This window comes from Haliotis asinina, chromosome 15 (assembly GCF_037392515.1).
Source record: "Haliotis asinina isolate JCU_RB_2024 chromosome 15, JCU_Hal_asi_v2, whole genome shotgun sequence".
In the NCBI taxonomy this organism is placed as follows: domain Eukaryota; kingdom Metazoa; phylum Mollusca; class Gastropoda; order Lepetellida; family Haliotidae; genus Haliotis; species Haliotis asinina.
This window is the reverse complement of record NC_090294.1, coordinates 6,550,297-6,685,416: the sequence shown is the minus strand read 5'-3', so window position 1 is coordinate 6,685,416 and position 135,120 is coordinate 6,550,297. Positions and strand designations below refer to the sequence as shown.

The following is a 135,120-nucleotide window of genomic DNA, read 5'->3' as shown; positions in this document are numbered from 1 at the left end:
ATGGGTCTTATTAAAACAGTCATTTGCATAACTAAGGTGATACCACATGCGTGACTTGTATCATGAGACAGAACTGAAGTCTTAGAAGCTGTCTGGTGTCGAGATGTCGTCCGTGATTTAGAATTTCTAGATTGCTTATGAACATATAACGGCTCTTGTTGTTGTTTAACGGTTTTTACACCTATTTCAGTTTCATAGATTTTAGTACGACTGCTTTATCAGGTAGTCATGTGTGTTACATGCACGCGTGTTGACAATACATCATCCTCTCGTAGTAACGTGTTACCATGTACATAAAGTGTATACGTTTTACATAAATATATTGTTACGGTTAAGAATTTACCGTGACAACAATGTAAGAAATCCCCTGTGAACCAGCAAAACAGAACAAAGACAAGTTGTTTACGTTCAAATTTTGTGTTATTATACAACGAGAGCAAGGTATACAAAGTCACAAGTCAATATAGCAATGCTGATTTCAGGTACAATTCAAGAGAGACAAAACCTAAGTCAGTGGGTCACAAAAATACAATATATCAAACTCACCAAAGTCTCGGTGCGAGAGGTAATCACCTATGCAGAATGTCAACACAGCGATCGGTGTGACAGCAGATAATGTAGGGCAGGCGTTGACGGGTTGTTGATGATCAAGCGTTGGCAGCGATGTGAATGAGTGTGAGTGTCGCCCTCAACACGGCAATCAGCCTTTATATATATTTACTAAGTCATTTCACGAAAATTCGGGCACAAACAAACATCGTCAACACTGTAGAATGCCCTAGAATAAGTCTCCTGGAAGTAAACACTTAGAAAACTAGGAGATAAATTCCGGAAAACCAGAATGCTAAAAGTGTTGACCAGCTATTAAAACAAAATGTGACCCATCATATTTAATACTCAAAACACTAAACGTTGTGACCCAATAATAATCATTACTTAATTAATAACAAAATATACAGAAAATACACACTTGTAACAATATTATACCTACTATATAATTGTAAGTATCACGTGAGCATGATGTATGCAGCTGTGTACATATTTGTGTCCAGAAATCTATCGCGTGTTATGTTAGGGGAAGTATTGATCGTATAACAATGCAGTGTATTAGTATATTCGTATACTCGTATATTTGAGGGACAGTGGTGCGCTGCAGGCGTCTTGGAATCCAACGCATTAAGATTATGCCCAGCGGAAGACTTTTTTATATTATCATGCTTCTGGTTAATTCCAATACCCAAGAGAACATACTGAAAGAACATTTCAAATAGCGTCCAGAGTGGCTCAACTCCAGAATCAAATTTAGCATTGTTCGTGGCTTTATAAGCATGTAAAATCCAATAACCTTTGTAGATATGAATACACAATGTCATTTAAAAGTGGCCAAATCAAACACAGGTTGTAGTTGGGATTATGTCAGTGGAGATGTGTATTTCTAGGATTAAATGTTCTTCTGATTAACATATTCACATGTTAGGACAGGTGCTTTGAGCAGGCTGACTGGTCTGAATGCCATCGCACCATGTTGCACAGCCTCAACAAACACAGACAACTTACCATCGATCGACTTCACAGCACGACAAACATTCTGCAACTTATACTTACATTAGTCGCACATAAATCTGGGTCGGTCCCAGAAGCTCAGTGTCGTACACGTTTGGCTTGTACGGCAGAGTAAACTCTTAAGAATTCATGATCATTATTTCAGTCCGTCCAAGGTATATGTACAGCAACAGACAATCATGTATATGTACAGCAACAGACAATCATGTATATGTACAGCAACAGACAATCATGTATATGTACAGCAACAGACAATCATGTATATGTACAGCAACAGACAATCATGTATATGTACAGCAACAGACAATCATGTATATGTACAGCAACAGACAATCATGTATATGTACAGCAACAGACAATCATGTACATGTACAGCAACAGACAATCATGTACATGTACAGCAACAGACAATCATGTATATGTACAGCAACAGACAATCATGTATATGTACAGCAACAGACAATCATGTATATGTACAGCAACAGACAATCATGTACATGTACAGCAACAGACAATCATGTATATGTACAGCAACAGACAATCATGTATATAAACAAACTGACCACACAAGATGAAACAAAATTCGTTTTCTTTCCTCTGTTCTCCTGTGGCACACCCCTTATTTGAAGAATGAGCATCAAATACAAAAAACAAAGATAACATTTGTTGGACTGCTAATATAACAAAGAGTTTAAACTGATATCGATGCAGACATGTGTTATTGATTCAACAGTTAGTCACACACTGCCGTCATCAAAGCGTGGAAGAGAATTTAAAGCAGTAAGAAACGAGGTCAAGATGTAATTGCTCTGTTGTCACGTGTTGTCAGTGATGTGAAATCGTGGCATGCAATCTCCTGCTCGACCAACCATTCTTATGCTAGCCATTTTAATATGTGTAGTTTGTTGAATCTGGATTTTCAGCTGTTCGGTTTCACATCGAAGTTCAGATCCCATTGTCCATAGAGGTGAATGACTAAGAAAAGCAGGCAAAGGAGCATGCATACGCAGGAATACGCAGGCATACGCCCCGAAACGTCGTGGTATTCACAGTAAAGAAGTTGCCATGCATAAATTTTGCCTTTTGCATGCATTCCACTTTTAAATGCCTTTCAAAGATACGTAAATAATGATTGTTACCAAACACTGTCACAAACCCTTTGTCACCTTATGTGTCTTTCTGAAATAATAGGGTGTAAACATTATAATGATACATGTGAAGATTACAGAGTAGCTCATGTCACAGGGATATTACAGATTAATAAATAAAGAAAAGCGAGATAACCGGGGTTCTTGTTGAGCATTGTTACCATAGTCACATCGACCCAAAATTAAATACATTGATCACAAACAATTCAGTTGTTTCACTTACATAATAACACTGGGTTTACAGTAGGGATTCATCTAATAATATAATATAATAGATATATTGTTAAAGTTATCCTGTCTCACGAATTGCGTTTCCCTCTCTTGCTTCGACGCCGAGTGGAACGAATGAAAACTTTCCCTGAGGGCCTCTCTTGTCCATACGCCTGTGTTTCCCAGGCTGCTCTCCTTATTAGACAGGTCCCTAGTCCCATGCTGAGCATGCAGTACGCTCCCTATGTACCAACGCGAGCACCTCAGAGTGATCAGAGTGTTGTCGCACCACTGTGTGGACGTATTGGGAGTGTCCTCAGTTTTCCTTACAAGCTAAGGTGAGAAATATATCACGAGTAATTAAACCTAAGTTTCCTTACATTTGCGCACCGCGTAAACAACAATTTCCACCACGGATCCACTCTCGTCATGTGTGGATTGTATTGGCCTGTGTACCTGGAGCCAGCGTTGTCGGAAATGTGCTCCTTACCTTAGACATCTTTGGGGCATATAGACGTACTTGCTCCAGTTGGTTGGCAGACAGAACTCGTTCTATTTCAACAGAGCATGCTCGATCGCCCGACGAAACACCTGCATTCAACGACCCATTTTTAACTGCTCGTTCCTCCTGAGAGGGTACATAAGTCACAGGACATTCCAAGTAAATTCAAACGATCCCCTGTTTTAATCGTAGAATATGTGTAGTTTTGATTTATAGCTAGATGTGTCTCAAATGCGACTGAAGGGATGATGTAAATCCAGCTAGGGTCCATGCAGGAAGCAAATGCACTGTAAGTCCCCATGGTCCTTAGTGTGGTGGTCTACCTTCAGTTGTTGGCAATATATAGCTGGCTTTTACCTTGTATTGTACTGTATGGTTAAACGTTTTTAGATCTAGTTGCTAGTTTTACATTAGAATCTGTGATAATCTAGTTGTTTCACTGTACTTCGCTGACAGGTTTATACAAATTACCATTACTTATTATGTATGAAATTAATTGTTCTCGTCACGGTATGGCTGCAATATTGCCGGTGTGACGATAAATGTTAACTCACTCACTAACTGCTCGTCGTTTGAAGATTCAACTGTTGGAAGGTGGTGATTGCTTGGCGCATCGTGAGATGTCGACAGTACTCGATAAATACAGTGTCTTGTACTTTTTTATTGGGCCGAGTCCGATGCGGGATTCGAATCCATACCTATTTGGCACTGTGGCCGAACTGATTCACATCCAGTCAATTCGCTATATACGAGGGGATGTCAATAAGTTTTGAGCCTTGAGCATTTTTCATACCCAGGTGTCACAGCCTATGCTACGACATTGAACCTTGGGGTGTAGCTGATGTGACAGATAAGTTTTGGTATCCTACTCTCGAAGTTATTGAACAGCTCACGCTGACAGAAAAAGACCCCCCTCACGGCAGTGAAAATGAATAAAATTGAGTATAGAGCAGTAATTACGTTTTTAGTTCTTGAAGGAAACTCGGCGAAGAACATTGCAGAAAGGCTTTCAGCAGTTTATGGGAAGTCTTCCCCTTCATCTGCTACCATCAAACGATGGGGCAATGAATTTAAGCATGGTAGAGAGAGTCTTGAAGATGACCCCCGTCCAGGTCGCCCAACAACAAGCACTAGTCAGGAAAACATTGACAGAGTGCATAGACTTGTGCTGGAAAATAGGGTGTCGAATCAGACTCCACGAGTTAGAGGAGACCACATGCATTTCACACGGATCCAGACAATTCCTCATGAATGCTTACAGATGAAATGAAGCAAACAAGGGTCACCATAAGCAAGTCCATGCTAACCAGGTACAACAAGAATCCAGAAGATTTTCACTTTAGGCTAGTAACCTGTGATGAAACCTGGATCCACCACTATGATCCTGAGAGCAAACAAGAATCCATGGAATGGAAACATGTCGCTTCTCTCAGGACCAAAAACTTCAAAGCCTCCAGATCAGTGCAGAAGGTAATGGCGACAGTCTTCTGGGATAGCAAAGGCGTCATCCACATAGATTACTTACCAAAAGGAAGAACAATGAATGGGGAATATTACGCTAACTTGTTGAGGCAAGTGCGACAGTCAATCAAGGAGAAGCACCGGGGCAAGATCAGACGTGGTATTCTTCTACATCAAGACAATGCTCCAGTACACACCTCTAACGTTGCAGCCGCTGCTGTCCAGGAATGCGGGTACGAAATCTTGCCGCATCCCCCCTACTCTCCAGACCTGGCACCAAGTGATTATCATCTGTTCCCAAATCTCAAGAAACACTTGCGTGGTCGTAGATTTCAGGATGATAATGAGCTTATTGCTGCTACTGAGGCTTGGTTTGAGGACCAAAATGGCGCCTTCTACAGAGATGGCATCAGCGACTGGCAGAAAAGATGGAACAAGTGTCTTGACTCACAAGGGGACTATGTTGAAAAATAAATGTGGTTCTTACCAATATTTTGTGTTTTTCTATGCAAGGCTCAAAACTTATTGACATCCCCTCGTATATGACTTTTTCTTCTCGCCGAAACACCTCACATCATCGACTCGATTCACTAAACCGGAACAGGTCGCCACTCCGAATGGATTTACCATTTACCATGAACCTTTCATCCACGATGCATTCGGTAACAACATCGAGCCAGTTCGCCGTAATGGCTCTCTTGACCGAGACGAATCATCTCCTGAAATAATTTCTCCTCGACGGAACATTTTGGCTCACCATTCTGAACCAGATCACTAAACTGAACTGATTTACCAGCCGGAATTAGTTCGCCATAAGCATGCCGTATCGTTTCAGCAGGCCGGACCGCTTCATAACGCCGAGCTGGCTCACCCGGCTCTTCAAGATCACTGGACCGTCAGCACTGGCAATAATCCATGCTACTGGTTCTTCACTATTTGTGCCTAGACACTTACCCTACCTCGTCTTTGTTTTTGTAGTTTGGGCTATGCCAGTCGTCTTTAAAGGGGCACTGATGCGGAGCAATTTCCGTGGACTGGTGTAAACTTTTGTTATTGTTTTTCTCCCGTGAGTACCCGGATGATATCCCAGAATTCGTGACTGGTTCGTGACCTCTGCTGCGCAGTCCGTAAGCGCAATTGATAGTTTAATTATAGACAGATCAACTGAGGTGAAGTCATTTGTACTTTATTACAAATGTATTATGAAAAACAAATGAAACACTTTGAAGGTTAATCACCTGCCAGTGGTAGAAATGGTAAAAATCTATTAGGACGGAAAAATAACGAAGCCAATGTACGTCTCTATATTTTGTCTCATAACCCTAATTAGTTTGTTGTCATATTTGTATGATTCTGAAAATTAATAAAAGTACACACGATTTGCTTATACTCATAGTAAATTTCCAACATAACAGCAACATTTATACATTGTATAGATTGCCAATGTGGATCCTATTTCACACATATACGCGATCTAGTGTTTTCTGTCATACAGATTCTGCTGAATGCTACAACAAATAAATTAAAACAAAATGCAAATAATGAATGTAAAACAGACTAATTTTATAGCAACCTTGTTCAGCAATGTATCCATCAATATCCACGTAAAAGAAATCGCATTCCATTCATCTGCAGCTGGCAAATAATCCTGCTCTCTGTCGCGTGTCTTACAACTCTCATTTGCGAAAAAGTGACACATCGTTTCACGTCTTTCGTTGGTGAAAACTAGATAAACCTCTCATTGGTCTCCCAAGATAGCACACCTGGCAACTAATTGTATGATGTCCACTATTCTAAGTAATTTAGTTAAGCAATATTGAGCAATCAATCAATCAACGCAAGGGTGGTTAATTCTTTGAAGGGTGGATGTTGTTTTTGCACTCACACTTTACGACAGGGTGTAGTCATCTACACACACTGCCTTTTGACAAATCCGCTAGAAGATAAAAGTAATTAATCAATCACTGTGTTACCGGTTAATCCTTTGATCGATGTTTGTTTTTGTTACTCAGCTGATAAACCCTCTTGCATCACTTACATGCACATATTACATAACATACAATACATTTGCCATTACAGACAGGAGAAATGCCAGATGGGAACCTTTGTTGAGTAACCGAAGTGGTGTTGCTACTAATTATACCTGTTATAAATTCATGAATTGACCATCAAGAGAATGATGACAAATAACACGTGTAGGTTTACACCATCAAACGCGAGTTACAGCAAGGAAAATGTAATCTCTGTGTCGCATGCAGCCTGAAAACACTTATGGGCCGAAACTGTTTTGAGGATACCAACGGAATTTCGTTACATAAGGAATACACACAGGCTTTTGCTGTGTACTTTGGTAAATAGGTGAAATAAGTTGTTTTTTTACGTAAGACAATTTTCAGATTTCTCTACCAAAGGCATCGTTTTTTTGTTTACGAATTCAAATAAATCAACTGTGTGTTTTATTATCATAAATAATAAACCATTGTAGCTACCATAGCTACCAAAATTTACGTAGGCTATTTGCTATCACAGCTCAACCAACACTCAAAACTACCTAAATATAAAGCTTTGCAATCTTCCGTACTGAAACAAATGGCTTGCTACGTGCCTGTAGACATCATATTTTCATGTAACATGATTAAATATCAAGGTTAAAAACACAGAAATAGGATCAAATTGGATCAGTAAGTATACCATCCAAGCATCCGAAAAGAACTACACTGCTGGGATATATGGTTACGATCAGACAAGGAATACCATGGATATTTTTAAACAAATGGCATGTGATGGGCATCCGGCCTCCTGACTGTTTAGGTGAAGAAATTCTGCTAATATGGACAGGAGCCCAGTTCCTTTGTCCGTCAAGGTCGAAGGAGTGGGCGCTGACCAATTTGCGGTCTGCTTTCGTAATTAGACCGTTGGCGAGAAGCATTATTCGCTCCGCATCAGTGCCCCTTTAAGACCCCGGAATTGTTTTGGTTGATTCGACGCGCACGGTCGCTTGGTTTGCCGACCTTCTCCAGTACAGCTATCGAGAACAAGATACTTGATGTTCTAGTTATTACCTTCAGCATGAACGATCGGGGCTTGTCAACACTGGGGTTTTACGTCCTCGTGAGGAAGGTGAACTTTTATCTAGGATTTGGCGAATCTTTCAACATGATCCTAGTTTTCAGGGCACTTGTGAAGCTCTGAAATCCCCACTACGGTGTGGCACGCTCTAAGCACGACAGTACTACGGTGAGACGAACTAATGCCTGTTATTGAACTCGTGAATCTGAATAGTAATGCAGTCCATTTTACCATTAAGGGGCCGAGGGTATGTAAACCGATAAACTGCAGTCGACTCTCACTCTACTGGAACGGGTTCCATGTGGTATTTTGCTGTTGATGATTTCCATACACAACCCAATGAAACACTCAATCTTTCGTGTTTAACGATAAAAAGATCACCAAAAGGTAAATTCCTGTCCCAGCCTAAATTCTATGTGTGTGAAAATTTTATGGAAAATAGGTTTGCGGTGTCCTCGAGTGTAATGAAATTACGTTCAGTGAATTCAAAACGGGTACTAATAAATGAAACAAACAGAATTTAGTAATTTGCTCAGTTGCTCAGTGGTAGTTTATATGCTGTTTGCTACATGTACGTTGCGGGAACGCATTTATCTTCGTCAATTATTTTGCGGAAGGTACAGACAAATATGCTAGTATCATCTCTGGCCTTTTCAGTGTACGAGCTGCTTGTGATGTCGGAAATAATACGCATGCACTGACTGACATTGTTGGCAACCCCACGTCTTTGTGAATGAATGGATTTACCCATTTTAGAGTGCGACAGGATATGTTTCAAATACCTGCAGAGTTTAATACTCTTTTAACAGTCCTCGTTACAAGATATTAGTATACAAATGCTCGAGCAGAAACGCGACGCTTCAGAACAATTGAGTAGAAAGGATCACAAAACACACGTGCTTGACGTTTGCAAACCTGTTCCCCCTTCGAGTAGGTAGCTGACCTGTTCTCGGCACTCCCACCTGGTGACCTGGTTGCATCTCATTCTAGATTTAATCTACCTTCCCATCTTCAACTTTAATGAATGATTCAGTTCAATGAATCTACCCTTCGGCGTAGGTATCAGCTCTATAACCACCAGTTTGGGTATTGCTAGATACGTTTACTATCCAAGAATATTCTGCGCTTCACTGAGTCAAGTTACTACAGTCTCCTCGAGCTCGTAACAGCGTGTTGGTGTATCGCTGGGTGCAATATTTGCCTCGTTCGTCATCCTCACCACCCTTCCTAATGCGTCATCACCAAGCTTCTTTGCAGATGGTTCGCCAGGGAGTGTCGTGGTCACGCCCTGTCACTCCCCAAAAGGCCATCAAAATGGACTGCCTCTATATTTAGTCGATGATCTACCTGGTATCTTGGCCAGACGTAGATCTATTCGCCACTCGCTACAACCATCAGCTTCCACGGTTCGTGTCCCCAATTCCGGATCCTGAGGCGCGGGACGACGATGTGTTAGCCATATCACTTGAGAATCTTAACGCCTACGCCTACGCCTACGCCTACGCGGCTGTACTAGCCAAGGTAGTTCAAACTTTAGCTGCAACCAGCAAAATTCGTCTGATCTTAGTTGCGCTCTTCTGGCCAGCGAAGAGCTGGTTCGTCGGTCTAAAGAACTAGCAGAACCGAATCCAGTACCGCTACCTGCTCGAAACAACCTACTTTGTCATTGGCCCTTGGACGTGTATCACGGGCCATCACATCCCCTCAATCTACACACATATTACATTTACAGAAATCTTTGATAGCCTAGGGCTGTTCTGTCATCTACAGCTATAAGATCTGCGCATGGGACATCGAACCGATCATTGTATGGCGATAATGGAAAAAAATGAATATTACTGTAAAAGGAGAAATAATTCCCACAACACTGCGTCACAGCAGGTTGTTGCTGAATTTCTACAGCATTTACAGGCTCAAAGGTACTATATTGTCCACCTATTCGGTTGCCATTAAACTGGTTCTTGCCACAACTACTGGAACCAAGGTGACTAACACCCCATTCTCCAATATCTGCTTCGTTTGTTCAGACTTGTTGTCCAGTTTAGGAGGTTCAGGCATCCTACATGGAATTTGTCAATTGTCCTTCATCACTGGGTATACAGTGAAGAAGAGCCATAACATGATAAGGGGTTTGAACAGATAACGTTCAAAACTTTGTTTCGAGTAGTATGAGGTACTACTTCTCATATTTTGGAGGTACATGCACTGGATGTGAATCTTGTGGGTTTGAGCGAAAAAGGTCACGGCAGAGGTTTTTCTGGGACTGCGTTAGGGACTTTGTCGCAAAGAACCAGTTACCAGGACAACCGGATAGAATGTTCACTATCCCACCATTGTCAACCATTCTCGGGCCAGAAGATGTTGAAGATTTGTCTCTCTGCCCTGTCAGAGTTCTACGGATCTTCCTAGCTGCCTCCGTTTTCGAGAGCGCGGCCGTTTTCGTAAGAGGCTATTCATCCCGCTGTCTACTTCATCTAAAGTTGAGGTCTCATGGACAGCATTGTCCTTTTGGCTGCGTGTTACCATATTGAGGGTATATGCCTTTGCTGGATTGCCACTCACAACAACATCCAATCCACAAGGGCGCTAGACGTTAAACGTGTGAGCTCTCTGATTCAGGTTCCTTTCCCCCTCGTCACGATGGGGTCTCGGGGTCTGATAAGTTGTGACGAGGTGAGATGACTCGCCAAGTTGCATCCCCTTGGGAATACAAAGGTTGTGGCCAAACACCACATCGCTCGGGAGCACTCTTTCCCTGGGTGCGATTGTGCCTAGTAAGCCTAGTGGTTCAGAAGAACCCATCACTGACTTAGGTACTATGCTAGTTGGATCTGACCTCCCTTGCTCATTGTTATCTACGGTTGTCATTAGCCTGTACAGGGTATGCTGTCAGTGCTCTTTGACCCAGGCTTTCTACGATCCGCCGTCCAACGTGCGATAAATGCAAATCATAAGACAGGAATTTCATTGTAATTCTTAACATTTTTTCATCCTAAAAAGTAGTTCACCCGTCTATAAGACAAAGCGGCCTTTATATCGACAAGCTGCGAATAAATTGTAATGTTTGATGAAAGAAAAATGGCTTCGCATTCACACATCTACCACACACCGATTGTCACCACTTGTGGCTGAATACAGCAAAATTCATGATGTGAGAAAAGGACACATGGTCAATTCCAATGACTAGATCGATGTACATACAAAACATACGAAAGTCTTGAATAGATTTAACCAAACACTGTAGCAGTATTATGTCTCAATCGGTACTGAAGATTTGGTTAAAACTAATCAGGTTAAATGTCTTTCCACTATGTCTGATCAGAACAAGGAGAACCTTTAAAAAGGCAGCTTTGGAGACACTTGAGGATACTAAACATACACAGATCATGAATTTTCCTCTTCGTTTGGTGGTTACCGTGGTTACTATTCAATGCTAGTGCTGGAATTATTATAAGCTTCGGGTTTCATTCTAGTCAAATTACAAATTGTTTGACCATTCTGATGCATCGTTTTTACTATTGAAACAAACAATGAAACAGTAGTTTAACATGAATATTTTAACAAAATAACAAAATAACACGAGCCCACAAGACCACATGTTTCACACTTCCATCGTTGTGCGGCAAGATTGAAGTTCTAGAAAATGAGGAGTCAAGCTGCCAACCAAGGACTGTCACCCATTCCAGGACTGTTTGAACTCAACGTTGCCTAACTTCAACTGATTCATGACATGAACTCTGTGCACAGGACCACACGACACTTTGAAATTGACTTTTCATTTGTCATTACCCACCTTGGAATTCACATGTTCACATGTTTGATTGATATCAACACAATAACTAAAAATATTTATGAACAATAAATCTAAAATCTGCACATTGCAACAACCTAGGAAATTGAAAATAGCATCAGTCGAGCGACCATCACCCTGGAGATAATTAACGCACAAGGCATACTCTGATGCAAAATCTACATTGTCTATGGAGTATGTGCAAAGGGAGACAAATCGTACGATGTGGTTTATACACTCAAAGTGTACTATTGTGTACACTATTGTGTACAGATAAAATATGACATCTGATGAATGTGAGGTACAATCTCAAACTAGGGATGTCTTTAAATCTAGCATGCTCTTTGAGACTTTAAACACAACCTCACTGATTATCAGACAAACATCTAACCAAACATATCAAATATTTGTTTTCGTATACGTGAATTTGAAGAATAGCTTGATCAAAATATCACAGTTATTGACAAAATATTTTCTCGTTTTTAAACTCATACTCGTGACTTTGACAGTATGTACACAAGGATAGCCAAACAATCAGTCCTAAATGTGAATGTAAAGGCGTCTTTCTGCCATGTTTATCATAGATCCCACAAGCCTCGTTTTAGTGCTTCAATTGTGTTGAATTGCATTCACCTTTTCTTCAGTAGGTATCATGGAAAGTGGGTTGAGCCAAAGACCTAGAAGCAGACATTGTCAACAGACAGAGGAAAAAATCACGTCATGCAAGCAGCCGACTGGAAATATTCAAGAACTTTTGTCTGAGGAAACACCTGGCGAACCATGGAGATTCCAGGGAGAGTATTTCTGGCTACACCATTATTCTATCCAGCAACGCCATGTAATGGAGCTATTCCGTTGTTTGTCTATTTTGTTGCAGTGACTGCTTGTGAAAGACGTCCATGTAGTGATGTTGTTTGCATTGTTTGTCTGGGTTGTTTCAGTGGGAGTTAGAGACTTTCATCCACATAGTGAAGCTACTGTTTGTCAAGGTTGCTACAGTGCGTTGTGTACTTGTCCGTAGACTCTCAATTTCTGCTATTCAGCGATAACATAAGACAATATCACTTAGGACGTCTTTACTGACCGCTATCTTACAACAGACAACCCCTCTCTGCGCAGCTTCCGCCGCCAGGCTTCCGCGATTAAGAACCGGACAGTGCTAACTTAACGCCCGGGAAATACCATACCAAATTACAGGCTAATATCCTACATTAACCCCTCCAGGTTTTTAATTACTTCCTCAGGGAGGACCAAGAGAGTTACTAACATTGTCCTCATATGATTCATAAGTCCTCTGTTAAGAAATCTCAAGTAATTTAATGTCCATGACACCAACAAGAAATGTGCACTTAAGAAATTAAAGTTCCGTCTGTAGCATTTAACTGTTCAGTGACAGGCACAATGTCTTGTAGAACAAAATGGATGAACACCTTCACACTTTTAAGAGTTCAAGACACGCTCCTTCAAGAATCACTGAATCGAACCGTCTTCTCCGATCTCTGCGAGGCTTGTGACGGGGTTCGACATCAATAGTTGGTGTCGCAGACTTTGCACATGGTGCAATTGAACTCTGCTCCTGAACAACTGTAGGTGGCGCTTGGTTGTTCTCTGCCTGCTTAGGCGGGTTACTAGGTAACTCACTCTCTGAGTTTCCTTGGCCTCGGAATGTGTGGTATAAATGGATCAAGAGGCAGTTAACTACTTGTAGTTATGTCTCTCAACCTGATCTGGTCTATGTGTCTTTTCCACACTTGATTTCCTACTGAAACCTGGTACTTTCTGTCCTCTAGTCGTTCGACAATAGTGCCATTTAGCCATCTTGCACCATAAGCACCATAACTGCGGACAAATCCAGCTTGTCCTACTTCAAAGTACCTGGGTGGATATGTTCGAGCATGTTCTTTGACCCGAACACCTTGCTGTGTGTGAGTGAGTGAGTTAATATCTATCATCACATCGGCAATATTTCAGCCATATCATGACGAGAACAAATAATTATTTATTAAATTTCAATAAAATTAGAAATTAAAAACATGTGGACGATGAACAGTAAAACTATTATTGTATCACAAATAGAGACATGAACTAGAATGTAACTTAAAATATATGCTATAATGCAAGACAATACAACAAAAACAGACAAAAGATAATAAAGAACAAAGAACTAGAGACCATGAGGATTTACAGTGCCTTTGCTACCTGCATGGATCCTTTCTAGGTTTACATCATCCCTCCAGCTGTCAGTGATTGCAGGCAAATTAAGCCACAATTTGAAATGACAAAAACTCTTTTTAAAATATGTTCGGTATGCTTAATTTACCTTGAATGTTTTTGGAGTTTTAACCGTTTGATGCACAGGTGTCGGATCATAGCAAAGAAGCAACCAGAGTTAGACACAGAATCTAGCAGATGACACGAAAAAGTATATACATAGTTTTCTCCGTTCTATTGATTTACACTCGCAAAGTATCGGTAATTTCCGTATATCATACGTGATTCAATTATTCGACCTAAAGAATTACTAGCACGAAGTAACAAGGGATTCGAACAGTTCGGTATTGCCAGCCGGGTACATGGAAAATGTTGCTCGCTTGTAAGCGGGGTTACATTGAAAGAATCTGAAAAGCAGCCTGTCAAACATAAAACGACATTAATGTCTGAGGTAAGATAATAGCAGGGTAATACACTGTACCTAGGTGGTAATATTGCTTATACCATTTTATCCGTTGTAAAGAGAGTTCTGCAGAAAGCTCCTCATCTCCTAGAAGATAAAAAGATTGAAGTCTCTGAATATCTCCCTTCCAAACAGCCAGGACTGGTTACCATTGAGACAGTCCTGAAAGGAAAGAAAGAAGGTACAGTTGTGAAGGTGGAGAAATTTGGATTGAAGACAAGTGATGATGTACTAACAATGTACTTCGAGAACAAGGAGAGAAGTGGGGCATCTGGAGTGAAGGAAAGCAGTGAGTGAGTGAGTGAGTGAGTTTAGTTTTACGCCGATTTTAACAATATTCCAGCAATATCACGGCGGGGCACACCATAAAATGGGCTTCACACATTGTACCCATGTGGGGAATCGAACCTGGGTCTTCGGTGTGACGAGCCATTCCAGATAAAGAAGAACATGCCAAATATATTGTTTTTGAGTCCCCTGAAGGTACTGATAGTTTACTCTATCAAATCTGACACCATGTTGACAAACTTTATATCTATATCTGTAATATACTTCGCAACTTCTAAAATCTCACTTACGAACGATTTTTAAACAGGGATAAGTATGTGATAAATAGAGAGGTATATAAATGGGGTATCTAACAAAAAGAGAGGTATATGACGAATATGGGGGTATCCCACACCTGCGGAGATATCCGACACAAGGGATATCTGACAAATACGGAGGTGTCTGACAAATGGGGTATTTGACAAACAGGGATGTATCTGTTGTATCTGACAAATTAGGTGTCTGAGAAACAGGGAGGTATCTGATTAATGGGAATGTATCTCACATATTGTGAGGTATCTCACAAATAGAGTAGCTGACAAATAGAGGACATATAATAAATAGAGGGGCATTGTGCCTTGTGATTAATCTGTACCATCCAGCGAGCGGTCAGTCATAGATGTAGGTCGATGTTGATATTGATGAACGAAGGGGCAGACAGATGTAGACAGGCCGAAAGATGGCACAACTCCAGTCTAACCCTGAGTGTAAACCCGTGTGTGTGTCCAATCAACACAACAACCAGCCTTTACATACACTGTCACCGATTCTTGAGCAGTCCAGCGAAGCATGGAACCTTCGCAATGGGCCTCGTGTTTACCAACAGTTAAAAAACACCAAAGGGAGGCAACTCTAAAGTGCTACCTTAAAGGCGCGCCGCTAAAACACTATTACCGATGATATGAAATGTGACCCGTAGTAACTATCGCTCAAAACTCTGAAAATAGTGACCCCAAAATAACTATCACTTAATCAATAACAATACAAATTATATAAAATGCACTCTCGTATATATGAAAACTTTGTAAAGTGATTTGTTGAATGATTAAGGTTGCCATGTTCTCAGCTAGTTGTGTGTGATTCAGATATCTGCATTGAGGGTGTCGTTCCTGATGTGCATGTTTCTGTTCACACTCGTGTGGACCTCAGGCAATATGGTATTTCTGAAAACATAACAGTGTGCAGTATTTCCAGAACCCTGGTCATCAGAATGAGACAGTGTTGTGGCATGGCAGTGCTGTAGGCGCCATTCCCAGTATCTGTAAAGGTGGCTTTAACCGCAGCTACTGCGGAGAGAATGGTAAGTGTTGTCTTGGTGATGATTCACGATGTGATTGAGCTATATATATAATTTATATTTTCATCTCTCCGGAACAAAACCGCCAGATGAGCCTCATTGTGGAACAAAGCCTGTAGTCCCTCTCTCAAACCAACTTTAAGAGATGCCAAGGCCAAGGGAAACTTCGTTCTCAACATCATTTTTGATTACTGATTATCTCGTAGTCTTTTGGAAATGATATATGTTGGAAATGCAACGTTTATATGATCTTGTTTCGGGAAACAAATTTCAGTTTCATAACAAGAAGCATAGCAAGTTTCATTGTTAATTCACTTGACATTGAAGTTATAAATGTAATTGCGCGTTTATAAGGTAAAGATTATGCTTCGATAAAGATCTTATTAAATTATAGATACACACAATCCTTTGTAGTTGAATTATACAAATATCACCATTGAAGCTAAGTTCGGGGGACTTAAGAAGCTTGACCAACGTTTAATGTTTTCTTCACTGCTCTATACGCCATTGGTAGCTGAATGAAACGCTCATACAGTTACATGTTCCTACGTGAAAATACGTGTTTTTGTTTTTGACGATTCAAGTGAATTGGTAAATCACATCCCAAAACGGCCATAGTGTTATATATAATGATTAGGTATATATATATGTAAGGTCTGCAGAGTTGCAAGAAGGAAACGCTAATGTGGAACAAAACATCGTGACTCCTTGCATTTGATTACAATGTGGGTGGAAAAGTAACGTGAAAGGATATGGGAAACCATTTCCTTAAAATCAAAGACAATGCGAAAGAGACAATTAATGTTTATTAAGAGTAAAAATTCAGAAAAAGCAAAATAAAAACAATAATGATAAGATTGGCAAGGGTTCTTCAGGTTGTTCGAACCCCCTGAACGAGCCCCCCCCCCCCCCCCACACACACACACACACCTTCAAAATTCCTGGATAGGCCCATGGATAATGAGGACGCGGATCACATGATCCTATAATACCAAAGAGTCGAAATTAACACAAGCTATTGTAACAAATGCTATGAGAGACAAATCACCAAGAACATTTTGAGGGATTTTACAGTTATACCTACAATAAGTTGCTGAGACGTAAGTCGTGGTTATAATGGGTAAAAGGAGTGAGAGTGTACGATTATACCACGGGTTTGGTGATGTTCCAGCAAAATCACTTCAAGGAACACAATACTTCACACACTGTATCTATGTGTGAATCGATGTCTTCGACATGACGAGCGAACACTTAAATCACAAGCTACCCCAGATCCCCTTCTAAGGGATATTAAAGTAACATCTATTCTGTGAGTATTTGCTACATATCTGCACACGGTCTTTATCCCTAGAGTACGCATGCATCTATAACTGTACATGAATTATTACACAGTAATTAATTACACAGAAACACATATATTCCACTGTGAGTGATGTACAAGTTCTAGTCCCTCATCTTCTCATACGCCCTGGCAACCTGTAGCACCGTGAGGTCATCAAAATGTCTGCCGACGATCATCATACCGACCGGAAGTCCTTCAGTGTACCCTGCGTTGATGGTCAAGGCGGGGTGTCCAGTGCAGTTGAAAGGGGCTGTGTTGCCAAACATCGACAAACCACGGTCAAGAATATCTGAATTCAAAAGAATGTTAATGTGCAATTACTGTACATGTATGTAACCAGATTACACCCCAAAAAGGAAAATCAGGCGGAGACGATCAAATATTGGTGAGGTGAGTTTAGCGCTATAGCGTGGTCACCAAACCCCATTTTTGATGTATAAATCTAAAGAACGTATTTATAAACATATACCTAGACCAACAGACTTATTTCGTTGTCCTTTTCCACCAACGAATGCTTCAGGAATCAATACTGTTAATCGGTATGTTACACCATTCAGAGAAATGGGGTTCCTTGAGGTCGTTAATCTTTGAGAATTCTTGCAGATTTCCCGCAATGTAAAGATTAGAATTTGTACCTTTCATACTCGCGTTTCTAGCAGGCAGCTTTGGTGGCAAATGAGTGGCTGTAGGCATGATAATGACGTCATATGTCTTTAAGACATCGTCGTAACATTTTCTCAGTATCAGCGACAAGTTGTGAGCTTTGGAGTAGAACTTGCTTCCGTACTTCCGGTACATGTACTCCCCAAGAAGTGAGTAGGTTTTGACCAGTGGTGACAACTCATGCGGCCGGGCTGCAAGACCTTTACCTACAGCTTCCAATAAACTCGTGGGGTAGAATCCCTTCCAGGAGAAACCAAAACCTGAAATGTGTTTCGACTGATGACATTTTGGCTATTTTGATAGTCGGAGGAAAAGTCAAAATGTTTAAGCGCTTTCAAGTAGAAATAGATGTTTTGCTTCTTGCTGGAATATTGCTTCTTACGTCCTCAGTGACATCTGAACTTCATGAAGGTAACGCAACCCAAATGGTTATGTGTAATTGTAGAGCGGGAATATATAACTTTTGAAAATATCTTTATTTATTACTCACCGTTCCCTTTTAACATACAGTTATAGGTCCCTTCGGTTGCTATCACGGATGCTATCGCAAATCCTGTCACGTGACAAAAGCATGTCAGTAACCTGCATGACATTCCTTGACAATCGGTTTTGGTCCAAAGCACTCTTTGTAACACACTCACGCACGCATACGTTGTTAAAAATAAAACCGTAACGCGTGGTGTAATATTCTTTTCTGCACCTTTACAATGACCCCCAATCACATTCATGAAATACGGGTTGACATACGGAATTTGTAGTACAATATTTATATTGATGCATGTCTGCTAACATCAACGCAAGATCTAAAATTATAGCACAAAATAACAGACGTGCAAAATTCAAGGACAGGGACAAGAATTGGCGTATTTTGTTTCATAATAATCCAAATTTGGTGCGGAGGGTTGATCAGGAAGTGGTGTGATGAACAGTTACATACATACACCGCCAGTGATTCTCACAACACCATGGTAGTATGATGGATCGTACTGCTGAATGTTCCATTATCCAAATGAAATATAATATGGTACATGTTTCTGGTAATTCTTTACCGTCAGCATGTTCTGGGATGGACACATCCTCCACGATCGCACCAACAGACGTTAGCTTCCGGACAGCCAGTTTGACGACATCACACACAGCCGGACTTGTACAAGTCTCAAAACCTTCTTCAAGCACACCGATCTTAACACCCTTTATGCCGTCATCCAGCTGGGGATATACATTCATATGGCAATTTCAAATGCACATACATTTGTAAGTAAACGGAACATTTATCTATAAACATGAGCATTCTTCAATCAAACTGGGACAAAATATCTTGCGCCACATGAAGACACCGGGTGTTGTAATTAGAAGTTTACAAATCTTTGTTTGGCATTCATTTGATTTGTTTCTCTGCCACGTGAGTCACGTGAGTCTCAGTCACGTGATGGACCTGGAGGGTGGTATATACAAATCTTTCCGTGCTTTTTGTGTTCTCCAACTGAATGTTTATCTCGACTCTATGCACAACACATATTTGCAGACGAATGGAGAAAAATATCCGTTTCGGAGTCGCATATCGCAAGCAGAAATATATTTGTTTTTCTTCCTTTCAAGAGCATACTTTTTCATTACTAAATACCCACTGTTCACTATACGGGAACATACGTGATGTCAGAAACGTTATGCCATGTACCATGATTATGCAGACATATACTTACATACATTTAGCACTTTTTTCTGTTTAGTATGCATAAAAACTAAATTTCACGATGCTTAGCTTCCACTGCATGGAGCTAAGAAAAAACAGTAACTGTCATGTGACCCAGAGATATGATATATAATAACATACACTAACCTTCTTTATGTAGTCTTGTGGACGAATCCTTCCTGACTGCCGTGGATCTTTATTGCCATCATCACCCGCTATGGCCTTTAGTGATAACAGAAAACCTTTGATGAACTTTCAAGGGTGATTTTATTGAATATCCGTTTAGGCAATTATTCAAAAACTGCAATCTACACCTAGGAAGAAATAGAAGTGGCTTTCAGCAACCCATGTCTGTTACGTTTATTCGAACTGACGGGATAAAATGGTCAAACATACTGACTTGGCGCATGACATTGAATCCCAGCTGTGTAGACCGAGATTCATGGTGTCGACCACTGGAAAGGATTATTTACAGACAACCGTTATAATCTGAAATATGACTTGTGCGTCAAACACTAAATGATGAACAGACCAGTCGCTGTTTCCCTACCTGTAGCAGTAAAGCGCAGTCTTTGACCGTTCTAGCCATGGGGCCGAGGACGTCCCTGCAGGTTTCTATCGGCGCTGCCCCAGTGTAGGGCACTAGGCCGAATGTGGGCATCATCCCGACCACGCCCGTCCAGGAGGCAGGTATGCGGATGGACCCCAACTGGTCAGCCCCAAGGGCGAGGTCAATCTCTTCAAGGCTGAGCTGAGGACGAATTTTCGAAAATACAACTCGGCATTACATAAGGCCTAAGATCAACTAATGTGTATGATATCACATCCTTGTGTATGTGACGTCACCTCAGTGTGTATTCACTCTACAGCCCTTGTGTATGTGTATGTGCGTGACATCACCTCTCTCTCTCCTCTCTCTCTCTCTCTCTCTCCCTCTCTCTCTCTCCCTCACACGCACACACATTTGACTCATACATTAGCAGTCACCACTGGTCAGTAGTTGCAGGCTGAGGCACTCTGTTATAACACGTAACATTCTAAATACACGATACATGTACAGACACATCTGTGATTGTTCTTAAACATATTACCAGACAACGTAAAGACGACCTAGAGTCAACATATCTTACCAGAGCCGCACTTCCCGAGGAGGACCCACCGCAGTCAAGTGACTGGTCAAGTGGGTGTCTCACTGGCCCTCTGGCATTCAAGAAGCTGGATCCACTGATACACATGTCCTCACACGATGTCTTGCCGATGATGATACCACCTACAAGAACACCAACACCGATAGTGCAAGATATACCTAGGTGATACACTGACCTATAGGCACACACGCACGCACGCACGCACGCAGAGTGCAGTACATACATACAATAACTAGTGGTATAACTGACACTTTTTTGACTTGGCGGTTCAGTGTGGTATTCTTTCTACATACGTTCTAGAACATACACGAAAAGTAACAGTCTTTGAGAGACAATACGACACTTCAGTGCAGTTCGTGTCATGCATTCGTGTATCTTTTAACGAATCAACGTATGCTCTCGTGGCACATTATTGCAGTGGTCTAAGAGAGCGTCTGCCATTGGTCTGTCCGAATTCTGGTGTGGCGCAACGTGCAAGGTTATAACTGACTTAAATCATACTGGGGCCAGATGTTTGAATGGACGATCCAGTGAGGATATCAAGACGACAACATTGCAAATCGAATTGCCCCTGGTCAATGATCTTCCCTATGCCAATCTGCTATCATCAAACGGCCAACCTGCATCTAAAATTCGTGTCACGGCTGTGGCGTCAAACTCAGGAACATAGCCCTCCAGGAGACGACTTCCGTTCATCATGGGCACTCCGGCCACAGCAATGTTGTCCTTCACCCCGACTGTTTTGCCGACAAGCAGTCCGGAACTAGAACCCTTGATGTCACACCTCCAATACCTTTATTCAACATCACATATTGCAGTCACTGTCTGGTATAACATCACTAGCAACAAAATCCAAAATCACACATTACATCAATACTTGATATCACACTAGACCTCTAGGGCCTACATCCAGTATCACACTGGCGTCAGTAATAATGTCGTAAAACTAAGACCTTTCGTCAGCATCACACATGACGTTCAGTACCTGGTGTTGTACAACTAAGACATACATTCATCATCAGACTTTAGCCGTTTTCATCATCCGTGTAACCATGACAACCACTTGCTGCTAATGACTGAGAACGACAGCCAAGATTATGATACGAAATTACCCACGATCCTACCTCCTAGATTCTGTCGTAAACTAGTTTCTAAGCCCAGCTGTATTGTTACATATGATAACTGTATATTGTACATATTGTACAACACTGTACTTTCTTAAAGAACATTCACAGCTGAGACAGTAGTTTGCTAGGTCGCATTAATTGTCAGCGCTTAGCAAACCTATAGTTTTTCATAACTTCTTTTCATTTGGTGGTAACGCTTTTAATCAAGCTCATGTGCTGTTGCTGTGTCTGGCTTTCTAATCCCTAATGTATTGTACAAACATCTCCTCCAACCTGTATATGTGCTCCACTATCCTAATGTTGTTCATCACTTCCTTGATAACAATGACAGTGCTTGCACCGAATCGTCGCTTTTACAGTAATAAAGAAGTTCTTCATCCATACATTGTTATTCTTCCTTACAGGTTTTCATATCTATACATGTTTTATACGTGAAAGCAGAAACCAGGCATTTTACGTGCTACCTCGGTTTTACAGATTCAAAAAATAGTGTGTTAATTTCAATTATGTCGATAATTATATATGATATAGCTTTTGCATCCTTACAAAGGATTTGAAAGAGAGCGACGAATTGTGAGTGAGTTTAGTTTTACGCCGCTTTTAGCAATATTCCAGCAATATCAAGAGGGGGACACCCGAAATGGGCTTCAATCATTGTACCATGTGGGGACTCGAAACCGGGTCTTCGAACACTTCACCCACTAGACTATACCCCGCCCCGAAGTGATGAGTACCAGGCGTTGCAGGGGTTGTCGGCCTGTGCTGGTCTGTGTCCTGGAGTCCGCGGGTACTTGACGGGCAGGGACAGGTCAGGCAGATCGTACACACGCTGCAGGCTTGTTGAGTACCTTTTGAATGTGTCTGGAATTTTAGCAAAAACATTATTTACTAAAAGACTTAATTCTCCGCATGACATCAGTTAATTTACACCAGTTCATCAGAAGACGGAAATGGCTGAGTACTTAAGAGCATATTTATTCTTAAGCATCTTTAGTTTGATGTGATTTAGAAGCAATGCAAACGAAAGGGGAGATGAGGAGGATTTTACTCGATTCCACATCGGTATTATGAGGAACACAACGTTCAGGAATATAATCTCAGTTAAATATGTATTGGTGTGGATTGGAGCGCTTCCGTGTAGCATCGTGTTGTTTAGTGTGGCTTGAAGAGACTGGACGTGGTTTCGCGTGTTTTAGTGTGATTTGACCGATCTTGTTGTGGCTTAATGTGGATTAGCGTGGCTTGGCTCGGCATGGTTCGAGTGGGTGTTTAGGTATGGTTTGGTGTGGCATCCTCTGGTTTGGCGTGGCTCGGTGTGGTTTAGTGTGGTTTGGCGTGGGTCGATGTGGTGTATGGGTTGTTAGAATACATCTTGACGAACCCCGGACTCCATCGATGTCGTCATCACTACAGTCAAGGCGAAGTTCTTGAGACAGGTTCCGGAGATCATCAGTTGTTGCCAGGACAACTGCTGGTGACTGGTAAATTCCTTTGAAAGGAAATGCCTTTAATCGAGATATCGGAACTCAGCATAAGCAATAACCCCTATTGTAAGTTTTAAGAATTACAACCAAGAGATAAATCATGGCAACGATGTTTATTCTCCAGTATTTGTTCAAAGGTAGTGAGACGCTGTACAGTAATAGTTAGCTACCGTCAACACTTAACGTCGTGAACCACATATAGAGTTCTTGTTCCTTTTCACAAAAAATCCAATTGAAACAAATGTCAATTCCTCTAATTTATTCTTCATAAATGCTGAAGTCTGAAGATTGACTGAAGTAACATAAAAAAACAACCAAATCTTAAGTTTCTGTCCACAGTGAACTATAGAAAATGGCTGACATCCATTCACTGACAAAGTTACCTCCAAAAGCAAAATAAAGACACTCAAAATTACCAAATCAGAATAATGCTACCCAAATATATACAACAATAAGCTGGAGTACATACCATTTTGTTTGACCTCCACATCCATCCAATCTAGTGTGAGACACTCTCTCAACCATGAGCCTCTCAGTCACCCATCTAGGGTAACTGAATCACCTCATAAATCTCTCTCTCTCTCTCTCTCTCTCTCTCTCTCTCTCTCTCTCTCTCTCTCTCTCTCATAAATCAATCAATCAATCATTCTCTGTGTGATATTGTCACATTGGCTATAACCAAACATTTTTACTTTATAACTCCTATGCACACTTTTATACATACCTTAACTCACACATTCACAATTTGATACTTACACTTAAAAAACCTACACACTTAGCATACAAACTTAGTACACATATCATTTGCACTCAATACACTCACTCATGCTACCTAAATGCAACCACTCTAGACATTCATACGAACTTATATACAAACAAAATTAACCTGCTACCTGCACACTACATCACATGTATGATCACTTAGCTCAGATATACCGGAGCATCGATGTCCCATTAAACAAAAGTCACATTAAAAGAAAGTATATTGACTTGAGTCCCTCATATAAATTTTGTACAAGAATACTACCTTTGCGTTTGTCAGCCATTGGAATTCGGGGTTTTCTGGAAAGGATCATTGGTCACTTTAATCACCTTCTCGCAAACACCAGTTGGTGGCGATTTACATGGATGGTTTTACATTGGATAATTTACGATTCACTTGACGGTATCTGAAAATTTCTTAAAATCTTGGAACATTTCCAGTATGTTGTTATATCACAGCGCAGTTTTTCACAGTTCCCTAACATACAAATATCGTGTTCACGAAATCTGCGGTTGCATCTGTTCAGTGTTCACCAAGTTGATGATCTGAGAATGAAATCTATGGAATCGAAGTCGCTTTGTCGTAGCCCTCACAAAAACAGCGCGACTGTTTTCACATAAAAATTTGTGCATGGTTGCATTGTAATCCTCTTCATCTGCATCTACGCAGCCATGCAACAGTGCATCTGTGCGACACATTAATTATCGCCCTTGTGTAGTGAATGCGCAAAAATAGTTAACACCAATGGTTCTTTGTAAGTTCCAATGTATCTACGAATATGTACGTTTTCTTGCAATTGAAGCAAATCATTCATTGTTTACAAATAAGAACAAAGTGTTTAATGTCAGTGTCGTTTTTCATAAACAGTTACCAGCACTTCAATGGCAGCTTGGGTCGTACACAGAGAGATAATGGGCGTATAACCGGATATTCAGTGCTGAGTCTGGACCAGATAATCCAGTGACCAAGCAGCATGAACATCATTATTATTAGCCAATCACAACATCACAAACAACTTTGTAGAGATGTAGATGTCATATTAACGACCACTATGCAAAATGACTTTACTTACCGTGCTCATTCCTTCAAAATTCTTTCTGTGATGTTTTCCGTGCGGAAAGGTTTTATAGCGATGTTAATATGCAGAGTTATGCACGTAATCATTGGAGCAAATGGTAAAGAATATGTGCCGGACGGCGGAAAAGTTCCACTCTGCTCGCTTAAACTATGGCGTAACAACAGACTAAAATCAGTTTATGCATAAATGCATATATTTATTCACAGATGTCACCCATACAACAATGACGATCCTTGCATCCCACATGTCTGCTGGTTAAAGCCTTCACTCGTCATACCGAAGACCCAAATTCGGTTCTGTATATGGTACAATGTATGAAGCCCATTTCCGGTGTCCCTAGTTGTGATGTTGATTGAATATTGCTAATAGAGGCTTATGACCATTCTCACTCATCCACCATGCGATCGTGATATTGAATACATGGACTGAATGACAGAATAAGTGGCAACAATACCTGTACAACCACTCCTGAGGCCGTGTTTATGAAAATTCTTAGAATTGTTCAAAATTCTTAAATCAAAAACATTCTCAGAATTCCATTATATTTACACATAAGTGTTAAGAATTATTTAAGCCACATTCATTAACATTTTTACTCCCAAGTATGACACATATTTATGAGTCCTCTATGGTACTCCTAACTAGTTAAAACTTGTCTTAGCTTGACAAACATGGCAGCTCGGATGTGTCGCTGGGGAAACTTTAGGAACAGTAGCAGTGCACAACAATAACGAATTGATAAAGAGGTACCCTATGGAGTTTGTGTAAGGTTGGGGTGGGGTAGAGGGGTCATTTCATCTTATGTTTGGTCCGGAACACCTGACAAGTCCGGCGAAACGGAATGATTCCTTGGACGCTGAGACTAAGATTACCATCACTATGCATTACTTAGCTACATGCAAAATGCAGTTTTGTAGCGGCGATGATTTCGGTGCAAGAAATTATGTTATCTTTTATCAGGCGTGTCACGTCAGCTGGAACTTAAATGAGCTGGAGTAATTGTAACGTAAAATATGAGCGTAAAGTGAAAAGGAAGCATTTAAAAAGATTAGTTAGTTCATGTTTTACGCCGCACTCAGCAATGTTCCAGCTATATGGCGGTAGTCTCTAAATAATCGAATTTGGATCAGACGATCCAGTGATCAACAACATGAGCATCGATCTGTGCTATTCAGAACCGATGGATTGTGTCAACCAAGTCAGCTAGCCGGACCACCCGATCCAATTAGTCGCCTCTTACGACAAGCATAGTCACCTTTCGTGGCAAGCATGGGTTGCTGAAGACCTATTCTACCAAGGATCTTCACGGGTCCTTCCCACGCTCAGGCACATACATGCATTTCAGTTTGCTGCCTTGACCGTATCTCAAAGTATACAGCCTAGCTGAATGAAAATGTGAAATGTTGACACCAAAATACTTTTGCATATATTATAGGCATAACATCTTGACAAACAAATGGAAACTAATTGTAAAGCACGTCGCAGAACTCCTTAATGACATCTAGAGAAACATAACTACATTCATTTGGCGTCTCCCATTGGCAGAAATAACTCGATTCAAATTTTACTCTTCGGAATTGCCACATAATTATTTTCCCTGTTTTTCAAAATGACTACATGCACCACTGAACGAACAATTTTCAATGATCTATCTTTTATACTTTCTCAGGATACTTTAAAGGGGCACTGATGCGGAGCGATTTCCGTGGACTGGTGTAAACGTTTGTTATTGTTTTTCACCCGAGAGTACCCGGATGATATCCTAGAATTCGTGACCGGTTCGTGACCTCTGCTGCGCAGTCCGTATGCGCAACTGAGAGTTTAATTATAGACAGATCAACTAAGGTCAAGTAATTCTACTTCATTACAAAGGTATTATGAAAACAAATGAAACACTTTGAAGGTTAATCATCTGCCAGTGGTTGAAATGGTAAAAAACTATTAGGACGGGAAAATAACGAAGCCAATTTACGTCTCTAAATTTTGTCTCATAACCCTAATTAGTTTATATATATAGTTATATTTGTATGATTTTGAAATTTAATGAAAGAACTCACAGTCTGCTTTTACATAGTAAATTTCTAACATCACAGCAACATTTATACATTGTATAGATAGCCAATGTGGATCCTATTTTACACACATACGCGATCTAGTGTGTGTTTTCTGTGAAACAGATTCTGCTGAATGCTACAACAAATAAATTAAAACAAAATGCAAATAATGAATGTAAAACAGACTAATTTTATGGAACAATGACAGGCTACTACCTTGTTCAGGAATGTATCCATCAATATCCACATAAAAGAACGATATTCCATTCATCTGCAGCTGGTAAATAATCCTGCTCTGTGTCGTGTGTCTTACAACAGTCTAATTTGCGAAAAAGTAACACATTGGTGAAAACCTGATAAACCTCTCATTGGTCACCCATGATAGCACACCTGGCAACTAAATGTATGATGTCCGCCATTCTAAGTAATTTAGTTAACCAATAATGAGCAATCAATCAACGCAATGGTGGTTAATTCTTTGAAGGGAGGATGTTGTTTTTACACTCGCACTTTATGACAGGTTGTAGTCAGCATAGATTAGTACATCTATACACATTGCCTTTTGACAAATCCGCTGTGGAAGATAAAAGTAATTAATCAATCAGTGTGTTATCGGTTAATCCTATGATCGATGTTTGTTTTTGTAACTCAGCTGATTAACCCTCTTACATTACTTACATGCACATAATACATAACATGCAATACATTTGCCATTACAGACCTTAATATATAATGTTGAGTATTTACTCCAGACAGGAGAAATGCCAAATGGGAACCTTTGTTGAGTAACCTGAGTGGTGTTACTACTAATTATACCTGTTACAAATTCATTAACTGACCATCCAGAGAATGATGACAATAACACGTGTAGGTTTACACCATCAAACGCGAGTTACGGCAAGGAAGATGTAATCTCTATGTCGCATGCAGCCTGAAAACACTTATGGGCCGAAACTGTTTTGAGGATACCAACAGAACTTCGTTACATAAGGAATACATACAGGCATTTGCTGTGTACTTGGGTAAATAGGTGTAATAGGTTTGGGATTTTTTTACGTAAGATAATTTTCAGATTTCTCTACCAAAGGCAAAGTCATCGTTTTTCGTTTACGAATTCATATAAATTAACTGTGCGTTTTTAATACCATGAATAATAAAACGGGGTAGCTACCACAGTTACTAAAATTTACTATCACCGCTGAACCAACAAAAAAAACAACATCAAAACTATCTAAATGTAAAGCTTTTCAGTCTTTCGGACTGAAACAGATGGCTTGCTGCGTGCATGTAGACATCATATTATCACATAACATGATTAAATATCGAGGTTAAAAACTCAGAAATAGGATCAAATTGGATCAGTCACTATACTATCCAAGCATCCGGAAAAAAGACTACACTGCTGGGATATTTTGTTACTATCAGACAAGGAATACCATGGATATTTTTAAATAACGTCATGTGATGAGCATCCGGCCTCAGCACTTTTTAGGGTGAATAAATTCTGCTAATGTGGACAGGAGCCCAGTCCATTTGTCCGTCACGGTCGAGGGAGCGGGTGCTGACCAATTTGCAGCTTGGTTTCGTCATTAGACCGTTGGCGAGAAACATTATTCGCTCCGCATCAGTGCCCCTTTAAATGACAGGATGCACTGTCACGTATCAAGGGAAACAACTCTTGTAATGACAACTACAATTCAGAAATCCTCAAATATAGCTTCAGTGTCTTTCTTTTAATTGTCAGTTATCAATCAATGAATCATCCTTGGAAAGTACTTGTACAGAACATCAACAAGTCTATATTTACACCAATTATTCTTCTTATTAAATTTCACAACCGTTTCCAGTGTTCACAGTCCCAATTTGGGGGGATTCGGGAAATATACACCTACTTTTATTGAATAACAGCACATTCAGGAGCTATGACCAAACCGTATACCGTCAAATGACCAAGGAGCCCACTACTAGAAAATCAGACGTGACTAGTCCGTACACACACCGGCGAGGTGTGCCACACAAGACAGATAATTTAAACAACTGAGAGCAAATCTGCTAATTCTCAATATGGTGCACTGATTGCAAGGATATCAAAGAGTAATTCTCAAGGAATAATGCATGTTCCCAATAAAGGATATTCCTATTTTCGATGAATTCGTGAAATTCGTGGCGTTATTTGATGATTCTCTGAAAACCGTGTGAACTTTGGGAATCTGCCCATTTAATAGAGGAATTGTCACTAAACGACACATATTTCAATAATTGATCTGCTTAGCTGTCGACGTCTGTAAGTTTAAAAATGAATGTTTTGTTTACCTCTTTTGCCCACTGAAAGGCTCGAAACGAGATGTAGCCGCCACTTAACGCCGGAAAGGTCAATCGTATAGCATAATGCAACGATAGAATCTTATAGTCGTCAAAGAAACTTATATTTCTAGGAAAATATGATGCATAGCGGTATGTATAATCACGTAAACCACAAAAAGGAAGAGATGCTAGTTTCCGTGTTGCGATCGATTTGGTTAATTGCGCGGAATTATCGGACGGCACTGTATCATGTGAATGCGTTATGCCACAATTAAAACCTGAACTGTTGCTGTCATTCCTCGAATGCACGCTGCTGTTTCCTGCCCTGATCTTCAAAGTACATTGTACCATTTTTTCTTCACTTCGATCATCAATGGATCGAATTACATGAAGGTGGAATGCGTTGATCCAGTGATTGACATCCGCTTCATCTTATTTCCTCTGCTGTTATTCGAGAGGAAAACATTCCGCACAAGAGATAGACACTCGTTGCTCGTCCAGTTAGGTTTCCTCTTCCCCTTTTGGGCATTCATTTTCTGCTGGTCACGAGCAAACTAAAGGCTGTCGTCTGCTACATTATAAACTTGCACCAGACACTTTACATATATACATTTATTTATAAACACATTTTGGGGATAAAATAGCTTGATTTACCTACCTTTTCTGTCGATGTTTTTGTCAGGTAACCGACCGTAAACGAAGTAAACAGTTCAGTCTGCCGTTCAACTTCTCGACATGACGTAAGCTATTTATAGTTATATATAAGTATTTTCTTTAAATTCTCAGTTAAAAGTTACTCTTAGACCAGTTATGAATAATTCTTAAGAGGTACGTTTAGCTAAATCTGTTTTGGGTGTTCTTAGAACACAACCAAGAATGTTCTTACAATTTGTATTAATACGGCCCTTGGGCTTTCATAAGCAATAATCAACTGCATGCAGTATGTCGGGCTAAGCTAGACAACAATCAACTCTAAAGCAGTGTCTGTCAGCAGCATGCAACTGTGTAGTGTTTGTCAGTATATCATTTATAAAAACAACTGTGTGCAGTGTTTGACTGTCTATCAGTGAGAAATCAACTTGGTAGTGTGTGGCAATCTGTCCGTCTTCAGTGCAATACAAACCTTGTATCTGCATAATGAAATTGTTTATTTGATCTCATCATACTCCCTGTTTGATAATTATTGCAAATATCCTTACCCGATAAGAAACGCGTACATAGTATTCCCAGAAATCAGTGAGGAAATCCTTGCTTCCTATTACCGAATTTTAAAATATACGTTGCATTACGTAGTCAAGTACTTAATATGGGAGGCAACTCTTGCAGGCTTTTAATGAACCTTACTAACTCTAGAGCGGAACATCGACAGCATCTCCCCAACAACAACCACACTCGGAAACAACATGCACAATGTGTGGCATGAATGTGGTCCACCCTCCAAAAGTTACCTTTAACCATTCCTCTGGTACAACAAGCGGGTTCCAACTTCGATATTTTTTGGATGACAATATAAACTCATATTTCATTATTTATGCATTGGAAAACACATCTGTTTGATATTTCTACTATTACTTATTCACATGAAATGTAGAATACATGTATTGGAACCAGATATATAGACATGTATGCAAAGTAGCCATTCATTTCCCCGGAACATTGCCTGATATAAATCACAAGCAAGAAAAATGGATACGAGAGCATTTCTGTAAAGCAGTGAAAGCTGACATTCACATCCATGAATGCTTAACCCCTGTTTCGTACAAGATATATTTATAACATTCATGAGATGTGTGTTGCCGTGTGTCCACATTGTTCATGCTATGTAAATGTGAGACGCTCTATTGGTGCGGTTGAAGCATCATAGTTGCATTTACACAAATTCCTCCTAGATAATATGAACAAGAATACCAAGTGCGCATGCATATTCCACTCTGATTTACCGGTAGTCCGGTAACTTCGAGCTCCGTAGCCTGCCGTGCAAATGTAGAATCCTCTGCTGTATACTCACTTGAACCATACAACTAGCCTATTGAATCTAATTGCATCCATGGGTACGTTAGGAGTCTTTGTTGGATGTTTTCCTCGTATGTCATGAAAGTACATTTCCTTTGAAGACTATTGGTTCGTTATAATAGCAGATTCCTAACAAAAGCTCGGCACTTGAATTCTCAAATCTTTACACACTTTATACAGAAAATAGTTTATCGAATATATTTTACATGAAGAAAAAGCACGTGTCATAACATGAGTCTGTAACACAGCGTCCCCTGACTAATAAAGGAGAACTCTGGAAAATTGCCATAACTGAAAGGATAAGCATAAAGTTATCATAAACATGTACCCCAATTTCTAATGCAAACGTATGAATATTTATATTGTAATCGCAAACGTATGAATATTTATATTGTAATCGCAAACGTATGAATATTTATATTGTAATCGCGAAAATAGACTCATCTACTTCGACTTCGGTCATTATTGGATAATCAGCATTGGGGAAATTGAAGGGCAACATAGGGAAGAGGGTGAGAGAGGAAGCAATTCAGTCTGATGCTTGAACACAAGAGACTTCTGCTGATCAGCAACAGTTCATCAACGTGAGGTTAGCACTGTGGTATGAGGAGGAGGAAGAGGTTCCCCAGGGTGCCTTCAGCAAGAGTCGATATTAGCCTCGAGAACGAGTGGACGTCGACTGTACAGGATGATCAGTTCCTTACTGGAGAGGATGGAGGAGATCATCGTATTCGTCTCCTTTGAGGTGCTGCAGAACTCTGACACTTGGCAAGTAGATGGAACATTCGAAGCCTCACCTGCCCTGTTCTAACGGCTCGACACCATTCACAAGTTCGTTCTTGGTGTGATGGTAGCACTTGTGTTTGGTTTCCTGCCGAACAAGACACATGATTCTACAACAAGGCTTCAGCTTCAGGTTACCATCTGAGTTCATCCAGTGTTATGCAGGACAACCTGTTATGATAAAAGTGTGTGTTTCTGTATTTGGGGTTTAGAGAAAGATGCCATTTAAAGCATAGATGGATTTCAGTCGTACTTCATATGTGCAATGGCTCAATTCACTAGAGATGGTGAAATCATTTAGTTCAAGAAGTACTACTACATGTATATTGCACAAGCGAGCTAAATGTGACTATCATATCAAAACAATTAAAACAGTAATGTAATGTATAAAATGTTACACTCATTTCTGAATGTAATATCTGTATATGTACATAAAAGGTGACTATGTTTGTCGTAAGAGGCGACTAACGGGATTGGGTGGTCAGGCTTGCAGACTTGGTTTAAATGTGTCATCGTATTGAGTCCACAATGTTCAATCTGGTAGACTGTGTGTTGACAAACTGAACAGTGTCTTTCACATACAGCTGTTGCAGCTGAGTGGCATTGTGTGTTGGCCATCAGGGACCTGACTCTACGAGATAGGCTGTGGGTACGTGCTGACGATTAAAATCAATTAAATCCATTGTGCAGCACCAACGTCACGGTTAGAATACAATACACACGCAACAAATAAAACACGGTCATCCTAGTTATCCTCATCTTATAACTAATAGCTACACCTTCGAAACAGAACAGAACACCTTCGTGAACTACGTCTGTGTTCTCTTGCGACTCTCAGGTACTGACAAAATGTGAGGTAACGTTCGTAGTTTCACTTTACGAATGCCTAAAAGAAGGCATGGTGGTGTCACGTTGGACAGCGAGATGTAACTGTTTCATAAGTGTAACCCTTTATATATAAGATTAACACATAATGTGGCCATTATATAGTGTCTTAGAAACCATCGTTTCAATTTCCATCTGAATCAAGGGGCCTATGAGGCGCTGAACCATCTTCGGAAAACAATGCTTGATTGAAATACAAAGTTGTGAAATAATGACACCAAAACCAAAAGCTTGAACTGGGGGAGTATCGCTTGACACAAAGGGAAAATGAACTTGTGGATATTTGAAACCAACCCTCTTGTCATACATCGTGATGGAATCCTAAAGCACAGATTTAACTGTTTCAGCTACAGGAACAGGTGAGCCAGCCTCACCGATCTCCTGTATTTCTGGTTGATAAATATGCATATGTTATTGAACGTCAACAGGGATTTACGTTAATGTCTTTGTAAGTTATTTTTGTTTTGCCAATTTGAGCTGAAATTCCGATTAATATGCTCAAACACAAATTAGCGAGAAGCACAGGAGCAGGGGAGTACGGAAAGGTGTAGAAACTGTACATATACATTCAGAAGGATGGTGAATATGTTATCAAATATGTTGTGAAGCTAAAAAGTACCCAACTGTATACTACAGACACTGATCGCGATTGCAGACAATTCACAAAAGATACAAGTTTGCTGTACATTTTCGATAGATTTTATTACAGAGAAAGTATATTCCAAAAGACAAGAGAAACCCACCACTAATGAATGGACATGTATGACTGTCAATGTTCTATACTTTCAATGGGATTATACTGAAGCCAGAAGCCAGCTTTTAATGTCCTCTGCTATGTCCTCTACATATTAAAATACACTATTTGTCAAAGAGCTGTGTTAGTGATGATGAGCTCTGTTGACATTGCAACAGAATTGTGGTCAGACACCTGTCCTGTGTTCAGAGTTGCTGATGTCTTCTTCGATATGGGCAGCATAACTTCTGTTGTAGGCTGGGGACACTGGGAGCCAGCTGCACCTCAGACCATTTGGGAGGTACCTTGTGATGAACGCCAGCTCATACAGAGAGGTGACGCGAGCTAAACCAGACGTATCGTTCTGGCAACTTACTCTTTCTTCTCTCCACTTCAGCATCCCCCTTTGTTCTGTAGTTCCTGGAAGTATAAAAAGGTTTACAGGAAGGTTCCACTGGAGCACCCGCTCTCTTTATTGTCAGAGACAGCTTAGCTACAGGAAAGTTCTCCTGTACTTTCCTACAGTGCAAAGAAGCAAGGTGATGCTTTAGATACTGCAACACTATTTCTGCATCGCTATCTCTCCTGCAGTTCTTCGGATTTAGACAGTGCTTAGCAGCAGGAATACTCCATAGATCAAAATATCATACTCTGTAGTTCCTTCAGGTGTGTTGAAAAGCACAGTTAACGTACATTAAAAGCTACCGTTTCTATATTGTGGGTCATGGTATAACAAGCAGAGGCCTACAAACGGAATGAAAAGCTCTACATAGTTTATGATCAAGATAAATTCTTGTGGGTTGACGTATTCATATACGTATTTGATGTTGAGATAATGCCGATGTGTCTGATCGCACGCGACGTTTGGTTATTGCTAAACAACTGTTTTGTTTTGAGTATTTATGAACCAGCTCACATCAATATAGAATATTAAAGAAAATGTCATTCTGTACTCCTGATGGTGTTTACCCGGTGCTGTGTTGTCTAGGATACACCCAGCCATGCCGCCCACCAGCATGGAGGATCCAAGAAGGACGTTCAAGATGTGGGTCAGCTCATCGTTACCTACATAGATGAAAAGAAATAACCTTTACAAACAAACCTTTACAAGAGTCGATTGTACGATCATTCTCATACTCTCATCGAGAAATGGTAAACGTATCTTACCCCGTATGCCGCACCCGCAACAAACACAAGCAAAAGTTAAATGCACTTGAACAAACACTGTTTGTTGCGAGGGTGTGTATATTGTCTTAGAAATGCATCTACGGTTATCGTAATAAATAACATTTGCCCTATGGTCGATTTGCCATATGATATAATGCTAAAGGAAATGCTACAATAGAATTTATTTTTCTGAGATCGCTAAAGGTCAAACAAATCAATTGCGTTTTTTGAGAATATACATGGTATAGATTCTCCTTGTCTGAACTGCTAAATGTAAACATAAAGATATGAACTGCTGAAATTGCTCAACATTTCATATGTACGCTTATTCTATCAATTATGTACGAGTTTATCATTCAGCTGTATCCCCTTGAAGAACCGAGTACGAGTCTTTAATAATCCAAGCGTGTTGTAAGCGGCGACTAACGGGCTCAGGTGGCCATACCCGCTGACTTAGCTGACACAGTTCATCATATCCAAATTGCATAGAACGATGCTCATGCACTGGATTGTTCGGCCCAGACTCGAGTATTTACGAACCGTAGCCATATATTTGAAGCGTAGCCATACACTTCCTTCACTCGAGTTGCAACTAACACACTGAGGAATTGTTCATCGTTCGTTACATTGTTGGAAAACCTGAAGCAGACCATAGTCTTCCTCGCGTACACCCACCCACCGACCCACCCACCTGTGTCAATAGCTCTGGGGTTGTTTGTAACCCATTGTGGCAGGATTACACCCAACATCAACGCCAGACCAAGCACCATGAGGTTCCGCGATGAAGACAAATCCACAAACTGCAGAGTTGACAGACCGACAGCGACCACCATTCCGAAAGTCACAAGGGCCACTCCACCAATCACTGGAGTAGGAATGAGGCTGACCACAGCACCGAATTTACCCAGCATGCCACACACAGTCAGCATGACACCTGCTGTGATGAAGACAGACCTGCTTGCAACCTGGAAGAAGGAGAAACTGAAAGGTGAAAGGGTCGGCGATGTATTACAAACTAGGTGTGCGATACCTTTAATTTGTTGGATTAATACATTCGCAATGTACAGCAAGATTTAGATACGTGTACGTGTTCGTGAAATAATACTTGTAAGTAGAAACAAAATTTCTTTTGACCATGATTTTATGTTACTTGATGTATGGTATAAATAACTGATATTTGAAATGATTAAGCAACCTATGCAAGATAACATATTCTAGCTTCAAATAATCCTTTGAGCTCGATGTGTCTTGAACTATTTCAGTTTCTTAATAACGATTCTTCAATGCCAAGAGTTTATTTCCTTCCATTACAATCATCATGTTCCTAAACATTAATCCCATACATTATAAATATTCGGGCGGTAGCCTAGTGGTTAAAGCGTTCGCTCGTCACGCAGAAGACCCAGGTTCGATTCCCCTCCAGGGTACAATGTGTGAAGCCAGTGCTGGGCTAGTGCTAAAGCTCACTCACTCAGTAAATATTCGGGGGTTGTACGTTTCACAGACCTTGGTTACAACTAAAGCCCCAATGTTTTCGCTGTAAGACGTTGTCCCATGCACAGCACCGACACTCCCTGCTATCAGGCATCCAAGACCCTCCATCATAATCCCCCTATTTACAGCATGTGCAGGGGGAGGAGGGACGGCGCAGGCACGTGCAGCAGCAAAGTAGTCTCCGACAGACTCTATGATAGAGGCGATGGTAGCTGCCAACATCCCCACATACCCAGCAGCACTGATAGTGGGCCAACCCAGGTGCCCTGCAACATAATGAAGTGAATGTATTTGAAGACTGTTGTCGAAGCTGCACGTACAATCCCCCACACGGATGCAGCATTTGATGAGGGTGTCAGATGCCCCCTCGTAATGATACTGGAATTAGTAATCCTCGAATCCTTGGAGGAGCATTTTCCAAAGACAAGAGCATCTGATGCTAATAATGAAACACCAAAGAAAACCCGGTTTCAAGTAAAACTAACCGAAGCTAGAAAATACATTTCAAAATGTCCAAATCTAATACAGCTCCATGGCCTGGTGGCATTCGAAACCGTTACTAGTACGTGTTATCTTGAGTCCAAAAATCATTACTTTACTGTATCAATTCTCTCATGGACACAGGTGACACTACTGCCCTGTCACATGTACAATGTAAAATATTCACAGGGTGTTTGACCGCAGGCCATCTTACTGATTTTGGCCTGTTATCCTTTTTCAAAGACATGTACCTGGATGTGGAAAGTTAAACCACGGGGCATCCCTCACGACGTGGAGTCTTGGATCTGTCCTGGCCTGGAAACCAGGCTCTGTGCTGTTGCTAGGGAACACGCCTGTCTGTGTCAGCACATAACACAGGATCCACATGGTGGTAATTGATAGCAAGACCTTGAAAAAGGAGATTTCGTGTCAATCATACTGGATCCAAAACAATTCCTTTTGAAATTGATTCGTATTATTCTCTTTTGCTTTCCAAATTCTTATTTCAAATAAAGGTCGGTAGATATTATTATCCTACCAGACTATAAGAAATCCTATCCTATAAGAATATATAATCACTTAGCAAACTGCAATTTGAGCAACAAACCTGAAGGTCAGCTGTTTACTTACTGGTATAAGCTGAAACACGGGATAACGACTAATATGGCACCGTTCCTGTCTTGTGTACACTGGAACTGCAATTTGGCACTTCCCAAGGAACAACGCGAAGCATAATATCAGAAGCATTGTTCTGCAAGTTAGAATTAGAAAGGGCCGTGTAATATGTCACGTGAAAATCAACATAAAGTTTGGCGAGGCTTTGAGACATGAACCAGATGCAGTCAATTGTTTACTGACCACCAGGTCACATTACAGGATTACGCCACACCCGATTGACTGGCTAAGGTCATGCATTTCAACAAAACAATCTTTTCCGAAAATAATATATATCCGAGTTGCACTGAACTGTATTAGTTGAGAATATATGGGTTATATTAAGATACGCTCAGAGAAGATTAAATGGAAACTTCAGGCATGAGACCAAAGCACGTATCATCAATGACAGCCTACCCAATACTGACTCCCCACTGTTCTTGGCATAGCGAGCCAGCAAGCGGGGCGAGAGACACGCCAACCAGTGCAATAGTTGGGGCGATGGTCAGAGGCCCTATGAATCTCAGCAATAAGCCCACAACACCAGTTGCCCCCAACAAAATTTGTGTCAGAGATGCCAGCATTAGGTTACCCTGAATCTGAAAGATAATATGCTGAAATTGTATTAATCCATTTTTGACTTTATTCGTTGTGCGTACTGTATATAATAATAGTATCCGTATGACCCAGTGACAAGATTTTTTTACTGCACTGACATTGTTTTAACATAATGGCATGTTTGACGTTATGGTACTTTCGCGAAGGACACCTTACCTCTCGCACTCTAACTACCCAAGGCAAATCAGTTGTCCCATTGACTGTGTGAGGCACAGAAACTGCAGAAAGTCAATATGATCATATAAATCAGTATGGCACCGATACAATCACCATCAGGTATGATGCAACTGAAATCCCATTAAATGGCTGAAATACCGTCTCCGGAAAAAGAGACGAAGCCTTAAATAGTAATCCATCAGACGTTTCCGTCGCTTCGAACAAGAACATGTGTGTGACGTCATCACTTTATGTGTGTACATATTATAAGACAGATAGCGTCGACAGTAATGGTCAGATACCCCGTGACAACCAAGAAACGGCTTTTATTTGTTCATATACACAGGAATAAAAGACAAGAAAAATCGTTATGAATGGAGTATATTTCATCACAGATATTTTGTGACTATACCATTGCTGCAGGCAAATGTGGTCGCTCTGAGTTACGGGTAGACCTGTAGTTGATTGACTGATATATGTAGCGTAGAGCCGATGTGCATACATTTTTATGATTCACCTGAAATCATGAACATTAAAGCCTTTACAGATAAAACAACAGCGTTTAGAGGTTCATATTACTTTCAGCTGAACACTTCCACCTGTCTGCGGCCATCATCGAGATAACTGCTGCCAGGAAATTTGGAGACGCTCCTTGGATAATGGGTAATCTGAAATGTTGTATAATTCTCTTTAACCACAATCATTTCTGACCAGTAAAACACTGCGCGTACGCGAGAAGTTCATATCTACCAGACTTATTGAATACCCTACACGCAACAAACATGATATGCGTTTTACATCAACAGATGTGCAGGGCCCACATTCTCCATGAAGAAATAACTGTCTATGACATGGTTTACAGCCATTTGATAGCATTAAGTGTTCGGAACCACACTGAGTTCGGTTAAAAAAACCCATAATTATATATGTTTGATAATATTTCATTCGTGGAAAACAAATATCTTTTAAAATTATTTATCTTAGATTTTGAGTGTTACAAAGTCACATTTGATGAACACTTCTGGATGCTAGCAGAATCGTATTCTTCTCCAAAACTGTTTTAAAATTAGCATTATATGATCTGTTTCTCTTCTAAATCCTTGCATATAGAATTCATATGTGCAACTCGAAGTACCTGACTCCGAATGTGTTCTGGAGAATCGTCCCTATCCCGCACACAAAGAACGAGATGCTTAATACTCCAGCCTTTACCTCTGGAAGTTCTTCAGCACAAATGAGTGTGCAAGTGAGCAGAGGGATTGATATCACTCCACCAATACAAGTCATCACTTGCTGAAACGAGATGATTTTTAATACTTGCTATGTGATGTGTATTTGTGGGGATTTGAGGAATAATATGACCACGTACATACGTTATATTTTAACCTTTCGGGTCCAGCGAGTTTGTGTCTCTTTGGTCTTACTGCGAGATTCATCCTTGGAGGGCATAACACGGGGAGTGGAGGGCAAAACAGTTACATATATATAAAATATATGGTTAGGTCACTGAAAAACAATGATAACATCAGGTCATGGAAGTTTTCACTATTATAGCATTCAACAGCTCAGGTCATGTCAGGCAGAGTCAAACACCATAATGTAAGTAGCGATATTCTTGAATTCGAAACGCAAAGTGAATGGTCCTGGTTAGCTTTCCTGGAGACGTTCGTAGCCCTACGAACTTCTTGAGTCCTTTCTTAAGACATTCCCAAAGTAAACAATTCTTAGGGCTACGAACGTTTCGAGAATAAGGTCCGTGTCAACCTAATGCGAATCAACAGGAAATTTGCAGAGCAACGTATGGCGCATGAGAGCTAGTGGATCATCGTTTAACTTATGCATTAAGTGAACTCGTCTATCCAAATGATATCGCCTGTTTGTTCTTGTTCATATCATGCCCAAGGCAGTTTCGGTGCATTGTTTATGAATCTGATGTTAATGATACAAGAGTGTTTAAAGGACACTGGCTTATGGCTGAAAGAATCCTAATATACTCAGGATACGATAATGTTCATTACGATGGTCATCGAAGTCGGGTGTGCCATTTGGAGAGAACTCTAGATTTGCACAGTACGTTGTGGAGCTTAATACAGCTAGATTACCACTGAATCATACTGCAATGTCAGTTACATCGTGCACGTTCATTTATATTTAAGCGATATGCTGAATGCAACTGCAGTGTGTCAATCGGAAGGCAGGTGCGTCTCTAAATATGCATAGTGTAAGCAATGTGGACATATTGCCACACATTCGTAATATGTTTGATTGTTGTTACTGAAATCAACATACAGAATACAACTTATTGTCACTGAAAGACGACATACAGAATGTGATTGGTGTCACTGAAAGTCGACGTGTCATACAAAATACATTTGATTGTTGTTACTGAGAGACGACGTATAGAATACATGACGCGATTTACGCTCATGATATACATGAGCATGATCGATTGTTCATGAAACTTGTAGAATGTCGACAGCACATGCTGGAGCTATTGGAATATGAAGGGAAAGTCGCCTATAGAAAAGTTGAAGTCACCACTCTTGTCATACAACTGAGCATGCTAACAACACGACGTTAATCATGTCTATCCTGTTGTTCCAAGAACTTATTTCTCAGCTAATGAATTTTCTCAAATATATTATAAGGTTGATGATTTGCTTCAATTGTTACGGAATGAAGGAAATATTTACCATTAAATGATAAACCTTTGTGAAAACAGTGCAGGGAGTAATGATTAACCGAGTTCATCACTGAAGCGGTTTGACAAATTCCTATGAACAAAGATTTGGACGTTTTTCGTCATATATGAACACGTGCCAGAGGAGCTTCTTGTTTGGTAATTTCCTCCATGTAGTTCTGTGCTATACTACTTAAGGGTTGGTCACACGTTAGGCCTAGCGGACCTGTATGCTGTTCATACTCGAATGACCCATGAAGGTCCCGCCATAAAAGGCGACTATGCTTGTCGTAAGAAGCGACTAACGGGATCGGGTGGACAGGCTTGCTGCCTTGGTTGACACGTCATCGGTTCCCACTTGCGAAGATCGATGCTCATGTTGTTGATCACGGGATTGTCTGGTCCAGACTCGATTATTTACAGACTGTCGCCATATAGCTGGAATATTGCTGAGTGCGGCATAAAACTTAACTCACTCACTCACTCATACTCGTATGGCTGTCGGTCGAAATGTACTGTAGAATATGCAATATTAAACAGTACGCAGGTTGGACATACATAACACAGGACCAGTAAAGATACCCGATCAGACTCGCTGACGTGTTGGATGCATGTCATCGTCTTTCAATGGCGTAGATCCATATCAACTTCTGTTCCAGAGTAGACTGTTTATAGACTACTGTCGTGTAGCTGGAACATTGCTGAATGCGTCATTAAGTAACAAAAAACAAAACAAAAAGAGAAAAAAACCAGAAAACAGTTCGCCTACCTGAAGGGCAAATAAAGGCAACAGGAATGTCCCTGGCGTGTCGTCAATGCCGTACAGGATCTTCCTCGTTCGAGGCAAATTGTTGATTCTGTTGGTACCATTTTCTTCATCTTCCGTTGTTAGCGGGGTTGTGGCATTAATTACCTTTGGCAGATGGTCGAGCCACGCACCGTTTTCAGATGTCATTGCTGTGTGGTGGGAGAAATGTTCACCGCTAACACATGGTCTTATGTCTTTCCGTACGAAGAACTCGTCAAATAATGCTGAAATCAGGTTTGTTTGTTGTTCAGCGCCCCAATCAACAATGTTCCAGCTATATGGAGGCTATCTGTGAAAAATCGATTCTGGACCAGTGATAATCCAGCGATCAACATTATTAGCATCGATCAATGCAACTGGGATACGATGGCATAAGTCGGCCAAGTAAGCAAGTCTGACCACCCAATCCCGTACGTTTCGCCTTACGACACGCATGAGTTGATGAAGATAAATTTTAACCCAAATCCTCACTGGTGAATCAAAATGTGTGAACGAAATAATTGCCAAATACTTTTTAAATCAAACTGAAAACATATAAGTATGGCCTTGTCGATCTGAGGAGGGTTGTGGTAACGTAGTGATTAAGGCGTTGGCTCGTCAAACTGAAGACCCGGGTTCGATTCCCTACATGGGTAGAACGTGTGAAGACAGCCATGGTAATTCATTGCTGGAATATTGCTAACAGTGGCGTAAACCCCAACTCAGTAAGGATCTCACCTTCAGGCATCAAGCTCCAAGTCAGAGCTGAATGGTTGCTCTTTGGCTCGCAACATGAACTGATTTACATGTGTGATCAGCGTCCAGTCACAATATAAATGGCTGCTACAAATACAAGCACTGTTTATAATCGTGCGAGTAGGATTTGCTTTCCAACGAGGGTCTCCACCATTCTACTCTTCTAGAAACTGCCCCTCCCACTTTCCTCTCTGTTCCTCCCTGCCAGTGGTCTGCGATCTTCTGCCCCGCCCAAACCAACACTCACTTCAACTGTTGTGCATTCGAGTGGAATCGTCATGGATGATTTCTTATCCAAATGCAGACAGACTGCTTCTTGTTTGTGTTCACCCTCATTGTCCCGTGTTTTCGGGGCAAGACAGACGTAATTCATGCATGTTGATATATTCTGTATTTTTACGTTATGACGCGTCTCGGTCACATAACCCTTGTGTACGTTTAGGGTAGACCCAAGGGCGGTTATTGTAAGCAATTTAATATATGTTTAATGTTGCAGCACCATGCGACCGTTGTGCATAGCGTTATAGTTGTAATAAGCATCAACGATGACATGAATCTAGCCATATCCAGGTAGCACCGGTGCCCGTAACATCTGACCCATCAAATGCAAGACATTTGTATTATAATCATCTTTCCCGTACTAAATGTTGTATATTGCCAACGTGTATTGGTTGAAGAAACCTTTGAACAAATGTCACATTCTTAAGCTTATGATTCAGTTACGTAACCTTGTAGGCATTTAGTGAGGCTTCGTGAAATGTGAGAGGGTGAAGACCATGGTAAAATATACTCTTCAAACTGGTAGGGGCACTGTATTTTCAATGTACGATTGTAGAAACTGGGAGATATATGGAATTGAATAAGTGTTGATACAATAATAATGGATGTTTTGAGAATGCATCACCACATGGATTTCATTCAAAACAAAGCTGTTCGTTCAGTTATCCCCTTTGTTAGGTGACTGGAGAATGACATATATTTCAGTTTTACAATTTTCAGTCACTAGTGTGTGATTTCACCCTGAAAACCCTGTCCATGCACATATGGAAGAAAATTATCGGAAAAAGGTCTACAGTGATTTATCAACTCGCCTGAAAAACGCCAAGATTCATAATGACGCACCATGCACGCGTATGAGGCTCCCATCTTGTGCACGTGCCACCTATACATTGTGTTTGCGTGTGGTGTTAACGTGAAATGATGCTGCATACACAAGATGAACGTCATTGTAACATTCCTCAATGGGTTTTCTTTCTACCAGACTTCAAATTTCAGGTTACCCTACCTTTTTGTTAAGAGTATAGTTTGTTGCACACAATCTTGTGACGTATCATGGAAGGTAAGAGGGGTGAAGACCATGGTAAAGGAGTTTATGACACGATCTAGTGAGTTTGTGACACGATCTAGTGAGTTTGTGACACGATCTAGTGAGTTTATGACACGATCTAGTGAGTTTGTGACACGATCTAGTGAGTTTGTGACACGATCTAGACAGAGATGTCTAGGTGCATGCATACAAAGGTCCAACTGAAAATGAAATTTATCAGAAAAAATAACATTCACAAACACTTTCCTCAAGTAGTTTATAGAAGCAAAAGCGGCATTAAACAAAGAATTTCTTTGGGGAAAAAGTACATAGGGAGGACAAATTACAACATATCCAATTTAATATCTAATCTCAAAGAGGTTCAATAACATAACCACCATGACCTTTTACTGCAATAAAATACAGATGTGCAATCTGTTCCCATCAGGTCAAGATATTCAGCTGAATCAGGTCTACATTCATCATTTTCTATTTCACATGGGCATCAGTGGACCAAACAATTATGTGTATATCACACACTTTGTCATTTGACAAACTAACAACAAAACAACTAAAACAAAAACCAGGAAACAAGATGCATCATTTTCAGGGCTTCTAAAATGGCTGATGGCACCTTATCTGATTTTGTGATTAAATTCATCTTCACAAAATTGAAAATACAAAGTCATCATCTCATTCACCAGTTTTAATACCTCAGAATCTCACACCATTTGAAGCCAACTGACCACAAAGAATAAACAAAATTTATCCTGAATGTATACACTACTTCAGGAGTAAATAGTTTAAAAGGTTTGTTGATGATGACTCTTCTATAACATCCTTTGAGTCCATGTTAACCTGACAGCTACATTTGAATAAAAGTATATACTGAAATGAACTGAAATAAACTTGAATGAACAACACCCAGAGAATTGGGCAATGTGACATAAGTACACAAAGAAAAACTGTGGAAAGTGACTTACACAGCATGTATGGCACTGTTATATTTAACCCAATTTTTTGGCAACAGAAGAAAAATGTCACCAGTACTGATTCAGAAATACTGAAGTAGCACATACATAATTCAATACAGATATAATTCTGAGCATGCATCTAGACGGAATGGACTATAGCACTACATAAATATAATACACCCAGAAAGTGTTTTTACTTTTTTGAAGAGAAGTCTCCCTCTTTCCCCAATTCAAATTTGTGACCTCAAACAATTAATTTGTTTCCTTCAATTTCAAAATCTTCAAGCATAAACATAAGATTTTGGCAAAATATACAGAGAAAGTTCATGTTGCTTCATAGTTTTATCAGCATTAAGCATACAAAATTTGGTAAAGATGGGTAAGAGAATGATTTTAAAATTTATGCTCCGAATACAAACCTACATTTCAAAAAGACCAAGTCCAAATTTGTTGCCATTAAAACAGAAAAAAGACTGAAAGAATAATTCAACCCTCCAAAAAAACCCTTCAAAAAGACAAAGTCCAAATTGTTGCCACAAGGACAGAAAAAAAAAAAAACACACCCAAAAACAACAATAAAACTCAAATGAAGTCTTTGAAGGGCATTTAGAAGTGAAATGCATAAGAATGAAGATTTTATGGATATCAACTTCTTTATATGAGAACACAACGTTTCGGAGTTAATGCTTACTCCTTCATCAGGTGAGCCAGTTGTTGAAGTCCACTTTCAATGCTGGTGATGAAGGCATCTGTGTTGATCTTGGCGGTGACTGGGACATACCTCAGGCCTTTGGCAAGGAGGGACGTCTGAGATGGTGTGAGAGCTTTACTGCTGAGGTTGATGACTGTCTTGGGGTTGGTGGTGTTGTTAGCTTCAGGAATGTTGGAGGTGGGAGGGCATTTTAAATGGGTGAACTTGGTGATGTGGGTAGTTTTCACTTTCTCATGGAGGTGCTGCTTGGTCTTCTCTGCTAAGGACTGGGTCTTGTGGTAGAGGTCAGGCTCGAGGGTGTCTTGTAGGTGGCTTCTGCTAGTTTCAATGTCTTTTTGGAGGTGGGACTTGTGGCGGCGTAGGTGCTGTATCTGGTGCTTGACTATTCTGGTGCTGGCATTGTGGAGTATCTTGTTGATGGCAGGTGAGCGAGGGACAGGAGATGAGAGTTGAAATCCTCTGGGAATGAGGTTGTTGTCTCGGCATCGTAACAGGAAAGTTAGATGATTACTGGTTTTCACAATTTTGCTAATAGAACAGTTGTACCTGTTGATGGATATAACTGCATCATCTCCATGTTGATGTCGTATCAAGTCTTTGAAGGGCATTTAGAAGCTCATTTTCACCTGATGAAGGAGTAAGCATTAACTCCGAAACGTTGTGTTCTCATATAAAGAAGTTGATATCCATAAAATCTTCATTCTTAAAACTCAAATGCTCAAAAAAGCACATCTACATGGTATGAAAAGGCAGTATACTAAATTTGGTGAGGATTGTTCGAGTAGATTTAGAGCTACGTTCCAGAAATGGAACGCTGATGTCAATGCTAAAACAATACGTCTCTTGACCTGTCAGGGGGAGACATAATAATCATTGCACGAAGTACCCTCTTTGCAAAATTATGCCTTTGGCTAGACAAACAGGGTGTAATGATTGTATAACAATCTGTACAATTTGCAGATGTCGACTTGACTGTACTGGTATAAATATTGATTTTCTTTTCCAATAGTTGTGAATGTGGTGTTTCTGAAGAATACAGCTACATGGTTGTGTAGCTCATCAAAGTATTTCTGGAATATATATCCAAATTTGAGATACATCATTACACAAAATTCAGTCATGGCCATGGTGATATCAAATCACATTTAACTGGTCATGCTGATGCTCAACCCTACACAACTATAAAGATTGTTATGTTTGTGAGGAAGCTCTGAAAACATCAAGTAAAAGCAGATCACAACTGAAAAATATAACATAAGTTAAAAACATTTACATCCATATTAAAAAACTTATTACACAGTGCCATTTAGGAACTGGTCAAATGTAATTTGTGTTATATTTGGGATAACAAGTGCTGGCCATTAGGTGCCCGACTCTGAGGTTGTGAGTTCAAATTCTGGGTTTCTCTCAATGAACCAAGAGTACAAGAATCTGTACATTACTAAGAAAAATAATCCCAAATATACCATAATTTAAATATTTAAACTCTACATATAATATGACTGACTGAAATGACAAAAAATTAATATATCATAGAATTCTTCATGTGTATCAGAAACAAGTTTCAGGAAATATGTAAGCAAAGTACATGTTAGTATCATATCCATTATAGAAAATGTAGTTTAATTACATGCAGACATTAAATGTTTGAACAAAACATTAATGTTACTGTAATCAGAAACATATGAACATACAACTGATCAATGATTTAGGAACAGAGGACCATTTCCAGATATACACTCATCTCCTCATGTACTGCTGAAGCAGATCCTCGCCACTCAGTCATAAGATCAAACTCACTGACTTTTGAACTTTTCACAGATATTTGTTGTGAAAACAAGTAACAAACACTGACTGTGAAGCTGTATTTCCCATCAACACATATCTGATATTTATTGTTTATAAGCTCTTCATAATCATAATACTAGATAAACCATTAATAATATATTTGTAAATTGTATGCATGTTAAGGTGTGTCCATTCTGATAACTGCATGCATGTTAACAGGAGTTTCATCTGTTAACTGTATACACATCTACATGAATGTGATCTGTTAACTGTTTGCATGTTTACACGAGTTCCACCTGTTAACTGTTTGCATGTTTACATGAGATACATCTAATAACTGCATGCATGTTTATATGAACCCATCTTTGTATGATAGTTAACTTAAGTTACTTCAAATAACTGTCTGTATGTTTACGTGAGTTCCACCTGTTAACTGTTTGCATGTAGGATAAGCTCCACCTGTTAACTGTCTGCATGTTTACATGAATTCCACCTGTTAACTGTCTGCATGTTTACATGAGTTCCACCTGTTAACTGTTTGCATGTTTACATGAGATACATCTAATAACTGCATGCATGTTTATATGAACCCATCTTTGTATGATAGTTAACTTAAGTTACTTCAAATAACTGTCTGTATGTTTACGCGAGTTCCACCTGTTAACTGTCTGCATGTAGGATAAGCTCCACCTGTTAACTGTCTGCATGTAGGATAAGCTCCACCTGTTAACTGTCTGCATGTTTACATGAGTTCCACCTGTTAACATGTTTACATGAGATACATCAAATAACTACATGCATATTCATATGAACAACATCTGTTCAATGTAAGCATGTTAACTAAAGTTACATCTGATAACTGTCTACATGTTAGGATGAGCTCCACCTGTTAACTGTATGCATGCTAGCATGAGCTCCATTGGGTAACTGTGTGCATGTTTACATGAGTGCCATCTGTCAACTGAATGCATGTCTGATATACCAAATCTAAAGGTACCACATACCATGATCCTGGAGACATGAACAACCCTTCCACTTCTCACTACACAATTACAGGAGAACAGCACAAATAAGCTTTACTGTACAATTGTTGCATATCTCGCCACCCAAATCAAGAATTTTGTTTTTCAACTTTTGGCAGTTGTATAACTTGATAAAAGGGCATACCTCATACACAGGATCTAAACTGACAACATGCAACATGATTTGCAATAAACCTGACACTATTTCAAACTCACATTTGCACAAACAATTCACATTCATTTTAAAAGTTTAAAATTATCTAAAAGTTTCTAGGGCTGATAATCTCAAAAGATTTTACAAGCTAAAACATGCTGCAATTGGAACTAGCTGCAATTTGTAATGGCTGAACATACTGGATGATATCATAACACACCCTAACATGAAAGATTTAGTTCAGATTCTCTACTCAAAGAACCACATTATCCTATAAATGACCAAATTTTCAAATGAGATCATGAACTCGAGAATTTCTGAAAATGCAGATGCTGTTTTGGGTGCAAGGTAGCCTCTTTAAGCACCTTGGTCTATGCAAAAAGATCCAATGATGAGCATGACCCACCACATGCAGTCAGGGAGTTGGACTACCTGATACTTCTAGTTGCCTTGTACGAGCATAGATTGAAAGGCTCCAGTTCTTACCAATAATCCGTAATTAGATAAAACACATTACACTGAATATTGTTTTAAAATAAGCGTCATCCTATCACTTACAGATCTGAAGGAGATACAATCTAGCTAACTGACAGATCCCACAATAGTTAATTACAAAGTCATCAGGTACAATTCCAACTGACAAATGATTACAAGAAGAAACCATGAATTCCTACAAGTCATGAATTTCACCATGTATGTCATACCTCACTGAGATAAGGCGACAAGAGACTCTCATTAGATACCACTTGAAAGAATGGACAGTGACATCACTGGTAAGTGATGAGGTATTCTGGATAGGCCTGGGTGTCATTAAAGATGATATACATTCCTGGTTGATTGACATTATCTACCACAGAATCATAGTGGATGTACCTGGATGCGTCTCTTGGTGGAGGTACTCTCATTCCACGGATTCCTTGACAGTACATCCCCGTCAGCACACGGGCTTGAAACATGTGCTTGTGACCCTGAATGTCTGGCACAGAGTAGGTATTACTGTTTGAATATGAAGCCTGAACTGCAAAGTATACTCCGTCTCCTAGTGCAGTGGCTGAACAATGAAAAACAGTCATTATGTACACACTTGTTTTAAACATGTTATTGTCCAAAAGACAAAGGGATTGGGTACATATTAATATACGCTTTGTATAACTGTGCAACAAAATAGTATGACACAGTCCATTAGCTGATTATTTATCTGTGTATCAGGGTACCCGCGTGTCAGTGACAGGCAGAAAACTTGAAATCTGGATGGAGAGGACTACAGGCACAATTCCACATTGCTCATTTGAAGGGATGAAACTATGACATATGGAGCTCAAGCATTTTCTCATGAAATACCCTAGATGTAACTTACCATTCTTTCCACAGTAACTGCGATTAAATCCACTTTTACAGATACTGGGAATGGCGTCTACAGCAGTTCCATGCCACAACACAGTCTCATTTGGATGACCTGGGTTCTGTGAGTCTAGCTGGTGTTTCTTCGCAACATACTGCTGCCATAGGAACTTGGTTTGTACCCGCTCAATCTGTCACACAAATGTGCATTTTTTTTTTAAAACTTAACATTTTAAACGTATCCTGACTCATGCGTAATATGCTTCTCTCCGCCTTCTATGTGAATGATAATGGAACACTGGACTCCCTTGTAGTTCCCTTGAAGAGTAAATAGTTGAGTTGCCTCCCTACCTTTAACCCTTTCCAATCAAAAAGCCACATGACTTGCAATACTTACCATTCTATACAAATTGAGCACTAGCACCTGAGTTTGCTCAGCTATCCATAGATTATGATAAAATCTTTACCTTAAATGAGTTCCAACCCCTTAGCATACAGGTAAGATCTTTACCCGTACACAGTCTTAATCACTCATGACAGTCTGGTCTAGACGGTGTGCATGGACTCTCAACCAAAACTCTCCAGAGTGAAGGTTATCGACAACTCTGCATGATATTGGGTGAGATTTCAAACTCAGCACCTTTGTGGAACTGTTAAATGTTATGCTACAACAAGTGGAATAGATTGGTGAATGCCAGAGACGTCTTCAGCGTCAATGTCCGTAAATTAGTGTTTGGCAAATACTGTGTGCAACTTCCAAAAGCAGCCCTCCATTATAGATGATACTGTTTCCATGCAGAGCAAGTGTCTGACAGCATATGGGTTGGAAGCTCTTGAAGGTTCTAGTTCTGCTGCTTTATAAGCCCTCTGTAGAAACGCTTTCATCCAAAATGATTTTGACATTCTTGAGACTTCTATGGTCGTCTATGCTGACGAGGGAATGAATAAGCAATTGAATTTTCTTCTCCTTGTTTCAGTCTCTTGAAGATATATTTTCAGAGCTCTGACAGGACACGAGGATAAGTCTTGGGTGTCCTCTGGTCTGTCCAGAGTCTGTCTGGTTGTCTGGTTCTTTGCTATGAAGTCCTATCAAAGTCCAAGATGTAGCACAGTCTCCTGTGTCAAATCTAGTTTGTTCGAAGACCAGCCCATGTATCTCTGACATCTGAGCTGCCGTGGCTGGGGCAAGGAGGAGCAGAGTTTTCTGTGTGAGTAGCTCGAAGGTCATTTGTTCTAATCGTTCATAGAAATCACTTGTGAGATGCCGAACTACATTCAGATCAGAGGCTGGTGCTCTGAATTTCTTCTGCTGGTCTTTCAGCTTGAAGGAGCACAGTAGAGCAAGTAGTTTTGGCACTTTAGTCAGCTTGATGCTCGTCTTTATCGTGGCGACTGTCCTGATCGCTCCCAGATATGTAAATACATAGGATATCTAAGGTAACATAGATATTCTGCCACTTGAGTCGCTTTTACTGCCGTGAAGCCTTTCTGCACTGCATATTGTCCAAATCTCTGCCACTTGTTGTCATACATGTTGTGAGCTACGGTTACTGCTTTTGTACTTCTTTTCTTCAAGCAAGTCTTGATACTGTCCATATATGTAGCTGGAACCTTAGCGAGTTTCTGTGAGCTTGCTTGGTGTATGGATATACAAACAGGTTCGCCACTCTTTTCATTTCAGGGCAGGACTGTCAAGTTCTTTTGTTAATTCTGGGAACCAGACTCTTGCTGGCCGGTAGGGTGTGACAGTCAAAGTCACTTGTAGCACTCTGGTCTGCTTGATCTTAAATAGTACTTGAGGCAGAGGAACCGAATGCGGGAATGCGTAAGCATTTAGTCCTTAGACATGCTCAGTGTGATCTGGTATTGGTGAGATGAATGTCTGTAGGTGTTTGTTGAACCTTGTCATGACCAGATCTGTGAGGGGAGACCATTTTCATTATGACAAGCAGTAACACTTCTGATTGGAGCACCCATTCTGTGGGTGATGGATGAAGTTCTTGTTTCCCGGTATGTGACACTTCTTTAGTCACATGTTCAACTCGTCTGCGATGTTGTACGACAGGAAGGTGAGCTGAAGCAGGCTTGGTGGTCATGGTGATCCTTGCCAATATATGTAGAATGTCGCTTTTGAGTTGTCTGTGTGAACCGCCAGCATCTGGTTTGTGAGTGGGCCTGACCAGTGTTGTATAGCATTGATCACAGCCTTCATACCCAAGTGCTTGTTGTTCTTGTTTCGACCACTTCCCTGGTGCCACTTCATTGTCAAGATGTGCTCCCAATTCTTGTAGTGATGAATCTATGTTGAGGTGTGTGTCAAAAAATGACTCTTCTAAATAAGTCCTTCCAAAGACATTTGACTTGTGAGGTCACCCTAACAGATACGTTTTGAGAGTGTCTGTTAGCGAGATCATGTTTGTTCTGTCCAGGTGTCTTGCTAGGAAACGCTGCAGTGGACATAATTGTAGTCTTTTCCTGTGAGTCAGGTCCTGTTCTGAGGTGAGCAGACTGACAAGATACTGCCATGTTCATATTGGCAACAGAGAGATGACTGCTTTTGGAACGATGGCTCAGATCTTGACCTAACTGTCTTCTGGGACAACATTACAATCTGTGTTGTGATGGACCTTATTCCAGGGACTGATGATCTTCACTTCTATGGTGTTCTTGACCAGTACCTTTGTAGATGTCCACCCACTGTTGACAAGTATACGCGAACGGCTGGTGGTGTAAGTGTCCAGTCGCTCCGAAATATATCTTCAACATCTTGATCCTCTGGAACTTCTTGGAGTACTTAATTGTGAATGGATGTGATCATCATGACTTTTCTGGAATCATACGTGATTTCCTTGGCAACTTTGTTGATCTCGCTGAATCTAGTAGCTGCCGCCCAAGAAGCTCTCAGTAGAGGTTTGGTGAACCTGACACTCCAGAAACATGACAACAGTAGACACTGTCTTTTAGTAGGCTGAGATCTGCCAATGTTGCTGCTAGGTGATCAGACATGAAGTGCTGGACCTTCTTCTGAGTTATTAGTGCTGAAAGGATTATTCTGTCCTCTTCAGTCTTAGTTTTCTGGAACCTGCACATCAACGACTTGTTGATCGCTCCAGACCTCCCTAGGCTGAGGAACTTCCTTCTAGTTGTGGTGTCAATTTGAGCAATCCTCGTGTCTTCCATCTTATAAGACTTTATACAGGAGTCACGGATCAACTTCAAGTTGTCATCCAGGTCTGGTGCTCTCCTGGAGGGGCTATGTAATGCAGAGGAAACTTCTTAGCGGAAACTTCTTAGCGTTGAATGTTGGTAAATGTTGATTCTGGTAACAGGTTGCTCTCATCTTGGAGATCAGTTCAATCAGTGGAATCATGAGGATGTCGAAGTCATCCTCCAGCATCTTAAATAAGAACACTGCATTCGATTCTTTGGAGGCAGATGCCAAGTCCAAGCTGTTTGCAATCCAAGATGTGACCTGTGCTTCCGAGACATAGTTGCATTCTTCCTCTGCATGTATTCCCTCAGACAGTTCCTGGTCCACTGAAATGTGCCTTCATGAACCTTTGTTTTGCAAACGTTCCTCCTCTTCTGATCATCTGTCATTTCCATATCATGACATCGCTTATCTCTGTCTGTTGGAGCTGTGGGATACTAATGTAGAAAGAATGGATCTCAAAAAGGATTCATTTCTACTTTCTCCACCTGACATTCTCAAACATTGAGTGTTTGCTGACATGACTTTACACTCTCTTGTAGTCACAGGGACATGTCTTCCTCTTCCCCTAAAATGGCTGAGTCTTCCCCAATGAGAGTGTTCACGAACACCATCTTAGGTGCATTTTGATGTGCAACTCTTTCTTCAGCAAATCGATGCTCCATCATTGCCATCACCTGCCCTGTAAGCTGCTTCATGAAGTCGCATGGGTCAAAGTTGTAGATGAAACATTTGAATGCTGAGGCATCATCTGCATCTTCATGCAGCTGCAATGAGGCTGCGAGGAGTTGAAGATGATTAATTCTGCACCATAGAAAATGAGGACTACTTCCTTTTGCTATGTGATGGCGCTGACTCAGTAGTAGCAGACCTCTTCTTAGTCACAGCTAAGTCCTGACCAGCCACAGACTATCCCTCTAACGTACTTGGCAAATATGTGAGTTATGAATTTCAGCAGTACTTAACAGCATAGTTACCAGCATTATTTCAGACTCATCACCAGTGACTAGAGATGACTTCCTCATTGGTCCACCTCAAGTCTATGCATGTACACCCTCTTCAAGGGAACTTCATGGGGTTCAAGTGTGCCACAATCATTTGCACAGAAGGAGATAAAAATAATAAGTATGAAGCAGGAAATATCTTACATGTAATCCATGGGAAGCTACACAGGAACATTCATTAGAGCCACAAAAACTTCACTACAGTGAGTAAGTATGGTTTTAAACCACTTTTAGCAATATTTGAGCAATATCAAGATGGGGGACACATAAAAATGGGATTCACACATTGTACCCATGTGGGAATCAAACCTGAGTCTTCAGTGTGATGAGTAGACACTTTGACCACTAGAATACCTCAATGACCAGTTTAATTATTTACGAGTATTCCAAGCAACACTGACCGATTATTTGATCAATTTCTCAAGCACAAGTAAACAGTTAAATCACATAAGTTTAACATGAACCAAATGGCATCAATCTACAGTACACTGAGTAATGTATCACAACCTTCAAGATGTTGGGAGTTGTTCTAAGGGTTTTAAGAAATCTCTGCTTAACATCTGTGTACTCTTGAGTTGTACTGTTGACTGGAACCATTTCACTCTCTGTTGTCATTTGTGTCCAGTTGGAAGGGGGCTCAAATGATGCTCCTGAAAATCATAGCTGCATTTCAGTTAACAAACATGTTTTCACAATTATTCTGAACCACATGCTACTTTGCATAGTAACATCAGACTTTGATCTTAACTGATTATAATTCAGCTTTACTTCAATAGAATCTGACTGAGCTATTGCTATCTGGAAGCGTCATAACCTGACAATCTCATAACATCCATGATAAAAGAGTGTTATATTAATACTTGATGTACAAAACATAATCTGTAAAATAAATTCTAGAGAGAACAGCTACCTCCCAACCCCATAGGCTACATATGGCCCTGACATACTAAACCAGTTGAAGTCAATGAGACTGAAAAACAAACAAACCTTTGATTAGATCTTTTCTGATCACAGGGACTTTATCATTGGGATTATCTGAATTATACTCTTCCATGTTGTTTAGATCAACAACATAAGTATTCCCATCAGTGTCAGGAGGCAGACATATAAAAGGTTTCTTGTTTTGATAAGCTTCTTCAATTTGCTGATTTAAGATCTTCTCATATTCCACTGGTTGTGATGAGCCTGTACTGTCTACATCGATGAATGACCACTGAACATAGGATGACAACATCTCGGCTTTCTCAGATTGCTGTTCCTGGCGGAGGGCTTCCTGTATAATCTTGTGTACTGCATCCATGGCTGAGATAACATCATTTGTAAGACCTTGAAGTTTAACTCTTCCTGTTGAACGGTTATAGTCAACAGAAATGCTGAATTTGGATCCCAGACCTCGAATGTTTGCCTCCTAAAACAAAATACAGAACAAAGAAATAATGTAAACTCTCCCTACACTGCATCTGACAGCATCTATGTGACTTACTGTTTCCTTCATTTATTCATTTTTCACTAGATTGAAAACACTTGATGGGAACTACTATCCAAAACAGTGAGTAAATATATTGTATATTTATTGTAGAGTACAATACTGTTGAAGCATGAATGAGAGGTTCAATCACCAGTGCCATTCTGATGTCATGTACTTCCCTCTACTTGATTTTATACTAAACATCATAAAGTGCTGCTTCATTATTCTGACAATGTTGCATGTTACTATCTTCATATCAACACAGTTTTCTGGCTATTAAGCTTGATATAATTCAGTGAGTTATTAAGTGGAGTTTACATTGCATCTTTAGGCTAGACCAGTTTTATTTTTTGTTTTACGTATCTGCAGTCACACTGTTTCAAGAATAAGAAAAAAAGTAAAACCCAATTTTTCCTTATCAAAAATCAAAATCCCTATGTTTTTATTGAGACTAAAACGTTCCATGGAAAAACAAAAAGAATAATGCCCAAAATCTGCAAATAGCAAAAGGCACAACCATAGGTTCAGTTTATTATATCTATCACTTTTGGTCTAAAAATATTGAACATTTTTTTAGTTATGCTCTGGAAACAAAATGATTACGGATGGATGGAGTATACTGACTATATCCCCCTGCATTACATAACGAATGAATTATGTTCCCCATAATGTCCCATTAGTTTTGATCAAATTCAGTTCTTATGTGTTGGGTTTTGACAGCCATGTTCATCAGTGATTTGTGAAGACTTTTGCCACTCACAACTTTTCTATTTGTGCTGTGGAAAACAATAGTCATCTTCACATATATGAACTAACGCACCTGCTGTTTAGTCAAAGTCTTGAGTACTTCATCCATTATGGCCTTAGTCAACGTACTATTCTGGTACTCATTTTCCAACATGGATTTTGCTTTGTCAATATCTTCCTTGCTATCTGAGAAGAAGTGGAGGGTGATGTCATTCACTGCTTGTTCTGTTGGCTGTGCCACATGTTCAGTCTTCTCTGTAGATTCTCCAAAAACGTAGTCTGTAAAACAATCGTGAAATATCAACATTGCCAGCTACAACAACTTTCATACGTTCATGATAACACAATCATCTATCAGCGAGTGAGTGAGTGAGTGTATGAGTTGCACGGAGCGTAGTATTCTGTGCCTGATATATAAGCAAAGTCCAACACACAACATCGAGTTATGATAATACTATATACAAACTACTAGATATCTGTATAGTGCTGATATCCAGTTAGTTCAACTGCTCAATCATTGGATGTCCATCCCAATGGCACATAGTATTTTTAATCTCATACAACTCACAGCCTACCAAGCACGCTGAGTTAATGTGGCTTTCTCATCCATTACGAGGTACCCATTCACAGCTGGGTGGACTGGGACACATAGTCACAGTACTTTGTCCATGTTTACTGCACGTTGCTGTACCTGCAACTAGGTGTTTGCAGGTATTCATGTGGCCACCATCTGGTCATCTACTAATGGATTTGTGGGTTCTTTTAAGTGCACAGGGTTGTGTGCTGTACACTAGGGGTTGTGTACTGTACACTAGGGGTTGTGACAACACAGAAAGAGTCTGCACACAAAGTTGACTCCAAGGGTTTAGACAGCTCGCCCACTGCGTCCCCAATAATACTGCCCTCAGTCATCAATGAGTTACTTAAGTTAAAGAAAATTCAAAATGAAATTTTGTCTTTGACAAGTAAGTAAAGATGAATATAAATCCAAAATAGAAAGTAAATTTTCAGAAAACATGCAGTGTATGAGCGTTCTTAAAACTATCATGGGAGCTGTGAAAAAGCCTCAAGAAGTTGAGTGTAATGATGATTTTGCCATCTCTAATGAGTTAAATACATTTTGTTCAAGATTTGATACTGTAGATTCCTTGGGTGACAGGAAAGCTGTTCTAGACTCTCCTCCTCCTGGTGATGATATATATATTTCAGTTGAAGATGTTATCATTGCATTCTCCCATATGAACATACGTAAAGCCTGTGATCCAGATAATTTTTGTGGAAAAAATCCAAAGAGCAATTGGCTATCATCATTTAAAAAATTTCCATTCTTTGGAAACCATCTAGGATTGTCCCTTTGCCCAAAAAGGCAAATCTGTCGATCAACAATGATTACAGACCTGTTGCCCTGACTTCTATTGCCATGAAAAGCCTTGAACGATTGATTAAAAATATATTACTGAATCAGGTAAACCCGCTTACAGACCCATTACAGTTTGCAGCAGGGGTGTACACAATGCAACCATTACACTTTTGAACAGGATTTATCAACATTTAGAAAATTGTGGTACATATGTAAGGATTTTGTTTGCTGACTTCAGCTTAGCATTTAGCATGATTCAACCTCATATATTAATGAAGAAACTCTTAGATATGAATGTTAACTCAGACTTGATCAGATGGATCAATTCTTTCCTTGTCAGTCGACCACAGTTTGTTTGTGTAAATGGTACTCTCTCATCACGTGTTTGTACAGTCACAGGTGCTCTACAAGGCTGCGTTATTTCACCCATTTTATTCATTCTTTACACAAACAATTGCAGATGTACCTCTGAATCTACCTTTACTGTTAATCTGCGGACGATGCCGCACTAGTGGGACTAATAAGAGAATCTGAAGCATGTTATAGAAATGAAATTAGTGACTTTGTGAAGTTTTGTGATTCAAAATTTCTATTTTAAATGTAAACAAAACAGAAGAAACGATAACTGATTTCAGGAAAGGTAAATTATCTAACTCACCAGTGAACATATTTGTCAAGGACATTGAAGTAGTTGAGGAATACAAATATCTTGGCACTATTTTAGACTCAAAGTTATCATGGAATTCTAACACTAGCAGTATATACAAAAAATGCAAGCAGCGGTTACATTTTCTATGGAGATTAAAACACCCCATTGTCCCTTCAGGCCGTAGACTGCGTGAGCTGACATTACAAACAAACAGGGCCTGTCATTTTTTTATACCTTCAAGTATACATGAAATAAATACGAAAAAGGCTGCATAATTTTTTTGAGATTGCTGTTCTTTTGATGGTGGTGTTGTGTATAGATGTGTTTTTTATGTTTATTTTAATGTGGCTGAGACATGGAACTGTGCAATGAAAATTTCCACTATAAGGACAATAAAGTATTATCTTTGTTTGCAAAATGTGTATCATTACCCATAGCTTTCCTGAAGTATCCTTTCTTTTTGGACTTTAGAGCCTTATTCACTCCTGCAGCAAAGGGGTCCAGCATGTCCTTCTGGAAGATCACCATGCGAATGTCTGTTATCATTCCATGTTTTGGAGCGGAGCTCTGGTAGCTGTTCACTGCTCCAATCAGGCAAGTGGCCATCTCTTCAGGGGTCCTATTACCTTGACCTGCACAAAACATAAACCTCATTTACATTCTCAATGTATGTTTATATGCAATTTACGAAGACTTCAATTCACTTCAACTCTTCATCTGCTTCACCTGACCATACCTGTTCCAAGGGCAGGGAATGCTATAGATGACACGTTAGTTAGAGTTCCAGCTTCCTCAAGACATTTAGTGATCCCTTTCTTCCAGTCTCCAGTGAAGTGGTCTCCAGAAACATGGATAATGAAGGCAGCTTTGAGACCCCCTGCAGTAGTTGTGACAATTCCCCGCTTTTTCATTTCAGCTTCTAAAAATAAAAAACAAAAAACACATTTAGTCAAAGTTAATTCCAAGTAGCAATAGAAAATGAAGTATACTGGAAAACTGCATATTACTGCTAAATACCCCTTTGTACTGCTGTACAATCCAAATGTCCCCGAGGATTGTTCCATGGGAAGACAACTCCTTATTATGGATTTGTACGAAACTGAGACAAAGTTTCTCCCTTGCCAGCTGTCAGCCATACTAAGATTTATTGGAATGATTTTGTGTGTGACCCTAGAAGGAAAGGTCTCTGACAAAGCTGAATGACAAAGGCATATACTCAAAGGCATAAGCTTCTGTGACACACAAACAACACACAGAATCATTAAATGTTTGACTGGCAATTTAAAAATGTAATTTTCTGAATGAAATTGATATTTTATACTTATCCTGACTCATGCTTATTATGCTTATCTCTTCCCTCTGTGTGATGATAGTGGAAAACTTGAAATCCCTTTAAGTTCTCTTCTAACTAAGTGGACAGACAATACACTTACAATCGGAAGCTTCCCATTACGGTCACTGTGTAGCAGGGCGTGGAGTCATCCCACAGATGACATCCTTACCTTGTCAGCTTGCTGACGGGGTTAACCTCTTTGGTCATGTGGACAAGGCGTCCGACTTCGAATCAGAAGGTCCGTCGTTCGAATCCCAGCACGGGACTCGGAAATTTTGTGGCCGCTACAACTGGACCAGCCATGCTTGCCACTCTCTGTGAATCTCATAAGCCCAAGATGAGAATTACTGTGAATTCAGTGAGCCTGAGAGGGCCAGATGGGAGGGCTTAATGCCATGAGTCAAGAAAAGAATAAAATATCAAATTTTATTCAGAAAATTACACATTTTCCCTTTTCCTGTCTCATGGTTGTTATGCTTACACAAATCCGATGGCAATGGCGGTGGGTCAGGCCACACTGGATTCTATTGCCTGCCATGTAAGTACGTCCAGTACTTCCCCTCTTTCGGGAACTATAAAAGCAATAGTTTGTTCCTGCTCTCCCAATATTTATCTGCGAGATTGGGGGGAATCACATCCTGTCAAACATGTCTTCTGCATTCATTGACTGGAATGTGATGGTATATAGAACAGGCAGCATCCTGCTACTGTCTAATGCAACTGTATGTCAAGATTTCCACTCAAGACCAATATCGACCCTTCTTCATGTACAAGTATCTTCATTACAAGTACAGGGTCTTAATCACTCATGCTAGCCTGTTCAAGATGTGCGCATTGACTCTCAACCATTATACTCCGCAGAGAACCTTGGTCTCAACAAGTCACGCGATAAAAGGGAGAGTGAAACTCAGCGCTTTTGTGGAACCGTTAGTTGCTAGTTGATAACGAGCAATTTCTGTGTCGAGCGAGTGTCAGCGCCAATGCTCTCACTTCATGTGGAATGGAGGCTTGTGGAAGCTGCTGCTTTGTAGGCCCTCATCCATACTGAGACAGTGTCGCACGATGCTTCTGTTGGTGTATCAGTAGATATTGTGATGAATAGGCGCTTGAAATGTTGTCTCCTTGTCTTAGTACGGTTGTCCTGGCAGTTGATTTTTAGTGACAAAATGCCATAACTGTCCTAGGTGTACAATCTCAAGATGACTGGAATTGAAGCATGTGCGAATGAAGTCCAGAGCATGTACTTCTGATATTCGTACTGGCGTGGTTAGGGCAAGTAGAATAATAATAATTCAAACGATGTCCGGGCTAGTGTAGACATCACTCTTGATGTGTTGTAGTGTGACATTCACAAGTTAAGTAAGGCAAGTAGTTCAGGAACTTGCTCAGCTTGACCCATGTTTTCATGGTGATCACAGAGCTGAGTGCCGGCAAGTATGTAAAAATTGTAGAACCTTCCAGTCCTCTGGTATGTCGTAAATGACATAAGTAGTCCGCTATTTGAGGATGTGTGGCTTTCACTGCAGTAAAACCTTTCTTTCTTTGGTATGTTTCAAACCACATCCATTTATCGTCTTATAATGTGCGAGTAGATCTACATAGAGCTAGGGTGACTGCCTTTGTTGCTCTAGCAGAATATCCTTAATTTTTCAAGCAGGTTTTGATTAGATCCATATGTGAAGTTGGAACAATGTAGGATTGTTGTGGGCTTGCTTGTTGTGTGGATGGATGAGTAGGTTCTTTCACACTGCTAGTTCGTTGGTTGTCCTAGTTCCTTGATGAGCACTGGGAACAAATCTCTCGCTTGACAGAAACGCGTGACAAAAATCAGTGGTATCAGCATTGTCTGTTTTATCTTCCCGATAACTTTCAGTAGTAGCATTGGAGGGAGGAAAGCATAAGCGAGATGCTGAGAGAATCTGTTGTCCACGCTAAACAGATCCGGCACTGGAGATACCAATGTTGGTATCTACGTGTTGAACCTTGTGGCAAATAGGTCTATCTGAGGGGATACGAATGTCTCACTGATGGTTCAAAACACCTCTCCTGTAGCATCCATTTCATTGGAGATGGTTGTAGGGGGTGTGACAGTTTGTCAGCAATGACGTTGCATGCACCTAGGAAGTGACAAGCTTTAAAGTGGAGGTTTAAGTCATCGATGATGTCGAAGAGTTGAAAGGTCAGGTGTAGTAGTGTGTGAGATTGCTCTGATCCTTGGCACAGCAATTCAATCTAGCATGTTGAGGTGTTGAATCAGGAACCACTGTAATGGGCATAATGTTAGACGAGCATGTCTCGTCAAATCCTGTGCCGATGTGAGCAGACCAAGTAGACATTGCCACTGTCGTAGTGGTAACGGAGAGAGTAGAGCTGGTGGATTTTGACCCTCTGTGGGTCAATGACACACAGTTCAGCGGAGTGCGTGGGGATTCGAATCTTGCTTACGCTTTAATTCCAATCTCAGTAGATTCACAAGCCATCTCAGTTGAATTAGCAGCTTGATGATGAAATCCAACTGTAGTCTGAGTTGATATGCGCTTGTGATGCGCTTGAATACCATCGTCCAGGTAAAAGGTGCTGATGTACCTGCTGATGTAAATAGGTGACTACTGGCTTGGTGACCTGAGTAAAGAGCCACGGGGCCGAAGATATTCCAAACAGTAGAAGCATCCATTGGTAGTTCTGACCATTGAACAGGAAGCACAGATATTTTCTGAAGTCTGGATGTATCGGAATGTGTACATAGGCATCTTGTAGATCGATGCTGGCTAGATAATCCACTAGACAGATGAGATTCCACAGTTGTGGAAAATGGATCATTCTGAACTGTTCTGACTTCAGTAGAAAATCCTTGTTAAACTCCTTTATGGTGTGTATAAGTGGAAACTTTTCTTGGGAGTTTCTCTTGGGTATCAGAAAAATCGGGGACTAGAATCCTGGTGTTAGTTGATCCAGTTGTAGTTTCTTGACTGTGTCTTTCTCTGCTACAGATATTATGGGGTTTCCTCCAGTTGGGCGACGAAAAGAGCCCTTGCTGTCGCAAGCATTGTACTTCTTGTCTCTCACTCTCTGAGCCCCGGAGAACTTTGACTTGTTGGAGTAATGCTGAGAAGTCTGCATGAAGGCATGTCAATGGAATTTATTAACATTCCTTCCCTTGAGTCCCGAGTAATGGATTTGGCGACATGCTCAATTCTGCCATTGAATACTGTAGATGCTGACCAGGGAGCTCTATACCAGAGTTTGGTAAAGCTGTTGCCCCAAGAAGACGCTGATAGTAGACATTGCTGGTGTAGTAAATTCAATCCTGCAGACATGGAGGCTAGATGCTCCGAAATGAATTGCTGATCCTTTTTCTGGGTGATAAGTGCAGAGAGGATCATCCTTTCATCCTCATTCTGCAGGTTGTTGAACTTGGAAATGAGAGCCTTGTTGATGGCGCTGGAATGGGTGAGTCTGAAGAAAGTACACTGAGTGGTTGCATCTAGCTGAACTTGTCGTTTATCCTCCACTTTGTAGGATCTATAATGAGTCTCATTGATGAGCTTGTATGATTTGTCTACTTTGAGCGCTTTGATAAAGAGCTACATGTGATGAAGTGGGAATCAAAGTGCGCTGAAGGCCGGAATGTGTTGTTGTTGATACTTCATCACCCTCTGAAAAGGCAGAAACATCAAAGTATCGATGTCTTCATTACTCATCATATAGGTATGAGTCTCAATGGAATCCTTTGGAGACCATTCATGATCCACAATGTAATCTCTGAGTACAAGCACTTGGTGAGATGGAAGGAACATCATCCAAATTGTGACTAGAGGATACAGCCAATGGCAATGATTTCTGTGAATGGGAGCATGCACACAATGCCTCTTCTTTATCTGATGGACCTAATGCAGCCCATGAACCATCACACCGGGTGACAGCATTTGTGGCTGCTGACTGGCATTTCTGTTCCTCTCCAAAACGGCGACCCATCAATTTAATCATTTGAGTGGTGAATTGTTGCATAAAGAGGCCAATGTCGAGTGACTGCGGTGCAAGTAGTGGCTCTTGGTTTGCAGAAGTATCTGATTTATTGAGTGTAGACATTGTAGATTCTGTGTAGACAGTAAACTTTCTGAAGGATGCAGCGTAGTAGATGACATAGTTACTGAAGGCATAGTAGACGCTGCTCATTGATCCTGCATGCTGACAATCTGTACCTCAGAAAATAGCAGTGGAGGTTCGTCGTAGATTTGACGCTCATCAGAAGGGACAATCTCATCACTGAAAGACTTCAAAGAAGTTGTGGAGTGATGTTTCAGTGGAGGTCTAGCAGTTGAAGACTTAGTCTCTGACGAAGATGACTTCAATTTCTTAGGTTGAGACGATCCTGATTCTGATGACATTCTGAGATCTAGACGACAATTCACTAGTATCTGGACATGCCCACGGGATACGTCTGGCGGATCACTAAAATGATGAATGTCAGCTAATAACAAGCTGCGGTTACAAGACGCCTAATCAACCAATTTTGACTAGTGTTACAGTTAAGAATTTACCGAGACAACAATTTAAGAAATCCCCTTGTAAACCAGCAAAACAGAACAAAGACAAGTTGTTTACGTTCTAATTCTGTTATTATACAACCAGAGCAAGATACACAAAGTCACAAGTCAATATAGCAATGCAGACCTTAGGTACAATTCAAGAGAGACAAAATCTAAGCCAATGGGTCACAAAATACATTATAGCAAACGCACCAAAGTCTTGGTGTGAGAGAGAATCAACTGTGGCACAATGTCAACACAGCGATCGGTGCGACAGCAGATAATGTAGGTCTGGCGTTAACGGGATTTTGATGCGTGTTGGCAGTAAATCCAGCAAATATGAATGAATGTCAGTGTGAGTGTTCCCCTCAACACGGCAACCAGCCTTTATATATATAAACTAAGTCATTCCCGAAAGTTCGGGCACAAACGAAAATCGTCAACACTGTAAAATGGTCTCGAAATAGTATCCCGGAAGTGAACATCGAAAACCATGAGCAGATAAATTCCGGAAAACGAGAATGCTAAAAATTGTTGACCAGCTATTAAAACAAAATGTGACCCATCATATTTAATATTCACAAACACTAAACATTGTGACCCAATAATAATTATTACTGAATTAATTACAAAATATACGGAAAATACATACTCGTAACACTAGTGAGAGCCAATGTTGGTTGTCCTTGAACTGAATATAAATATAATGCAAATTCTGAATCAGATAATTTCTTGCAAAGTTCACAATGAACAGTGGAAGGACATACTACATGTGGATCAACCACTGACAGCCATAATTTACACTGACAGCATGATTTCATCAACTTAGACTAAGCCCAAGTTGACAAAAAAAATATGTCCAAAACACAAGAAATTTTACATAAAGATGAAAAAAATTTACATTCCAAAAACCGAACATGATACAATTTAGATTGAAGGACAGAAACAAAAGTAAAAACTTATCACTGTATTGGGACCAAAATGACCTTCCAACCATCTTTACCTGGCGGTGAAGGACAGATTGACAAGCATAGCTGATCATGTGACTGTAATGGGGGGAAAGTGAGGCTCCCCGTGTGTGAGTGTATTGTACATCCGCTTAAATCAGAAGGGAACTTCAAGGCATTTCAAGCATTCCAAAATCTTTGCAGAGAGGGAGGGAAAAAGCAAAATAATCTTGAGTCAGGATAAAGAAAAATGCAGTTTGTTCATAAAACAGAATCAGTGTTTAATTTTCACAGCTTCAATATCATTTCAAACAAAGATATATGTTTCTGGGTGGGGTAACAATCAAAGGTCTTTAAGAAAAGTGCATCTGGAATATGCAGATAAGCCACAACACATTATGGGTTCACAAGTACGTATACATGTGTCCACATTCTGTGCTGACACACGTTCTTTACAACAAATTGGTCTTAACCTAACACTTTGAATGACTTGATTCATTATATTTGTAATAGTTCTGTTGTTTCTGGGCAGTTTCATCGAAAAAATAACGCCGTTCAAATTATGTCTGCAATTATCACCATACACCATACTGTGCATAGGTGTAGACGTCTTGGGATTTGGGTACTAAATGCTTATGTCAAATTGTATATTAGGTGGGGTAGTGTAAGGCATTGTGGTGGGCGGCTGACATTGTAACTACTTTTGTAGTCCTTTATCATACTAGGTTACGCCCATACAGGCCTGATGACACGGAACACAGGACGATGTCACACTTCTTGCATGTTCAACCATCTTGAGTGGCTGAGATATGAGACACATGCACATTGTTTATATTTATTTTTCACTGTCACATGGCCCCCATGTTGGCTATATAAGCCTAGGTGGGAAATCATGAGTCGTCCCACACGTACAAGGTGTCCTGATGACTTTCACAACTTGAATCAAGGCCATCCTCACTTACCAGTTCATGTTAGTTCCAGCAAATACATTAAACTAGTCACAGATGTGGGAGGGAGAAGTATGTAGTTTTTTTTGTGCAGGCTTGCTTTTTTCCTTATTTTTTTACACCAATTTTCTTTAATAAAATGAATGGAAATTTCACTTTCTTGTGTTGTGTCTATAATTAAGGAGATTTGCACATTCGTCCAGAACATGGCAAGGAAAACTGACCACATAAAACAAAAGGGAGAACACAATATAACCTGGGTAATTTATCTCAGAATCCCAGCTAGCAATATCATATCCTGGGATCCACTAAGAATACTAATGTCAATACATACTCTTGAGTTCAAGTTCAGCTTCAAGTTGTCGTCCACCTTTGCTCAGAATGGACTTGGCCACAGCACCTAGGAAGTACACATACAAACTATTTAACATAGATGAGATAATTTTTAGCTTGTCATTCAGATAGAAACTAAAAACAGCAATACAAATCCTCATTAAGTTTCCTTTTTCTCTTCCAATATTTCGCCACCCTTGCTAAGAGTTGAGATGATTTTTACATTGCATCAGCATTTTGTCAGCCAGATAGCGTTGAGACCAATTACACATACAAAGACATTTTAAGTAAGAAACTTAAATGATTTGAGTTTTTAAACAGCATATTAGTTCATTTTACAGAGTTACAATTTCCGTTTTTAAGAAAACAATTTTGTTGTACTGGCACACATCGAAACCCTGTTTATTAAGTATGTATATGATATAATTGTTCAGATTCCAGTCCTGGAGGGAATTTGAGCAGATTAGCCTTATATTGTATGAGAATTTGCACAAGTTTTCTTTTATCTTCACTTTTTAAAACAATGTCATTTTATAGATAAAATTGATATATCCTGATTATGCTTATCTTTTTCTATGCCAGTGATAGTGGAACGCTTGAATCCCTTGTAGCTCCCTTGAAGAGGACGTAAAAGTTCACTCACATACGAGTTGCCTCCCTTGAACCCCTTCCCGCCAAAACTGTCACATGACTAACCGTGCACGTCATGCTCTCCTGAATATGCCCTAGCACTTGGATTTACTGGGAAACCTGAAGTGCCTTCTGTGGGGAGGTTAATGGGAGGGCTTGACACCATGCATCAGGTTTAGTATAAAGCATCAATTTTGTGCAAAAAATTACATATTTCTCCTTGAAGGAGCAGTGTAGAGCTAGTAGTTTTGGCACTTTCATCAGCTTGATGCTCGTCTTCATCATGGCGACTGTCCGGATCGCTCCCAGATATGTAGATACATAGGATATCTAAGGTAACATAGATATTCTGCAACTTGATGATGAGTCGCTTTTACTGCTGTGAAGCCTTTCCGCACTGCATATTGTCCAAATCTCTGCCACTCGTCGTCATGTTGCGAGTTGATCTGCAGCTAAGGTTACTGCTTTTGCAGCTCTGGTAGAGTATCCTCTTTTCTTCAAGCAAGTCTTCATATGGTCCATAAGTGTAGCTTGCTTGGTGTGCTGATGTTCGAATAGGTTCTGCCACTCTGGTAGTTTCGCAGTTGGAATTCCGAGTTCTTGTATAAGATCTGGGAACCAGACTCTTGCTGGCTAGTAGGACAAGTCAGTTGTAGTGCTTGAGTCTGCTTGATCTTCAAAAGTACTTGAGGTTGCAGAACAGGAGGCAGGAACGTGTAAATGTTTAGTCCTTTCCATAACATGTTCAGTGCATCTGTTGCCCAGGCTTGAGGATCTGGTACTGGCGACACAAATGTCTGTAGTTGCTTGCTGAATCTTGTGGCGAACAGGGGGAGATCCTGTTTTCATTAAGATGAGCCACAAAGCCTCTGGAAGGAGCATCCATTCTGGGGTGACAGTCGAGGTACATTCTAGACTCCTGAGATGCGACGCGACGCGTATGTAACCAAATGTTTAACTCATAATAATAATAATAATGGATAGCATTTATATAGCGCTAATCTCTGAAAGGACTCTTTGTGCATACATTTTTCCCTCGATCACCGGATGTCAACCTCAACAGCACATCGTATGTCAATCTCAACTCCCTGGGGAGTATACAACTCTTGCTGCCACTAGGCGCACCGAGTCTATTGTGGCTCTCTCATCCTAACGAGGTACCCAATTGACAGCTGAGTGGACTGGGACACATAGTCACAGCACTTTGTCCAAGTTTACTGCACGTTGCTGTACCCGCAACTAGGTGTATGCACGTGTTCATGTGGCCACTATCTGGTCATATACCAACGGATCCGTGGGTTCTTTTAAGTGCACAGGGTTGTGTACTGTACACTAGGGGTTGTGACAACACTGAAAGAGTCTCCACACAAAGTTGACTCCAAGGTTTTTACACCCGGTCACAGGTGGGCTCGATCCCGAAACCTCAACCTCGCTGGATCACTAGCCTGGCGCCTTAGCCAGCTCGCCCACCATGTCCCCCATGCGACTGAACAACTGAAAGGTGAGCTTAAGAAGGTTTGGTGATTTCATTGATCCTTCCTGATTTATGTGGAATGCCACTGTTGAGTTGTCTGTGTGAACCATCAGCATTCAGTTGATCAGTGAGCTTGACCATTGTTGTATGGCATTGATCACAACCTTCATCCCTAACAGGTTTATGTGAAGAATTTTTCTTGTTTCAACCACTTCCCAGATGTCACTCCATTGTCGAGATGTGCTCCCCATGCTTGTAGTGATGCATCTGCTTGTTGAAGACTGGTTCTTCTAAATAAGTCCCTCCACAGACTTTCGACTTGTGAGTTCACCATAACAGGAACATCTTGAGACAGTCTTGTAGAGAGATCAGGTCCGTGCTGCCCAGGTGTCTTGCCAGGAATCACTGCAGTGGACATTGTTGCAGTGTTCCTCTGTTAATCAGGTCCTGCGCTGAGGTGGGTAGATTGAGGAGACAATGCCATGTTCGTATTGGTAATGGATAAATGATTGCTTCTGGAATTATGGCTTGAATCTTGACCCAATAAGATTCTGGGACAATTCCATGTTGTGATGAACCTTATTCCCAGGAACTGCTTTGGTTCCAGCTCTGACTTCATCAACTCATCCCAGTTGTGTGACACTACGTAGAATCGTGACGATGTGCTTGGTCACTCGTGTAATAACCACAGGGCTGACAATATTCCAAAAGGCATGAAGCTCCACTTGAAGTGTTGACTTCTGAACAGGAATTCTCTTTGGAGTTCTTTCTGCATACTAGGAAAATTGGGGTGTAGAAGCCGGGTGTCAGTTGCAGTTGATCTGTCACTTTTACACTTTTCTTGGCCAACAGTGAGTTGATGTCTTCCTTTATCTTTTCTGCCTTGTCGTCTACATAGTTGAAGACTAAGGGGTCGATGGTCAGGTGTGGTGTGGCCTTTAGTTGCACTCTGTAATCTTCTTGCAGTACTTGTGAGACGTAGTCATCCTCTAATATTCCCCAATTTTCATGTGTAACTTCCTTGGCTACTTTGTTGATCCCTCCACCTGATATAGTAGGCGCTGTCAAAGAAGCTCTTCATAGAGGTTTAGTACAGGTTTGACCATAGCAGAAGTCACTCCAGGAACATGATGACAGTGTATATTTGCGAATGTGATCTTCATCTGGTGTAGTGAGATGAGGATGTAGATCTCTTACAAACAGGTTCTCAAAGGCCCATATCACCTGTCATTGTAGAGTTCTGACGTGTAGCTCTTTCACCAGCATTATTCTCAGATTTATCACCAATGACTTGAGATGACTTCCTCACTCGGCCAATAGCAAGTCTATAGATACAATGCAAATAACAAATAAATTGCAAATCTGGTAAATTGAGACAGTATCTGCAATGCAGCCTTAAAGAACATGGACTAATGCATGACGGGCATTGGGGGTGTGGTTCAGCCACCAGTAACCGTTAGCTGCAGTCACTGCAAGATTTCATCAAATGTAAACAAAGTATACATGATGAAAAAATGTCACAAAATAGAGATTACTCTTACAAATTTTGACATCCGATGAATGCTAATTATAACCAGAAACCATACAGAGCTACAACTGGATAATACGATCAAAATATAAAAGGATATAGTGATGTATACATGACTCCACTGCTTCCCCAACCATCCACATGGGCAATGAAGGAGAGAGTGACAAGCATGGGTAGTCATGTGACTGTTTGGGCAGGAAAGGACTCAAGGGAGACAACTCGTGGGTGAGTGAACTTTTATGTGCTCTTCAAGGGAACTAGAAAGGGTTAAAGTGTTCCACTATCCTTCGCATAGAAGAAGGAGATAAATAAGCATGAATCAGGAATAGGAATAATAACTAACATCCAAAATTTGCATAATCAAATGCAGTTATGATTTGACTATTTCTTTCGTTGGGTTAGCCTTAAAATAAAAATAGATTTTCAGTGTGCGGACAATGTTTTTGTTGAGCTCACACATGATGGACAGAAATAAGTCACAATTGTATAAAATTCTGAAATTCCAACTGGTAAGACATCGGTTTAATCAAAGGTGATCATAATTTGAACTGTGCACAGTCTTCTTTATTATAAAGTGTGCATTAGATTCATCTCCTTTTGTATCCATACTTGTATTATAGAATGGGAAGCTTTCTAAGCCAGTTTTGTCTGAAGGTTGAAATGACGTTCTTTACACCTCTCGACTTACCCATAGTGAGGTTGAGTTCAGAATTGGTGCTGTTGACAATACAACTGGTCTTCTCCTTCAACAAGTCACCTTGTTTGAGAGTCAGCTGAACCTTGCCCAGCTGGTAAACCTGAGCCAGATCTGATGTAGAGATGTGCTGCCATTCACCATCTTCTGATGAACCTGTCAAACAATTTTTCCCAAATCAATTTTTTTCAAAGTTCAGTGAGTGAGGTAAGTTTTATCCCAGTTTTAGCAATATTCCAGCAATATCACAGATACGGGGCACAGGAAATGCATTTTGCACATTGTATCTTTGTAGGGAATTGAACCTGCATCTTCAGCATGATGAGTGAATACACTTGGTTACTCCCTGTCCCTTAAAAGATCAAATATTTATATCGAAGTAGCTCCAGTCATTTTGTAAATTAACTATAGTAAGTCACTAAGGTGACCTTAGTGCAAGGATAAAGAATGGGAGTTAAGGTTAACCTCAGTAAAGGTTGTTTTGTAAAAGGAGTCCCGATCTGTGACCTAAACTACAAAAATGTGTTTCAATGAATAAAATATGTTCAGGACCAGCAGGAGCTCCCTGTGGTTCATCCCCAAATTGTCTGTTCTTCCAGTGCCTTCTTTTCTGTGAGGGCACACCGGTACTGCCAATATCTTTCCCCTGCTGGTATTCAAATGCCTGAAATGTACAAGAATGACATTAGTAGTCGTTTTACAAGAATGACATTAGTAGTCGTTTTACAAGAATGACATTAGTAGTCGTTTTACAAGAATGACATTAGTAGTCGTTTTACAAGAATGACATTAGTAGATGTTTTACAAGAATGACATTAGTAGTTGTTTTACAAGAATGACATTAGTAGTTGTTTTACAAGAATGACATTAGTAGTTGTTTTCCAGTGCTCTGTATGACCGGTCTATCGATTCTATACAGATAAACCATATACTTCACTACGTCTAGTCAATCCTTGATAGCATCTCTCAACTGTAGCTATGTGGCACACTAATGCTCATTTTTAATCTAAACCACAAACATCAATTGCACATATTCCTTAAAAATGATTTTACACAAAATTACAGCCATACTACAAACAGAAGTTGATTCTAGCAGTATATACACAAAACTAAAAACATAGTTTGATCAATAAGAAAACTCAACAAAATTTATTTATTTTACATCAGTATGAAAGGCAAACAACATTGCTTAAAGTATGTATGATGGCATTGGGAGAGACAAATCATCAATTTCTTCTTGGGTGAAAACTGCTAATCCGAGGATGAGTATCAGCAAACAAAATGTATATCATGCATAGTGGGTGATTCTTATAGGGACATAAAACTGAACACAAATGTTGGTTTGACATCTATACCATATAAACTCTAAAGAAATAAACATCTCTAACTTAGAAAAATCCAACCCCTGCCACATTACAGAGTAAAACTGACTAATTATTTAATTGGAATGAACAGAAGAGCAGACATAAGTAATCACTTTTCCAAGGTGAGAAACATATGCAAGTGAAGTGATTACATCAAGGTACATTTACAAAGATAAATAGAAGTGTACAGATTAATTAACTCAACAAACTGAGACAAAAGTGTACATGTTTCATGCATGAAGTACCTTTATTGTAGCAGAGTCCTTATGGTACACAACAATCTTTACTTCCTGCAGGGATGTCTCGGGGTTCAACTGTCCGAACTGTTCCACTGTTTCCATCATGGTTTTGGCCACCACATCTCGTGGGTAGCCAAGGTTCCCTGTACCAAGTGCAGGGAAAGCGATGGATCTATACTGCTTGTCCGAAGCTTTCGCAAGACAGTTTGCAACCAGTACTTGCAAACTCTGAAAAAGATGATCACTATATTTTGCTTGTTCACCTCATAACTACGAAAAAGCTATCTCATTAATCAAAGTTGGCCTTCTATGGCATACACTTATATCTACTAGCCATATCTAGCCGTCCCAGTAGTTCTCAAACCCAGTCTAAGTATACTTAGTCTCAGTGTTATTCATTAAACTCCACCACTGAGTCTATCAAACCCTAGCAGAAGGTCCCGACAGGTAACCTCTGAGCGACCTATGACCATCCAATCAAACACGCGAGACGGTTAAATAGATTTAACCAATCGGACATTGGCTACTACATAGGGATTGGAGGGAATATTCAAAATATTCAGGTCACTGGCGCAGATCTCACAAACAAAACTCTGCATATAACACAGTTGTTTGACCTGTAGTATAGACGCTTTGGAGTTTCTGTTGACATGGTTACCATTAGCTAATATTTCCACAAGCTGATATCCTTGAATATTGCCAAAAACACTATTTTCAGCGACTTTCACTCGTTTGTATGGTTCTAACGTGCGTCGTGTGCATCATCCGGAAGCGAACATACACTAAATAGCATTTGGAATTGTTCGGGTACGAACCTTTTCGAGATAAAGAGTTCAAAAGGTATGAGCGAATGTCCACTTTCGCGATTTGGTAAGCTGTGTCCTGATTGGTCACTCTCAAAGGTTACCTGATGCGACCTACCATAAGGTTTTGATAGACTCACTTGTGGAACGTAACAAAATGTACTGAGGATAAGGTTACTTACTATTCTCAAGCCAAACTAGAGATTTCGCTAAAACACTTTGATATTCGTATATACATGATGGCTGTCCACACAAGGAAAGCATAAACACGTCACTTGTAACTACACCCAATAACGGACTGTTCATAATTCATGGCAAAGGGGTGTAATGATGATTTTTATGCAGAAGCATGTATAATGTGAGTGACCCCCAGTAAAATTTACGTACAAAGATTCCCCCAGCCTCAGTTTATCAAAAAGCAAAATTTTAAAATACTATGTACAAAACTGCTCACCCCTTCTTCCTCCAAAGAACAAAAAGGGTGACCTCCCATTTAAATTATCATCACCATCCCAAGCCATAAATTATGAATGGTGCCTAAGAAGATTAGATTAGATTATTTTCTACAGTTAGTCATTCTCTTCCAACAGAAGTTACTCAAATCATATCTTCACATGTAACCTCTGTTCTAATATGACCATAATTCCCAGCTCTTGGAAAATTTTGGAAAAAAATGCCATGGAAATTATTTCCTCTCTTTCTGTCCAATCAAAATATCTACTACATCAACTTAGATCCAACATGGTCACTTGAAATAGTGTTGCTGATTGAAGAGCTAAATCTGACTGAAACCAGTCACGAATCCTGAAAACTCGCACCATGAAAGGGCCATATTAGAACTGAGGCTACATGGGAAGATATGACTTGGGAAGAGAATGGCAGTGAGTAACCTTGATATCTCCAGGGTATACATTCCGATGATTACACCCTAGTTGCATCTACGACTAAGCCTGATGAATTTATTACCTCCCTTGGCTGGCGTTTCATCCAATCAAGTTGGGAAACTTGAGCAAACCAATCTCAACTCACTTTCTCTTTTCAGATTATCTAACAGATTAAACTTAGCAACATGAGCCATGCACAAGTTCTCTGAAAGAGGCAGGAGATCTTGCATGTATTTTTTCAATTTTTGGAACTATCAATGTGTGTGTCTGTATGATTTTCCCAAAATGTGAGTCGCACTGCTAACAAATATTTGCAGCTGCGACCGCTATCTTTGTTGACACTGTCAAGTTCAGTTGTAATGGCAGCTGGCTACTGTGAGAATGCGGAGACAGCAAAGGGAGGTAACATAACATAAAGCGAGGGGTTCAATGATAATCATTACTTTTAAAAGACATGGGTCCATCCAAACATGTTTTCAGTTACATTACAACAATACTTCAAAGAGTGGACAAGAATAAAGAAATCATTTGTTCAAACATTTTTTCAATTACCATTTCACCATTTTGATCACGTGGCCAGCTTGGAAGGCAAGTATGAAATATACTCTTGCACATGAGACTGCCTGCCCCAGTGATAGCAATCTGCCCTGAGTGTATTCCATCTGGATACTTGGCAGTACACTCCATCTGAATAGTAACACCACCGGTCTCCAGTATTGATGCTGATACTGCCCCTTTATTCAAATCGAGGCTGCTGGATGTAGTGTTCACGATAACGTCAACCTGAAAAAAGAAATATAAGGCTAATTTCGCCCGCTTTCTTAAGCAATACTAATATTAAGCTCATTTATCATCCAAAACTGTGTTCCACAGGAGAATTCGTTTCTGTGACATCAGACGATATCTCCTAGGAGATATTGTTTTGACAGTAGATTTTGTACAATGACCTGACATTGCCATGATGTCATGAAGTTGATGACATTACAATGATATGTCATTGCTGCACAGCAAATCTAGTGGTAGTACTCTGTTCTGAGATGTATATATTTCATTGAAATCTAATGAAGAATGATTTTGGATGACAAACAGAATCTCATCCTCATGTCTACTGATATCAATTATATCAACACTCATAGATAAAGATAAAAACATCCTGAGCAAGCCTCGGATATTTGTTACTTTATCAACTCGTGTTGATATATTTGATATTAGTAGACACTTGGGTGAGGTTCTCTACTGGCAAGCAACCAGTTATTGCTGCACACCAGTAATCACCAACACATGGCTGTAGCGTTTGAGAAGACTAAGTGATAGGCTACTAAAGATAAATTCAAACGCTATACAAGAGACTGGTATGCATCGATAACTGGTCATTAAGCAGTATGTATCACCTGATGGTACAATATTAGCATTTACCTAACACGTAAAACATCAACAAATTTTAAGTAAAATTAACACCAAATGATATTACTATGACTGTAGATGAATGACTTGCTAACTGATACAGTCACATGCATACATGCACAATAACACACATTGATACAACAACAATCTATGTTTTGAGAATGCATCACCACATGGATTTCATTTAAAGCAACGCTGTTTGTTTAGTTATCCCCCTTGTGACTGGAGCATGACACGAAAATTTCAGGTTAACAATTTCAGTCAGTTGCGTGTGATTTCACCCTGAAAACCCTGAATATGAACAGTTGCAAGAAAATTATCTAAAAAAAATAGTCTACAGTGATTTGTCAACCTGCCTGAAAAACGTGAACACTCCTAATGACACACCATGCACAAATGTAGTGATAAAGTGAAATGAAGCTGCATACACAAGACGAATGTCATGGTAACGTTCCTCAATGGGTTTTCTTTACATATTTGTTCCACACCTAAATCACTATTGTGTGCGTCCTATACATTCACACAACCACAGACACATACATGAAGTGCCAAAAGTCATCTGGAAACATTTCAACGAAACGTCATGCTGAAATGATATAGTTTACAGTACTCATACCCCAAGCTAATTCTTGTATCATCCACACAATGATCCAGACAGAGCAGTATATCAGCTTAATTCAACCTAACCAGTAAGTATCTGTCTACTATATCTTGCTTCCAGTTTCTAACTTGTACTGTTGTAGCCACTAGTCTCTTACCATCACCAGCTTAAAGAAGGTTTAGATGTGACACAAGCTAGAAGAAAAATCCTACAATTACTGTTGTATTGATAGGTATGCATTCAGTGCAGTGGCTTCAGTTTATCTGAAATTCTGATTCTTCTCTACACCCTCTACATCCAGCAGAATGGTGAATAGAACCATGTCCATATATACTCTTTAAAAAAAGTTGGGGAACTGTACTTTTAATGTGCAATTGTTGAAATTGGGAGATATATGGGATTGAATCAATGTTGATACAATAATAATTGATGTTTTGAGAATGCATCACCACAAGGATTTCATTTAATCAAAGCTGTTCGTTCACTTATCTCCCTTGTTAGGTGACTGACCAGTAAAATTTCACATTTAGAGTTTTCAGTCAGTAGTGTGTAATTTGATCCTGAAAACCCTGATTATGCACAGATGCAAGAAAATTATCTGAAAAAATGGTCTACCATGATCTATTGACCTGCCTGAAAAATGTCAACACTCCTAATGACACACCATGCACAAGTGGGAGGCTCTCACACTGTGCACGAGCTTCCCATGCATTGTGTTTGCATGTTGTGATAACGTGAAATGATGCTGCACACACAAGATAAATGTCATTCTAACGTTCCTCAGTGGGTTTTCTTTCTACCAGACTTCAAAGTTCAGGTTCCCCCACTTTTTTGAAGAGTATAGTTATAGTTTCCACAAGTACATACTCGTTCCACACCAAAATCACCATTGTGTATGTGCCCTACACCTTTCATAAATACCATCTATCATCATCAAACCATGAATCCAGAACATACCCGTTCTCTCGCTATCTCTCCAGGAACAACTTTTATCCTTATCCTTGACATCTTTTGTTCTGGTCTTCCATGTGAAGGGGAAGGATCATGTTGTGAAGATCCTAGGGAAGGAAACAAACATTTGTGAAAGAATCTGCCATTAAAAACAAATCTGGTCACCAGTCACCATCTCTGTCATGGTAAACATACCATATCAAGATACATACGAGTATATCCTCAAACACAAGCGTACAAGGTGTTACAGCAATGACTATGCCTGATGTTAAAGAGGTGGTATGATTAAGACATTCACTGATGATAATTCCTGCATTTGATGCTTGATAATTCGTTTGATTTAAGAAATACAGTCCCTTCTACCACCATGTATAGTGTAATAAAGCACACTTTTGCCCTGAACTATTCTAGTTAAAGCACGAGGACTTATATAATGGTAAATGAATTAATTCATTTAATTGATTTCTTTTCCAGGACTTGAGATTCAGAGCCTTAAACAACACAACCTTAAACAAATGGCAGAACTTTAACCTTGTTAGATGTCACTTTCACTTTCAGATTAAAAGGAGATAGATTTAACAGTTGTTCAGCTACTGACTAAAGCTCCTGGCTTTTCTCTAACTGGTACCGAGAGCTAGATTTTGTCTCCACACTGTGGATTTACAGTCACATTGTTCATTGACTAATCAGCTATCTTGGGAAACCTCATTTGCACATCGCTTATCTCCCTTACAGTGTTTGTTCTATTTATATTGTGTAAAAACTAGGTTAGTACTAGTGCACATGCTCGAGCTATGAATCTTGGGATCTCATTTGCATGCCGATTACCTCCCTTGGAGTGACCTAGATTTCTGTTTTTGGAAACAAGGAAATAAACTTAATATTCTGACCAGCAAAAGCTGCAGTCCTTCTAAAAATACTGTGTAGGTATTAGCTAACGTTAACTACTTGAGAATGAACGCTAATCTACAAAGATTAAACCATGTATACTTTGATATTTCCTCTCCACAAAAATAAACATTAGTGTTTCATCAAAAGTTTGCACATGTAAAAAAAATGTCCTGTCAGATTTTATTGCATCAGAGACGCAGGACATAGGGGTAGATTTTTTTCTGATTTACCAAAACAACGTAGTTCGACTGGACATGTATTCCCCATAAAACAATTTAACACTTTGATTTTCTGCTGACAGTTTCAAAACAGCACAAGCTTTATTAGAAAAAAGAAGTTCCTGGAATGAAGATTCAGAAAGAGTGCTGTAAACTGAACCTACTTGGCCCCTTTCTCTGTCTTCCTCTGTTTACAGGAACATGTCTGTCTTCAACCACGCCATCTTCCACAGATCCATCTCGGTTTCCTATCGTTACAGCGCCAGCTGGAAACCTTTGCTTCACAGCCTGCATGAAGTCCCCGACAGTGGAGGCGTTGTTGTCGCACACGTAGACGTTCATCACCTGACTCCCTGGAGTGTCTCTGAAGTGGAGCTGTATTGCTTCTATGATGGTTTTGGTTGCTTCTGCTACTGGGTATCTGTAAATACCTGTGCTCAAAGCAGGGATGGCAATGGAGGAAAGACCACAACTGTCAGTTTTCTCAAGACTGTTAAATATAGCCTCTTGAAGAAGACCCTGTTCGTCATTTGTCCCTCCCGACCATATTGGCCCTACGGCATGGACAACAAGCTTGCAGGGTAGTTTGCCTGGGTTGGTGACTGCAACTTCTCCCACACCTATGTCACCCTGACTCTGTCTTATCTTGTCACTTTCTACCTGAATGGATAGCCCTCCTGCATACAAAAACAGTTTTGCCATAAGACATGAGATGAAAAGGAGCGCTGAAAGACATAGGTGGATATGGAAAGAACGAGTTTAAGCAAGAGTAAGTAGTCCAAAAAGTTTATGATTGATAAAACATAAAAATACAAATGATGTGTGTTCTCTGTTGCACTTTTAAGACACTTAACAATTCTCAATGGATACTTGTGAACACTCCTGTGCAATAACAGTAATCTAACATGAATGTAACAGATTGTTCAGCAAAGGGTGTCAGTTCACATTTGGTGGTGGCAGGGTAGCCTAGTGCTTACAGTGTCTACTTGTCATGTAAAAGACCCTGGTTCAAATCCCCATATGGGTACAGTGGTTTGATTCTTCCACATGTGTGAAGCCCATTTGTGGTGTCCTTTGCCCAGATATTGCTGGAATGTTGCAAAAAGCAGGGTAAAACCACACTCACTCATGATATATGTTTGTGTTTTCACTGGATTTCTTCATAAACAATCAAAACGGGAATGCCCAGTTGCAGTTGAATGTTTCAACCATGACCGTCAGTTACCTTAGTCATACACCAGTGTCACTCTAATTGTGGTACAACCAAGAATCAGACTCAAAGTACATGTGAACTAAAAATTAAATTTAAAAATTCCCATCTAAATACTCACGCTATACCATGCCACACCATACCATCAAGTAATGTACATTGTAAAGCATTTCATCATTATATTTCTACATATTTCCAAAATCAAATACTACCTTACACCTTGCTTGCTGACTACTGATTCCTGGATGATAAGAGAATTTTCTTTGTTTGTGTTGCATTGCTATGCTGAAGATCTCACATTCTGAAACTCCTCCCTACAGCTTATTCTGCACATGATTCAATGAGTAGTCTCTACTCTTAAAAACAGTTTTTACAAACAAATAATTTTTCTACTAAAATGGATATTTTCTACTTATCCTGATTCATGCTTATAATCCTTTCTTCTTCTATGCAAATGACAGTGGAACACTTGGAATCCTATGTAGTTTCCATGAAGAAGACGTAAAAGTACACTCACCCACGAATTGCCTCCCTTGCACAATTTCCTTCAAAAACAGTCACATGACCAACCATGCTTATCACTTTCTCTGTAATATGCCTGACACTTGGATCTACAGTGAAGTCCGAAGTGCTGTCAAGTGGGGAGGTTGGGAGGGCTTGACATCATGAGTCAGGATAAGTGTTGTTACAGCTAAAAATTTACCGTGACAAAATTGGGGGCTCGTCTGGGATAGAATTCATTTGACATTTGAGACAGTTTTGCAACAAGTTAATTGTTGAACATGCAAAATGGTGTTTGAACTTGAGAAGTTTGTATTGTCCCCTGACTCTGAGACAATTAGTCAGTTGAGGAAGTCAGATTTATTGCAAATTTCTTCACATCTAAAACTTGATGCCAAACCTGCAATGAGGAAATTTCAGATTTTGAAAATTGTGTTAAATCATTATATTGATGAGGGAGTTTTTGAAGATGGTGCTTTGGAAATGGTGCCAGAGGGATGTTCAGACCTGTTAGAAATGAAAAAATTGGAATTGAAAAGGTTGGAAATAGAAAAAGAAAAAGAGTTGGAAATGAAAAAGTTTGAGATGGAGAAAGAAATACCGAAAGAAATAGAACTGAAGAAATTGGCAACTGACAGAGAAATTGCTCTGAAAAAGCCCTCAGATTCTTCCTCATTTGACATTGCAAGGCATGCTAGACTTGTACCCCCTTTTAATGAGAAAGTAGACAAATATTTTTTACATTTTGAGAAAGTTGCTGAAAATCTGAAGTGGCCTAGGGAGTCATGGACTATGCTGTTGCAAACTGTTTTGAAGGGTAAAACTCAGGACGCTTATTCAGCCTTGTTAGTACAACAAAGCTCAGATTATGATCTTATCAAGAAAACAGTTTTGAAAGCTTATGAGTTAGTTCCTGAGGCTTATTGTCAGAAATTCAGAAATGCTCACAAAAGGGACAATGAGACTTTTGTAGAGTTTGCTAGAGAAAATAAAGTCACAGATTTTAATGGTTTGAGACAGTTAGTGTTGATGGAAGATTTCAAGCAGAGTGTTCATGCTGACCTTAAGACTTATTTGGATGAACAAAAGGTTGATGACTTACATAAGGCAGCAATGTTGGCAGATGATTATTGTTTGACTCACAAGAGTTCTTTTAAGTCTCCGGGTAATACAAAGTTTTCTGGCCAAAAGGGCTTTTCCTCAGTTAAGACTTCAGGACATGCAGGTTACAGTGGTGTTAGAACAGGTTCAAATTCTAGTGGCAAGCAGTCACATGCTTTTCAGTCTAAGCCTAAGACAGGTTCTGATCCTGTTGGTGCATATTGTAAGAGGCCAGGTCATTTGGTGTCTGCATGTTACAAACTCCAGTTTAATAATCAGGTTACAGGTTCACCAAATGCTTTTGTGTCCATCGCACCTAAGCCTTTCTTTCCAGGTGGTTCTGAGGAGAGTTTTGTCTGTGAGACTGAGAGTAAGTCTCCAGATTCTGTAGTTCGGAAGGAGTTTTTACCCTTTGCGTATAAGGGTTCTGTGTCACTTATGGGAGATATTTCTACCCCTCGGCCCATTATTATCTTGAGGGATACTGGAGCTCTTCAATCTCTGATTTTGAAGGATATTTTGCCTTTTTCTGATGAGTCTTCAGCTAACTCAGATGTTTTGCTTCAGGGTATAGGTGGCAATTCTTCTGGTACTCTCCATTTTGTGAATTTGACCTCAGATCTGATTTCACGTTACATTTCAGGTACATTCATGGATCATTCTTTGTGTGAGGTGGAGACAGAGGACTTATCTTCAAACAGCAGTAGCTCTTCAGGACTTCTTGATAAGTCAGATAGTTTGTCAGGTGGTGAACATGTTCGTTCCAGAGAGCACCTTCTTAGTCCTCAGGGTGAGGATGTTGAAGTGCGTAAGTTGGCTAGTAAGTCTGTTTCTTTTGAGGAGGTTAGCAAGGATCCAGTTTGTTATTACTACAAGGATGGTGTTTTGATGAGGAAATATAGGTCGCCGGATGTTCCTGCGCCGGATGAATGGAAATTGTACCATCAAATTGTGGTACCGAAATCATTTCGAAAACTAGGAGCAGATAAATTCCAGAAAACAAGAATTATAAAAGTGTTGACCAGCTATTAAAACGAAATGTGACCCATCATAGCTATTATTCAAAACACTAAATGTTGTGGCCCAACAACAATTATTACTGAATTAATAACAAAAATATACAGAAAATACACACTAGTAACAGTGTAAAATTTCAATTTTACTAAAACAATTACAAAGTTTTCCTTATTCTGTTTATAATGCTTCCAGAATCCAATGGAATTGGTGGTGGGTCGGCTGTTCTACATCCCCCCATGGGCAGTGTACAGAAGCAAGCCCTTCTGTCCATCTTGCTCTTCCAGTCTTCATCTGTCAACTCAGCTGGAACCACATCTTGTCATACAAGACAAGCGAATCTCTCAGATTCATATGGATTTAGATCTACTAGTTTCTCCTTCCAACTAGTTATCTAGAGCAACTCTTTCTTCATGATGTCATCATTACAGAGCTGCAACCCTTCTTCATGTACGAGTATCTTCCTTGAAGGTACATGGTCTTAACCAGTGCTGGCCTAGTCTTAGACTTACGCATGGACTCTCAACTGTTTGCTCATTGTAACGTGAGTTATCGACAAGTCAACATAATAAAAGGTGAGATTTTCTACCCAGTGCCTTGGTAGAACTGTTAGTTGTTGTGCAACAATAAGTGGCCCAGACAGGTAAATGCTGGAGACGTCAGCTGTGGCGATGTCTCTCATGTAGTGATTGGCAATCACTATGTCTGGCTTCCAGAAGCAAGCCTGTATTATTGACAAGATTAAGCAGTTCTTGTGTACAGCAAATGTAGATGCCAAAGCCCTGTCCTCGTGTGGTTTGGATGCTTGTGGTTGTCCTGCTGCTCTGTAGGCCTTCAGTAGACAAGGCAGTGAATAGGTGCTTGAATTTCTGTCTCCTTGTTTTCATCCAATGCAGGTAGATCTTCAATGCTGTGGCTGGACACAGTCTTGCAAATCCTCCAGACCAAAGATAGTTGATAGCAGTGTGACGTGGAACTGTCTATCTGATTGACCAGGTAACTAATTCTTTGCAATAAAATCCCACCTATGTCCTACATGTACTGCTGCATGGTGTCTTGTGTTGAATTGAGTTTGTTCAAAGTCCAGTAAATGTATTTCCGACATCCGAGCTGCCACAGATATATGAGTAGGTTCAGTAAATCTGCTAGTTTCAGGGTAGGGCTTCCGAGTTCTTGAATGAGGTTCGAAAACCACATTCTTGCTGGCCAGATGGGTGCAACCAAAATCAGTTTCAGGGTTTTCGCCTGCTTGACTTTCCTGAGTACTTGCGACCAGAATACATAAGCTTTTAGTTCTTCCCTAGACATATCCAGTGATTCTTTTGTCTCTGCTAGCAGATCCGGCACTGGTGAGACAAACATCTGTATCTGTTTATTGGAGATCCTAGTGTCAGTATGATGAGCAACATTTTGTCAGGGTGGGTTACCATGGACGAGAAGAGCTTCCTTGCTCTGTGGAATCGTTATCCAGATGTTCACATTGTCCACCATGTCAAAAGGCTGAAATGTGGTCTGTAACAGTGTTGGCGATCTCACTAATCCTAGTCTGTTGATCAGGAGGCTCAACCAGTGTTGAAGGTGTTGATCATTGCTTTCATTTCCAGTTGACTGATGTGAAGATGTTGTTGCCGACCACTTTCCTGTAGTTACCTTGTTTCCGAGGTGTCCTCTCCAAACTTGTAGAGATGTATCCATGCAGAGATGTGTATCTAAGTAGGTTCCTCTGCAGACATTTGACTTGTGAGTCCATCTCAACAGGTACGGCTGTAGACTTTCTGGTAGCTCTGTACTGTTCAGGTGAGTATTCAGGAACTGATGTAGTGGATATAGGACTGCATGTCCTGTGCTGAGGTGAGTAGATGAGGAGACCTTGCCATGTTTGGAGCTTTTGGGGAGAGATGACTGCTAGGGGGATCATGGCTGAGGTGCCCACCATGGATTCGAAAAATCGATAAACTAAGTCCGGTTTACTATCCAACCCTCTTACTTCCGGCACAGCAACTCGGTCTTTGGCGATTTGATAAAAAACAACAAGTGCATTCCCTCGAAAGGCCTGTGTACATGCCTCCCACACACATCAGAAATGTGGACAGAAGCTTCTGATACTCGTGAGACTTCTAAAATATGATATATTCAATGACGAGCGCGAAATTGTCCTGTTTTCGATCATGTCGCTGTGATTTGGTGATGCACCTTTATAGTTTATATAGTCAAGGGGTTGGATAGTAAACCAGCTTAGTTTATCCATTTTTGCGACCCTGTGGATCATGGCTTGTATCTTGACCCAACAATCTTCTGGGACCACAAAGCAATGCTCTGCAGTCTAAGTAAATTTATCCTCAGTACTTTTCGTTACACTCCACTACGGAGTCTAACAAAGCCTTATGGGAGGTCTCAGTGGTGGAGTGTAACGTTTACTTAGACTGCAAATCTTATTCTCAAGAACTGTAAGTCTTGTTTCGTTTCCATCTCCAACGTCAGCAAGTTCACGATCCATCCTAGCTGAGTGAGCAGTCTGATGGTGAAGTCCAGCAGTAGTTTGAATTGACTGGCTTCTTGATGAACTTGTCATCCAAGTAAAAGGCACTGTGTAGATCTCAATGAGGTAGATGGGTGACTCAATTGGTCACTCGTGTAAACAACCACGCAGTCAACAATATTCCAAACAGCAGTACGCTCCACTGGAACAAAATTGCGAGAAGCAAGACATCAAAGTAGATACCTTCACCAGGGTCTTAACATGTAGTGGTTGCTCTCACAGATAGCATATCTTGAATGAAGACATCACTGTCCTACATTATCTCTGCATGGATACATGTGCCAGTATATACACACAAAATTTCAGTATGACAAGTTTGGTTGATCAGTGAGGTCGTGATGTGAAACAATAATTTGAACAGGAATCGTAGATACTTTCTTGAATCCTGATGTATAGAGATCTATAGATCCTGTAGGTCTCTGCTGGCCAGGTAATCTGTTTCTGCTGCAGAAGGTGCATCATCTCGATCCTTTTGGGTATGAGGAGATGGTTGAACTTCTTCATGTTGTAGATCAGCCTTAACTTCTCCTTTTGAGTTTCTCTTGGGTACTATCAAGATTGCAGATGATCTTGATCTAGCACTTTGACAGCATTCTTTTCTAGCAGAGAGTCGATGGCCTTTTCTGCTTGATCGTCTGGGTAGCTGAAGATTAGCAGGTCAGCGGTAGTGTGGCCATCAGTAGTATTCTGTAACCATCTTGCAGGATCTTTGAGATGTAGTTGTCTGCAAATATTCCCCAATTTTTCCACTGTCAATGGTTGTACATGAACGGCCAAGGGTGCAAGTGGTCAGTCGTTCTGAACCCCATCTTCAACGTTTAGCGTCTTTGGAACCTCTGGGGGTGCATTTCTCCCACAGAAAGACTTTGAGTTCCTGGCTTGCACCTTGCACCTCTGGCACTGACCACAGGGCTCTCAATGTTTTGCTCCAGGGGCACGAAGAAGAGGCCAGATGTTCTGAGATGACATGCTGTTCTCTCTCCTGGGTGAGCAATGCCGAAAAAATCATCCTGTGTTCCTCTGTACATGGATTCTGGCACCTTCTGGATTTCCCTGGATCTAGTCCCAGCAACGTTCACCTGGTCGTGGTGTCCAGCTGCGAAATCCTCTCATCTTCTTTGGGGACTTTTGTGGGAATCGCTGATAAGCTTGCACTCCTTATCCAGATTCATTGCTTTAGTGTATGGTTCCATGTGGTGTAGAGGAAATCTTCGCACAATAAATGATGGATCATGCTGTCCCTGATACTTCTTAGATTTCTCGAGGGTTGCACTGAGGCTTGCAGGTACTCTGGAAACTGGTTTGATGGGTGGGATCATGAGAGAGTTGAAGTCCTTTTCCATCATCAGAGCTTAATCTGACTCTCTGGATGTAGATACTAAGTTGAGTCCCTTTGTGATCTAAGATGTTCTGTTCTGTGATCTGTTCTGTCTATCAATTCTCGATCCGACCAACATAACCTTTGCAAATCCCTGTGTGAATGATCCTTCTGCGTATCCTCTTTTCGCAAATGCTCCTCCTTCTATAAGTAATCCCTTCACCATTGGTGTCTCAGAGAATGATTCTCTCTGTAGCCAGGAGATGCTGATCTGTTACTGCGAGATCTGCTGGATTCCAAAGTGGAGTAACTGTAATTTGATGGAGATTTCCTCAGACTGGAACAACACTGCGTAGACAGCTCTTCATGGACTGTAGCCTCTTCAATGATGTTCATGGAACCTTCACGACTGGGGTCCACAGATTCTTCTGCCAAAGCAGACACTGACGTCCCTTGACGAACATTGCCTCTTCATCTGTAGAGTGATGAGGCATGACCGGCAGGTTCTCTGGACTAGGTTCCTATCTGAAGGCTGTCGTCGTAGACGTCTGCTGTGAAGCCTCCTTCTGCAAACAGGCGTTCTATAAGGGACATCATCTGTTGTGTGAACTGCTTCCGAACTGCTCCTGGGTCAAAGCTCTACGCTCACTGCTGGAACTGCTGCTGCCTTCTCTGGCACCTGATGTCTGTGCTGCTGAGGTCTTGAGTCACTTGCGCTGGATGTAGTTCTTATCAACAACGAATGCTGTGGCACTCTGCTGATGACAGTGATGGTGAGGATCCTCCAAAACGTCTGCTTTGGCAGAGGGCACAATAACCTCATTGAAGGACCTCTGATGTGTTGTCTGGTATGACTTCAAAGAAGATTTTGATGCTGACATCTTCTTCTTCTGTGACACAGCTGAAGATACCGCCGGTTTCTTTGCCTGAGATAATATCAGCTTCAAAGATGCAGTCTTCTTGGATGCCACCACATCTACCATGATACAGGCCTGCCCCCATGATGAAATCGGCAAATCACTGGAAACATGAATTTCAGTTATTGTTTGCAACAAATGGTTACTCACACTATCTCTTGAGACCCCCACATCTTGTCCTTAGTATGTCTAAGTGTAGCCAAAAAATAATCATTAAATTGTGAGGTAGATAATCAATAAAAAAGTTGCAGAGAGCATTGGTTAGTAACAAGAAGGACACAGGAGGCGCAGATTAGCCGCAGACATCACACATAATAAAGTTAACACAGACCAAAAACCATATACAGTCAAATTTTGACTATAGGGCTGAAAAACAAAAGGATATGGTGCCGTATAGAGACAAGTTCAAACAACTATCCACCAGGGCGATGTAAGAGAAAGTAACAAGTATGCTTGGTCATGTGACTGTTTTGGTGGGAAAGTATGCAAATGAGGCAACTCATGGGTGAGTGTACTTTTACAACCTCTTTAAGGAACTACAAGGGATTTAAAGTGTCCCACAATCATTCATAGAAGGCAATGAGCAAGTTAAATATCAGTCTGGATATTGAAAAACATATGGTTCTTCAAAGATAAGTATGGTGTGAACTCTTTGCATATTGGACAAACAGGATGTGTACAATTATTTATGTTTATACATGTACCTCAAATTCAATACACACCTGAAATACAAAGGTGTGATTCTGAACTTACCTTTATCTACTATAGCCTTGGCAAGTCCACCGACATGTGCCAGTTGCTGATTAGCTGCATTCACTATAACATCCACTTTCATTTGTGTAATGTCACCTTGACATACAGTCAGAGTTCGGCCTGCTCCAAGGTCACATTTTGCCAATGTCTGAATTCCTCTCCCTGATCTCATATTCCTCTCCTCTCCTCCCTTGCCATAGATTGGTTGTGCTTGGCTATCAAAATTCTTCTCTATCACACACCTTCCATTTTCCTCAATATATCTGATGTGTTGATTGCCTTTCTCAGACTGGATCAATTTACAGATCCCTGGTTTGCCGAACAGGTGACTAATGTGCACCACCCGTTGTGAAATTTCCTCTAGTTTTGACATACAAATTCTTAATCCAACCTTGGTACCTTTCACTGTGAAATCCTGTGAAAACTTTTGAAAGATTATGTGAACAGAGTGGACTTGAAACTTATTTGAAAGTTCTCTGATTTCACCATCCAGATGCATGGTCATGAAACGCTGGATCCCCTTAGGGAACTGGACAGTGTTGCTGTACACAGTGTTTTCTTTAAGGAAGTTGTTCACCTCCTCTGCCACACCAGCTATCAGTTCATCTGTAGCAGCTATAACAATATGAGACTTGTCCACTGCTATGACGATCTTCACTGTGTCTCCTCTGTTCTGCGTCTGTTCGTCATAGATCCTCCTCCATTCAGGAGAGTCCAAGAGTGGGACAGACTCTGGGTCCAGGTTTATCAACTGCTGGATCACACTCTCCCTCACAATGTGAGACACATGGGTAACTTCAGAATCTGTCCTTCCATACACTTTCAGTTTACCATTCTCTGCCTCCCAGACACCAACTAGGTGCTTCAGATTCAGTTTCTTTAAGATGTAATTTCTCATATCTTCCTTCTGAACAAGCATCATCTGGGCATCTGACAGATTTGACAAAGATGTGTCTTTGAAGTTATTCATTGTTTCATACATGTCAACTTTTGCAGATTTTACTACAGACATCAATCCAGTAAGTGTCATCACATTTTTGTTGCAACAAATTTCAACTCTCAGGTGTTCATACTTCGTCATCATGTCATTGGGAAAGCCAAGAGCCTGCAATAGGCGTAACTGCCATGACTTGAGATTTGCCACTGATTCAGTAATTTCTTTTTTCTTCCGCTCATGGTCTCCTTCCACAGTAGCTACAACCTCCTTCACATGCTTAGACAGGTTTTCTGCAAGCAACTTATGGCCAACCACAACTATCAGATGTGATTCATCAAATACATAAAAGGTTGCTGCTTCTGGCCTGGGAATTTTCATTTTCTGAATTTCTGTTATCACATCACTCCAAACTTCCTGAAGGACATTTACCTTCTCAGTGATAAGCAGGGACAGAAAATGCTCCAAGTCCTCTGTTGCATCTTTGTGCCATGATTTGGATAACTTTCTGGCATCAGGCACATCTTTGGTAAGGCAGCATTCAAGAGTCACAGAACCATCTGACTCAAACTTGAGATCAGTGTAGCCATCTTGCATCTGTTTTTGAAGATTCTTCAAGTTAAGACTAGAATCTCGGATGAATTTCACCTTGTAAGAGTCAGCAGTCCGTACAGTAATAGGTTGCGGTAGTTTGAACCATGTGGGGTCGCTCTGTCCTCCTCCTGACCCCAGACATTCAGTGTACAGGGATAAGGAAAGGGCCACCTTTTCCAACTTGTGGGATCTGCTCAAAATCTCTGGTATCACTGAAACATGATCAAAACCATATAGTCACATACACAGAACACCACTGGTGGACAGTGAAAGTTACATCTCACTAATCAATATCTTCCTGGAACTAGAATACCTACAAACACCATACAATACATTCAGAAGCAGGAGCAGCCACTTCCCTAATGTCCCCAAATCCCGACAATTTGCTGCAAAAAACATTTTGCCAAAACAGGGAAACTTGACAGCCAATGAATTTATCTCACCGAATTGAAGCCAATCGCACTTCATGAGGTCACTTTGCATTTGGAAAACACTGTCTGAGGCAGTACAGCCTTCAAAAAGGAATTAACTTCCATAAAAAAGAATAAAAGATATAGGTAAGGTACATGCTCTAAAGAAAGACCAAATACACATATGCACTGTGTCTTTCAAACAAAAAGTTCCATGGGTCTTCAAACACTGACAAGACATTTACAAATATTTCAAATAGTTCAGGGTTAATGGCTCCATTCCTGAATGACAAAGAGCAAGACTTTCAGAAAGCTTAATAACAGGAAAGAGAAAGTTCCCAGTACTTCTGTTTGACAGACTTTGACACTTTCATTCAATCACATTCTTAATTACTTGTAGAAAACACTGGACCTTGCTATGACAAACACCAGCCACAAAGAGCCGATTCAGCCCTTAAAGAAGCTGATTCCAGAGGCCATTCAGTGCAGGTGGATCACACCTTCAATACTAGATTCTATCTTCCTTCAATGAAATTCACAAACACAACAGATTTTTATACACTGCCTGTAGGAGGAAAGTAAAAAACCTAAAGAGACTAACACATCACTAGGTTTTGATAGGAAACAGCACTTCACTGAACATAGATCACCTTTCAGTTCCCTTAAACTATCATTCTTGGTCTATCAGCCTTGTTTTTCTACCCAGGTCAGTCACAAGCTTTTCAGCTAGCATACCCATCAAGAGGATGATATAAACATACAGTTCATGCCTCTGGAGATTTCATTGAAACAAACTTTTCTTCATGGAGTGACTTGATTCATCATGCATCAAAACAATTGCCTAGCCACCCAAGGGGTATAAAAGAAACATGCATTATCTGACATCTTTGGTTTGTGTGAGTATAGTGTGGTAACAATCAGAAGGAAAAGTCTGATGAACAGTGTGAGCCTGCTTAACAAGTCTCTGGGTCAATGAAGTATTGGTTGTAACTAAGCAAGCAAATATCTCCGATCAGCTGACCAACTGCTCAAAATATAAAATATAAATCTTTTGGGGCTCGATCCTTCTCATATGCAGCTGCCTCAGTATGGAACTCCCCTTCATTTAACCTCAAGAGTGCACCTACACCATCTGTCTGTGATACAGCAAATACCAGTAAATAATACATATGTTCACAGCATGGTAGATTCAACAAAACAATGACATCATTTCATTGCCACTGTTGCTACTTATCACTCATGTCATGTCATTTAGTGACTGAATTCTGTCAGGAATAGCTTTCGGCTTTAAACATCAACATTAGGAAGATGATTTAGTGTATGACTTATGTAGAATTTACTCTCAAATGCTGTGGCCCTCTAAAGAAGAAGAAGTTAACATCCATAAATTTTTAGGGACATGATGTTTTGATGTGTTATCTTATGCCAAAAAATGAAGTTGACTTCCAAACTTTCTCGCCTTTATGTGTATTCTTTCTATTGCCATTCAAAGACTCAATCATCATCAGTTATACAAGACAAAACAAAAACAAAGTCCATGGCTTGCACACTCTATCTGGAACATGGCACCAGCAGGGATGAATTGGCTGGTTTGTTTACACATCATCACATCTCAGTAGAGTAGAACAATACTCATGCTGGTATTTTGAAGTTATACTAGACGATCAAGATACTTTATGTATTAATCTTCTTTAATACATGAACACAACATTACAGGTCTGAAGTGACAATATACTCACTGATCACTGTATTGTCTCGTCCAGACTTGATAATATGAAAACCTCTCCAATGTAACTGGAAGATTGCTGAATGTGGCATTAAACAACAAACAAGCAAAACAAATATTTACCTGTATGATTTGTAAAGAAGACGATGGCATGTCTTGGTTCCTCAACAATGTCCACCTTTTCCACATCACATTCAATGGTATTCCCCGACTTCTTGCTTTCAAAGTAGAATGTTAGTGTGTCTGTCGATGTCTTGGCAGTGATGCCATCGACACGGATACAGTTAGAGATGGGCACTGATGACAACTCCAGGAATGCCCAATCCAGTGGATGCTTCTTACACACACGCTGCATCGTCTTCAGCTCTGTGACAGGGTGAAATACAAAAAGACAAGCTCCTAAAAAAGTATTTCTTGGTCTATTTTAGCATATTCTATTTTCCTTAATCAATCATGTTTAACAGGTGTTTAAAATGAACATTCAATGGCTATGGCAGAATTATGTGAAGAAGGCATTTTCTAGACGATTAGTACATGGACAAATCTGTTGGTTTTTTTCATACCTCTAAATATTAATCTTTCTGTTTCTTGCATGAACAAAATATACACAAATGTTAACTTTTAGATAAAATTGATCTTTGTATTCATCCTGACTCATGCTTATTATGACTGTGTCATCCATACGAATGATAGTGGAACACTGGAATCCCTTGTAGTTCCCTTTGAAGATGACATGAAAGTACACTTTCATACGAGTGACCTCCCTTGCATATTTTCCCACCATTATCAGTCACATGACCTGCTGGAAAATCTCTAATGCCTTCTTGTGGGGAAGTTCGGAGGGCTTGACATCATGAGTCAGGATAAGTATTAAATATCATTTTTTCCTAAAAAATTACAAATTTTTCCTCATCCTGATTCATGCCTATATTGCTTTCAGAAACTGATGGAACTGGTGGTGGGTCAGGCCATTTCTCGGATTCATTGACTGTCCTAGATACATCCTGTATCTCCCCCAGGGTATTGTACTACAGCACTTCTGATGATCCTGTTCTTCCAACTTTCATCTGTCAACTCGCAGGGACCACATCTCATCAGACTTCTTTAAGACAAGTGAATCTATCGGATTCACGTCAATTTTTAGAAATACTAGTATCTTTCTGGTAGTTATCAAGAGCAACTCATGGGTTATGATATCTTCCTTATCATAAGAGTTGTAAGTAAGATTCTTTCCACATATAAGTGCCTTCCTTAGGAGTTCCGGGTCTTAATCACTCTTGCTGGCCTGTTCAAACCTCCGCAGAGCGATGGTTATATACAAGCCTGCATGATAAAGGATGAGATTTCAACTCAGCGCCTTTGTGAAAACGTTAGCACAAGTGGCCAGAGATGAACTTCTGCTATGTGGACTAAACCTGAAGGGATGCAGTCAAAGCATTTGAAAAAGCTGATGTGCTGTCTTCGTCTTTTGAAGCGATTTCTAAACAGCAGGTAACTGTAGTAACTGTAGTAACTGTAGTAACTGTAGTAACTGTAGTAACTGTAGGGGTATATTGTGTCATCGATGAAGTAGTATGCACCAAGGCAATCGTTGATCTTCACTGGGAGTCACGATGTCCTCACTAAGGATCTGAAATACAAGTCCAATGAGCTGTGCCTTTGTGTCCTTGCATGAATGCTCCTTTTGTGAATCCTCCTTTCACAAATGCTCCTCCTTTTATGAGTAATCCTTTCATGAAGGATCCCTTCAAGAATGATGCTCTCTGTTTGTAGATGACAGTGATCAGTATCTGTAAAATCTGCATTATTCTGGGGAGGAGCAACTCAACCCAGGCAGGGACTCCCTTCTGCTGGAACACTGAGGATACGTGAATGCACCACTTTGTGTTCTACTTCAAATATCTGCCAAGTTTTCCTGTAAGATATTGAATAGTTTTCGAGTTGTTCTCCGGAAACAAAGCCCATCCCTCCATTTTGAGACTGTCAGAAACGTTTTCATTGAAACTGGGAAAATGATAAATTACAAAAATCTGTAAATAGCAATAGGCACCACTGAAGGGTCTCTGCCAAGTTTTGCACAAAAATATTAAGAGGTTTTTGAGTTGTGCTCCGGAAACGCAGCCCATCCCTCCATTTTGAGACTAAGTCATGGAAACCCAGAAAATTATAAATCATAAAAACCTGAAAATAGCAAAAGGCACCACGTTGGGGTCTGCCACATATATCTACCAAGTTTTGCGGACAGATATTAGGGAACATTTTGAGATGTCCTCCGGAAACGAAACACACCTCTCACTTTTGAGACAAAGTCCAAATCATTACCATGGAAACCGAAAAAATAATATATCACAAAAGCCTGTACATAGCAAAGGGCACCACTTCAGGTTCTGGAAGATATATGTACCACGTTTTGCAGAAAAATATTGATGATTTTTGAGTTCTGCTCCAGAAACGAAGCCCACATCACCATTAGACTAACACCAAAATGTTCCATGGAAAAACAACAAAAAGATAAAAATGCCAAAACTGTAAATAGCAAAAGGAACAACTATAGGTTGAGATTATTATATCTATCAATTTTGGTCTAAAAATATTGAACGGTTTCTGAGTTATGCTCCGGAAACAAAATGATTACGGGCGGACGGACAGAGGCGCGTTGACTATATCTCCCCGCATTACATGGCAGGGGGATAATAAAATGTATCCAGACTGGTAACGGCCTGTGTTCATTGTTTTGTTAATTACGGTTGCAGAAAACATGCATTATATACTAGCCAGACAGTAATGTAAAATAATCTGTAACAATAACTGCTTAATATGTAAAATATTCTGATAATGGAATATAAGTTCTTTGATGTAATATTATTGGATTGTTTTTACCTGAATCACTGGTACATTGGATGAAAACATCTGTGCACAGCTGATCGCTATTTCTGGCTTAGTTGAATAACAGCAAAGACGTATATTCATGTGAATATGTCTTTGATAACAGGTAGCATAACAGGAACAACAATTAAGTTATCATGTCTAGTGATTTTTTATTGCAAGTTTCCCGAAAATATATATGTTTTCATTTTCAAAGTTTGTTTATTTTCACCTTCAACAATATGATATATTTTTGACTGGGCACAATTCACGAAATAGCAATTTTGTTATATCCTTGAAAAATACAATTTTACTTGGCCTTTGTTCCACATTATGTAATAGGTACTCTAACGCGCATGTCTAATAATGCAGGGGGTCATCCGTGGACCCCAAGACCCGCGTTATGGCAGGGGATGACTGCATATCCTCAGGAAAGGGTTCTCACCCTGTCATCATTGAGTTCTACTGCATAGGCCTTTCCTCTTCAACCCAGCATTCCATCAAGGACATCTTCTGTTTTGTAAACTGCTTCATGTGAACGCCCCGTGGTCAAAGTTCTGCACTGGCTGCAAGAACTGGTGTGGAGATGATGAAGCAATCAAGAATGCAGAGCCTTCCCCTAATCTATTTCGCAGCTGTGACTAGGATACACTGCTGCAGTCAATGGTATCCTGATGTCTGCGTGATGACAGGAGGTCTTCACTCAACTTATGAGCTGATAAAGTTGCCAGAGACCTAGATCTCGCAGGCGAAGGACTCTGAGATGCTTTGCTGATGACTGTAACTTCAGGCAACAAAATCGGGGGTCGTCAAACATGTCGGCTTCAGCAATGTCTACATTGAAGCATAGACTTACTTGTGTGGGACAACTTCAATGAGGACCTGGATGCTGACAATTCCTCCTTATGGGACATAGTTGAAGATATCTGTTTCTTCATTTGTGAAGATACTAGGTCAGATGAAGTTCACCTCTTCTTTGACATGGCTTAGAGGCCTGCCCCAGCCGCGTATTCAGCAGTTCATTAGAAACATGTATGTCAGCTGTAGTCAGCAACACTCAGTTAAAACCCATCTCTAGGTTTATCAGCCATGAGTCACCCTGTCCTTAGTAGGTCTATGGAAGGAAAACAAACAATCATGCAATTGATTGGTATAAAAAGGACATTCTGGACATAGGGATCAAAATAAATTGGACATAGGGACTCCTGTGCTCCCCCAAACACCCATTAGGGCGATGAAGGAGTGCGTGTCAACATGGCTTGTCATGTGACTGATAATGGCAGGTAAATGTGGAAGGGAGGCAACTTGTGTGTGAGTGTAGTTTTACGTCCTCTTCAAAGGGAACCACATGGGATTCATGTGTTCCACTATCATTCACATAAAAGGATGCACAAGCACAATAAGCATGAGTCAGTATAAGAACAATATAAAGCTTCAAAAATACTTACTTAGAGGACCTTTTTGTAGATCTATATTTACAAGGACAGTTCCAGGTTCCTCTCCATACCTTAGACCCTTAGGGTGACAGGCTAGTTTATGTTTCAGGAAGTTCATCAAGGTCTGTTTTGTGGTTTTCTCGCGGAGTCCAGTGATCAAAAACTTGTCCCGATACCGCGGCCTGGGTGGAGGAGGGGTGGGAGGTCTGTACAGATTCACCAGCAACTTGTGCCCATCCACAGTGTGAGTTCGCTTAGCAACAGCTTCTGCTTCTATCAAACAAATTAGAATTGAACCTGCATGTATGTGATAAACCCTGAACTCCACTATTAGTCAAATACCTCTTTATTTGTCAGATAACATGGTTGTCAGATACCTCGCTATTTGTCAGACACCTTGTTGACACACAGCATTGCTTTGCTAAATGGGTTTATAGGCAGCATTTACAAGACAGTCGCAGACTTCATCAGCGTGTGATATACACGTCAATACCGAAAGGTAAGTTACAATCCTAACTGTGTCATTTTAATAAGCTCCGAGGTAACATTGTAGTTAATAGGCTGTCCAGTAGATTTAATTCAATAATCAGTACCAGTTTCCAGTTAGCCACGTGGCGTATTCCATTAAATTGGTCATAGACAGCATTTACTATTCTTTCACATAAGTTTATGCACTTAGCTCTCAACGAGTATCCAGTGTAGCAACGCACATGACAGTGTATTATTTCCGTATTCCATAATTTGTCACATCTGCAGCTATATGTCACGTCCGTCAATACCTATGCTGCATGCTCTCTCACAAGGTAGCCCATTTTGCTCTAGTTCAAAAATATTCCCACCCACCCTTCCCCAGTACAGCACAATTTCTGGGGGGCAGGGGTACAGGACGCCAAGGTTGCCATATGAATGATGTATATTAAGGTTTTTGTGTACAGTGTATAGTTTGCAGGACCTGTTTTGTAACTCTTGTGATTCAATTTTTTAATAAACAGGTGCGGCAGGCATGGTGCCGATGGGACTAAACTCCAAATTGGCTAAAAAAGGGGGATACTTGGCTTCTGCTTTGACTGTGGCAGCCCAAACCTTCTTGCCTGCTGTCTCCGTGGGAGGAAGTAAAAAAGTTTCCAGTACCTTACCAGCCTGCTTTTCCTGCCTGCTGTGTCCGCGAGAGGAAGTACCAAAGTTTCCAATGCCTTACCAGCCTGCTTTTCCTGTCTGCTGTCTCCGTGGGAGGAAGTAAAAAAGTTTCCAATGCCTTACCAGCCTGCTTTTCTTGCCTGCTGTCTCTGCGAGAGGAAGTAAAAAAGTTTCCAATGCCTTACCAGCCTGCTTTTCCTGTCTGCTGTCTCCGCGGGAGGAAGTAAAAAAGTTTCCAATGCCTTACCAGCCTGCTTTTCCTGCCTGCTGTCTCCGCGAGAGGAAGTACCAAAGTTTCCAATGCCTTACCAGCCTGCTTTTCCTGCCTGCTGTCTCCGCGAGAGGAAGTACCAAAGTTTCCAATGCCTTACCAGCCTGCTTTTCCTGTCTGCTGTGTCCGCGAGAGGAAGTACCAAAGTTTCCAATGCCTTACCAGCCTGCTTTTCCTGTCTGCTGTCTCCGCGAGAGGAAGTACCAAAGTTTCCAATGCCTTACCAGCCTGCTTTTCCTGTCTGCTGTCTCCGCGAGAGGAAGTACCAAAGTTTCCAATGCATTACCAGCCTGCTTTTCCTGTCTGCTGTCTCCGCGAGAGGAAGTACCAAAGTTTCCAATGCCTTACCAGCCTGCTTTTCCTGTCTGCTGTCTCCGCGAGAGGAAGTACCAAAGTTTCCAATGCCTTACCAGCCTGCTTTTCCTGTCTGCTGTCTCCGCGGGAGGAAGTAAAAAAGTTTCCAATGCCTTACCAGCCTGCTTTTCCTGTCTGCTGTCTCCGCGAGAGGAAGTACCAAAGTTTCCAATGCCTTACCAGCCTGCTTTTCCTGTCTGCTGTCTCCGCGAGAGGAAGTACCAAAGTTTCCAATGCCTTACCAGCCTGCTTTTCCTGTCTGCTGTCTCCGCGAGAGGAAGTACCAAAGTTTCCAATGCCTTACCAGCCTGCTTTTCCTGTCTGCTGTCTCCGCGAGAGGAAGTACCAAAGTTTCCAATGCCTTACCAGCCTGCTTTTCCTGCCTGCTGTCTCCGCGAGAGGAAGTACCAAAGTTTCCAATGCCTTACCAGCCTGCTTTTCCTGCCTGCTGTCTCCGCAGGAGGAAGTACCCACCTATGCTTGGCCCATCTGCTTGTACAAGGTGGAGGGTTGCTAACAGCTAAAATATATATCTGGTCCCATTGGTGCCATCCACACCGCGCTCATTGTCAACCACACATTCGTGATGTGCAGTCTTTCACTGGAGTTACACACGGTGCCTAAGGTATGTTCATAAGCTTCATATTATCTTAAGATAAGGGTCTGCATAAAAATGTCAGATATCTCCCTATTTTCAAGAAAAATCCCCATTTGTCAGACACCTCCCCAATTGTCAGAGACCTTCCTACTTGTCAGATACCTTCCTATCAGATACCTTCCAGATATTTCCCTATTTGTCAGGTACGTTCGTATTTCTTGGGAACCATATATTATCTTCCAGATACCTCCCTACTTCCCTGATGTCTGATTACCACCAGTGTCACTCTCCAGATGTTACGCTGGTGCTAAAATGAATTTGCCTTGATCATAACCCATTTCCTCAGATTATGAAAATTACAGTTGTGTTTTTTAATGAATCGTTGAAAAGAATATCCAGTATTTCCTTGACATTAATAAATAAATCTGACAAATGGGCTGTGATCAATATTAAACTTGATAGTGTAAACTATCAGTACCTTCAGGGGACTCAAAAACAATATATTTGGCATTTTCTTCTTTATCTGGAATGATTTCCTTCACTTCAGATGCCCCACTTCTCTTCTTGTTCTCGAAGTACATTATTAGTACATCATCACTTGTCTTCGATCCAAATTTCTCCACCTTCACTACTGTTCCTTCTTTCTTTCCTTTCAGGACTGTCTCAATGGTAACCAGTCCTGGCTGTTTGGAAGGGAGATATTCAGAGACTTCAATCTTTTTATCTTCTAGGAGATGAGGAGCTTTCTGTAGAACTCTCTTTACAACTGAAAAAAAATATCATAAACAATATCATCACCTTGGTGCAATCAAGTATGCGTCCTAATGAGACACTCATGCAAGTAGTTTAAGTTGAAGTGTTACGAGTCAGGAGTGAATTTAGTTTCATGCCAATCTCAGCAGTATACCAGCTATATGGTCTGTAAATAATGGAGTCTGGACCAGACAATCCAGTGATCAACAGCATGAGCATCGATCTATGCAACTGGGAACCGGTGTCGTGTCAACAAAGTCAGCCAGCCTGACCACCCGATCCTGTTAGTCACCTCTTACAACAATGCATATATTACTGAAGATCAATTCCATCCTGAATCTTTGTGGGTCTATGACTCAGGAAACTGCATGAGTTGTTTAATGTATATGTATTGACTTAAGAAACATAACAACAAGAAACATACATTCTAAAGTCTCATTTGAGTATGAGTATCAATTTGAGCATGAGTCCATCAACAATTGCTGATGCAAAATCAATCGACTGACGGATTATTCAATCAATGGCTCCAGCACTACTAAAATTTAGATTACACCAGTTTATGTGTGACTGAATGTTTTTTGGAGTGATACCCACCTAATACAATTGAAAGTAAACACTCTTTGCACATTGTGTAAAATTTGTAATTCAAATAGTTATACAGTCATATAGTCATACAGTTATGTTCTCTTATTCTGTGTAAACATAGGAAAAACTGCAAACACTGTGTTGTTACATCAGGAAAGTTCTAAACTACTGAATATCAATGCAGAAGAACCATAGTATGTATGGCACAGTATGAAACAAGAATAAAACCAATAATTATCATGCAATGTAATATCTCATCAGCATCACTGCATGTTGGTTTAACTGAATATACAGTAAGATAATGTTATACGGTATTTATTCCCCACAGAAAATGGGCACATATTTGGTATAATTTCTCATATGAATAATCTTTCCTCTGGAAATTATTTGACCCAAAAACATTCATTGTCAGTTGAATCAGATGATACGCCCAGATGCCACACATATCTGCCAAGTTTTACCAACAGATATTAAGAAGTTTGTGAGTTCTGCTCCGGAAATGAAACACACCTCACACTTTTCAGACTAAGTCAAAAACGTTTCCATGGTCACTGAGAAAATGATAAATCACTAAAACCTAGAAATAGTAAAAGGCACCACTTTAGGTTCCACTTGGTATATCTACAAAGTTTTGCAGAGAAATATTGAATGGTTTTTGAGTTCTGCTCCAGAAGTGAAGCCCATCTCTCCATTTTGAGACTAAGTCTGAAATGTTTCCATGGAAATCAAGAAAATTTGAAATCACAAACACCTGTAAATACCAAAAGGCACCACTTCAGCTTCTGACTGATATATCTACCAAGTTTTGCAGAAAAATATCGAACGGCTTTTGAGTTCTGCTCCGGAAATGAAACACACCTATCACTTCTGAGACTATGTCCGAAACATTTCCATGGAAACCAAAAAAATAATAAATCACAAAAACCTGTACATAGCAAAAGGCACCACTATAGGTTCTGATTGATATATCTACCAAGTTTTGCAGAAAAATATTGAACTGTTTTTGAGTTCTGCTCCGGAAACGAAGCCCACCCCACCATAAGACTAACACCAACATGTTCCATGGAAAAACAAAAAAAAATATAAATGCCAAAAATCTGTAAATAGCAAAAGGCACAACCATAGGCTGAGATTACTATATCTATCAAGTTTGGTCTAAAAATATTGAACGGTTTCTGAGTTATGCTCCGGAAACAAAATGATGATGGACGGACGGACGGACAGACGAGGCGTCTACTGTATCCCCACACATTACATGCCGGGTGGATAATAAGACAGTGTAGTTTTTCCAACTCTCCCCTCTATAAAAGATGGTACTGGATTGGTCATATCATTAAAGCTTGAAACTCTCAGCTAGGTAGTTGTTACCTTAGTTGATATGAGAGTTGAAAAATACAAGGCGATAACCATTTTTGTAGCACTGTTTACAGTATCTTAATCAATATGAAAATGATGAAATGACGAAAAGTGTACTGAAAAAGCACATACTTTTTGCGATAGAATGGATATCTAGATTTAAGTCTAGACATAGTGTATCGAGCAGGAAATATGAAGGTGAAGCAGCAAGTGCTTGTTGATGCGTTATCAATCAATGAAGATTATGTCCAAGGTCTATTATGTTTGTTTCTTTGTATCTTTCTTTGTACATGTACATATGGTCCATGGTTCAAATATCTGGAAACTCCTTTATCCAGGCAATTTCAAGGAAACCACAAGTGTTCGGATAAACAGGGCATGACAGCATATACCCCCTACCTTTCAAGGTCTGGGGTACAATTAATTATTATTTGATACACTTGCCATTGCCTTCCTTGAAGTGGACAAGAGCCGTGGCTGAGTCTCTGTCAATCTCCAGTTCATCCACCTCTCCTCCTCCGCTTCTGCGTCGATTTTCAAAATAATACAACAGAGTTTCTTTTCCCAGAGAATCTGACAACCCTTCCACCAGGAGAACAAACACATATTCATCATCACCATCATTCTGATCTTCATCTTCTAAAACAGAAAGAGACATTATCACAGATTCAAACATGTCAACACTTTGACGATGTTCATACTTGAATCTTCTTGTTGGCAGGAAACATGCCAGTAAGAGCATCGAATATCACAGACAATATGGTTATGACAGAGTGGCTTGCTGTCAATGGTCAATATTTTACCAAATTTATGGAAACATCTCATTGCATACATTTACTTAGAAACAATTCTTCATTATGTACATACTTAAAGATGAAGCTGAAATAACCTTCTGGATATGGCATTGTGTTCAAAATGATAATCAGATACAGAGACAATCACCACTGTAAATAACAACATCTTGTTAGTGGCTTCACAATGTTGATAATTACTCTATCATCAGGTTGGAGTGAATATCTGCATCAAAATGTTGCTGAATGCAGTAAACAAGGAGTTGTTGTCCACAATGTTGCATGTTTCTCCTTTACTCACCAAATTCTGGAATGCCAGTCAAACAGTTCCATGCATATACAACTTCTTTTTTATATCATAGTCAATGTTTCTGTGATATTACATAAGTGCCAGTGTCAAACTATATTTACAACACTCTTGCCTAAATGTTGGTATTGCTCTAGAGAGTGAGGGATACATTGATATTTAGGCACAAGCGTCGTAAACATGATATGGTCACCTATAAAATACATGCATTCTGTTTATTACCAAAGTCATCAATTTGGGGAAAATATACCCAAATCCACTTTCAAACACAGGCTGACAAGTCGCAGTCGCTGCATGTGACATTCAATGTCACAGAAAAAATGTGACATCATAGCACTTTTCATGACGTCACCATGACAATGTGATATTTTGTCCGAGGGACTATATGAAAACATAAACTTCGATATGTCTGCCCTCGTACATAATAAATATATCGATGTACCATGCAAACAGAAATAAAACATATGGACACCTGCAACTATTGTATAGATTAATTTCATCAAAATACAATCATGACTTCAGTATTAATCTATGAATCCATTACTGATGACTGAAGCAGACTGAAGCACTGGTTAGTGACAAACCTGCACTAAGGTATGAGTCTTCAGTGTGTGTGTGACGATGGGATGACCTCGATGGAACAGTGTGCGGTGAAACCTGGAGAGACATTCCATGTAGCTGGTGACTCCTTTGTAGGACAGCTTGCATGTCTGAAATATCATACACCATCCATACAGAAGACCACCTATATTTAGTGACATGAAGCATAACGAGTGTGGATGCATCAAGTTCATATCAAAAGAAACTATTTGATTGGTCATAATCTCACAACATTAGGCAAGATTTTTAATGATCTCTTTTCAAGTTGCATATTCTGTCAAAAATATTCTACTTAACCCATAATTATCTTTGCTGACTGAATTCATATTTAAGTGGGCGATCTTTTTGTTTTTGATAACTCTCCTTTTGAAATGATATGAGCAAGGGTTGAAATTCTAACTTCCGGTCTGGATCCCGACTCCATATGCTTGCTAAATGTAAAGACAGAACCCAGCTTACACGCTGCCATGCTCAACTTCATTGAAGAAAGGATTGATTATGATGAAAAACCTTAACTGACACGTTTTGCTTGAATTTTAGCTGAGAAAAACATTGTTTGTTTAATTTCAAAGTGCAGTACAAATTGACCTCATAGAAGATAACTGGGAAAACGCCATGAAAAATCGGTATGTTGTCATAGCATTTCCTACTACAGAACATAAGAGAGTCAAAGTCTCAGGTGTCGTAGCATATATAAAATAATGAAATTTTTTTTAATACAGTATCAACCCTTAAGTTACTTCTAACAGTAATTTTCTAACTATTGTTACATTATAATTTTATACAAATAGTTCACACACTAAACTAAACACAGCACCATCATACAAAAAAAATCAGATATAATTACAACGTTATACAGTGCATATGTCTGTTGGTGTGAAGTGGGAAAAGATATTGACTTTATTCATATATTTGTGTTAAAATTTGAATTTACTGCAAGTAAACATAAAGGGCTAGGTCTAAAAAATAAAATATGAGCATTTTCATGACTATTATGATAATCTGATTATTGCGAAGGCAAGCCTTATGTAGATACTGCAGTAAAATGTAGCTTTTTGCTATGTACCCTTTAAGTTCAAATGCAACGCAAAACACAACTTTGCAGATTCTGATACCTTTCGGTATGCACTTTCCAAAACAAATCAACAAAACTGCCAACACAACAAATGAAGTTGAAAAAAAAAAGCAATGGGGGAAAAATTGGTTTCAACAGCTGTGCTGTGCTGTGCCCATACGCATGTGCAGTGAATAGGTTCACGAAGTACAGTATGCATGCTCGGAGTATGATGTCATGAGCAATAGTCTGATCTTGGTTGTGTAAACAAACATGTAAAAAATCCACTTGCTGCAAAATAAAAAATCATCTTGATTGTGATAAGCAGACTCTGTCACAGAGAAACCTCAATGGCTAGTTTACTGGCACTAATATGTCTGCCAGTCTGTCTGCTAATGACAATATGTAATGCACAAATTCAATCACTGACCTCCTGCAATTAACACCTATCAGGCTTACAAGCCATACACAAAGAGCCAGGTAAATGTATCAGCAAATGAACTAGTGGCCAATGAGAAAGCTTTGTTACACTTGAGTGCACACTCACTGGCTCTGACTGGGTTCTGTATTACAGCTGCTTTGTTTCGAGGGAGGTAACCCAAAGTACAAAATACTGCACTTTTGATTTGAGATTATACGCTTATAATCATGTTTATTTGTGTTTTCATTACTCAGCAATGCATTTTATACGTCATGAATATGTGATAACTGTGTTTTAATTATGTTTGATTTTTTGGTTGCATGTTAACTTTAAGTCAGGATAATTAAATCAGTCACCGTTGATATTTGCAATATTCATATTTATCCATATAGTGATTTTATATTTCATGCATTAAAAACTGTTAAAGACATTAAAAGGTAGATTTCAGTTATTCCCATGTTTATTGAACTTGAACAATATATGTAGGTGGTGACTGACACAATTCATTCGTTACTTGTATTTTACCATTACTTGACCACAGTTTCTAACTTCTCTCTGTACCTGCTAAATATTTGTGCTGTCAAAAATCCCAATCCAATCATGTACGATCAGGTGAAATTCACGTAACAAGACTTTCACATTTTGCGCACTGCATCAGCTCTCCGCCGTATTGAATAACACAAAAGATATACTGACAGATATACTGTCCATGCACCCGTGTGAATGTTACCGGTGAAGGTGAAGGCTATACTGATTAATTGTCTCTAAGTGTAATAATAACACAGAGCTTACATCGCGCATATGATGTGCTGTCAGTTTAAGGTTGGACCGTCCAGATCAGAGCCCCTAGTGGATTAATGAAGGGAAGATAAATTCAAAAAGATCACCCATTAATGAGAAAGATAAGATACAGATAATGACATTAATGAGATAACCATGATATACACCAGACTGTTAAGTAACATTGTTTAAAACAGGTCTCATCTGATATTTAGTGTCCTGTGTGCTCTGGGCCTCGTTTCACAAAGCACTAAGGTGATCATAAGTCACTAAAGGAACCACTGTGCAATGGGAAAGAATTGGCGTTAAGGTTAACCTTATATTAGTTTAAGGTAGGTGTGTGAAAGGACCCCTTGGAATATGCTACAACCCTATTGGTTTGTAACATTATAGAGAGATGTGGAATCTTTTTTCTTGAGTATCTAAGTGGAATTAACTCTTGCCTCTCACATCACGTCACATCTTCAGTTACACAGCTACATCTTCGTGGTTATTTGTATTAATCAGTAAACTTAGTTATTTATAGAATACAACTGTTGAATATATCACATTGCTTTTTTGTTTGTTTGTTTCCTGGCAGTTCTTATATAGACAGAATCTGGGTCAACTTGAGAATCAACACATGACGATGCTGTGATGAATATTGCCAAATTTTAGCCCAAACTCATGAAACTGGTTACATGATATTAATAAATGACTGGAAAAGAAACACTAGTCATGTAAGAAACTACAGGTTATGTTGTATGTTGTTGCATGATGCACCTCTGTCAATTAGAGAGGTTTTTCTATATAGTAAATAAGTAACTGTGTCCAGGATAAGACATAAGTCAGAATTAATTGTAATGTGTCATAATTCATGGCCAGAGCATTTTCCAGTGCTGATGGAAGTCCAGGCTGAATGACAATGGAAGATGATAACATAAGCTCACTTAGACACACATTTATCAAGGTTATTTCCAAGTGAGCTGAAAATGAATTGGTACTACCAACCTTCAGGGTCTTCGAATGTGACAAGAACCACTTCCGATCCACCCTCCTGTCTTCTCTCAGTGGATTTCACGTCCCCTCCTCCACTCTTCTTCTTGCTCTCAAAGTACATCTCCAGGACATCATCAGAGATAGCTCCATATCCTGTCACTACAATAGTGTCTGCTGACACAACAGGTGGAGGTGTAGGTGGCCGGGGCTTATACACGGCCACTTTAACATCCCTTTGCTGCACATTGTGAGATCCCTTCTTTAACACTCGCTTGGCATCTTCAAACAAAATAGACACACATCTATTTACAATGAATGAGTACCTGTATGGATCTTCAGAAACTTGACTTCTTTGACTGTACAGTGAACCACTGGAGCTGCTGACACTGCCTAGCTCTAGAATCCAGAGTAGCATAACTGGTGTTGATTTGCAATCAGTTCTATACACACATACAGTACATCCTCAATGTGAGGATTATGGGCCATGAAGGAGGCCATCAGGCGAAGTACAAGCTTCACGTGCAAAAACAACTGACTTTGAACACCACGTTCAACTTAAAACAAATCCTGTTGGAAAAACATGCCACACTAATATCCCCCTAATGTCCCCCTAAAATGCATGTGTACATAAACTTGAGGGTCTTTTTGATTACAAGTCAACAGGATTCATGAGAGTTATTTTATATGCCATTATGTTCATTCAATGTTAGAAGCACAAATAGAATATGTATATCATAGTGATTCTCTTCTGAAAAGATACTAGCCTGTGTATGAATAATAATGATCATAATAAATTGATGTAAATATGATGTAAATTGTAATTTTCTGAATAAAATTGATATATTATACTTATCCCGACTCATGCTTATTATGTTTATCTGTTCGCTCTATGCAAAGGTAGTGCAATACTTGAAATTTCCTTGAAGTTCCCTTCAATTTGAAGTGGACGAACAATCACACTCACCCACAGGGTGCCACACTGTTTCCCGCCAAATTGTCAAATGACCAGCCATGATTGTCACTTCACTCCGCAACATCATGAGACTGACATGAGAAGTACAGTAAATCCAACATGTCTATGAGGAGTGCTTGGGAGAGTGTGATGTCATGAGTCAGGGTAAGCATAAAATATCAATTTTATTCAGAAAATTACATATTTTCCTTATCCTGACTCATGCTTATTCTGCTTACAGATGGAATTGGTAGTGGGTCAGGCCATAGAAGATTCTGTTGACTGCCATGTAAGAACATCCAATACTTCCCCCATTGGCAACTATAGTGGTGGATGTATGGTCCTGTTCTTTCAACATTCATCCATGAAATGGAGGGTGGCGGCCCACCCTGGCAAGACTTCTCTTCTTGTGAAAAGACTGCTAACTGGATCATGTAAATATATAGATCAATTAGTGTCCTGCTAGTGTCTAATGCAAGTATGTCAAGATTTGTTTATTCGAGACAAATTGTGAGTTGTACAAGTATTTTCATTACAAGTACAGGGTCATAATCACTTATGCTAGCCTGTTTGAGATGTGTGCATGGACTCTCAACCATTATTCTCTGCAGTGTCTTTGTCTCTACAAGTCATATGATAAAAGGGTGAGTGAAACTGAGTCTTTACAGAGCTGTTAGTTGTTGTACTACAACAAGTCTACCAAGCTGGTGAATGCCAGAGATGTCCTCTGTGGCAATGTTTCGTCGGTAGTGGTTAGCAAACACAGTGCTTGATTTCCAAAAGCAAACCTCCACTATCATTGTCAAAGCAAGCAGTTTTCATGTAGAGCGAGTGTTGACACCAAGGCTCACACTTCATGTGGACTGGAAGCTCGCGGAGATATAAGTCCTGCTGCTTTGTACATCCTGTGTATAAAGGCTCACGTCCATACTGAGATAGTGTTGCATGATCCTTCGGGAGGTGTCTCAGTAGTTAATCGAATGAAAAGGCGCTTGAGCTTTTGACTCCTTGTTTTAGTTTGCTGGAGATATAGTTTCAATGTTCTGACTGGATAAAACCTGTGTATCATGTCGCCTGAGGACTGTAGATAAATCCGGGATGTGGAATTGTCTGCCCGGTTGTCCAGGCAGTTGATTTCTGGCGATAAAATCCCATCACAGTCACAAGTATACAATTTCACAATGGATGCAGTCGAATCACATACAACTGAAGTCCAGACCATGTATTTCTGACATCCATGCTGCGTTGCTAGGGCAAGTAGAAACAGAGTTTTCTGTGTCAACAGTTCAAAGGATGTCTGATCTAGTGGCTCATAGGTATCACTTGTGAGATGCTGGAGTACAACATTCATGTCCTAAGTTGGTGCGTTGTTGGTCTTCAGCTTGAACAAGTGCAGCAGGATGAGCAATTCAGGCACTCTAGTCAGCTTGATTCCACTTTTCATGGTGATAACGGAGCTAAGTGATGCCAGGGAAGTTGACAGCTTAAATCCTTTAAGTTGATAGCTTAAATCCTTTAAGTCCTCTGGTATGTCAGAGGTGACATAGGTAATCCACTCTTGAAGAAGTGTGGCTTTTGTTGCAGTGAAGCCTTTCTGCTTGGCATAAGTCTCAAATCGCGTCAATTTATCATGGTATAAGGTGTGAGTAGAACAGTGTTGAGCAAAGGTGACTGGTTCATATGCAGAATGCATTCGTTACAAATCCAGGTTCCTGGTGCAACCTCTTTGTCTAGGTTGGCACCCAAACCTTGTAGCGACGCATTTACACAGAGATGACTGTTGCCGACTGGCTCTGACAAATCAGTCCCTAAACAGACATTCAATAAGTGACTCCACAATAGTAGATACGGTCTTAAGTTGTTCGGTAGAGCTATCCAATCCGAACTGTTGATGTGAGGATTCAGGGACTATCGTAATGGGCGTAGTAGTAGTCATCCTTGTCTGGCCAAATCCTGCACTAGGTGAGCAGACCCAGAAGGCACTGCCATTGTTGTAGTGGTAACAGATACAATAGGGTTTGTTCTATCATGGCTTGAACCATGACCCATTGATCCTTTGTGACAACGATGCAGTTCAACAGAGTGAGGAATCGAAACCTGAGCAATTGAAGATCTTGTTGCGACTCCAGCTCTGATTTCAAAAGATTTACAAGCCATCTGAGTTGTGTTATCAGCCTGACGGTAAAGTCTAACTGCAGCTTGAGTTGACTTATCTCGTGATGAACTTGAATGCCCTTGTCCAGGTCAAAAGAACATTTCAAAGCCCTTGACGATGTAGGTAGAAGATGACCATCTTGGTGACCTGAGTAAATAGCCACGTGTCCAAAGATATTCCATATGCTAGAACCTTGCATTGGTAGTACTGAGCATTGAATAATGAGTGCAGATATTTCCTGGAGTCGGGATGTGTAGGTCAATGCAGGTGAGGTGAGGTAATCCACTGGACATATGAGATGCAGGAGCTGTGGTAAAATGGATCATTTGAACCTTTTGGGTTTCAGTAGATAATCCCTGTTGAATGCTTTCATGATGTAGATGAGTCAAACCTTTACTTTGGAGTTTTCCTTGGGTACAAGAAAAATTGGGGAGTAGAATCTGGGTGTAGTTCTTCAACTGTGCCTTTCTCCAGTAGAGATATTATGGTATCAGCTAACTTGTCTATTTGATCCCTGGCATACATGAAGAATGCTGGGTCTCTTGTGAGTGGTGGTGATGCCTGTAGAGGGATCATGTAGACTTGTTGTCGGATGATCATGATGTGGTGGTTAAGAAGTCCCCAGTTTCTCCAGTAGTGTTGAAGATGTACAGGAACGCCACTCAATCAGGTTCATCATGCGAGTGGCTGGTGTCAAAAGGCTGTGGTACATGAAGTGCCTGTTGATTCCCATAAGATGCATCTGACATATTGAGTGTAGATGATGTTGATACCTGTGTTGAAAGGAGACTCTCTGAAGATTGCAGCGTTGTTGTAGATGCAGTTGATAGAGGTCTAGTACATGCTGAATGTTGAACTAACTTGTTGATGCTTTATACCTCAGGGAGTAAGAGTGGAGGTTTGTCGCTGACGTCTCATTCATTGAGTGGGACGATGTCGCCACTGAAGAACTTCGTAGATGATGAGCTGGTTCGTTGTCTCAGCAAAGATCTTGTAGTTGAAGACTTTGTCTTGGAGAACGAAGAAGACTTTAACTTCTTAGGCTTCTGACAATGACCACTTCTGAGACTTGGACATAGTCTCGCTGGTATCTCTACCAAATTACCAGACACGACTTAAGAGAATCTATGTTATTTGTCCTTAACATGTCTTTGAACAGTACATATTCATACAAAGCAAATTCTGTACCAGATAAACTCTTACAATGTTCACAGCGAACCATGGAAGAACAAATATTAGTGTCTGAAGGACATAATATGTAATTATCAACCATTGACAGCCATAGCTTGCACCAGGAAATTGTGTCAAATAACATCAAAATTACAAACATTTCAACAATATTTTTACATCATAACAACAGTTAATACAAACCAAAAGCCAAATACAACATAAATTTGGATAATGGGACTGAAATATAAAGCAAATTTAGCCGCTGTATTGGAACATGCTTCCAACCGACCTCGTCGGGCAATGAAGGAGAGAGTGACAAGCATGGCTAGCCGTGTGACTGATTTGACAGAAAACAATGAGGCCTCCAGTGGGTGAGTGATATTGTACGTCCCCTTCAAACAGAAGGGAATTTCAAATTGATTTCAATTGTTCCACTATCTTTGCATGGCTTCATTTTCAGTGTTGTTCTAAATCTAACGTAAAGCATGTGTCAACAAGCAAGTAAACATCTTGCTCCTCAGACCAAAGAGAAATTACCTTCAGGGTCTTCAAATGTGACAAGAACCACTTCCGATCCACCCTCCTCGCTTCTCTCAATGGATTTCACGTCCCCTCCTCCACTCTTCTTCTTGCTCTCAAAGTACATCTCCAGGACATCATCAGAGATATCTCCATATCCTGTCACTACAATAGTGTCTGCTGACACAACAGGTTGAGGTGTAGGTGGCCGGGGCTTATACACGGCCACTTTAACATCCCTTTGCTGCACATTGTGAGATCCCTTCTTTAACACTCGCTTGGCATCTTCAAATGAAGAGGAGATAATCTCAAATGTTAAAAGGGTTGACAATTTCCATTTATTGTAATGTTTGAAATGCAGGTAGAAGTAGTCAATTGTTTCTCAGTGAAGAGGGAAGACGGGATACATGAGAAATGCCAATGATTATTAATCTTACAACCATATGAGTAAGTAATACCAACACTGGCTTGTTCACATTTCATGAACCCGCGAACAGCCAGGTGAAAATCGGTCCTTAGTGAGCCATGTTTGTCGTAAGAAACAATTGACAGGATCAGGTGATTTGGTTGACACACGTCCCTGTGCCCCAAAAGCACTGATCGATATTCATGATGTTGATCATTAGAGTGTCTGTTTGAGACTTGATTAGTTACAAACAGATGCCATACAGCTGGAACATTGCTGAGTGTGGCACTGAACAACAAACAAACATATTTCATGATCTAAAAGCCACTGACTCATTGACTCATGACATTGTGCCAGTTTAACCTTCATGGTGTAAGTGCTATATCCAGACACCTATAGAGGCTCATCATATAAGATACTATAGATTTCATGTTTCAGTGTTGGGGATGTCCAGGCTGACAGATGATTGGAGAAGACGATAATATACATACTTGGGTGAACTAAACCAAAAAGTTACATTCACGTAGGTGATTTCAAGGTGAGCTGAAAATGAATTGATAATACCAACCTTCAGGGTCTTCAAATGTGACAAGAACCACTTCCGATCCACCCTCCCCTCTTCTCTCAATGGATTTCACATCCCCTCCCCAACTCTTCTTCTTGTTCTCGAAGTACATCTCCAGGACATCATCACAGATTTCTTCACACCCTGTCACTATGATTGTGTCTGGCAGCATAGCAGGAGCATCATCACATAGTGTTGAGACCTCTGACTGACGACTCTCACTTGTGTATCTTGTCACTTGAATCACTGTGCCTGATATTGCGTGAGTTGCCTTCTTCAACACTCTTTCAGCATCTGCCATAGACATATCAATATATAACAGCTAACAGCTAATAATCACCAAAACAGATTTCCAATCTGTACATATGTAAACTTATTAAATAAATATCTGACATGTTACTATTCTACACTCTAAAACAAATTGGTAAGCTGCAATGTCTGAATCAAACAAACTAGCTGATGCCTGTTTTTGTAGGTTAACATTTGGTTCACTAACAGCATACAGAAAGTCAAGATGATCATATCTGTTACAAATGACATGGAATGAAACTACTTTGGATTACTCCACTATCATGTTCTACTCCAGCAACATTATGTAACATATGTTACATTTGGGATTACACTTTCTTAGTAAAGTACAAATTCTAGTAATTTTCTTAGGTTCAGTCCCATCTGGGATTTGAACTCTCAGAGTCAGAGACCTAATCGCCAGCACATAAAGTCAACTGCCACCATGGCATTGTGTATACTGATAGCATCAGGTACAGGTATGTTGGTAACTGTACTCTACCCTCTGCATGTTCAAATTCCACCACAGCTGTCCCATCTTCTCTCTTAACCACATTATCAACAGGACCTCCATCAGATCTGCGGCGGTTCTCGAAGTACAGACTGATGCTGTCATGTGTGATTGTGGCAGGGAGTCCTCTTACTTCAACCTTGTGAGATGGAGTGATATCTGGAAATATGCAGTGGCCGAAGTAAAGCACAAAATGGATAAGAGTAGTCTTAAAAACGTATCTGTGTATATTCAGCTTTGTTGCCTTATGATTTAAGCAGTAAATACAGCCTCCACATTCCTCATTACCTTACAAAAAAGGTTGTGAATATGTTTAGTTTAATGACCTCACTTAGTGCAGTGGCTAAAAGTGAAATTAGATACTTGGTAGTCTAAAACATGAAACTGTGCAGTGCTAGGGATTATCATGATAAAACATGTTATATTACAACTAGAATTACATAATTTGTTCATTATTCTCATTTACTTTAATTACAAAATTTTTACATTCTAGAACCAGCAAGCTTGACAGATCTTACCTGTCACTTCCTGATCATGCATCCATGTTTCGCCGGGTGTTTCCTTAGACACAGGATCATGGACGAATGTTTCTTCTGGACTGTTTGCATGGTCTGTTGTTTCCTCTGTTTGTTGAGTATGTCTGCTCATTCCCATCGCTCCATCACCTACTTGTGTGGCTTCTCCACCATCTGTTTCAGGTATGGCTGCACACACAGCATCAGTGATGCGGCACTTCTTCTCTGCCTCATGCTGATCTGAAACAGAGTGAACAGAGACCCCTCCTATTGATCTGAAACAGAGTGAACAGAGACCCCTCCTATTGATCTGAAACAGAGTGAACAGAGACCCTCATATTGATCTGAAACAGTGTGAACAGAGACTCCTCATACTGATCTGAAACAGAGTGAACAGAGACCCCTCATATTGATCTGATCTGACCGCCTGATTACTTGCCTGTAACAACAGGCATGGTTTTCTGAAGACCAATCCTAACCCGGATCTTCATGGGTATACATGTTGTAACACATATGTATTTGAAAACATTGGTACATACGGCTCAGGATAGAGATGGACATAGCTTTCTAAATGACGTAAATATTTTCAATATCGATCAGTGCATGACTGCCAACCTGAAACATATACAGGTGGCCAGCATGAATATAATACAGGTGTGGTAAAAATAGGGCTTCCCTGCTTGTGCGATTCATGTGTACTTATGTGTGCTTATGAGAGTTGTAGCTTGTATATGTTCCAGTTGTAACAGTGAGTACTTCAGATGTATCCTAGCTCCGTCAGTCAGTCCATCAGTTCGTCTGTTGTGGTTAATCACCACATGATTTAGCTATCCAGTTGTGCATATACTAGCAGCACTCAGATTAGAGAGGTATCAGTATGGCAGGCCAATCACTGATAGCCTTACTTTCATCACCTGGGTAGTCACTTAGGGCAGCGGTATAAGTCAGTGTCAGTCCATTATGACCAGCAGCTGGTTGGAGGTGAGAGCTCTCCTTAACTTACATTTTGTATGCGAATGGAACAATTTTCCCCTTATCTTACTATGCTCGTTTACCAATAAAGCTGAGATAGTTTGGGGTAGTTTAGGCCAGACAGGGTTGGATTCATTTCTGCTGGCATGGTGATTCCAAGCATCCCGTTTTTCCATACTGAATAATTCAGTGGTTAGGAACAAGTAGGAAATTAAATAAAACATCGTTTGTCAGGTTTTTGACCAGATCATGTTGAGTTTTAGGGAGGTTTTCATGCAATTTTTTGTTTTATCATGGAGCATTACAATAACTGCAGAATCTAGTCATGTTGCCATAAGCTGAGACACAGTTCCTAGACTTCATGTGAGGTTGACCCACTCTGTTGTATTGTAATAGCTAGACATTTACCGCAGAACCTAGTCAAGTTAGTATCAGTTGTCACACAGTTTGTAACAGTCGTGAGATGCTGTCTCACATCACATCGTAGCAATGAAATGGTTACTGCAGAATCTAGTCAAGTTGCTATCAGTTGTGAGATAGTTTGTAGCAGTTGTGAGACATTGTCCCACATTGTGTTGTAGCAGTTAGATGTTTACTGTAGAATCTCATTGAGTTGGCATCAGATGTGACACAATAATATGATTTGTGAAACAATGAGGTAGATTGTTGAATTGTCAGAGAATTGTATTTACTGCAGAACTTAGTCAGGTAGGCATAGGATGTGAGAACTGACTTGTTACACTGAACTTTTCGCGCTTCTTGGAATGTATTTCAGAACTTTAAATCATGTCACTCCAGAATAGTAAAGCATTATTGTGTCAATTAAGTGTATTATGTCATCAGAATAAATATTCTTTGTAGAACAGTAGAACGAGATTGGCCATTAAAGTCTCCGCATAACACCTTCTAAACTACACAACACAAAGTCCATTGATGGCCAGGCTCGTCCAACTACAAAGACAAACTGTTTGGCTCTACAGACAAGTAATTATGTCACCTACCTTGCTCCAGTTTTAGCCTACTTCCCACTTGAGCATCATATGGCGGGGGCAATTCAGATGGATACAGAGAGTATTCCGGGGGATGAACTTGTCCAGAATAAAATGGTGCAACTGGGTGCTCAGGGTGTGAGGCAGCTGGGTGTGGTCTTGGTGGAAGTTCTCCCCCAGCTGTGTAATGTGGTTGTGAAGTTGTATAGTTCGGGTCATTCTGTGTCCTCTGACTCCTGGAGGATGTAGGTTGTGGGCCTGTCTGTCCACTTGTCTCCACACCTTGGTTCTGCTGCTGGCTTTCATCAGTCTGAGGGTACTGCAGCTGAACATGAGGATCAGGGCATCTAAAGAAGGCAGCCGTTTGTGGATGAATATACCCACCATACCTGTAATCGTAATAGCCAAACCTTGGATGATAATGAGGTACACGAGGGTATGGATTCTCTCCTCCTTGTTGAGGGTAGGGATAGGGATAGCCTGGCTGTCCTTGACCTGGCCCCTGCCAGTTCTGACCGTGGTGATGATATGGGGGCACCTGTTGACCTGTGTGTCCATGCTGTTGTGTACTGGTGAGCTGGCCACTGTCCTGACACTGTCCTTGACCAGGTACCTGTCCTTGGTAAGGATATGACCCATGTGGACCTGTCTGAGTCTGTGGTTGCTGTTGAGTACTGGATGTGGGCTCACAGGTGATGTCCATACCTGATATCATCCCATCTGAAGGCAGGTCTCCTTCAATAGAAACATCCTTCAACCCTTCAGCCATCTCACATCCAGGATCTGGAGGTTTCCTGTCTGTATCATCCATCTGAAAAGAAGAGAAACAGTCTTGTTTAAAGCAGAAAGTCACTTGGGTATTACATGCATCCTCCTATTTCAAAATCTTGGTTCAACCTCATCTCAACTCTGATGTAATTTGTTCCTTGGTCCTCAAAAAAATACTGCCTATAGAACGTTTCAAACTTATTTTACAAAAACAGTTAGTACACTAACCATTTAGATCACAAAACAAGAGGCTGTTGAATATGGAACATATTCTGAGATATATGTTTTAACATTCTGATTTATTCATGAGCGAAAGCAAATATTTTTAATTGGTGATTTTCATCTATAAAGTAGTCATAACTCCCTTTCATTTTGTTTATATCCAGCATTTTCTGCTTGAGTTGTCAACATGGATCACACTGTTTTCTCATCATATGTATGATAAATAGATCACGAAATGATAAGGTGTTAAACATGAAAAACATTCCAATATATTTTTAAATATTTTGATTTATTCACAAGTGAAAGCATGATCTGTTCATTCAAAATGGGACAGGAAAACAGTGCGATCTGTGTTGGCAAATCAAGCAGTCAATGCAGGATGTAAACAAAACAAAAGGGAGATAACTTTCCGACATTTCAATATTTATCTTACCAATCAGTTGAATATATGACATAACTGACTGTGATTGATATATGACATTTAGAAAACTTTCCATTTGCCCTGTGGCAGCTCTGAAATGGATGAACCAAAGAAATGATCTTATCATAATTCAAGCTCATGACAGCAAACATGAGCTGAATAACATATATTAACACTGACTTTTGAGTTTGAAGCATGTGTCATCTGGAGCTCACAGGGTATTTTTACCCACTTCCCGATATGGTTAGATGTACCTCAAGGCCATCAGGGCTGTTCCACCTAAAATTCTGCCAATTACACATTGTTCTTACATATTGGTTCAGGTTACAGAACATGCACCTTGTATGGTATCCTCTCATGACAAACCCCTTATAATCCCTGCTGGAACTGATCTTCATTAATTGGTTGCAAAAGATGACTAACGGCATCGGCTGAATTTGGTTGACACGTCACTGTACCACACTGCGTAAATCGATACTAATGCTATTGATCACCCGATTGTCATGTACAGACCTCTGCCATATAGCCCGAATGGCTGAGTACTATGATAAACAACAAAAACTCTTGTGAAAAAGTCACATGACAGCATAGTGACACCAATGTGGGTGAAGGCATAGATGAAATAATATTATATTAATTTCAAATGAAAAAAATATTCAGTAAGAGCGTGCTAAAAAACAGTAACAAAAATATAATAAGCAGAAGACTGTGTCCCAGGTCATGTATACCAATAGTATTGTTGGCATGTTCAGTCCTGTAATTGTGAATGGTATCAGCCATACATATGTGGTAGAGCCCCCAGTGCTATCTGCAGGTGTAATACGACCTTCACATAGTCCATGGGCATCCAATGTAGTCCTAGCTAAGAAGAAAAATGGACAGCTGAGGATGTGCATTGACTTTAGACAACTGAATCGTCGGACCATTAAGGATTCTTACGCACTACCCAGGATTGAGGAAATGCTCGATTGTTTAGGTGGTATGACCTATTTTTCTGTCCTTGACATGAAGAGTGGCTACCACCAGGTGGAACTTGAGGAAGATCATAAGCAAAGAACTGCATTCACCGTAGGTCCATTAGGGTTTTTCGAGTACAACCGAATGCCCTTTGGATTGTCCAATGCTCCAGCAACCTATCAGAGACTAATGGAGAAGTGTTTAGAAGGCTTGCACTTGAACATATGTCTCGTCTACATAGATGACTTGATCATTTTCTCCAGAACATATGAGGAACATGTCGAGAGGCTCAAACTTGTCTTTCAGCGGCTGCAGGAATGTGGACTTAAACTTGCCCCACGAAAATGTAAGTTTTTCAAAAGGAAAGTTAAATATGTTGGGTACATTGTTTCTGCACAAGGCATTGAAGCAGATCCTGAAAAGATCACTAAAATTCGTGACTGGCCTGTGCCAACTACACCAGAACAAGTTCGACAATTCCTAGGTTTTGCAGGCTATTACAGAAAGTTTGTCAAGGATTTTTCAAAAATTGCCAAGCCCCTATCAGAACTACTTCCAAGCACTACTCCCAAGAAGTCAAGGGGCCAAAAGCTTGTCAAACAGGACTGGACATGGGGACAATTGCAGGACAGAGCTTTCAATGAATTAAAGATGAGATTATCAACACCACCGGTACTTGGTTACATCGATTTCTCCAAGCCTTTCGAACTTCATACCGATGCTAGTACCCAAGGTCTTGGTGCAGTTCTATACCAGGAACAGGAAGGTCATTTGAAGGTCATTGCTTATGCAAGTAGGGGATTGAACCGTTCAGAGAAGAACTACTCAGCGCACAAACTAGAGTTTTTATGTCTGAAGTGGGCTATCTCTGATAAGTTCCACGACTACCTGTATGGCAATGATTTTGTTGTGGTGACCGATAATAATCCACTGACGTATGTACTAACTACAGCTCGACTTGATGCCACAGGACATCGCTGGTTGGCAGCCTTGGCCAGCTACAACTTTAGCATCAAGTACAGACCAGGGAAGGAGAATGTAGATGCTGACACTTTGTCACGGTTACCTGCAAATGGAGATGATGCAGAAGTGGATCAAATCACAGCAGATTCTGTATGTGCTATCTGTGGAGTGATCAATGTAGACAGCATGATAGAAAGTCTCTGTATGTCCACAGATGTGATACAGGAGAAAGAAATCAACATTGATGAAGAGCAGTGTAACATGAATGCTAAAGATTGGAGCCATGCACAAGCCAGAGACCCTTGCCTTGCAGCTATCATAGAGGGACTGGAGAACCAAGTCAAGCCAGACAGAAGGTCATATATTGAGAACTCGGAGATGACAATATTGTTGAAGAACTTTGACTACTTCAGGATCCATAAGAGTGTTCTCTACCGTGTTGTCAAACAAGATGGAATTGAACAGAAGCGACTTGTACTCCCTTCAAGGTGTCGAGCTGCAGCTTTAAGGAGTCTTCATGAAAATGTTGGACACCCAGGCAGAGACAGGACGCTTTCACTACTCAAAGAACGATTTTACTGGCCTGGTATGAACAAGGATGTTGAAGTTCATATAGAATCTTGCGGCAGATGCATGAAGCGCAAGTCCTCCACCTCAGCCCGTGCACCTCTAGTTAGCATCACAACATCTCAGCCACTTGAACTAGTATGTATGGATTTCTTGGCACTAGAACCCTCTACAGGCGGTCACCAGTATGTTCTTGTGGTTACGGACCACTTCACTCGTTATGCACAGGCATATCCGTCAAAGAATACTTCAGCCAGAACCACAGCAGAGTTATTTTTCAACAACTTTGTGGTCCACTACGGGTTGCCAAAAAGGATTCATTCGGACAAGGGAGCCAACTTTGTTGGCAAGGTCATGACCGAACTTTGCCAGATCCTGAGGATCGACAAATCCTCCACAACACCTTACCATCCTATGGGTAATGGCATGTGTGAAAAATTCAATCGGACATTATGTAATATGCTGGGCACACTTGAACCTGAATCCAAGAAGGACTGGAAGACACACGTTGCACCATTAGTACATGCATATAACTGTACACGGCATGAAACAACGGGATACTCCCCTTTCTATCTAATGTTCGGACGTCACCCTAGACTTCCTATTGATCTGGCATTTGGACTCGACATGGAGTCTGTCATCTCAACATCGATGCTCAAGTACACCAAGACCCTCCAAGGAAAACTGCGTAATGCTTACGAGATAGCCGCTAGAAAAGCCAGCGAATCTCAATCTCAACAGAAGTCCTTTTATGATCTGAGAGCTAGAGCAGCTGTATTAGATGTCGGTGATCGTGTACTCGTTAAAGTGGTTGCTTTTGATGGTCGTCACAAACTAGCTGATAAGTGGGAAGATAACATTTACATCGTCACAAGTCAGCCAAACCCTACCATACCAGTGTATATTGTGGAGCAAGAGGATGGAGAGGGCAGGAAGAAAACTCTGCATAGGAATCTGTTATTGCCAATTGGTTCTCTTCCTAGGCCAGAAACATCAGCTCCAGTACCCAAACCACGAAAAAGGAGGTCCAGTCCACGTCTACAATTTACAAGACAAACAGTATCAACTAGTATTAACCCAAGTACTGCTGAGAGTGAAGATGATGATCTTGAACTCGTCCCCATTTCTTCATCCGAGCCGTCAGTTTCAGCTGCAGATGTAGCTGATAGGCCAGCTGAGGCAGAGGCAGAGACAGATAGTGCTGCTGTGGATGACGAAGATGCAGTGGATCAGTCAGAGGAAGTTGCTCCTGAACTAGATCAGGCTATGGAAACGTCTGCGGTACTTGAGGGTCCCACCAGTGAGTTTGATGCAGCTCCAACATTACAGGAGGACGCAATATCTGAAACTTTGGATTTATCTTCCGAACCTGTAACACAAGATATTAGTGTACCTCAAGAAAGATCAGTAACACCACCAGTGCCTTGTCCTAGGAGATCCAATCGCTCTAGGAGTAGACCACAGTGGATGAGCAGTAATGAGTATGTGATGTCAGCGGCTGTACTAAAACCTGACTGGAAGTCCAGGGCGGAGTACCTCACCTCATTGATGCTGAGTGGGATTCTAACAAATGATTCTACGCATGCTCAAGACACCCTTCTCCACTTAATCTCCGGCAAATTATGAGGACATCATTTAGTCCTGAAGGGGGGAAGTATGTGGTAGAGTTGTGTATATAGCGATTATGTTTTATCATTCAGCTGTTTTACTTTAGTATGCTCAAAATAATGTCATTTGTATATTTCAGGCAATACAGTAATTAATTACCATTTGGTGTATCAATTTCAGGTATATGAACCAGTCAGCATTACTGCTTTATAATAATTAAATCTCTCATTTCAGGCTGCGTAAGATATTTCAGCAGTTGTAAGTAAAGTAATATCATTAACGCTCATTTCTTTTGTTAAGTTATTTCATTGGGTAAGTCCATTTCACTGTCGGGTAGTACAGCTAGCAATCAAAGTGTAAGCTTGGATATTTCAGTCATTGGCTGGTTTTGAATTAGGTGTCCTACATCCCAACCCTTTGTTTCCACATGCTTTTTTTATCACTTGCACATGGACATTTGGATCATACAGACTCTCCGGACAGTGTATTAAAAGGGTTAGTAATCATTATTTTATGCTATTGTAATGTATAAAGTGCTACATGTAAATATATCTATGTCAGATTAATATTATGTCTCAACATGTCACATATACTGTGTGTGTGTGTGTGTGTATGAGTTGAGTGAATGTGTATGACAAAGGCCATATTTGATCATATGTGTGGTGTGGTTTTTTGTTGATGTGGTAGTAGATTGTATTGTTTATCAGTGAACTGATAATGGTGTATATGAAATATATAGATATGTAAATAGTATTCATGGTATGTTTTATATCATGAACAGGTCGATACCAGATATTATTGGTCAGACGCCAGGACAACACACCCGTGGGAATCATAGGGTATATATGTTTATATCTACTTATAGAGTACCTAGTATACATATAATTATACATATTTTTATGGCATTCCAATTAATTAAGTATAATATCAGGCACGTGATAATGCCATATTTGTATTGTATGAGCAACTGAAACTGCAATGATTATGATATGCTAAGTTTATATTTGTATCACTTATGACTGTGTAAAGTGTTGCTTTTATATGTCACCTTGTGAGAGTATGTCAGCTTAAGTCACCTTGTGAGAATTGTACTCTTATTTTTTCCAGTCATTGTTGCAGGGTGTCAGTTTGTCATCAGTTTTACTCGACCAATAAACAGTTCTCACACCCTAGCCTGTGTCACTGTGAATGAATTCGCAAGACCATATTGATGGCTGTAACACATATGTATTGTCAAAATCTGTGACAAGATCTGAGACAAGACATTATGATATTTTGTTAGTGTGAAATGTCTTAGCAACTTCAAGAGTATGCAGTTAATTAATTTCCCTGTCCTTTCATATATAAATTGGCTTGTGTGATATTCAGTTACTATTTCACACAGAGTGATGATATCACATGTTCAAGGTACAATACAATTTTAGACAATACAAAAATGCCAACACCCTACAAAATCAACATCCATCCAACATCCACAGGAGATTCCTTTGCCAGTGTTTCTGAGTTACCTCCCCTCATGTTAATCAGAAAATACACCATGGTCCACAAAATGAGTTATTTAACCAGTTTTCAAAGACTGCCTTCAGTACTGATTGAGACATTTGTGTAATACTTTTATGTTTTACACATGTACATCCATCCAGTAATTAAAGCTGATTATGTTTCCAACATTTTTTTAACTTGATCATTTATGCTGAATTTGAACATAGTTTTATGAATGTAACATTTAGTATATACTTGCAGTGTATGTGACTGGTTTCCTACAACTGAAAGGACTAACTGGTCACAAATTTTCAAAATATTCCTACTATTAGACCAGACTGTGCCACCTGTGTCTTAAATACTTTCAAGGGTAACTGTTACTTAATTATGTTTTTTCATAAATATTACATTATCATAGGCAGCCATGGGAAAACATTACATTTCATGTCAACTATACTGGCTAGCGAACACTTATCGCCCAATGTGTCAGTATCACAAGTATGCAGTCAGTTACAAGTCCCGTATTTTTTCCCCATGACAACAACTAAGGACAGCAAAAGAAAATCTTGAACATTAAGGAACATGAGAGACACCTGAATAATAAAGTTATGAACCCCATTCTGTTTTTTTAACATAGTTGGGGAATGCCTCACAACCAATATAATAGCATGTTCAAGTTCACAAGTCATTACTTGTTTCATTCCTTATCAATCTACTGCAAAAGAAACAATCAAATAGTCACACTATCACTTATTCGAGTGTACCGTATAATCCAAGTATATATCATTTCACAAAGTTGGGAATGGCGATAACTGTTACAGTTAGTTGTGACAAAAGATCTACTTATACTTTCATGATTTCCCTACCGGCACATGATTGGTGAACAGGCTGGACACATCAGTGAGTAGCTAATCAAGTATCATAATTAATTCTGTTTCACTAATTTAACAAACAGTGGTGTAATTCTGTAAATACTGCTACAATATGGCTATTTATTTGCTACCCAGTAGCACACTCTATAGGGTGAGTGAGTGAGTATAGTTTTACACTGTTTTGCAATTCTTCATAAATATCTTGGCAGGACAAACCAGAAATGGGTCTCACACACTGGGACCCATGTGGGGAGTAGAACCTGGACCTTTCCTGTGAGTAGTGAATGCCTTAGCTACTAAACTATCCCACCACCCCTCGATCCATAAATCTTGACTTGACAGGACAGGATTAGCTAATCTGTGACTGTATGTGTATTCACTTGTTAGGCAGGACAGGATTAGCTAATCTGTGACTATGTGTATTCACTTGTTAGGCAGGACAGGATTAGCTAATCTGTGACTGTATGTGTATGCACTTGTTAGGCAGGACAGGATTAGCTAATCTGTGACTGTATGTGTATTCACTTGTTAGGCAGGATAGGATTAGCTAATCTGTGACTGTATGTGTATTCACTTGTTAGGCAGGATAGGATTAGCTAATCTGTGACTGTACGTGTATTCACTTGTTAGGCAGGACAGGATTAGCTAATCTGTGATTGTATGTGTATTCACTTGTTAGGCAGGACAGGATTAGCTAATCTGTGACTGTACGTGTATTCACTTGTTAGGCAGGATAGGATTAGCTAATCTGTGACTGTACGTGTATTCACTTGTTAGGCAGGACAGGATTAGCTAATCTGTGCATGATGGGTATACCTGTCTGTAAGCAGGTAAGATCAGTAGGATGTTTTTATGATATTTCTTGTGGGACTCTGATGAAGACTTCCTAAAGTCCCATCTATCAAAGGTACATCAAGGTATAACCTACTCCAAGTTTAACTTTCTCCATCATAAACTTAGATTTACAATAATGTATAAATATTTACTGTCAGATAGCAAATTCTGACATTTAATTCCTTCCAAATAACTGGGGATTTACCATTCCAAGTGACTCCAAGTTCAAATGAGAGTTCTGATGTAAAATGAACTCACTACATGATTATAACTTCTTGACTGTATTACACTGGTAAAAATGCAATTATACACAATCAGCTTGTGCCTGTTCGTTATTTGTGTGGAATTGTCAAGATAGGGAAATGTAATGTGAGGAATAATTATTGTCCTAGTGGGGAATTGTCCTTCACTCCAAATATTACCATCTACAATATATTCATACCCTAGTCACGACACTCCCCTAGTATCAAAATGGATGCTCGGATAAACAATGATAAAAAAGGTAAGAAAGTCATCAATATTGATATGACTGAATAGGTAGAATATAAGTTCCCATTTGTTGGTAGACACATACAGCGAAAAAGGGGTTGTGAAAGTGTTGCGTAACAGTCCCTTATCTACATCGACAACGGAATTTGAATTCGGACTTTGGGTTTTAAAGTGAAACCGAATTGATAAAATTACAGATTAAAAAAAAAACAGATATGGCAGAACGAGCAACAGATGACGCAGGCTATTGGTTCAAGAACACCTTCGCTGGCTGACACTCTTGTAACGGACAGGCTACGTGTTACGAATGCGTATCAGTCTATCACTGCTGTTAACGATCAAATACTTGCCAGATGAACCTGTAGTGAAGAACCTGTAGAGGTCCACTGAATACAGCTAGATGGATGGCAGCTTCCTTTCGGGAATATATACGACTCTTCCTGCTTCCAATTCCCTTCCACGGGCGGATTATGGCATTGTGTGACTAATCAATTATTTCCTGGAACCGATAACGAAACTCTCATTTTACGTTCCTACTTTCGTTTTGTAAGTCATGTGTCAAAAAATCCTTGTATTTTCCTTGCATCGACAAGGAATGCTAAGGGACTGCCAGATTTTACATGGCCGTGTTTGGAGCTTGGATGCGCACAGCAACAGTTACCTCCCTTACACCAAACCGCTCCTGCGATCTCCGTCAGTCCCTGGAAATTCTCACATGGCTGTAGCCTAAAAAATATTGAAACAATGTATTCTTTTTGTACAGCATTGTACTTGAGTTTAACAGCACACGACTTTTTTATATCGATCTTTTAATGCTCTTAAGGTGAAGCGAGTAACTGGTTAGAATTAATAACTCCAGTCATCAATGTACACCTTAAAGATTAGTAACTAAAGTTTTAATTATATCCAAATCCTTCCTTAGTAACAAAGAGTGATTGAAACTAATTTTAGATCCTGTTTTCAACCACACGCAATCTAGTCAACTTTAGATCCAGTTCTTAATCACACAAAATCTAGTGAACTTTAGATCCAGTTCTCAACCACACACAATCTAGTGAACTTTATATCCAGTTTTCAACCACATACTAGTCTGTCACTTTGAATACTGGCTCTCAACCACATACAATCTAGTCAACTCTTGTTCTCAACGAGATACAAGTTTATCTGCCTAAACACTGGCTCTCAACAACTCACAATCTAGTCAACTTTACATCCTGTTCTCAACCACATACAATCCTGTAACCTGAATGCTAGCTCTCAACCACACACACAACCATCCACAGTGAACAACTGATAGTCAGTCAATAAACGAGCAAACCATCCATATGCCACTCTGACTAGTACTTGTATGGGAATGCCTGAGAACACTTACACATGCTCGTCAATAGATATACGTGCCAATATATTCATACAGAATGTAGTCAACCATATAAACACGAATTGTCAACAGAGTCCGTGTCGTCATATATCTGGTTGTCCAAAATTAAATTCTAGCGATCCCATAGTAAAGCCAGACAGCAGATAGTTAACTGTAAATCTTTTAGTCAGTCCGTACGTTTCTCAGTGAACCATATACTATGCCTAGTCAACCCATACATGTTGAAGTCAACCGTAAGAAAAATTCGTCAACCATGCACACTCTAATCATCTCATAGTAAATCAAGACAGGAGGTAGTCACCTAATATTTGCCACTTGACAATACACAGGTTAGTCAACCATGAACAGTCAGTTCATAAATTTATTAGTGAGCCATTAGTGAACCGAGCTAACCTACGTATGTTGAAGTCAACCATATAAAGGCTAGTCAACCATACACATGCTGATCAACTATGCATAGAGCAGAAAACTACATGTACACACATGCTAGTAAACACACACACACACAGACTAGTCAGCCATACGCTGGCCAGTAAAACCATACACATACCTGTCAATCATACACCGGGTAGCAAAGCCCTACACAGACTAGTCAGCCATACGCTGGCCAGTAAAACCATACACATACCTGTCCATCATACACCGGGTAGCAAAGCCCTACACAGACTAGTCAGCCATACGCTGGCCAGTAAAACCATACACATACCTGTCCATCATACACCGGGTAGCAAAGCCCTACACAGACTAGTCAGCCATACGCTGGCCAGTAAAACCATACACATACCTGTCCATCATACACCGGGTAGCAAAGCCCTACACAGACTAGTCAGCCATACGCTGGCCAGTAAAACCATACACATACCTGTCCATCATACACCGGGTAGCAAAGCCCTACACAGACTAGTCAGCCATACGCTGGCCAGTAAAACCATACACATACCTGTCAATCATACACCGGGTAGCAAAGCCCTACACAGACTAGTCAGCCATACGCTGGCCAGTAAAACCATACACATACCTGTCCATCATACACCGGGTAGCAAAGCCCTACACAGACTAGTCAGCCATACGCTGGCCAGTAAAACCATACACATACCTGTCCATCATACACCGGGTAGCAAAGCCCTACACAGACTAGTCAGCCATACGCTGGCCAGTAAAACCATACACATACCTGTCCATCATACACCGGGTAGCAAAGCCCTACACAGACTAGTCAGCCATACGCTGGCCAGTAAAACCATACACATACCTGTCCATCATACACCGGGTAGCAAAGCCCTACACAGACTAGTCAGCCATACGCTGGCCAGTAAAACCATACACATACCTGTCCATCATACACCGGGTAGCAAAGCCCTACACAGACTAGTCAGCCATACGCTGGCCAGTAAAACCATACACATGCCTGTCCATCATACACCGGGTAGCAAAGCCCTACACAGACTAGTCAGCCATACGCTGGCCAGTAAAACCATACACATACCTGTCCATCATACACCGGGTAGCAAAGCCCTACACAGACTAGTCAACCATACATGCCTGTCAATCATACACCGGGTAGCAAAGCCCTACACAGACTAGCAATCCTCATTATACTTGTATCATCGGATTAAGGTCATGGCTCAACCATCTTTTGTAACAAACATAAGCTCTCTCGAAATAGAGCTATTTCAGATCCGCGTTTCGAGCTCTCTAACCTCTATCACATCACCTCCAAATGTCCTCACTTTGTTCATTCTGAAACAAATATATCCAATAACGTGCACCTACATGTAAGTACAGCAGCTGCAAGGCTGTAGTATTACAAATCTTACCTATAGTAGTCTAAACTACTAAACTAAGCCATAATGCTTCGAAGCAGATTCGTGCACCCTTGGTAGTTGAAGACCGATAGTCATTTTCCCTACAAGATAATAGGAAAAATTTCTAGGAAATCATGATCAGTACACACTACAAGGAAAAAGACATTTCTGAGTAAGTACCCTTTGTATATCAAGTAGAAGGCTAAACGCCATACAGGGACGTAACACCTCAAATCTCAACAGCCACTATCCAATGGGAATCGACAGTTTACAGAAACCAGGTCAGCACGACTACTTATTTATCAGTACACGATAGAGGTGTGTTTATGATTTACGCGGTCTCTCATCTTGTTCACAAAGAACAGTTCATCAGTGTATCGTGAACTTGGGGGTTGAAAATTTGAAATACATGCTCGACATACTACACGTGTTAATCTTGGTGTTCGATTTAAAATTAATCGTCAGAGAAATAAATGCTCTGCTTGTTTGGGTCATCGGACTAAATTGTCCCAGGGTGAAATCACTCACATCAGCGTAAAGTCAAGCTTCCTTAAAGGTCACATGCAACCAAAAAATCAAACATGATTAAAACACAAATATCACGTATTCGTGACATAATATATACATTGCTGCTTGTAAAAACAACAACAAATAAACAAAGTTATAAGCGTACAATCTCGATTCAAAAGTGCAATATTTGTACATGAGCTTACTTCCCTCGAAAAGAAGCCCTCGGGAGACCGAACCCAGTCATAGCGGTTGGGTGTGCACTCAAGTGTAACGACGGCTTCCGATTGGCTGGTTCACCTGCTGAAACGCTGAGAGCTCATTGTGTGTACAGAAAGATGATCTGTTTGATGGGCATGTTAAAAGTATGGTGAGTCACAAGAAAATAAGATTCTTTATGGATAACGACTTCTTTTGGATAAGAACTTCAGTATGGATTCATATACCGTTGTCAAACAAAATCATATACACTAGAAGAAGTTGTTATCCATAAAGAATGTATATAGAGATGTTGGGTTTTGTAAATACACGTTCTCTGAATTTGTGTTCGATCCAATAAAAAATCATCTCAGTCGAGATGGTAAACTACTGCGTGGCTGGAAAATGTCATTCGTCCAAGTACAAAGCAGGACCTGAAACTGACAAGAGTTTGCACCAGTTTCCGTCAGATCCAGTCATCCGAGAAAAATGGATGAAGGTTGTTTGCAACCCATAGACATAACAACATGTCATGTGTACAAGTATCACACCTGCCTAATTACATAATGTGGTAGAGATAGGACATGGGTGCACGAGTCATAAATCAATTTATTTTGTTTATGGCGTAGAGCCTGATATGTGTTAAGTTCAAATTGCACGTGGTCAATGATTGAAGCTGTGTAATGCATATTGTCTTTAGCAGGCTGACAAGCAGGCTGACAGGCAGGCGGACATATAGGTGTCAATAAACCAGACATTGAACTTTCTCTGTGACAGAGGCTGTTTGCCACAATCAACAAGTTTTTATGTAATGAGTAGATTATTTACTTGATTGTGTACAAAACCAAGATTAGACTACTGCTCACGACCTCGAGCTCATACTCCGCGTATGCATACTGTTTCAAACTCCGCGAACCAATTCACTGCGCATGCGTTATGGACGCCGCGCAGCACAGCTGTTGAACCACTTTTCACCCAGCGCTGCATTCGTAACTACTCGTCTCTTTCCGTGACCTACAAGGTTGCCGGAATGACACGAGTAGTTACGAATGCCAGAGCTGGGGGAAATTTAGTGAATCGTTTGAACTAAACTTTCGCGGGCTTTTTTTCACCGCGTTTATTTCAACTTTATAGGCTGAATTGGCATTTTTGATGATTTGTTTCGGTAAGTGCATACCGAAAGGTATCGGAATCTGCAAAGTTGTCACGTTGCATGTGACCTTTAAGGATATCATCACTAACGAATAAGTAAGCTATATACTAAAATATATATATGGAAATAATAAACTTAAAAGGGTACAAGATATATCAGCGGCTGTCACAAGGTACCACTGGGGATAATGGGGATGTGAGTGCTATATATGTTTTGACGAACCATTTTATCCTCAAAATGGAAGACACCTGGCTTTTTTCAAAGCTTTTATCTTGAAAGTAACCGGACATAATTCAAATCTAATTATTTCGCACCGTTTTCTTAACAATCGGAGCTCCAGATATGACGCGAATTTGCTTATTTTACTCAATAAAATCACATTTACTCAATTAATTAGAAATCTGGGAGTACAAACAAACGCATAAGAATCACTTAAAACCCAATAGGTCCATGGTGCCTTCCTTACTTTACTCAATTAACAAAATTGGCTTGTGTATGATTCGTCGTGGCGCACAAACTCTAGAACAGCATTATCTGACTGTCCCGGATTTACTGTAACAATCACATGATTTCTATGTTGAGCGTTTAGAAATGGTGGCCAAATGTTTGGCAATATGACAATTACTAAAAACATTTAGTCTGTTGAGATGCGCGTATATTCATAGATTTAGAAGAGTTCATTAACCAGTAAGGATAAAAACACCTCAATGTAAAAGTGAATACCCAATTGCTTGAAACATGTATCTGGAACTGTGACTGAATATCCATATTTGTCAAACATATATTTATTCAAACTGTTTAGACGCAACACTATTGTATACGCGAGCATATGTATATAAAGGTGTTAACTCTGGTAACTCTCCGCTTGTAAGCATGCCTATGCGATGGACACAGCACCACTGAAACACCAATTTGCACGTAAAAGAATTCGGTGCATATTGAACGTGCAATAAAGAAATGTTGTAATATGTTATTTCATTGTATTCTAAATAAACAAAGTTTACTACAGAGTGCAAATCACTACAAAGACAGTACGCATTCAGCGGCAGTAAATAGTATCCAATAGATATGTGTAGTTCAGCAAAAACCATAATTAATGGTGTTTCGCTTTGGTTTCTGGATTCTTGGAACGAATGCTTGTTTCACACATAACCGGCGTCTTAAGTGGAAACCCTTCCCTTCAATATGGAAGCGGATTCCCAGTAACAGGTGACCGAAAACTGTCACATGTCCACTTCCAAGTAGGCGTAACAGGCTAACCAAGAATCTGTCCGGAAAGGAAGTCTGTGTGAAACCGACACATGACTTACAAACCTTATAAAATGGCAATAGTATTCTAAAGATACTTTTTTCAAATTAAAACTGCAAAGGAAATGCAACAATAATTAAGTTAGAGTACAAATGCAACAACAATCATAGGAAGTATGAGACGTGGTCTCGACTCAGCTGCTGGGTTGATGTATGGGCGATGATATGCATGAGTTGACCCACATACTTAGAGCGATCAGCTTCTTCAACATTCCATCATGGCTTAGACTATGCTGTTTTATTATGAACAATACTCATGTTTTCTTAAAGGCGAATATGAAGTATTCCAGAACAAAATCGTCATCACTGTGATAGTGATCGATAATGATGGTCATGCACCTCATTCAGTGGGAATCGTATTGTCGAGAATTCGCATGGCTACCGGAGACTTGATATCGTTACATGTCGCAGATTACTTTGGTAGAATTTTTGTTGGCGTTATATGTGACATTATCTTCATCTATACCAGTAGAAACTTGGCATGGACAAAGTTTGTACTTTTACCTGAAATTTTCTCCCGATAACATCTATCCTTGCAGTCACAGAACAACAGTTTGCAACTTGCTGTTTCTGTTCCCCCGAGGCATCACGTGACTATAGGCTACGTAGAGGATCTATGCCGAGACACCATTACAGAATGAAGAAGTAGTCATTCATGTCTTGCCTTTAGTGAAACCTAACAACTTCTAAAATACAAATCAAACAACTTTAATTTGCAATTATTGCGTTTATGATATTTATTGCTATTTCTGTAGTGATTCTGTACACAGTACACATGATTGACTTGCACTGTTTCAGTTTAAGTACCGGACAATGTCAAGGCAAAAACCGTATTTCAAAATCGTATCTTACTGTGCCATATCTAAGAGCTATGCGGGTCGTGGAGATACTTGAGGTCGTTTTGTTGGGCAACTGACTGAAACGGCCGTGAAATGTCCACATTTTGACCCAATGCGTTATTCAAGACTGGAGTTGATCGTTGGTCAGTAAACACACAGCTGTGTATTGAACATGTTGCTGAGTATTCACTGTTCTTGTTTTGACTTTTATGGATTTCACGATTTAGTTCTTCAAGAACTAAACTTGGAAACTACCTTGTAAAACTTAAAAATCTAAACTATGTGGTACCATGCTGCAAATCATTAAATTAACACATGCGTGAAATTATCAATGGTTTTCAGCATTCCGCATGCCTGGTTCACTTTGTTCGTTTGCTGAACACCATACTCAGCAACTAAAAGAGAGCGGTCTGTAAACTGGACCAGACAATCCCTTTAATGGCATCAAGAGCATCAATGTACACAGATGGAAATGTGTTCAATATTTCAGCGAGCATAATAGTTGAATACCGTTTAATCTCCTCTAACACCTGTCTGTAGCAATAAGCAAACACTGTAATGTAATTCAACTTAACAAAGTAACACCAATAATACATACATTGGAGTAGGGGGTCAAAACGTTCCTAAGACACACCCCCCGTTGGATACCATCATCAACAACAAAAGAAATGACGCAAGCATTCTAAACGTCACTGCAGTCAATGTATTGTTGTGTACATTGTGCAATGGGTGTTGTATAACATGCTCTTTTGTGTTACCTGTTAGGCTGGCCTGACTTGACAGACTGTCACACTGTCGAAACATGCTGAATGGAAATGGAAACTGAAGCTGACAAGAAATTCAAAAAGAAAGCGAGAGTCAGTATGATTAATATTTGTAATAGTCACGAGTTTGCAACTGAGAGTTTAGGTCTGCCCTGTCACGCATACAGCATGTGACAGAGGCGAGTATCTAAACAAAATCGTAGGGGTTACGAAGATTGTCTGCTAACCCTTAAGTGAGGGTTAAGTCAGAAAATATACATCATTGCGAAAGGAAAAGGGCTGAAACGTCTACCTGGTCATCAAACCGTTTTTGCCATCCCGTCCACGGCAAGACAGCATGATGGACTGCTACCTGACCCCACACAGCAAGGATTATCGCACCAGTTTTTTTATGTTTTGTTTTTTTAATTTTTGTTTATTTTTGATGGGGAAGGGGTGTGTGTGGATCAAAGGGAATGCCGAGGATAATCCTCTGAAATGTCCGTAATACTGCCTGGTAACTAGAGGAGTTACTTGTAACCGTATTTAGCTATGACGGGGGATCGAAAGACTTACGTTCAGCTTTCCTGGCAGACTCTTTATTGACGATTGACAATATTGTGGAAATAATAAACTTAAAAGGGTACAGGATATATCAGCGGCTGTCACACGGTACCACTGGGGATAATGGGGATGTGAGTGCTATACATGTATATGTTTTGACGAACCATTTTATCCTCAAAATGGAAGACACCTGGCTTTTTTCAAAGCTTTTATCTTAAAAGTAACCGGACATAATTCAAATCTAATTATTTCGCACCGTTTTCTTAACAATCGGAGCTCCAGATATGACGCGAATTTGCTTATTTTACTCAATAAAATCACATTTACTCAATTAATTAGAAATATGGGAGTACAAACAAACGCATAAGAATCACTTAAAACCCAATAGGTCCATGGTACCTTCCTTACTTTACTCAATTAACAAAATTGGCTTGTGTATGATTCGTCGTGGCGCACAAACTCTAGAACAGCATTATCGGACTGTCCGGGATTTACTGTAACAATCACATGATTTCTATGTTGAGCATTTAGAAATGGCTGCCAAATGTTTGGCAATATGACAATTACTAAAAACATTTAGTCTGTTGAGATGCGCGTATATTCATAGATTTAGAAGAGTTCATTAACCAGTAAGGATAAAAACACCTCAATGTAAAAGTGAATACCCAATTGCTTGAAACAAGTATCTGGAACTGTGACTGAATATCCATATTTGTCAAACATATATTTATTCAAACTGTTTAGACGCAACACTATTGTATACGCGAGCATATGTATATAAAGGTGTTAACTCTGGTAACTCTCCGCTTGTAAGCATGCCTATGCGATGGACACAGAACCACTGAAACACCAATTTGCACGTAAAAGAATTCGGTGCATATTGAACGTGCAATAAAGAAACGTTGTAATATGTTCTTTCATTGTATTCTAAATAAACAAAGTTTACTACAGAGTGCAAATCACTACAAAGACAGTACGCATTCAGCGGCAGTAAATAGTATCCAATAGATATTTGTAGTTCAGCAAAAACCATAATTAATGGTGTTTCGCTTTCGTTTCTGGATTCTTGGAACGAATGCTTCTTTCACACATAACCGGTGTCTTAAGTGGAAACCCTTCCCTTCAATATGGATGCGGATTCCCAGTAACAGGTGACCGAAAACTGTCCACTTCCAAGTAGGTGTAACAGGCTAACCAAGAATCTGTCCGGAAAGGAAGTCTGTGTGAAACCGACACATGACTTACAAACCTTATAAAATGGCAATAGTATTCTAAAGATACTGTATTCAAATTAAAACTGCAAAGGAAATGCAACAATAATTAAGTTAGAGTACAAATGCAATAACAATCATAGGAAGTATGAGACGTGGTCTCATCATCAACAACAAAAGAAATGACGCAAGTATTCTAAACGTCACTGCAGTCAATGTATTGTTGTGTACATTGTGCAATGGGTGTTCTATAACATGCTCTTTTGTGTTACCTGTTAGGCTGGCCTGACTTGACCTCCGTTGTCATACAACAGCATATTGCATATGAACATGTTTTTGAATCATCATGTCGACTGATACCACATGCAGTCATAACTTACTATACTCACCTGTCGTGTGTATGTACACGTGCGATAAACAGATATTGAAAGATTTCAGAATGCACGTTAGAAGATGCAACTTGCAGTCAGTAGAGGTGCGATGACTCAAACCCAACGGCACAATACACCACAACTAACCTGGCTCATTTGAATAGTAACAACACAGACTGGATGGTGGTATTCTTGAGGAATGAGAGTAGTGTGCATGACTACGGTGTATGGGACATTGGAACACCTAGTGGACAAAGTGTTCTTCCCTCACGTCACAAGACCATGGGTTTGTTCTTCGCCATTGCAACTGTAACGGTTGTAATTATCAAATTTTGTCCCCTAAATATCCCGACATTCGGATGCACTGATATTGAAGGTCCACGCGCAATGCCTTGTGACCATGGTTACTTCCCGGGATCTATTATTGTGGAGAAGTGGAGATGCTACCACATCACACATGTAACTGTGCACATGAGTTGTCGTTGTTGACCATAGGCTCCCGTCGTGTCTTTGCGATGATTAAAGATACATACATACATATATTGTATATATTATATTTGAGGCTGACCAATCAGAACACAGTTTACCAAATCGCGAAAGTAGACATTCGCACATACTTTCTGAACTTTTTATCTCGAAAAGGTTCGTACCCGAACGATTCCGAACGCTATTTAGCGTACGCTCGCTTCCGGGTGATGCACACGGCGTACGTACAACCATGTCAACGGAGAGTAAACAGTCGCTGAAAATAGTGTTTTTGGCAATATTCAAGGATGTCATCTTGCGGAAATATTAGCTAATGGTAACCATGTCAACAGAAACCCAAAGCGTATATACTGCACGTCAAATAACGGTGTTATATGCGGATTTTTGTTTGTGGAGAGACCTGTGTCAGTGACCTGAATATTTTGAAAGTCTCCCCGATCCCTAAATAGTAACCTGTTGTCTGACTGGTTAAATCTATTGATTGGACGGCCATTTGTCGCTCAAAGGTTACCTGACGCGACCTTCTACTAGGTTTTGTTAGACTCAGTGATGGAGTGTAACGAAATACACTGAGACTAAGTTTACTTAGGCTGTAATATACACAAGGTTGTAGCGGGAGG

The 135,120-nt window shown here is 40.2% G+C and overlaps 5 protein-coding genes across 8 annotated transcripts; 1 reads left to right on the top strand and 4 right to left on the bottom strand.

Annotated features, from left to right (window-relative positions):
• Window positions 1-16,829: 16,829 nt before the first annotated feature.
• LOC137265682 (amidase-like) lies at window positions 16,830-25,360 on the bottom strand. Its single transcript, XM_067801111.1, has 12 exons — window positions 25,334-25,360; window positions 24,526-24,560; window positions 23,396-23,503; window positions 22,749-22,875; window positions 21,508-21,680; window positions 20,870-21,009; window positions 20,290-20,490; window positions 19,887-19,961; window positions 19,096-19,255; window positions 18,537-18,599; window positions 18,019-18,306; window positions 16,830-17,672 (listed from the first exon to the last, which is right to left on the bottom strand). Exons 2-12 carry the CDS (start codon window positions 24,542-24,544, stop codon window positions 17,485-17,487), a joined length of 1,542 nt encoding a protein of 513 aa, XP_067657212.1. The 5' UTR covers window positions 24,545-24,560; window positions 25,334-25,360; the 3' UTR covers window positions 16,830-17,484.
• Window positions 25,361-34,059: 8,699 nt separating this feature from the next.
• LOC137266233 (solute carrier family 23 member 2-like) lies at window positions 34,060-42,315 on the bottom strand. The gene is made up of 11 exons (XM_067801730.1): window positions 42,130-42,315; window positions 39,816-39,973; window positions 39,260-39,348; window positions 38,681-38,724; window positions 38,324-38,505; window positions 37,883-38,003; window positions 37,504-37,660; window positions 36,785-37,038; window positions 35,970-36,243; window positions 35,081-35,176; window positions 34,060-34,531 (listed from the first exon to the last, which is right to left on the bottom strand). Exons 1-11 carry the CDS (start codon window positions 42,313-42,315, stop codon window positions 34,299-34,301), a joined length of 1,794 nt encoding a protein of 597 aa, XP_067657831.1. The 3' UTR covers window positions 34,060-34,298.
• A 2,157-nt stretch (window positions 42,316-44,472) lies between these two features.
• Window positions 44,473-49,030, bottom strand: LOC137266324 (uncharacterized). 4 transcript variants are annotated; one of them, XM_067801809.1, is made up of 2 exons: window positions 47,980-49,030; window positions 44,473-47,945 (listed from the first exon to the last, which is right to left on the bottom strand). In XM_067801809.1, the coding sequence occupies exon 2, from the start codon at window positions 46,501-46,503 to the stop codon at window positions 45,871-45,873; it is 633 nt and encodes a 210-aa protein (XP_067657910.1). In that variant the 5' UTR covers window positions 46,504-47,945; window positions 47,980-49,030; the 3' UTR covers window positions 44,473-45,870. The 4 variants fall into 4 exon arrangements, with proteins under 4 accessions (XP_067657910.1, XP_067657912.1, XP_067657911.1 ...); XM_067801811.1 differs by having other exon boundaries at window positions 44,473-48,142; window positions 48,177-49,030; XM_067801810.1 differs by having other exon boundaries at window positions 44,473-48,373; window positions 48,407-49,030.
• Window positions 49,031-49,571: 541 nt separating this feature from the next.
• On the bottom strand, window positions 49,572-124,663 carry LOC137265571 (protein mono-ADP-ribosyltransferase PARP14-like). The gene is made up of 27 exons (XM_067800990.1): window positions 124,288-124,663; window positions 114,767-115,565; window positions 112,797-113,033; window positions 112,270-112,437; window positions 111,483-111,773; window positions 110,527-110,793; window positions 105,725-105,991; window positions 102,464-102,589; window positions 101,226-101,420; window positions 98,566-98,853; window positions 95,740-96,000; window positions 91,550-91,792; window positions 87,763-89,502; window positions 78,574-79,086; window positions 77,307-77,407; window positions 74,897-75,127; window positions 72,664-72,885; window positions 71,607-71,718; window positions 71,049-71,210; window positions 66,730-66,795; window positions 59,376-59,558; window positions 59,071-59,271; window positions 56,704-56,909; window positions 55,403-55,823; window positions 54,923-55,065; window positions 50,217-50,391; window positions 49,572-49,910 (listed from the first exon to the last, which is right to left on the bottom strand). Exons 2-27 carry the CDS (start codon window positions 115,563-115,565, stop codon window positions 49,627-49,629), a joined length of 7,902 nt encoding a protein of 2,633 aa, XP_067657091.1. The 5' UTR covers window positions 124,288-124,663; the 3' UTR covers window positions 49,572-49,626.
• LOC137266231 (uncharacterized) lies at window positions 119,079-120,278 on the top strand. Its single transcript, XM_067801728.1, has one exon. The coding sequence runs from the start codon at window positions 119,079-119,081 to the stop codon at window positions 120,276-120,278; it is 1,200 nt and encodes a 399-aa protein (XP_067657829.1).
• Window positions 124,664-135,120: the final 10,457 nt, after the last annotated feature.

Excerpts from the sequence above, each read along its gene's own strand:
- LOC137265682 (XM_067801111.1), bottom strand. Across the intron at positions 21,681-22,748 it reads GACAACCCCTGCAACGCCTG|GTATTGGAGGTGTGACATCA; the intron begins GTACTCATCACT and ends TGTTGAATAAAG. Across the intron at positions 19,962-20,289 it reads ACTGCGCTTTACTGCTACAG|GCCATAGCGGGTGATGATGG; the intron begins GTAGGGAAACAG and ends TTATCACTAAAG.
- LOC137266233 (XM_067801730.1), bottom strand. The coding sequence starts at position 42,315 with ATGACATCTGAAAACGGTGCGTGGCTCGACCATCTGCCAAAGGTAATT. Across the intron at positions 38,506-38,680 it reads GGGTAGTTAGAGTGCGAGAG|ATTCAGGGTAACCTAATGCT; the intron begins GTAAGGTGTCCT and ends ATTATCTTTCAG. Across the intron at positions 36,244-36,784 it reads GGGCTTTAGTTGTAACCAAG|GTTGCAAGCAGGTCTGTCTT; the intron begins GTCTGTGAAACG and ends TCCTTCTTCCAG.
- LOC137266324 (XM_067801809.1), bottom strand. The coding sequence starts at position 46,503 with ATGCCCTTCAAAGACTTGATACGACATCAACATGGAGATGATGCAGTT.
- LOC137265571 (XM_067800990.1), bottom strand. The coding sequence starts at position 115,565 with ATGGATGATACAGACAGGAAACCTCCAGATCCTGGATGTGAGATGGCT. Across the intron at positions 102,590-105,724 it reads CACATTCGAAGACCCTGAAG|ACATGCAAGCTGTCCTACAA; the intron begins GTTGGTAGTACC and ends ATGATATTTCAG. Across the intron at positions 59,559-66,729 it reads AGCTGAACTTGAACTCAAGA|AAGCTGAAATGAAAAAGCGG; the intron begins GTATGTATTGAC and ends TTTTATTTTTAG.
- LOC137266231 (XM_067801728.1), top strand. The coding sequence starts at position 119,079 with ATGTGTGAAAAATTCAATCGGACATTATGTAATATGCTGGGCACACTT.